Below are 144,179 nucleotides of genomic sequence, written 5' to 3'. Positions count from 1 at the left end.
GTTTGTGGAGACCTTTCACCCTAGGATTAAATATAGAGACTGGAAACTCCACTAGTTATCACCCAGGGACAGATGGGCAATCTGAGAGGGTTAATTAGGAGCTAGAATAGTACTTGAGACTATTCCTTTTAGAGCTCCTTTGGGCGGCCGAGTTTCTGCATAACAATGACAAGAACACTTCCACAGGCTACACCCCGTTTTTCTTAAATCACAGTAGGCACCCGAATAGCACAGTCAGCATTAAAGAGATTTCTGTTCCATGCAGTTAAGGATTTGGTACAACATTTAAAGACCATTCAGGAGTTAGCTACCGAGAAACTGGTGCAGTCTAAGAAACAATATAAGAAATATGCTGACATAAAAAAAGAGTTTGAAAAGGACGAGGCATTCTCTTCTTTCATCCCCAACTCCTTTCCCCTCTAAGAGTTTTTTTAGTCTCCAGATAAGAATGTAGTTGGGGACTGAAAACTTTAGAGAGGCACTGGGTTTAAGGTGTCATTCTGCTCCTGTAAAGATTTGCAATAGATACCACTCATGACAGTTCCTGGCAGGTAGATGGCAGGCAAAGTTGTCCTCTGCCACGGCCGTGCTTAAAGCAGCACCAACAGGTTGATCACAACTTCAATTTCCGCCAGCCTTTCATGGCAGGAACCCTGCCATGAAAAGGCTGGTGGAAAGCTAGTGCTGGGGTCCCCTGTACTGCCCACTAGCATGTTGTGGACAGTGCATGGGTCCTACTGTCCAGCACCCTCACAATGCACACTATCTGCTACAGGAGACAGTGTGTATTCCGAGGGTGCTGGCAGCACCCTTTCTGCGAATGCATTGCCTTGGCTCCATGAGGAGCCAAGCCAAATGCCGCAGCACAGTTTTCAATGGGCTGACCAGCGGAAACCTCAGGTTTCTGATGTTTCCTCCGGTCAGCCCAGCAGAAACCTTGTAATAAGGCCAAGGGGGAGACCGCTAGCTCTGTGGTGGTATCCTCATTATGGGTCTGGCAGTCCGGGTTTCAGACCACCAGACTTGTAATGAGGCCCTTTGTGACCAATTGGTAATGCAAAAATATATTGTGCCCCCTGAGAAAAAGCCCATTCATCTCAACCATGGTTTTCAGATAACCTTAGAGAGCTTAAATCTCTGTTTGAGATCACTAGTAGGAAATGGTGATATCAAGACGGGGCCACTCACCTGAAAAGCAGGATGTCTGCAGGGGCGATGGTTTGCCCCGACCTCAACTTCCTGGTGGACACAGAAACCACGGCAGGTGTCACAAAAGGAAAGGGGAGACTCGAAGAGAAAGAGAAAAAACACTGCCACGTCTTGTCGGTCCAGCCAGGCACCCTGTATCTTCGGGTGGCAGGTCGTTGTTGACAGAGTGATAGTAGAGTTAGTGCACTCAATTTCCTTGAAACTGAATCTCTCTTTCTGATATGGGCACAGGAGTGGTAGAAGAACACCGGGATGCTCCATCACTTTTCTTGGATAATAATAACTGTTTGCACAATTACTAACACTGCATTACCAAAAATCCAAACTGAGTACCAGAACAATAAGTACTGCAACATTAGGGATTGCTTCACAGAGTATCACTGTTGCACACTACAATTAGAATTGTGGTTGTACTTATCATGCACAAAAAAGAAAAACAAGGGCATTAATTATATCACGTATAACTTTCCTGCATGCATAGGGTTAAAGTAAAAGGAACAAAAACAATCCAAGAAATACAAATGTCCACTCTGGGTTTAAACAGTTAGGGTGGCACAGTTTGGTTTGGTTTCACTGTGTGTGTGGATGATAGTCCATCTGTGCCCTGCCATCTCCGCCATAATATTGCTCCTGCATTGACGGTGTTATAGGCAGTAGCTGCTGTTGTAGGGAGTACAGACAATATTTCCTCCGGGGCAATCACAATGTGCCTTGCCATCAAAGTAACTGTGGTGGATCAACCTCCACACCTGAGTTGGTGGTTTGGAAGGTATATAAAGTAGAAACTTGCCTTTTTTCTTTTTCCCACTTCTGTTTCCTTCATGAACCCGATTGTCCAAGTCCTTCCTTTGCTGCAGCTAATTGACCATAAAGCAAATCAACCCCGTCATCGCCGGATTCTAAGGTACGTTTTTTTTTCCACTTGTTGTCATTTGAATTGTCAGTTTACATTTGCTCTGGACTCGTGCATTTACAAGAACATTTTGAAAAATTTGTAATGCATATGTGTGTAAAGTTGCTGCTTAAGAAATAATAGAAAAACATCTGTATTAACTGTTCATTTCTGTTTATCAAATTTGGTCCAAGCTTCCATCATGATAGTGGACAGTTAACCAAATTTGACATAAATCTAAATCCATAATTTGTACATACAGGTGTGTTCATTTATTTATCATAAGCTAACACATTATTAACATACGCATTAGACATGTTTTTAATAATGTAAATGTATCATAATTTAGTAATAGTGCTAGACAAGGTAAATATTTTTCAAAATAAATGTAAAATCAGTGTTAGTTCTAAACGAACATCAAAACTTTTATTTATGTTACATATCTCCTTGTCTAGTGCAGTCATTGCATTTTATTACATTTAATTTCAATTTTTGTTAGGTGTTATGCATATGTATTTTTGCACTTATTAAGTTAAAATAACCACATCTGTATTTAAATTAATAAAAAAATAGGAATTTGATTTTTTGGCTTAAGTGTCCATTATCATGTATGAATGCTTGCACCAAAAGTATAATGTTCATTACATTTTCAAATGTTTCTAATGTTTGGACTTTACAAATATGTCATAATAAAATATTTTGTATTTACTATTACAAATGTAAGTGAGAATATGTATTTCACATTTTCATCAATAACATTTATAATAATCAACGAATTGTACATTAATAATAATGGTAGGACAAACTTTGTAAAGTGAAATGTTTTATTCATAAATGAGATGTCTCTCATTCAAGATTTTTTTTTAATGAAAATAAAATAAATAAGTACAAAATGGTAGTCCAACACAACAGTGCGATGGTTTCTCGCTCATAACTTGCCTCCTATACATTGTCGAAGGGTACCCTCAGAAGGAAGGGCATCTACTGGGCACTGAGCAGGCATGTCAATGCTTTTTCTTGGGAAGGGTGGGTGTAGGTTTGGTGGGGGTCAAGGCAAGGTAAGAGAAGAAATCAGAAGGAGGAGTAAGGACAGGGAGGGTGGGAGAGGATTGTCCAGTAGAAGTAGAGGGATCTGGAGTAGGTGATGTGGTTGTGTCTGAATGATTGACAGTTATGTGGATCTGGTGTTGGTTATGTATGTATGGATGTTTTGGATGTGTCTTTTTTGGCTGGTGTGTGATATTCTGGTGTGTGCAATTGCTTTTTGTTGGTGTTGCTTTGTGCGTGGTGTGCTTTTGTGTGAGTGTGTTGCTTGTGTGCTTCTTGGTGTGGTTGTGGTTTTGGGTATGGGGTGGTTGCGGTGCTTGTGGGTGTTATGGTGGTTGTGGCGGTGCTTGTGGTGATTGTAGGTGTGGTGGTGGTTGTGATGCTTGTGGGTGTGGTGTTTGTGGTGCTTGTGGGTGGAGTGGTGCTTGTAGGTGTAGTGTCAATAGTGTGTGTGTAGTTTGTGTATTTTCTTGTGTTTCCCTGTGTTTCCGTGTTTATGTATGAATGTGTTTATGCTACTTGTGTCTTTTGGAGTGGGTGCTTGAGAAGAAGTGAGTGTTTTTGTGATTGGGGTGGGAGTTGTGATTTGGGTTGAGGAAGGGACCTGGGTTAGGGCAGTATGTTAGGTAGGTTGGGAGGCTGGCGTGAGTGAGGAGGCTGCTATTTTTGCAAGCAATCTCTGAATGCCAGACATTGAACAATGAATGGCATCCAGAAATGCAACCATTTGTTGCATTTGTCAGGTGAGCCCCTGGATACCATTCACTATTGCAGTCTGGCCTACAAAGATGCTGCGTAAGAGGTCAATAGCTTCCTCTCTCAGTGCAGCCAGGGTGACAGGGGCAGGGGATGAAGTGCCTTTGGCAGAGGAGACCCCAGCTCTTTTAGGGAGTTGGGTTTGACCAACAAGGGGGGAGCAGGAGGGAGGGTGGAGATATGTCTGTTGGTAGTGGACAAGGATGAGGTGTCAACAGTTCCAGTAGGGTCCACCACCACTAGGGTCTGGGCTCTTGTGGAAGACTCTGATGATGAGGAAGACAGTGTTGCCTCCATTCCAGTCCCCTCATTCTCCATGCCATTGTGTCCATTGGTGTCAGAAATTGCCCCACCCAAAACACAGTGGCTAGCTGCTTTCCTCATGGCCAATGTCTCCTTCGCCTGCTCTTGAAGATGCTCTAAAGACATACACAATAGTGTCATTTTATCTGTGTAAATATATCTGATCATGACGTTTGTTCTCAAAACATTTCCTAATTTTTCAAATTTCACCAGCTTCAAGGTTTTTAAACTTAGGTTTAAGTACGTCTTTGTTTCGTGCATGCAGGGAACATTTTCAAAAACCACTTAGTCACAGTTTCGTAATTTTCTATCATTGCTCCTAATTCAATTCTGATCATTTTCCTCATCTATTTTCTATTATCTCCAGGAACACTTCTGAATGTTTCAGATTTTTTTGTTGAATGATGAACTTATGTTACCCAAATTTCAGATCAAGCAAAAAAACATGTGTGCATTGTGTGTACAAAGTTAAAAAAGGCTGTTTAGACATTTTATTTATAAAAAATAAAAATATTAATCAATGTGTGTTAGTATTTACTGTAATGTTGTACCAATATTTGGATAAATTGAAAGGCTGTTTAATTTTTTTGGCCACTTCACAATGGTAAAACTTTCTTGAATTAGCTCAAGTATTTTTATAAAGTTCAAATGATTTTTTTCATTTCTGTACTTAAGTTGCTTATTAATGTATTGCATCCTATGATTTTACTTATGCTGTTGAAGAAAACCAAAAATATTTGTTGTTCATTTTTAAATTGCTTCAAAAGCATACATAAATAAATAAGGCTTGATACATTTTTAGTCCTCTTTACACAGATAGAAAAATGTAAACATTTCTCTATAATATCTTAATTTAATTTCAGTTTCCCTTAACAAAATCAAAATAGGAAAAAAATACAATTCTGGCTTTGAGGTTAGTCAAATATTGGTACAACATAACAGTAACATTTTATACACATGCATGCATATGATTATTTTAAAAAATAAATTCAAAATACAATGTACAATTTTAGCATTTGTAAATTTGATTAATTTCAAATATTTCAAAATGAATAATTTTTTATGCCTGATGTGTATTTTTACAGATGGTATACTCCAACATATAAGTGATTAAATTTCCCTCCGTCAAATTCCAAGTGCATTAAAAAATATTGCCCTTGGAATAGCTATGACAAAATATCTGTACGGTTTGCCACAAAATATTCCAACTGCCAAAGTCCTTTAAGGAATCTATTTTTCTTCATTATTGACTTTTCATCTGGCTATAACAAAGGAATGAAATTAATGTGCTTTTGCTATGTGTCACCCTGTCAATTGTGTTCACATACCTGTCTGTTTTTTATGAAACATTATGCCTAAAGAATGCATTTTTCTAAAACAGACTGGCTTACATGCACATTTGTGAATGAGGATGACATCATTCAAAATTGTCATTTTTAACATAAATTGAAATGTGTTTAATTAAAAACATATTTTAATTTGTTATTAATTACATTTGTATCCATTTAATTGGACGTTTTTAGTCATTTTGGCTTATATGTTTAATATTGGTTATTCCTAATACTAACTCACAAATGTGAAGGTGGAAACCTCTATTCTATTATTAGTGCATTTTATGCTATGTCATATGTCACTTGTGATAGGGGGAATGTAACAACCTTCAAAATTGTAGAAAGGAATCATGTTGAACCTGGAAAATGTGCACACGTGCTATGATGTACAAATCTGGTAAGCGCACAACACGCACAAAGATTAAATGGACTTTTTTTGATAGCGGTAGACTTGTTTACTATTGTTTGGTCGGACTAAAGACAATTTGTGTGCCATTGGTTGCTCCAACCACATGTGGAAGGCGACACAAAGCATAATAATCTCCCTTCATGTTGGTAAAATCCTCATTTTTAGGAAACTGCATGAAGCTGTTGATGTGTGTGATCACTGAAGAAAGAACTTCTTGTAGCACACCATTAAAAATATGTTGTGACATTACACCAGATACTGCAACAGAATATTGGAATGATCCTGTAGCTACAAAATGGAGTACTGCCATTAATTTCACTACTGGTGTTATTGATGTGGCATTCCTATTGTGAGGCAGAAGATATGTCTCCAGCTGATGACATAACTCAATTTCAGTTTGCCTATTTAATGTGAACTTTTAGATTATAACCGGTTATTCCATGGTTGCAAGGTATGGAACTGTACATTAATATATAACCTGAAGTATTGGGATTACATGAATTGTAATGTTTTTGAAAATTATGAAAAACGTCTTGTAGCAAGGTGCGCTGGAGTAGAAAGGAAGTCTGCAATCATGAGAACTTTTTCATGTTTCTTCATATATTGATGCTAAAAGCAGAAGCTTAGCAAGAGCAGAGCATCCCAGCCTCCGCGCCTCGCCTCAACCGTCTTAGTCTTTCCAACATTCTCTCCAGAATACCCAGACTAAGATTCAATTAACCACCTAAGCAAATATTCTAAATACCACAGATATAACACGTCCCTCCCATGACACACAAAAGAAAACATGTGTATAACAGTAATTAACTTGGAGAAACAAAAACCTAAAAGAAAATTTCAGAGGTTCTTTCACATCAATTCGTAGTCCTTCAGATGTGATGGAGACTTGACAGTTCTGTTTGATCTTCTCAAAACTGCATTCCTCGTAGAATCACCTGTTCCTTCATTTTGCAGACCATCTTTACCAAGACATATAGTGTTCCCACAATATTTGACCACTCTATTCAAGTTCCATATCCGGTTATCATCCGTTTTTACACCATTGGTGAAAAGTTTCAACACCCTCATAGGAGATGATAATTTTCTCCCACCCCCTTTTACAAGGCATTTTTTAATCATGACCCAATCACCAATGACAATCATTGTCTTCTTCACAGAGTTCGCGCTATCAAAGTTCAATTTACTCTTTAGCATCCTTCCCTGTTCTTTATGCCTCCAATTCTCATCCATCACCACTCTTCCTCTATTACCCAAAAAATTATTCACCCAATTTGGCTCAAGAATCGTACTCCCTCACCTATCTCTGAAAAGAACAAATAGCATCTGGCCTGTAGTAGAATGTGGAGTGTGCCTATGCACACTTAACTTTTTCAGTACCACTTGTTTCCAATTTAAGTGACGTCCCTTAGCAATAGAGATCATTTCTTTAATAACTTGGTTGAACCGCTCAACCATACCATTGCATTTGGGATGATATAAAGCACACAGCTTATGCTTACTACCACACCCTCTCAAAAAATCATTCATCTCCTTGGAAACAAGTTGCACACCATTATCAGTGAGAAGAGTGGAGGGAATACCTTCCCTAGCTATCAAATCCTTCAGAAACTCTATCACTTTCTGGGTCTTGATGCTCTTGGTGAAACACAACTCAGGCCATCTGGAAAACATTTTTTAAACATATTTTATTGTGATTTTCAATCTGTCATTTGGCAGGTAGTTAAAACATCATACAGTACAACATGTAACAATCTACTTATCCCATGCCTGCCCAATATCTGTTCTTTATAGCCCTATTCTAAGGAATCCTGAAATTGCGGCTATTCCCTTAACATCCCTCCTGTTTTCCACCCCTGCGACCCCTCCCCCCTAGGTGAGCATTATGATATACTGTAATACTCTAAGTGGAACTGGGTGTGCCATGGTCAGGTGTGGCCCTATTCTCAAAACTCAGGGTGCAACCATCCCAACAGACAGTGACCCATTGTGCAAGGTATTTCCCTTCCTATGGCTTGTGCCACTATCTGGCTCACCTCTGCCCAGTATGCCTCCAACCCAGGGCAGTCCCAGAACATATGTTTAAATTCCACCCCTATCAAACCACATCTTGGACAGCCCTCACTCTCCGTTCCAAAGTACTTATTGACCCGTCCAGGTGTTAGGTATGCTTGGTGGAGCACATAAAAGTTTGTAAGCTTGAATCTGGCGTTAAGTGTCATTTTAGAGAAACCCCCCATTATGCGCTCCCAATCTTCCTCAGCAATATCAGTACCCAGATCTCTCTCCCAGGCCAGTTTAAGTTGGGTCAGAGGAGAGGTCTTGTCAGTTCGAATCCTACTGTAGACGTTTGACACTGCTTTATATTTGCCAGCAGACAACGCCAGATATAAACACACCGCCTGTGCAGGAGGTTCTCCCACTCCTCCTCACCAGTGCCTACAGATATTGGCCGCTAGCGAGCCATGTAACAAGAAGTGTCCCCTTGGTAGCCCAAATTCTACTCTGAGAGCCTCAATGGGTATCACTGTCCCTTCTTTGTATAGTGTTCCCACTGTCAGGATTCCAGCCTCTACCCAAATCTGGAGTCCATTCCAGGCACCTCGGTGGGGCAAGGCACGCAGCGACAGCAGAGGTAGTTCAGGTGAGTAAGGGGGCCTTATTTTGATTTTGCATAGGAAGCCTTTCCAGCAATGAGTCAAGATTTTTAATTCTGGGGAGTCCCGCTTCCCGTCTCCCTCGGTTTTCAGCAATACTTCGAATAACCTAGACCCTGGTGGGGTGAATGCCTTCACTCTCTCCCCTGGCTCTACACTACTTGCTATCCACTGTGCCAGCCACTGGAGTTGTGCTGCCAGGTAGTAAGCCTCGAAATTGGGGACCGCTAGTCCTCTATCTGTGGAGTGTCTCTGGAGCTTGGTCAAACCTACTCTCCTCCGCAGGAATGCCACCACCATAGTTTCCAGCTCTCTAAATGTGACCTTGGGTATTCATATTGGTAGTACTGTAAAGTGGTACAATAGTCGTGGTAGCACTATCATTTTAAGAATCGCTACTCTCCCTGTTACAGATAGTGGCAAGGTTTGCCAAAAGGCCATACTGGATCTTATGGAACGTATGGCGCTCCCTATGTTGCCCTCTAGGATGTCCTGTGACTCGTGGTAGATTTTGACTCCCAAATATGGGAGACAGCTCGTAATCCATCTGACCAGACCTCGGCGGTCATTCCAACTTTGGCAGGAACCGCCAATCGACCAAAAGACCGCTGCCGGCATTCCAACATTCCCGCTGGGCCGGCGGGCGCTAACCAAGTTAGCGCCCGCCGGCCCAGCGGGAATGAGGCCGCAACACAGAAGCCGGCCCTGAATGGAGCCGGCAGTGTTGCAGCCGTGCGACGGGTGCAGTTGCACCCGTCGCGCTTTTCACTGTCTGCTAGGCAGACAGTGAAAAGCTGGCCGGGGCCCTGTTAGGGGACCCCTGCACTGCCCATGCCAGTGGCATGGGCAGTGCAGGGTCCCCCAGGGGCCCCAGGACACCCCTTACTGCCAGCCTCTTCCTGGTGGTGAAAACCGCCAGAAACAGGCTGGCGGTAAGGGGGTCAGAATCCCCAGGGCAGCGCTGCTTGCAGCGCTGCCCTGGCGGATTCGCCCAGCCGGGGCAAAAAAGGCGGGAAACCGCCGGCCCCGGTTTTCCGACCGCGGCTTTACCGCCGCGGTCAGAATGGGCTTGGAAGCACCGCCAGCCTGTTGGCGGTGCTTCCGTCATTCTGTGCCCTGGCGGTCCAAGACCGCCAGGGTCAGAATGACCCCCCTAGTCCCTTCAGTGGTGTCACGGAAGCCCTCAAGGGGAACAATCCGGTTTTATCCCTGTTCACTCCTGGGCCAGAGTATCCCCAAACTGAGACAGCATCTGTTGCGGCCGAGGTAGATCTCTGTGTATATCCTCTAAAAAAATCAGCAGGTCATCTGCATAGAGAGCTATCTGATGCCTCTCGCCTCCTGCCATTATTCCTGGGCGACTCCCTCCAGCTTTCGCCGCGGCCGCAAATGGTTCCATTGCCAATGCAAATAGCAACGGCGATAGGGGGCATCCCTGTCTGGTACCTCGCTCAACCATGTAACTTCTAGATATTGACTGCCCTGTGCGTACCCTAGGCTTGGTATACAACAGTCTTACCCAGGCGATATATTCGGACCCCCGTTCGAGCCGGGACATCACAGTATAAAGGAACTCCTATTCTAGACTGTCAAGGGCTTTTTCTATGTCCACTGCTAGAAGCCCAGTGGTTGTGTCTCCTCAGGGCTCTGATCTCTCATGACTGCCACTAATCTATGAACATTATCCGCTGTGTTTCTCCCAGGAATAAATCCCGCCTGATCTGTGTGTATTAGTGTTGTCATATATGGAAGGAGCCTAGTGGCCAATATCTTACTGAGGATCTTATAGTCTAGGTTCAAAATGGATAATAGTCTGTATGCTCCAGTTTCCATTGGGTTTTGACCTGTTTTTAACAGAGGGATTATTATCACTTCTCGCGCCGTTGCTGGTAACTCTCCCTGCTCTTTAGCGGTCTTATATAAATTCTCCAATCTTGGTATCAGTAAGTCTACGTAGGTGGCATAAAATTAAACCGGTAGCCCTCCGTCCCCGGCGTCTTCCCTCTAGCCAAATCCCCTATGGCTTCCCTAAATTCTGGATGCGTAATGGCCCCTCCTAACAGTTCCGTAATCTTTGGAGGGAGCGATCAGAGATGCAACTCGGATAAATAATTCTCAGTAGAATCCCTGGTATAATACAGCTGTTCGTAGTATGTCATGAAATGTGAGTTGATTTGCTCCTGCCCATATATATGGTCCCCTTGTTCTGTTGTCATGTCCAATATGGCTGAGTTCGTATGAGTTTGTGTAACCACCCATGACAGCATTCGGCCCGCTTTGTCCCTCTCTCCGTGTGCTTCTGTAAGGTAATTTCTGTAATCAAAGCATCGGAGACGCTCTACACAGTTTACCGCTGCTGTCCTGCGCTTCAAAATAGTATTTTGTAGGTGCGTGTTTCCGGTTCTATTTTTCTCGGCCTCTTTTAGCTCATCCTCTGCCAGCTCAGTATCCCAGAGAAGAGTCCTGCGGACTCCCACTGCTCCCGCTATGCATCTTCCCCTCATCACCACCTTAAAGGCGTCCCATTCAGTCAGGGGGCTATTAGTAGAGGCATCATTGTCCTCAAAGAATTGAGTGATATGTTGACGCAGTTCCCCTTGGAAGAGCGCATCCTCTAATATTTCCGGTTTCAGTTTCCAAGAACCCCACCGCAGCGATGACAAGAGGGGGTTATGGTCGGAGAGAGTGCGGGCTAAGTATTCCGCATTGTATATATGCGGGTAGACATCTGGTGTGCAGAAGAACGCATCTAATCTGACATGCAACTCATGCAACTGGGAAAAATACGAGTAGTCCCTCTTGGTTTGGTGTAGTCTGCGCCAGACAGCAACCAGCCCCCAGTTCTTTTGCCAGGCCGAAAATTGTTGTGCTACCCTCGTCAAAGGTGAATCATTCAATGGCGGGTGTGAACGGTCCATAGCGGGGTCCACTACACAGTTGAAGTTGCCCCCCAGTACAAAGGGACATTGTAGATACGGGGCTAATAGGCCTGATATACGTGTGAGAAATTCACCCTGGTCTGAGTTGGGTGTATAGACACAAACCAATGCTAGCTTTCTGCCCTCTAATCATCCCTGAATTTCCACAAAACAGCCCTCTGGGTCTAACATCTGGAATAGGACCCTGGCTCTTATCCATATTAGTGTTCCCATCGCAAATGCTGAATATGAAGTGTAATATGCTTGGCCTCTCCATCGCTTTTGTAGTGCTTTCCCTTCTGCTTGAGTTAGGTGTGTTTCTTGGAGCATTGCTATCTGAATCCCCCTCTGTTGTAAGTAAGAAAAGACCTTATATCTCTTGGCCATCGTGTGCATGCCCCTTATATTCCACATGATAAATTCATATGAATCTAACACAGCCATATCAGAGTTTCTCTCCCCCATCTGGTTATGTCCCAATCTGTGCCACCAATCATTTCGCAAGACTCTACGATCTCCCAGTCCAGCTCCGGTTCCTTTGTGACTTCCCTTTGTAGCTCACCTATCCCCATTAACTGAACCCAACAAGTAACATTCCAACTCCCCATCCCCAGGACAAAAGTTTGAACGTCTCTCATCCAAACTTAAAAAGTGGTTCAACCAGTCTAATTGAAATGAGGGGTGCTCCTAGCTCGTACAAGGATTGTATCACAACGCCATCCCCCACTCTCAGAATAAAAGATTCTCAGGGGATTTGTGCAACCAGCCTTCTTTTAATTGATGCAGATCTTCGCCACTGGGCCAGCCAGTGTTTCCGTGTTGTCCGTCGCAGTTGCACCAGTCACGATGGTTTTCCATATCCGATCTATCGTTTCCTGTGTGAGTCCAGCAATGAGTCTCTCAAATGATACAGTCCGATGTGCCCGGTGTCACTTCTGGGCCTGTCTTGTCTGATGTGTGTGATAGTTCCGATTCCTGTCCTGACTCTGATTGTTCCAGTTCTTCCTGTATACGTGCATAGGATCCGAGGTCGGAGCTGCTCAGGGAAGCAGCCTCTTCCATTGCCTTTTGTCTTTCCTTCTGCATCTCTATGTAGGAGGGGCTGCCCACTCCACGGACCTTACTGTGCCTGCTTTTCCTTTGTCGTTCTGTGCGCGGGCTCCCTGTCATACGTATACTTTCCACTGGTGTTTGTGTATCGATCCATTGCCAAACTTCTTCAGCTGTGTTAAAAAACTGTATGCCGTCCTTAGTCACCACTCTCAGTTTTGCCGGGAACATCATCCCATATTGGATCTCCAATTGGTGCAGCTTTTTTTAGAGTCTCTGAAAGAGCCTCTTTGTTTCTGCACATCTCTGGAGAAATCAGGGAAGATACGAATCACATGATTGTCCAAGGTGCTATCTCCTTTTTTCCTACTTTGACTGCGCAAGTAGTCTCTGTCCCTGTAGTGGAGTAGTCTAGCTATTAGTGGTCTTGGGGGGGCCCGCGGTGGAGGGGGGCGAGCTGGGACCCTATGTGCTCTTTCAATCGCAAAAAAGGGAGTTAGTCCATCTCCATCTACCTTCTCTTTCAGCCAGCGTTCGAGGAACTCCATCAGGCTGGTCTTTTCAGTACGTTCAGGCAGGCCAATCACACGGATATTATTTTGCCATGATCTGTTTTCCGCATCTTCAGCTCGCAGTTCCAAGTCTCGAATTCGATTCTCCATTTCTTGCGCCATCTTGGCTATGTCTTTAATTTCTGGCTGAAGTTCTTCCATCTGTCTATCCGCAGTGGCTACCTTTTCAGCCAGGCGGCGGTGGTCGTCTCTGAGTACAATGAGATCTGAGGCCAATGCGCCAATTTTACCTTCTTGTGCCACCCGGGAGGCTGTTATGGCCTGCAGTACATCCTGGAGGGTGCGGTCACTGTGCTTCTCCCCAGGGGAGGTATTTTGGATGCCTCTCATGTCGGTCATCTCCCCTGTGGCTGTTCCACTTTTTTGTTCCGCCTCTTTTTTGCAGCCAGTTTTACCCATCTTCTGCGACATCTACCTTGTTCTCTCCAGGTGTCTTCACCCCTTCTCTCCTGGTCCCTCTCGTATATTAGGCTGGACAGGGTCTTGTGGTACTCCCGGTTTCAAGGGGCTCCAATGGGTCGGATCTGCTCAGGTCCCACCTCTCCGTCAAGCGGTTTTACCGATGAGGGGGGAGACGGAGCCCGCCGTCCTCCGCTTTTGTATCACGCTCGTTGGGGTCTCCGTGTCAAATGGGGCAGCTTCGGTATCACTAGGGCCCAGAGCAAACCAAGATCTTTATCCTGCCTTCTTTGCGTGTATTCCAGCTCCCTCCGGGGCCCGACACCTCGCGGCCATCCCTGCAGAACCTGTCAGGGCTGCAGCCCTGCTTGGAGCTTCCCTCGGTCCTCTCACCACATCTCCGGGGGGATGAGCGCCTCCTCTCAGTTCAGAGGGCTGCCCGCTCCGTCCTCCTGATGTCGGTCGCCATCTTGTTTTTCCCGCTGCTCCGTGCCGCTCTGTCCTTTAGCCTCCGGCCCTGTGTTTCAGGCAGGCTAGGAGTCTACCGACCGGCTCGTAGCTTCCCCGCACCTTCAGCCTCACATTTGGCTGGGTTAGGGGTCCTCTCTGCTGCAGGATGTGCTGAGGTGGGGGATTAAAGACAGGAGCCTCACGAGGAGACTTCCACCGCCATTGGCGTCTGGCCACACCCCCCAGGCCATCTGGAAAACATGTCCACAACCACAATAATGTACTCCACAGTATTCTCACCATGAATGTGTCCCAAAATGTCCAAAGCAATATCCTCCCTTGGGCCCCTTGGTTTATCCCTCATCACCATTGGCTGTACGTTGGGCTTCATAGCCTTCTCACTAACAGCACACTGTACACAATCTCGCACCACCATTTCAGTATGAGTATCCATGCCAGGCCACCAGTAAGAAGAACGCAATCTTTCCTTAGTTTTTGAAATGCCCATATGACTACTATGTACCTGGTCTATTAAACGATTCCTCACGTTAGAAGGTGGGACTAATTTTGTACCTCTTAGCAGCAGATCACAATCCACCTCTAGTTCATCTCTAACACCTCAGAAATCTTTGCACTCCACACTACCTTGATGTTTATACTTCCAGCCACACCGTATCTAATTCATGACCTCCACCAGAACACTGACAAAGTTTCCTCACGCTACCTCTCCTCTGAGATGATTTAAAAATCGACTTTGCATACACGCTCAAAACGTTCCAAATCATCACACAAACAATCATCACCTTGAACATCCAAACCTGGTGGTACAAGTCTAGATAAAACATCAGCTGAGACATTGTCTGAACCCAGAACATATCTCACAACAAAATCATACTCTTGCAAACCTACAATCCATTTGGTGATTCTCCCTGACACAGCCTCAATACCTTTTGTGCAGAAACTTCACACAAAGGTTTATGATCAGTTCTTACAAAAAATGAACCGCCCCACAAAAACTTATTTAGTTTCCTAATGGCACAATATACACCAAGAGCCTCCCTTTCTATGACAGAATACTTAGTTTCAGCACCCTTCAAGCTCCTGGAAATAAATGCAATAGTGTTTTCGGGACCAAAACCTCCTTGTTGCAAAACAGCCCCTAAACCCCTGCCACTAGCACCAGTAGTCAAAATAGATTGCAAGTTTGGGTCAAAGTTTTTCAATTTAGGAGCTTCAAAAAGGCTTTCCTTCAAACCAATAAACTCCTTTTCACATTCTTCATTCCATGCAAATTCCACCCCTTTCTTAACAAAAGCCTCATGTTAAAGCAAGAACTGGCAAAGTCTTTGACAAATTTACGACAATACTCAGCCGTTCCCAGGAATCGCATCAATTCTTCTTTTGACATAGGGGAAGACAAACCTTGAATAGTATTAACAAGTTCTTTCTTGGGTATCAGACCATCACCAGTAATGGTGTGACCCAAATAATCAATAGTGTCAAATGCAAATTTGCACTTTTCTGCTTTGATGGTCAAGCCATATTCAGAAATTTTCTGTAACACTTCCCTGAGTCTCATATCATGTTCAACCGGATTCTTGCCATAAACCAAAATATCATCCTGATAAACACACACACCACATATGCCCTTCAAGATCAGTTCCATTACTCTCTGAAAGACTGAGGCAGTAGAAATCAACCCAAATGGTAGACAAACAAATCTAAAAGTACCAAAAGGAGTTATGAAAGCTATCAGATTCCTACAAGACTCATCTAACTCTATTTAGTGATAGGCTGAAGCCAGATCAATAGTAGAAAATACCTTGGCACCAGACACCATGGATAGCAATGCAGAAATATTTGGAAGAGGATATTTGACAACTACTACACACTTGTTGAGCCTGCGGAGATCCACGCACAACCTTATATTACCATTAGATTTCGCAATCACAATTGGAGCCAACCATTCAGTTCCTTCCACCTCCTGAATCACACCTTGATCCTTCACCTTTTCCAACTCAGTTCGTAATTCACTCCTCACTGCAAAGGGGACACTGCAGACTTTACTGCAAAAAGGTACTGCCCCAGGAACTAATTTAATCTTATGTGAATATCCTTTCATACACCCAATCTTGTCACTGAAAATCTTACTAAACTCTTTACAAAGAGACATCAATAAATCCGAGGCCATCGCTACGTTTTCTACTTTATCAACACATTGCCGCTCTTTTAAGATTATGGGGGGAGAACTGTTAGGGTCAAGCATCACCCCCAGATCCTTCTGATGCCACCAACTTATTATACTGCCACTCTTATTTGCAACATAAATCTTTCCAGAGGTATAACGTTGGTTATATTCATTTAAACCTACAAAGAAGCCATGTAGCTCAATAGGTTCTCCACCATATGCACACGGTCTACTATCAGGTTTCAATAAGTTGACCTTCCCTTTGAGTTGTTCCTGATAAAACAAATTAGAAATTTTTTGATTTTGGTGCCAGAATCAAACAGTACCTATGTTTTATTTCCTTCAACAACAATGTAATCCAAAGGACCACTAAGATTTTTATCAGACACTTGTAGGACTATCTGACCACACTCAAAGTCACAAGTATCCTCATTTGCACTTGTGTGATTATCAATAGCATTCACGGTTTGCTTAGATTTCCTTAGATTGCACACAGACAAGAAATGTCCCTTCTTTTTACAGAATAGGCAAGAACTATTATTCACTGGACAAGACTTATCATTTGCAAAATGGCCTTTCTTGCCACACCTGAAGCATTTTTTTTTCTTCACAGTATTTTGAGTTGTTCCTTTGTTAACAAACTTTTTACACTTAGATTTGCAATCTTTTACCACACAAACATCTTTGGTCCCATTCCTTTTCAACACTTCAACACATTTCATGGAATGTTCAATCCTCTTGGCAAGAGAAATCACTTCATCAAGTTGGGGATCATCCAGTAACCACAACTCATCACGTACTTTATCAATGTCACACCACAGCATGAATTGGTCACAAATTCTTTCATCCAGAGATGCCTCAAACTTGCATGAGGAGGCCAAATGTCTTAAGTCAGTGATGTAATTCTCAACAGTTTCACCTTCAACCTGAAGTCTTTTACCAAAATAGTATCTTTCTAATATCGTGCTAACTTTTGGTAAGTAGTGCAAATCCAATTTTCTAATGCAGATTTCATATTCATTGAGACTGATTGCTTCACTGTCAGGAATATCAGGAAGATGGTCAAATACCTCTTGATCGTCAGTTCCCAGACAGTGTAATAATAAAGCAGTTCTTCTTTCTGTACTCAACAAGGTACCTCAAACTCTGGAGTACCTTTCATAAAACCTTCTTCCATTTCCCCCACCTGATAGGGGGTTCCCCAGGGACGGAAAGAAAGAAGGGAGGAGCAGCTACGTTCTGCATTATAAATACCTCCAAACAGGACAAGTACTACAAAAACAACAACAAATTACAGGTATGTATAACTAGGAAACTAATTAAATATCCATACATAAACAAAGACTAAAATATCACTCAAAGGTCATGAAAATACAAGTCAGCGTGCCTGTCGCTGAGGGTAGACAGAAAGTTCCATAAGCAATTTAATGAGTGCCTATCGCAGTAAACCAAAGAGCGACAGGTTGGTAACAGGAGCACCGAGAAACTGGGATCCCACAATGAAACTTTTCACCACCGTGCTGCGTTTGCACCTGACAACGTTTTCCTTGGATAAAGCGCTTCTTCGGTAGTCAGGAAACCAATCGATGTGTAAAGAAATAAAAAATGATTAAGCGCGCACCTGCTGCGCTTGACAACGTCTTCCTTGGAGAAGACGCCACTACCGTTGCCAGGAGACCATGCAACGCTTCCTCCGTTGCTAGACATCTTCCTGGGTGAAGACGCTTGTACCGTTGCCAGGAGACCACAGCATGCGTTGCTTGAATACTTCAGGAAGCGGAAGCACGCGGTAGCTGCGGCCTTCTCGTATGAAAGCGTTGCAAGGATACTGTAACGTCTAAAGCGTCTCCTGAGAAAAGACGCTGCCAGGCCAAAAAAAAAAAAAACACGTGAGGTGTAAACAAACGAAGACGTGTTTTAATGTTGCCAGAAGAGCACAACGTCGATCAGCCAAGGAAAACAGAGCTGGCAGCTTGACTTAGTGTGAATAACTACACAAGACAAGGGCGCTCCATCAGCCAAGGAAAACTGAGCTGGCAGCTTGTCTTAGTGTGACTAAATACACAAGACAAGCGGTCTCCAAAAAAAAAACAATATCGGAGTTGGGATGCTTCCTTTGCTCTACCCGCAGCGTAGGTTGAATCCGCTCGTCGCCAGTGTAGCAAGGTGCGCTGGTGTAGAAAGGAAGTCTGCAAACATGAGGACTTTTCCAGGTTTCTTCATTTATTGATGCTAAAAGCAGAAGCTTAGCAAGAGCAAAGCATCCCAGCCTCCACACCTCGCCTCAACCGTCTTAGTCTGTCCAACATTCTCCCCAGAATTCCCAGACTAAGATTCCATCAACCACCTAAGCAAAGATTCTGAATGATACAGTTATAACATGTCTTTATTCCAATCTAATACAATAATACTTTTTGATGTATAATTTTTTTGAAAGTTTTTTTATGTGAAAAGCATTATCTACCTGTAATTTATTGATGCATAAACCATCTTTTTAATAGTAACTTTTTAAAATGTATGATGAAACATGCTAATGAAACAAATTGAGAAAATAAATACATCACAAGTCCTTGAATGTGTACTGTTTTGATTTTGTTCAACAAATCAATATATAAAAAAGTTTTGAAAAAAAAACCAAAGCAAACAAATTTTTAAAATAACTCCTGGTGGTTAAAAATATTATTGAAGAGCCAAAATAGTTTGAAGTACAAAATACAACTGGCATCAAAAAGGCAAATGTTTTCAGAAAATAGTCCACAGAGTGAATGCTGGTCACACACTGGAGGAAATTAGATTCTGTGTCTCCCGCTGGTGGTGGTGGAGGTATTGCAGTCCTCTCCTGCTGGTCCAGATGAACATCCCCTCCTGAGGGGGACTGCTGGATCCGTAGTTGCAGGGACTGAGGTGCGAGCAGGTGTTTCCTCTTGTGGAAGGGACTCTCTGTGGCTGAGGAAGATGTAGTAGGCCCAGATGTTGTTGAACCACAGATAGGGAAAGACATTGCTGGAAAAGCCCTGCACCTATGGTTAAAACAGTCCTGCAGCACCCCAGTCAGGGAGCCCAAATTTAAATTTGGATTTTCCAACTGGAAATTATGTTCTCTCTGCAACTGCTTCATCTCCCAGAGCTCTGTAAAGACCTGTTCCATCATGTCGTGGGACTGACTGAGAGATCCGAAGAATTGGTCGATTGTGGCTTGGGTGACAATTAACCCAGTGGCCTGACTTTTCTGGCCCACAGACCCTATACCACTACCCTGAGTCCTTGACCCAGTGTGTCTCATCCCAGTGGGACCCGGATGTCCTGGAGGTGGTGGTGGTGTTAGATCAACAGCAGCCAGGACTGGTAGGCACAAGGTTGTGGTGATGTTACTTTGGACACAGGAAGAGGAGGTATCAAGGGACTTGGGTGTTGTAAGAACTGGGGTGGTAAGAGCAGGTATGGGTCAAGTGAGACTCACTGGAGTTGTCTGCCCAGGGAAACCAGATGGACTAGCCTGATCCTCATCATTCAGACTTGCAGGAGTGGATCCCTCACTCAGTGCTTATTCCTGGTCTGGAGTGGGGGTATCCTCAGGAGCAGTGGCAGATGGTTGTCCACATACTCTGGATGTTGGACATATGAGTAATTACAATAATTCTTTTTTTTAAAGTGTCTGGATTTTACATCAGATAAGTTAGACGCAAAACAGTAAAGCAACCTAAAAGGTAATAGGCAATTAATATCATTATTATACCTTTCAGTTGTTTTTAAGTTGCAAAACAGTTTAAATTACATGCAAAAGTACTTCAAAAAGCATGTAAAATTATATCCTGAAATGTAAAAAAGTTATAAAGTTTAAGTGAAAGTACCAAACTTTCAACACAACCCAGTAGAGAGGAGAATGTGATAAAAACATTCAAAGATCTAGCGGGGTAATAATCTGAAAATTAAACAACTTTGATATATAAATAGCATTAATCATCATATGGACATTGCAAAGTACATCTATTAAAAAATAACTTATATTCAGCATACAAAATAACATACATAAAAATATTTAAGTTAAAAACTGTGATTTGTTAGACAAATGACATCAAATCAATGAAATAACAACAAATACCTTTCAAAACTAAACAACATCACATTTCAAAACATAGCATAAAATAGAGATTGATAAATACATAACACCTTAGCATATGTGAAAATATATAAAATAAGAGAAAATGACCAAAATCACATTGCAATTTTATTTTAATAAAACAGTAACATGACATTACGGCAGTTGTATTAACTTCAATCAAACATAAACAACACTTGCAAAAATATGCAGTAGAAATAAACAGGCATTTACAATATAGGGCACATATAAGACATGTGTTATTAGGTGAAGAAACACTTACAAGCACCATAACATCCAGTAAAATTTGATGGAGATTGAAACCTGCAATCTTAAATTCAACAAAATACAATTACACAAACAAACACACAAAGGAAAAAGAAATGTAAAACATGGAGAAAAAATCCCATATTGACAAATCATTTCAACTATTATTTATACGAGAGAAACAACAATAATGCTACATATTTCCTATAGAAAGCAAACAAACTAAAATTCTTTATAGGTTTACACATATAAAAGGTGCAAAACACATTAGCAACAGCTAAATTACAAGTAAAAACAACATTTAGGTATAGTGATACATTCAAAAGAATTACTTACCAGTCTCCACTCCACCAGGGATTCATGTCAGGCCTTCAGGATGTAGGACCTGCAGGACCTTCTCCTCCCAGTTATGTAGTTGTAAGGGGGAGCAAAGAGAATGATCACCAGTCCTCTGGGCCTCCAGGTGGTGCATAGAGGATAGTGAACGTACGCTCCCCCTCAGGTCATTCCACCTCTTCCCTTATTTCCTCCTGTGTGGGTAGGTTGTATGCTACAGCATTTACTCTGTTAACTATCCTCAACCACATTTGCCTTTTCTGTGCTATAGTGTTATTTTGAACTTCGGCTTCAAACAATTGTGGCTCTACTCTAATAATTTCTTCCACCATGACAGATAATTCTCCCTCAGTGAAACAGGGATTTCTCCTCCCTGCCATTAACATATAATGAAATTAAATACATTTGTACCCACAACTAAAAAGAATAACAAAGAAAATGAACAAGCAACAGAGAAAACAAAAAAAACTGACTTTGCTGACAGAACTTCTCCTGGACAATATTGTGATGCAGTGGAATGGCAAAGTATCATGATATGAAATGGAGTGTGTTTTATAGTATGGTATGCAGGTGAAAACAATTAACCAAACACATTAAGGTGGTCATTAGAACCCTGGTGGTCGGTGTTAAAGCGGCGGTAAAACCCACAACAGGTTCTCCACTGGTTCTGGAGGGGGCTTTGTGCCCAGAGTGCTTCATCCTGCCAAGGACTGAGGTAGTGGATGTAATACTCCACTGGTTCTGGAGGGGGCTTTGTGCCCAGAGTGCTTCATCCTGCCAAGGACTGGGGTAGTGGATGTTGTTCTCCACTGATTCTGGAGGGGGCTTTGTGCCCAGAGTGCTTCATCCTGCCAAGGACAGAGGTAGTGGATGAGATACTCCACTGGTTCTGGAGGGGGCTTTGTGCCCAGAGTGCTTCATCCTCCCAAGGTCAGAGGTTGTGGATGTGATACTCCACTGGTTCTGGAGGGGGCTTTGTGCCCAGGGTGCTTCATCCTGCCCGTGGCGGCCTCAGTAGCGTCGGAATCATTGGCGCTCACTGGCCTGCGGTGCTGCTGGTGGCGGTGTCCTTGGCAGCGGTGCTGCTGGTGGCGGTGTCCTGGGCAGCGGTGCTGCTGGCGGCGGTGTCCTGGGCAGTGGGGCTGGTGGCGGTGGTGTCCTGGGCAGCGGGGCTGGTGGCGGTCTTGTCCACCGTGCAGATCTTCCCAGACTTGCCGGTTTTACTGTACCCCTTCCCCACCTTGGATGGTGGCGCAGCTGTCTCCACACACCCAACTGTACCCCTGGGAGCGGCGTTGGTGGCTGATTTCTTTCCTCTCTCCCGCCGGGCACTGGCCAACATTTTATGCTTTACAGGTGGGGGACTGTCCGTGCTCTGGCTCCTTGCCACACTGGCTGCCCTGCTGCCTGGCACACTCCAGAAGCCGGTTACTACTGGCACCACGGGTCCCGCAGATGTTGTGGCTGAGGTGCTGGGTTGGGACCTAGAGAGTCGGGCCCTAGGAGACTGAAGGGGTGGGGAAGGTGAGGGAAAGAGGTCAATGTTGGACAGGAAAAGTTTCTTAGGAACACTGGGACGGGTAGATGGAGGGGGTTTGGGAGTGGAGGAAGAGGTAGTGGTTGTAGGAGGTGTACGTTTGATGACTTTGGGTGAAGGTGCATGGGCATGACGCTGTTGTGAGGTGGATGGCTGTTGGGTGGGTGTGTTGCTGCGTTTGTGTACCTTGGGAGGTGGCCTCACAGGCACACTGGGAGAGGACACAGGGGACGTGTGAATGGTAGTGGGGGTGGTGACTGCACGTGAGCGGGTTGTGGTGGTGGGTGTGCTGGTGATGGAGGTAGTGGCTGAGGATGTAGTGCATGCAGGTGTGAGTGGAGACGAGACAGGGAGGGAGGAGGGAGACGAGGAGGAGGGGACACAGCGGAGGCAGTGGATGTTGGTGTGTCTGCATGTGTGTGATGCTTGTGTGAGTGCCTGTGGGATGTGTGGTGCTTATGTTTGCCAGAGCTTCCCTTGTGTGTTGTGGTATGTGCATGCTGGTCTGATGGTGTGCTTGGGATAGGCTGAGGTACAGGGGTTTGGGTCTGGGTGGAGGAAGTTGGAGGGGGAGGCTAGAGACAGGGACAATGGCTGCCATCAGTGCTGAGGCCAGAGTCTGAAAAGCTCGCTGATGTGCTGCCTGACCAGAGTGAATGCCCTCCAGGTGTGCATTGGTTTGTTGCAACTGCCTCTTTACACCCTGGATGGCATTCAAAATGGTAGACTGCCAAACAGTGAGGGACCTGAGGAGGTCAATGGCCTCCTCACTGAGGGCAGCAGGGGTGACAGGCGCAGGGGCTGAGGTGCCTGGAGCGAAGGAGATGCCCACCCTCCTGGGTGAGCGGGCACGGAACGCACGCTCAGGGGCTGCTGGGAGGGCGGTGCTGGCAGTGGGGGTGGAGGCTGTACCTGTAGATGCGGGGGGCACAGATGGGCCCGCCACCACAAGGGAGCTCCCATCAGAGGAGGAGTCTGTATCGCTGGTGTCAGCTCCTGTCCCCACCGTGGAGCTCCCCTCGCCCTTCGTCCCACTGGTAAATTCAGACTCCGTAGTGTCGCCCTCCAGGGCCATGTGGGATGCAGCTCCTTCCTGCTCCGGTGCCACTGCTCCTCCGCCTGATAATGCTAATGCACACAAGAACAAGGAGACCACAAAAAGGGGGGGAAGACAGAAGAAAGACATGTTGAGTGCATGCAATACCGCTACCGTTGGCGGACACTATAGACACAGAAGCCCCCTGCACTACGCCGCGCACTTTGAGTTCCCTATTCAATCCCAGGGACATGGGTTACAAGGCTATGCCCAATTGCTGCACACATGGATGTCACAGGAGCCTGACTAGGTGTAGTTGGCAGTGTACACAGGTGGGGTGGAGTGCCACAGGGCCTGCCTTAAGAAGGGTCCTTGCCTACTAAACTCGCCTTGGCCTAGGGGAACCCACAGCCCACCTCCCCCACCCAGACACCTACAATGCACGCTGAATCAGCAGAATGAGAGTGTACTCACCCCCTTGTGGCTGCTGTGATGCCCTCAAGCACCCATCCAAGTCCGGATACGCCACCACCAGGATCCTGAACATCAGGGGGGTCATGGTGCGACGGGTACCCCTCCCACATTGGGAGGCCATCCCCAGCTGGGCCTCCGCCATCTTCTTGCTCCAGCGACGAATGTCCTCCCATCTTTTCCGGCAGTGGGTGCTCCGTCTGTGGTAGACCCCCAGGGTCCGGACTTCCTTGGCGATGGCACGCCAAAAGTCCTTCTTCTGTTGGGCGTTGACCTACAGGAATAGTACAGGGGAAAAAGAGAAGTTATTACCACACCATCAGAGTCATTGGCCCGCATCCCTACCCTTGCCATGACACACATGCACTCACCGTCGTTTCATGCACGCCTCATTCTTACCCCCCCATCTTTCATCCACACCTGTTTTCGGTCAAGAGCTCGCCCCCCCACGTCAGCAGCACCACCTTGCTGTCTCCGTGTCCCTGACCCCCGCCCACGCTGCCGATAGCGTGTTCGAGGCCCTCCTCCACCCGCAGGCATCCTCCTGCGCCTCATCCCTGGTGTCTAGTGGGCTTCTGGTAAGCGTCGCTAGACTCATGTGCATTGTGCCGTTTTCGCCGTATTTGTGACTGTATTCTGTTTTCTGCGCCTTGCTTCCTTGCGCTTTTTTGCCCCCATTTGTGCCTTTTTTAGATTGCTGTAATCCGCTTGTGCATTGTGCTGTTTCACCGTATTTGTGACTGTATTCCGTATTCTGTGGCTTGCTTTTGTGCCTTTGTGCTTTTTCTTCCAAATTGTGCCTTTTTGCTGTTTTCCGCTTTTTTCGCCCCTTGTGCGCTCCCCCTTGCTGCTTTTCCCTGCCGCTCCCTCCCTGCGAGCCCGCCCCCCTCGCGCCCAAATTCACCGCTCCCTCCCGCCTCCCAGCTGCTCCTCCCTCCCCCCTCCCTTCTTAATGGCTGGCGCTGCGCTTCGAGGGTGAGCGACCTCTGACCTGTTTTCGGTCAAGACCTCGCCCCCCCACGTCCGCAGCACCACATTGCTGTCTCCGTGTCCCTGACCCCCACCCACGCTGCTGCTAGCGTGTTCGAGGCCCTCCTCCACCCGCAGGCATCCTCCTGCGCCTCATCCCTGGTGTCTAGTGGGCTTCTGGTAAGCGTCGCTACACTCGTGTGCATTGTGCCGTTTTCGCCGTATTTGGGACTGTATTCTGTTTTCTGCGCCTTGCTTCCTTGCGCTTTTTTGCCCCCATTTGTGCTTTTTTTAGATTCCTGTAATCCGCTTGTGCATTGTGCCGTTTCACCGTATTTGTGACTGTATTTGGTATTCTGTGACTTGCTTTTGTGCCTTTGTGCTTTTTGTTCCAAATTGTGCCTTTTTGCTGTCTTCCACTTTTTTCGCCCTTGTGCTCTCCCCCTTGCCGCTTTTCCCTGCCGCTGCCTCCCTGCGGCCCCGCCCCCCTCGTGCCCCAATTCGCCGCTCCCTCCCGCCTCCCAGCTGCTCCTCCCTCGCTGCAAGTCGAGGGTGAGCGACCTCTGACCTGTTTTCGGTCAAGACCTCGCCCCCCCACGTCCGCAGCACCACCTTGCTGTCTCCGTGTCCCTGTCCCCCGCCCACGCTGCTGATAGCGTGTTCGAGGCCCTCCTCCACCCGCAGGCATCCTCCTGCGCCTCATCCCTGGTGTCTAGTAGGTTTCTGGTAAGCGTCGCTAGACTCGTGTGCATTGTGCCGTTTTCGCCGTATTTGTGACTGTATTCTGTTTTCTGCGCCTTGCTTCCTTGTGGTTTTTTGCCCCCATTTGTGCCTTTTTTAGATTGCTGTAATCCGCTTGTGCATTGTGCCGTTTCACCGTATTTGTGACTGTATTCCGTATTCTGTGAATTGCTTTTGTGCCTTTGTGCTTTTTCTTCCAAATTGTGCCTTTTTGCTGTTTTCCGCTTTTTTCGCCCCTTCTGCGCTCCCCCTTGCCGCTTTTCCCTGCCGCTGCCTCCCTGCGGCCCTGCCTCCCTCGCGCCCCCATTCGCTGCTCCCTCCCGCCTCCCAGCTGCTCCTCCCTCCCCCCTCCCTTTTTAATGGCTGGCGCTGCGCGTCGAGGGTGAGCGACCTCTGACCTGTTTTCGGTCAAGAGCTCGCCTACCAACGTCCGCAGCACCACCTTGCTATCTCCGTGTCCCTGACCCCCGCCCACGCTACTGATAGCGTGTTCGAGGCCCTCCTCCACCCGCAGGCATCCTCCTGCGCCTCATCCCTGGTGTCTAGTGGGCTTCTGGTAAGCGTCGCTAGACTCGTGTGTATTGTGCCATTTTCGTCGTATTTGTGACTGTATTCTGTTTTCTGCGCCGTGCTTCCTTGCGCTTTTTTGCCCCCAGTTGTGCCTTTTTTAGATTGCTGTAATCCGCTTGTGCATTGTGCCGTTTCACCGTATTTGTGACTGTATTCAGTATTCTGTGACTTGCTTTTGTGCCTTTGTGCTTTTTCTTCCAAATTGTGCCTTTTTGCTTTTTTTTGCTTTTTTCGCCCCTTGTGCGCTCCCCCTTTCCGCTTTTCCCTGCCGCTGCCTCCCTGCGGCCCGCCCCCCTCGCGCCCCCATTCGCCGCTCCCTCCCACCTCCCGGCTCCCAGCTGCTCCTACCTCCCCCCTCCCTTCTTAATGGCTGGCGCTGCGCGTCGAGGGTGAGCGACCTCTGACCTGTTTTCGGTCAAGAGCTCGCCCCCCCCACATCCGCAGCACCACCTTGCTGTCTCCGTGTCCTGGACCCCCGCCCACGCTGCTGATAGCGTGTTCGAGGCCCTCCTCCACCCGCAGGCATCCTCCTGCGCCTCATCACTGGTGTCTAGTGAGCTTCTGGTAAGCGTGGCTAGACTCATGTGCATTGTGCCGTTTTCGCTGCATTTGTGACTGTATTCCGTATTCTGTGACTTGCTTTTGTGCCTTTGTGCTTTTTCTTCCAAATTGTGCCTTTTTGCTGTTTTCCGCTTTTTTCGCCCCTTGTGCGCTCCCTCTTGACGCTTTTCCCTGCCGCTGCCTCCCTGCGGCCCAGCCTCCCTCGCACCCCCATTCGCCGCATCCTCCCGCCTCCCTCCTCCCAGCTACTCCCCCCTCCCTTCTTAATGGCTGGCGCTGCGCGTTGTGGGTGAGCGACCTCTGACCTGTTTTCGGTCAAGAGCTCCCCCCCCACGTCCGCAGCACCACCTTGCTGTCTCCGTGTCCCTGACCCCCGCCCACGCTGCTGCTAGCGTGTTCGAGGCCCTCCACCACCCGCAGGCATCCTCCTGCTCCTCATCCCTGGTGTCTAGTGGGCTTCTGGTAAGCGTCGCTAGACTCATGATCATTGTGCCGTTTTCGCCGTATTTGTGACTGAATTCTGTTTTCTGCGCCTTGCTTCTTTGCACTTTTTTGCCCCCATTTGTGCCTTTTTTAGATTGCTGTAATCCGCTTGTGCATTGTGCCGTTTCACCGTATTTGTGACTGTATTCCGTATTCTGTGACTTGCTTTTGTGACTGTGCTTTTTCTTCCAAATTGTGCCTTTTTGCTGTTTTCCTCTTTTTTCGCCCCTTGTGCGCTCCCCCTTGCCGATTTTCCCTGCCGCTGCCTCCCTGCAGCCCGCCCCCCTTGCGCCCCCATTCGCTGCTCCCTCCCGCCTCTCTCCTCCCAGCTCCTCCTCACTCCCCCTCCCTTCTTAATGGCTGGCGCTGCGCGTCGAGGGTGAGCGACCTCTGACCTGATTTCGGTCAAGAGCTCGCCCCCCCACGTCCGCAGTACCACCTTGCTGTCTCCGTGTCCCTGACCCCCGCCCAAGCTGCTGCTAGCGTGTTCGAGGCCCTCCTCCACCCGCAGGCATCCTCTGGCGCCTCATCCCTGGTGTCTAGTGGGCTTCTGGTAAGTATCGCTAGACTCATGTGCATTGTGCTGTTTGCGCCGTATTTGTGACTGAATTCTGTTTTCTGCGCCTTGCTTCCTTGCACTTTTTTGCCCCCATTTGTGACTTTTTTAGATTGCTGTAATCCGCTTGTGCATTGTGCCGTTTCACCGTATTTGTGACTGTATTCCGTATTCTGTGACGTGCTTTTGTGACTTTGTGCTTTTTCTTCCAAATTGTGCCTTTTTGCTGTTTTCTGCTTTTTTCGCCCCTTGTGCGCTCCCCCTTGCCGCTTTTCCCTGCCGCTGCCTCCCTGCGGCCCCGCCCCCCTCGCACCTCCATTCGCCGCTCCCTCCCGCCACCCGCCTCCCAGCTGCTCCTCCCTCCCCCCTCCCTTCTTAATGGCTGGCGCTGCGCGTCGAGGGTGAGCGACCTCTGACCTGTTTTCGGTCAAGAGCTCGCCCCCCCACGTCCGCAGCACCACCTTGCTGTCTCTGTGTCCCTGACCCCCGCCCACGATGAAGCTAGCGTGTTCGAGGCCCTCCTCCACCCACAGGCATCCTTCTGCGCCTCATCCCTGGTGTCTAGTGGGCTTCTGGTAAGCGTCGCTAGACTTGTGTGCATTGTGCCGCTTTCGCCGTATTTGTGACTGTATTCTGTTTTCTGCGCCTTGCTTCCTTGCGCTTTTTTGCCCCCATTTGTGCCTTTTTTAGATTGCTGTAATCCGCTTGTGCATTGTGCCGTTTCACCGTATTTGTGACTGTATTCCGTATTCTGTGACTTGCTTTTGTGCCTTTGTGCTTTTTCTTCCAAATTGTGCCTTTTTGCTTTTTTCCGCTTTTTTCGCCCCTTGTGCGCTCCCCCTTGCACCTTTTCCCTGCCGCTGCCTCCCTGCGGCCCGCCCCCTTCGTGCCCCCATTCGCCGCTCCCTCCCGCCTCCCGCCTCCCAGCTGCTCCTACCTCCCCCCTCCCTTCTTAATGGCTGGCGCTGCGCGTCGAGGGTGAGCGAACTCTGACCTGTTTTCGGTCAAGAGCTCGCCCCCCCACGTTCGCAGCACCACCTTGATGTCCCCGTGTCCCTGACCCCCGTCCCACGCTGCTGATAGCGTGTTCGAGGCCCTCCTCCACCCGCAGGCACACTCCTGCGCCTCAACCCTGGTGTCTAGTGGGCTTCTGGTAAGCGTCGCTAGACTAGTGTGCGTTGTGCCGTTTTCGCCGCATTTGTGACTGTATTCTGTTTTCTGCGCCTTGCTTCCTTGCGCTTTTTTGCCCCCATTTGTGCCTTTTTTAGATTGCTGTAATCCGCTGGTGCATTGTGCTGTTTCACCGTATTTGTGACTGTATTCCGTATTCTGTGACTTGCTTTTGTGCCTTTGTGCTTTTTCTTCCAAATTGTGCCTTTTTGCTGTTTTCCGCTTTTTTCGCCCCTTGTGCGCTCCCCCTAGCCACTTTTCCCTGCCGCTGCCTCCCTGCGGCCCCGCCCCCCTCGCGCCCCCATTTGCCGATCCTTCCCGTCTCCCACCTCCCAGCTGCTCCTCCCTCCCCCCTCCCTTCTTAATGGCTGGCGCTGCGCGTCGAGGTTGAGCGACCTCTGACCTGTTTTCGGTCAAGAGCTCGCCTCCCTACGTTCGCAGCACCACCTTGCTGTCTCCGTGTCCCTTACCCCTGCCCACACTGCTGCTAGCGTGTTCGAGGCCCTCCTCCACCCGCAGGCATCCTCCTGCGCCTCATCCCTGGTGTCTAGTGGGCTTCTGGTAAGCGTCGCTAGACTCGTGTGCATTGTGCCGTTTTCGCCGTATTTGTGACTGTATTCTGTTTTCTGCGCCTTGCTTCCTTGCGCTTTTTTGCCCCCATTTGTGCCTTTTTTAGATTGCTGTAATCCGCTGGTGCATTGTGCTGTTTCCCCGTATTTGTGACTGTATTCCGTATTCTGTGACTTGCTTTTGTGCCTTTGTGCTTTTTCTTCCAAATTGTGCCTTTTTGCTGTTTTCCGCTTTTTTCGCCCCTTGTGCGCTCCCCCTAGCCGCTTTTCCCTGCCGCTGCCTCCCTTCGGCCCGGCCCCCCTCGCTCCCCCATTCGCCGCTCCTTCCCGCCTCCCGCCTCCCAGCTGCTCCTCCCTCCCCCTCCCTTCTTAATGGCTGGCGCTGCGCGTCGAGGGTGAGCGACCTCTGACCTGTTTTCGGTCAAGAGCTCGCCTCCCCACATCTGCAGCACCACCTTGCTGTCTCCGTGTCCCTGACCCCTGCCCGCGCTGCTGCTAGCGTGTTCGAGGCCCTCCTCCACCCGCAGGCATCCTCCTGCACCTCATCCCTGGTGTCTAGTGGGCTTCTGGTAAGCGTCGCTAGCCTCGTGTGCATTGTGCCGTTTTTGCCGTATTTGTGACTGTATTCTGTTTTCTGCGCCTTGCTTCCTTGCGCTTTTTTGCCCCCATTTGTGCCTTTTTTAGATTGCTGTAATCCGCTTGTGCCTTGTGCCGTTTCACCGTATTTGTGACTGTATTCCGTATTCTGTGACGTGCTTTTGTGCCATTGTGCTTTTTCTTCCAAATTGTGCCTTTTTTGCTGTTTTCCGCTTTTTTCGCCCCTTGTGCGCTCCCCCTTGCCACTTTTCCCTGCCGCTCCCTCCCTGCGACCCCGCCCCCCTCGCGCCCAAATTCGCCGCTCCCTCCCGCCTCCCAGCTGCTCCTCCCTCCCCCCTCCCTTCTTAATGGCTGGCGCTGCGCGTCGAGGGTGAGCGACCTCTGACCTGTTTTCGGTCAAGACCTCGCAACCCCACGTCCGCAGCACCACCTTGCTGTCTCCGTGTCCCTGACCCCCACCCACGCTGCTGCTAGCGTGTTCGAGGCCCTCCTCCACCCGCAGGCATCCTCCTGCGCCTCATCCCTGGTGTCTAGTGGGCTTCTGGTAAGCGTCACTACACTCGTGTGCATTGTGCCGTTTTCGCCGTATTTGGGACTGTATTCTGTTTTCTGCGCCTTGCTTCCTTACGCTTTTTTGCCCCCATTTGTGCCTTTTTTAGATTGCTGTAATCCGCTTGTGCATTGTGCTGTTTCACCGTATTTGTGACTGTATTCCGTATTCTGTGACTTGCTTTTGTGCCTTTGTGCTTTTTGTTCCAAATTGTGCCTTTTTGCTGTTTTCCACTTTTTTCGCCCTTGTGCGCTCCCCCTTGCCGCTTTTCCCTGCCGCTGCCTCCCTGCGGCCAGCCCCCCTCGTGCCCCATTCGCCGCTCCCTCCCGCCTCCCGCCTCCCAGCTGCTCCTCCCTCCCCCCTCTCTTCTTAATGGCTGGCGCTGCGCGTCGAGGGTGAGCGACCTCTGACCTGTTTTCGGTCAAGAGCTCGCCCCCCCACGTCCGCAGCACCACCTTGCTGTCTCCGTGTCCCTGTCCCTCGCCCAGGCTGCTGCTAGCGTGTTCGAGGCCCTCCTCCACCCGCAGGCATCCTCCTGCAACTCATCCCTGGTGTCTAGTAGGTTTCTGGTAAGCGTCGCTAGACTCGTGTGCATTGTGCCGTTTTCGCCGTATTTGTGACTGTATTCTGTTTTCTGCACCTTGCTTCCTTGTGCTTTTTTGCCCCCATTTGTGCCTTTTTTAGATTGCTGTAATCCGCTGGTGCATTGTGCTGTTTCCCCGTATTTGTGACTGTATTCCGTATTCTGTGACTTGCTTTTGTGCCTTTGTGCTTTTTCTTCCAAATTGTGCCTTTTTGCTGTTTTCCGCTTTTTTCGCCCCTTGTGCGCTCCCCCTAGCCGCTTTTCCCTGCCGCTGCCTCCCTTCGGCCCGGCCCCCCTCGCTCCCCCATTCGCCGCTCCTTCCCGCCTCCCGCCTCCCAGCTGCTCCTCCCTCCCCCTCCCTTCTTAATGGCTGGCGCTGCGCGTCGAGGGTGAGCGACCTCTGACCTGTTTTCGGTCAAGAGCTCGCCTCCCCACATCTGCAGCACCACCTTGCTGTCTCCGTGTCCCTGACCCCTGCCCGCGCTGCTGCTAGCGTGTTCGAGGCCCTCCTCCACCCGCAGGCATCCTCCTGCACCTCATCCCTGGTGTCTAGTGGGCTTCTGGTAAGCGTCGCTAGCCTCGTGTGCATTGTGCCGTTTTTGCCGTATTTGTGACTGTATTCTGTTTTCTGCGCCTTGCTTCCTTGCGCTTTTTTGCCCCCATTTGTGCCTTTTTTAGATTGCTGTAATCCGCTTGTGCCTTGTGCCGTTTCACCGTATTTGTGACTGTATTCCGTATTCTGTGACGTGCTTTTGTGCCATTGTGCTTTTTCTTCCAAATTGTGCCTTTTTTGCTGTTTTCCGCTTTTTTCGCCCCTTGTGCGCTCCCCCTTGCCACTTTTCCCTGCCGCTCCCTCCCTGCGACCCCGCCCCCCTCGCGCCCAAATTCGCCGCTCCCTCCCGCCTCCCAGCTGCTCCTCCCTCCCCCCTCCCTTCTTAATGGCTGGCGCTGCGCGTCGAGGGTGAGCGACCTCTGACCTGTTTTCGGTCAAGACCTCGCAACCCCACGTCCGCAGCACCACCTTGCTGTCTCCGTGTCCCTGACCCCCACCCACGCTGCTGCTAGCGTGTTCGAGGCCCTCCTCCACCCGCAGGCATCCTCCTGCGCCTCATCCCTGGTGTCTAGTGGGCTTCTGGTAAGCGTCACTACACTCGTGTGCATTGTGCCGTTTTCGCCGTATTTGGGACTGTATTCTGTTTTCTGCGCCTTGCTTCCTTACGCTTTTTTGCCCCCATTTGTGCCTTTTTTAGATTGCTGTAATCCGCTTGTGCATTGTGCTGTTTCACCGTATTTGTGACTGTATTCCGTATTCTGTGACTTGCTTTTGTGCCTTTGTGCTTTTTGTTCCAAATTGTGCCTTTTTGCTGTTTTCCACTTTTTTCGCCCTTGTGCGCTCCCCCTTGCCGCTTTTCCCTGCCGCTGCCTCCCTGCGGCCAGCCCCCCTCGTGCCCCATTCGCCGCTCCCTCCCGCCTCCCGCCTCCCAGCTGCTCCTCCCTCCCCCCTCTCTTCTTAATGGCTGGCGCTGCGCGTCGAGGGTGAGCGACCTCTGACCTGTTTTCGGTCAAGAGCTCGCCCCCCCACGTCCGCAGCACCACCTTGCTGTCTCCGTGTCCCTGTCCCTCGCCCAGGCTGCTGCTAGCGTGTTCGAGGCCCTCCTCCACCCGCAGGCATCCTCCTGCAACTCATCCCTGGTGTCTAGTAGGTTTCTGGTAAGCGTCGCTAGACTCGTGTGCATTGTGCCGTTTTCGCCGTATTTGTGACTGTATTCTGTTTTCTGCACCTTGCTTCCTTGTGCTTTTTTGCCCCCATTTGTGTCTTTTTTAGATTGCTGTAATCCGCTCTTGCATTGTGCCTTTTCACCGTATTTGTGACTGTATTCCGTATTCTGTGAATTGCTTTTGTGCCTTTGTGCTTTTTCTTCCAAATTGTGCCTTTTTGCTGTTTTCCGCTTTTTTCCCCCCTTGTGCGCTCCCCCTTGCCGCTTTTCCCTGCCGCTGCCTCCCTGCGGCCCTGCCTCCCTCGCACCCCCATTCGCTGCTCCCTCCCGCCTCCCGCCTCTTAGCTGCTCCTCTCCCCTCCCTTCTTAATGGCTGGCGCTGCGCTTCGAGGGTGAGCGACCTCTGACCTGTTTTCGGTCAAGAGCTCGCCTCCCCACGTCCGGAGCACCACCTTGCTGTCTCTGTGTCCCTGACCCTCGCCCACGCTGCTGATAACGTGTTCGAGGCCCTCCTCCACCCGCAGGCATCCTCCTGCGCCTCATCCCTGGTGTCTAGTGGGCTTCTGGTAAGCGTCGCTAGACTCGTGTGCATTGTGCCATTTTCGTCGTATTTGTGACTGTATTCTGTTTTCTGCGCCGTGCTTCCTTGCGCTTTTTTGCCCCCATTTGTGCCTTTTTTAGATTGCTGTAATCCGCTTGTGCATTGTGCCGTTTCACCATATTTGTGACTGTATTCCGTATTCTGTGACTTGCTTTTGTGCCTTTGTGCTTTTTCTTCCAAATTGCGCCTTTTTGCTTTTTTTTGCTTTTTTCGCCCCTTGTGCGCTCCCCCTTGCCGCTTTTCCCTGACGCTGCCTCCCTGCGGCCCGCCCCCCTCGCGCCCCCATTCGCCGCTCCCTCCCACCTCCCGGCTCCCAGCTGCTCCTACCTCCCCCCTCCCTTCTTAATGGCTGGCGCTGCGCGACGAGGGTGAGCGACCTCTGACCTGTTTTCGGTCAAGAGCTCGCCCCCCCACATCCGCAGCACCACCTTGCTGTCTTCGTGTCCCTGACCCCCGCCCACGCTGCTGATAGCGTGTTCAAGGCCCTCCTCCACCCGCAGGCATCCTCCTGCGCCTCATCCCTGGTGTCTAGTGGGCTTCTGGTAAGCGTCGCTAGACTCGTGTGCATTGTTCCGTTTTCGCCGCATTTGTGACTGTATTCTGTTTTCTGCGCCTTGCTTCCTTGCGCTTTTTTGCCCCCATTTGTGCCTTTTTTAGATTGCTGTAATCCGCTTGTGTATTGTGCCGTTTCACCATATTTGTGACTGTATTCCGTATTCTGTGACTTGCTTTTGTGCCTTTGTGCTTTTTCTTCCAAATTGTGCCTTTTTGCTGTTTTCCGCTTTTTTCACCCCTTGTGCGCTCCCTCTTGTCGCTTTTCCCTGCCGCTGCCTCCCTGCGGCCCGCCTCCCTCGCGCCCCCATTCGCCGCTCCCTCCTGCCTCCCTCCTCCCATCTCCTCCTCCCTCCCCCCTCCCTTCTTAATGGCTGGCGCTGCGCGTTGAGGGTGAGCGACCTCTGACCTGTTTTCGGTCAAGAGCTCCCCCCCCCATGTCCGCAGCACCACCTTGCTGTCTCCGTGTCCCTGACCCCCACCCACGCTGCTGCTAGCGTGTTCGAGGCCCTCCTCCACCCGCAGGCATCCTCCTGCTCCTCATCCCTGGTGTCTAGTGGGTTTCTGGTAAGCGTCGCTAGACTCGTGTGCATTGTGCCGTTTTCGCCGTATTTGTGACTGTATTCTGTTTTCTGCGCCTTGCTTCCTTGCGCTTTTTTGCCCCCATTTGTGCCTTTTTTAGATTGCTGTAATCCGCTTGTGCATTGTGCCGTTTCACCATATTTGTGACTGTATTCCGTATTCTGTGACTTGCTTTTGTGCCTTTGTATTATTTCTTCCAAATTGTGCCTTTTGCTGCTTTCCGCTTTTTTCGCCCCTTGCGCGCTCCCCCTTGCCGCTTTTCCCTGCCGCTGCCTCCCTGCGGCCCCGCCCCCCTCGTGCCCCCATTCGCCGCTCCTTCCACCTCCCAGCTGCTCCTCCCTCCCCCCTCTCTTCTTAATGGCTGGCGCTGCGCGTCGAGGGTGAGCGACCTCTGACCTGTTTTCGGTCAAGAGCTCGCCCCCCCACGTCCGCAGCACCACCTTGCTGTCTCCGTGTCCCTGTCCCCCGCCCACGCTGCTGCTAGCATGTTCGAGGCCATCCTCCACCCGCAGGCATCCTCCTGCGCCTCATCCCTGGTGTCTAGTAGGTTTCTGGTAAGCGTCGCTAGACTCGTGTGCATTGTGCCGTTTTCGCCGTATTTGTGACTGTATTCTGTTTTCTGCGCCTTGCTTCCTTGTGCTTTTTTGCCCCCATTTGTGCCTTTTTTAGATTGCTGTAATCCGCTTGTGCATTGTGCCGTTTCACCTTATTTGTGACTGTATTCCGTATTCTGTGAATTGCTTTTGTGCCTTTGTGCTTTTTCTTCCAAATTGTGCCTTTTTGCTGTTTTCCGCTTTTTTCGCCCCTTGTGCGCTCCCCCTTGCCGCTTTTCCCTTTCGCTGCCTCCCTGCGGCCCTGCCTCCCTCGCGCCCCCATTCGCTGCTCCCTCCCGCCTCCCGCCTCCCAGCTGCTCCTCCCTCCCCCCTCCCTTTTTAATGGCTGGCGCTGCGCGTCGAGGGTGAGCGACCTCTGACCTGTTTTCGGTCAAGAGCTCGCCCCCCCACGTCCGCAGCACCACCTTGCTCTCTCCGTGTCCCTGACCCTCACCCAAGCTGCTGATAGCGTGTTCGAGGCCCTCCTCCACCCGCAGGCATCCTCCTGCGCCTCATCCCTGGTGTCTAGTAGGCTTCTGGTAAGCGTCGCTAGACTCGTGTGCATTGTGCCATTTTCGTCGTATTTGTGACTGTATTCTGTTTTCTGCGCCGTGCTTCCTTGCGCTTTTTTGCCCCCATTTGTGCCTTTTTTAGATTGCTGTAATCCGCTTGTGCATTGTGCTGTTTCACCGTATTTGTGACTGTATTACGTATTCTGTGACTTGCTTTTGTGCCTTTGTGCTTTTTCTTCCAAATTGCGCCTTTTTGCTTTTTTTTGCTTTTTTCGCCCCTTGTGCGCTCCCCCTTGCCGCTTTTCCCTGCCACTGCCTCCCTGCGGCCCGCCCCCTCGCGCCCCCATTCGCCGCTCCCTCCCACCTCCCGCCTCCCAGCTGCTCCTACCTCCCCCCTCCCTTCTTAATGGCAGGCGCTGCGCGTCAAGGGTGAGCGCCCTCTGACCTGTTTTCGGTCAAGAGCTCGCCCTCCCACATCCGCAGCACCACCTTGCTGTCTCCGTGTCCCTGACCCCCGCCCACGCTGCTGATAGCGTGTTCGAGGCCCTCCTCCACCCGCAGGCATCCTCCTGCGCCTCAACCCTGGTGTCTAGTGGGCTTCTGGTAAGTGTCGCTAGACTCGTGTGCATTGTGCCGTTTTCGCCGCATTTGTGACTGTATTCTGTTTTCTGCACCTTGCTTCCTTGCGCTTTTTTGCCCCCATTTGTGCCTTTTTAAGATTGCTGTAATCCGCTTGTGCATTGTGCCGTTTCACCGTATTTGTGACTGTATTCCGTATTCTGTGACTTGCTTTGGTGCCTTTGTGCTTTTTCTTCCAAATTGTGCCTTTTTGTTGTTTTCCGCTTTTTTCACCCCTTGTGCGCTCCTTCTTGCCGCTTTTCCCTGCCGCTGCCTCCCTGCGGCCCCGCCCCCCTCGCGCCCCCATTCGCCGCTCCCTCCCGCCTCCCTCCTCCCTTCTTAATGGCTGGCGCTGCGCGTTGAGGGTGAGCGACCTCTGACCTGTTTTCGGTCAAGAGCTCCCCCCCCCACGTCTGCAGCACCACCTTGCTGTCTCCGTGTCCCTGACCCCCGCCCACGCTGCTGCTAGCGTGTACGAGGCCCTCCTCCACCCACAGGCATCCTCCTGCGCCTCATCCCTGGTGTCTAGTGGGCTTCTGGTAAGCGTCGCTAGACTCGTGTGCATTGTGCCGTTTTCGCCGTATTTGTGACTGTATTCTGTTTTCTGGGCCTTGCTTCCTTGCGCTTTTTTGCCCCCATTTGTGCCTTTTTTAGATTGCTGTAATCCGCTTGTGCATTGTGCAGTTTCACCGTATTTGTGACTGTATTCCGTATTATGTGACTTGCTTTTGTGCCTTTGTGCTTTTTCTTCCAAATTGTGGCTTTTTGCTGTTTTCCACTTTTTTTGCCCCTTGTGCGCTCCCCCTTGCCACTTTTCCCTGCTGCTGCCTCCCTGCGGCCCGCCCCTCTCGTGCCCCCTTTCGCCGCTCCCTCCCGCCTCCCGCCTCTTAGCTGCTCCTCTCCCCTCCCTTCTTAATGGCTGGCGCTGCGCTTCGAGGGTGAGCGACCTCTGACCTGTTTTCGGTCAAGAGCTCGCCCCCCCACGTCCGCAGCACCACCTTGCTGTCTCTGTGTCCCTGACCCCCGCCTACGCTGCTGGTAGTGTGTTCGAGGCCCTCCTCCACCCGCAGGCATCCTCCTGCGCCTCATCCCTGGTGTCTAGTGGGCTTCTGGTAAGCGTCGCTAGACTCATGTGCATTGTGAAGTTTTCGCCGTATTTGTGACTGTATTCTGTTTTCTGCGCCTTGCTTCCTTGCACTTTTTTGCCCCCATTTGTGCCTTTTTTAGATTGCTGTAATCCGCTTGTGCATTGTGCCGTTTCACCGTATTTGTGACTGTATTCCGTATTCTGTGACTTGCTTTTGTGACTTTGTGCTTTTTCTTCCAAATTGTGCCTTTTTGCTGTTTTCCACTTTTTTCGCCCCTTGTGCGCTCCCCCTTGCCGCTTTTCCCTGCCGCTGCCTCCCTGCTGCCCGCCCCCCTCGCGCCCCCATTCCCCGCTCCCTCCCGCCTCCCAGCTGCTCCTCCCTCCCCCTTCCTTCTTAATGGCTGGCGCTGCGCGTTGAGGGTGAGCGACCTCTGACCTGTTTTCGGTCAAGAGCTCGCCCCCCCACGTCCGCAGCACCACCTTGCTGTCTCCGTGTCCCTGACCCCAGCCCACGCTGCTGATAGCGTGTTCGAGGCCCTCCTCCACCCGCAGGCATCCTCCTGCGCCTCATCCCTGGTGTCTAGTGGGCTTCTGGTAAGCGTCGCTACACTCGTGTGCATTGTGCCGTTTTCGCCGCATTTGTGACTGTATTCTGTTTTCTGCGCCTTGCTTCCTTGATCTATTTTGCCCCCATTTCTGACTTTTTTAGATTGCTGTAATCCGCTTGTGCATTGTGCCGTTTCACCGTATTTGTGACTGTATTCTGTATTCTGTGAATTGCTTTTGTGCCTTTGTGCTTTTTCTTCCAAATTGTGCCTTTTTGCTGTTTTCCACTTTTTTCGCCCCTTGTGCGCTCCCCCTTGCCGCTTTTCCCTGCCGCTGCCTCCCTGCAGCCCGCCCCCCTCGCGCCCCCATTCGCTGCTCCCTCCCGCCTCTCTCCTCCCAGCTCCTCCTCCCTCCCCCCTCCCTTCTTAATGGCTGGCGCTGCGCGTCGAGGGTGAGCGACCTCTGACCTGATTTCGGTCAAGAGCTCGCCCCCCCACGTCCGCAGCACCACCTTGCTGTCTCCGTGTCCCTGACCCCCGCCCACGCTGCTGCTAGCGTGTTCGAGGCCCTCCTCCACCCGCAGGCATCCTTCTGCGCCTCATCCCTGGTGTCTAGTGGGCTTCTGGTAAGCGTCGCTAGACTCGTGTGCATTGTGCCGTTTTCGCCGTATTTGTGACTGTATTCTGTTTTCTGCGCCTTGCTTCCTTGTGCTTTTTTGCCCCCATTTGTGCCTTTTTTAGATTGCTGTAATCCGCTTGTGCATTGTGCCGTTTCACCGTATTTGTGACTGTATTCCGTATTCTGTGACTTGCTTTTGTGCCTTTGTGCTTTTTCTTCCAAATTGTGCCTTTTTGCTGTTTTCCGATTTTTTCACCCCTTGTGCGCGCCCCCTTGCCGCTTTTCCCTGCCTCTGCCTCCCTGCCGCCCGCCCCCCTCGCGCCCCCATTCGCCGCAAGCCCGTCTGCGCCCGTCCGCGGCTGGACCGCGCCCATCACCACCCCCCCGGTCCGCACGCCCCTGCACCACCAGACGTCGCTACTCGGCCAGCGAACTCATCGCCCTCAAACCCGGCCCCTTCACAACTTGCTTCCAGGCCACACCGAAGAACACAAAAGGACCCTTCTCCTGCCACCCCTGCAACTTCACCTGCAACAGAACAAGGAAACCTGCAACAACCAGCACAAACCACCTCAACTGCATACTCCTCAACACACGCTCCACACGAAAGCACGCCATCGAGCTCTGGGACCTGCTCGACACCACCGCCCCAGACGTAGCCTTCCTGACCGAAACCTGGTGGAACGACTCCTCAGCACCTGACATCGCCATAGCCATCCCGGACGGCTACAAGATCACCAGAAGAGATCGCCCCAACGGAATCAGAGGAGGAATAGCCATCGCCCACAAATCCACCCTCAAAATCCACACCCACACGGACGACACCCTCAAGACCGCCGAACACCTGCACTTCCAGATCCACACTGACCTCAATACCACCCTCAGGGGAATGCTCATCTACCGACCCCCAGGACCAAGAGCACCCTTCAGCCACTCTATCGCCGACCTCACGAGCACCCACGCCCTCGCCTCTACAGACTACATCGTCCTTGGAGACCCCAATTTCCACCTGGAGAACAACAACGACGCCAACACCACATCGCTGAACGACAACCTCTCCAACCTCGGCCTCAGACAACTGGTCAACACACCCACCCACATCGCCTGCCACACGCTCGATCCAATCTTCTCCGCAAGCAACCACGTCACCTTCAGCCACACCACCGAACTCCACTGGACCGACCACCACTGCGTCCACTTCACATTCAAGAAGCACACCGAACACCACCGCACCCAAGTACCAACTCACCGCCGCTGGAGCAAAGTCACCAAAGACCAACTGACCAGCACCCTCGCCCAGAACCCACCTACCGACCCTACCGACCCTACCGACCCAACACCGCCGCCATCAACCTACGATGGTGGATCAACGACTGCGCCAACACCCTCGCACCTCTCAAAAAGCCCACCGACAACCAAGGAAAGAAAAAAGCCGCCTGGTTCACGGATGAACTCATCACCTCCAAACGCACCTGCCAGAAACTAAAGGAGAAATGGCTCCTTGAGCGCACACCAGACAGCCTGACAGCCCACAAGGAAGCCACGCGCAAGCACCACCAGCTAATCCGACTCGCCAAACGCTCCCACTTTACAGAACGCCTGAACAACAACGCACACGACAGCAAGGAACTCTTCTGCATTGTAAAAGAGCTATCCAACCCCAGCGCCAACGCCAACGACATCCCACCCTCCCAAGAACTCTGCTACGCCCTGTCCACCTTCTTCTATCAGAAGATCGCCGACATCCACGACAGCCTCAACACCACGCCTCCGCCAGACCCCACCTCCGACAGCTCCACCTACACCAACCGCCTGACCACCTGGACCCACGTAGACGACTCGGAAACCTGCAAGATCATGAACTCCATCCACTCAGGATCCCCCTCAGACCCATGCCCCCCCACGTCTACAAGAAAGCCGACTCTACCATCGCCCCCCAACTTCAAAAGATCATCAACTTATCCCTCGAAACTGCAACCTTCCCGGACAGGTGGAAGCACGCCGAAATCCACGCCCTCCTCAAGAAAACCAAGGCAGACCCCAACGACCTCAAAAACTTCCACCTGATCTCCCTCCTCCCCTTCCCGGCGAAGGTCATCGAGAAGATCGTCAACGCTCAGCTCACCCACCACCTCGAGGACTACTCCATCCTGGACCCCTCCCAGTCCGGTTTCAGACGCAACCACAGCACCGAAACTGCCCTCCTCGCCGCCACAGACGACATCAGACAGCACATGGACAACGGCGAAACATCAGCCCTCATCCTCCTGGACCTCTCCGCAGCCTTCGACACGGTCTGCCACCACACCCTACTAACACGCCTCCACGAAGCCGGAATACAAGAAAAAGCCCTCAACTGGATCTCCTCCTTCCTCTCCGGCAGAACCCAGAGAGTCCGACTCCCTCCCTTCCGCTCCGAAGCCACCAACATCATCTGCGGCGTACCCCAAGGCTCCTCCCTCAGCCCGACGCTGTTCAACGTCTACATGGCCCCCCTCGCACAACTGGCCTGTCAGCACAACCTCAACATTCTCTTCTACGCCGATGACACCCAGCTCATCCTCTCCCTCACCAAAGACCCACACACCGCCAAAGCCAACCTCCATGAAGGAATGAAGTCCATCGCCGAATGGATGAGAAAAAAGCCGCCTGAAACTGAACTCAGACAAGACGGAGGTCCTCATCCTCGGACACACCCCCTCGGCCTGGGACGACTCCTGGTGGCCCACCGCACTGAGACCTCCTCCAACACCAACCAACCATGCACGCAACCTGGGCTTCGTCCTCGACTCCGCCCTCACCATGTCCAAGCAGGTCAACGCAGTTTACAACACCCTCCGCATGCTACATAGAATCTACAAATGGATCCCGACGGAAACCAGAAAAACAGTGACCCAGGCTCTCGTCAGCAGTAGACTGGACTATGGCAACGCACTCTACACAGGCATCCCAGCTAAAGACATCCGATGCCTCCAACGCATCCAAAACACCTCCGCCCGACTGGTCCTTGACGTACCCCGCCAATGCCACATCTCCCACCACCTGAAGGACCTCCACTGGCTCCCCGTGGACAAGAGGATCACCTTCAAGCTCCTCACCCACGCTCACAAGGCACTCCACAACGCCGTACCAACCTACCTGAACTACAGACTCAACTTCTACGTCCCCTCCTGCCAACTCCGCTCCGCCAACCTCGCCATCGTTCCCCGCTTCCAACGCAAGACCTCCGGCGGCAGATCCTTCTCCTATCTCGCCACCAAGACCTGGAACGCCCTCCCGACTGCCCTGCGTTAGACCCAGGACCTTCTCACCTTCAGGAGATTCCTCAAGACCTGGCTCTTCGACCAGTAGCATCAGCCCCCCTCCTCAGCGCCTTGAAACCCAAACGGGTACATAGTGCGCTCTATAAATGTTGTGATTGATTGATTGATTGATTGACACCACTCCACACAGGCATTGTCCATACAGCATGCTCACAGTGTGCTTACCTGTTTGTCTGGAGGACCGTAGAGAAGCGTGTACTGGGGGAGGACCCCATTCACGAGTTTCTCCAACTCCTCCGTGCTGAAGGCAGGGGCCCTTTCCCCAGACACACGAGCCCTTGTCTCGTCCAGACTGAGGTCACAGCAGCACTTGCAGTGTAGGTCCTCTCCTGTCGAATATCAGGTATCAAGTGATTGAACAGAGAGAAAATGGATGTCACGTCCGCAGCGGTGTGTACCGTCACCGCCGGCGCACATTGTCATTGCCTCCTGGGACCCATAGGGTCCAATGTTAACCAATGCAGGATTGTGCCGTGGTCTTCGACCGCCTACAGCGACGGTGTACAACGCCAGCGCAGTTACCTCATATCCCATTGTCCCACTTTACAGGTCAGACAGCCGCCATTTCATGGGCCCACATGTACATCAATAATACATAGTTTCTGTTTTCACGGAGTGATGACTTTTACATAGACTCCTTGGTCTGAACTCAACTATTTTAAGATATTCAGGTATAGATGCGTGATAGCTGGTTGGCTTTGAATGTGGATATGACTGAGCTCAGGCTCTTGGCACCCTTTGCCAACACTACCTGAATGACTTCATTATTAACCTCTTTCATAAGGTTAAAAAAAGTTTTACCTAGAGGGATAGGTTAATCAGATAACTAAGGGCCTCAATACGAGTTTGGCGGTCTGACCTATGAGTTAATCATGAGTATGAAATACATTTCTGATTAAACTACTCACATAGATGAAAAATGGCTACCAGACATATATAGTATATTAGTTGTGTTTATTGTCATGTGCACAGAAGAATAAGATGTATGTGAGCAAAGAAATAATGTTCAGACAGTGAAGGGATCGATCATAGTGGATGTAATCATTTGAAGAGCTGCCACAATATTTTTAGTCCCAAGTCCATTGTCCCACAATCCAAGAAAATTGGAAAGTGCTTTAAGAAAAGTCAACATGGTGGCGGCTGCCAAAAGACCGCCATGTTCTCAAAGACCACTGTATTACCAGTTACAGAGTCAGGACTGCCAAAAGACAGCAAAAATCATAACACCTCCAGGACTCTGCAGGGTGGGAAATAGGCGGTCCACCATCAGCCTGTCAACTAACCACCGAACCTATTCCGACTCACAAATCACAGTGGCAGTTCTTTCATGGTGGTCTTCCAACAGAGGCACAAATGGCGTCAGTCAACAGTCACCACAGTAATACACAACACAACATTGGATGGATTCAAAATCCACACAACTGACACACTTTCACACACCCCACTGCCCTTCAAACTGCACTATAAAACACACCCCTTCCCACACCGTAATCCTTTGCATCTACAACACCACACATAGAAGCCAGAGCCCAAAATCTAAGACACAGTACCATAAGTACCATAGATGAGGCCCCCTTTCAACTTTCACATAGCAACTATCCCACACCCACACTACACACCCACCACACAAAATAGCTCCCCTACACATCATTTACTATCACCCCCACACAACACAGCCCCTACACCCCAATATCCTTTTTTGTGTTGTACACCACCACCATGTCACCACAAAAAACACCCCTTTTTCACAGATGATAAGTTAGGAGTCATGGTGGATGAAATTATCAGAGTAGAGCCACGCTTATTTGGAGCCCAAGTCCAGCAGACCACACTTGCGAGGAAAATGAAAATGTGGTAAAGAATAGTCAACAGGGTGAATTCTGTAGGCAGCTACCCATTCACAAGGAAGGACCACAGGAAGAGGTGGAACTCAAGATTGGCAGTGGAACCCGACCTCTACCCCCACAATTCATAACATGGGAGGAGAAGGTCTTGGACATCCTGCATCCTGAGGGCTTGACAGGAAAGACTGGGGGTGTGGAGTTGGGTAAGTCACTACACCAATAAAGCCACCAAAAGTATTGTCATGCATGCTCTTTGATCACCTTTTACCACCTTAACAATCAACCCACTCACCACCCCTGTGCCCAACTTTCCAAATACTCCTGTCTGTCATCTTACATGTGAAGTTAACTCACCTTGGGGCACACTAACTTCGTGTGGTGTGGGTAGCACAGGGACTGATAGTACTGCAACTCCCAGAAGGCACTGTTCTACCATTAAGAAAACCAGAACAGTGCACCATATTGAAAATAGCCTTGCATGTGAACTGAACAATGGAGCATACTCACCTGAATGCTCCACAACTGTACAGTCTGTGGGAAGGGCAGCAATGCTATGGAAATCTGATAGTCCATTAACACTAACACACAGCTACAACTGTGCCCTCTACTAAACTGTCCCGTTTACCTCCTATCACTTATAGAACTGTACTCACCTAGGTGGATAACAATAGTATAGTCCATTGCCATAGGACAGCTATTGACAGGAATGCCAAGACAGCTGCCACTGATATACCAAACACACACAGCTACAACTGTGTCATCTATTACTCTGTCTCTCCTGCCTCTCATCACCTATTGGACTCTACTCACCTGGGGGGGGGGTCTCACATTAATGCTGTGTGCTGTGCTTGGTGTAACCCGTCTCATATGGCCAGGTAGAATGGTTACTCCAAATCTGATGGCCAGGTCAATGAACAGACAACCATGTGCCAAGTTACATAGACATCCTGTAGCAAGGTGACTTAAAAAGGAATTGCCTGAACCCCAAATGTCAGATCCTCATAATTGAAAACAGGTGCCACTGTTATATAAGGGGATCAAGCAAGGCCAATCTGTACATGTCCCAAAGCATATCCACCTGTCAGATTGTGTTCTACATGCCACATAGCAACCTGTAATTGTCTGTTTCCCATCTTCAACAGGTCTAACTGCCACTAGGACCATAGAAAGCACTCCTGAGACATCCACTTCCTCCCGGATGAAGCCCTCAGTGAGGATTACATTCCTGGATGTGTGAAAGTTGAGGACGACTCAGGCCCATCTGGGCAACCTGGTCAGACGACAACTGTCAGCCTCACCCTGCCCACATCGACTCCTCCCAGCCCTGTTGCATCTACATCTCAGGCAACCAGTTGCCCCCAAACCTGTGTCCCAAGGACAGTAATAACCACCATGTGCCTCCAGTCCAGGTCCCAGAGTCACAATTTGAAATCCCTGACAATGATGGACTCTGCATCAGTGGCAGTGGGCACACTGTGCCAATGGTGCAGGCACTTGAGGGTAGGGTACGTGGAAGGGATGGTGTGGGCCAAGGGCATGAGGCTGCTAGGGATACTTCTGACCACAACACCATCTCCCAAGTCTTGGGAGCCTACTAAAAATACCAAGGCATGATGGGCCAGGTAATTGCCATGATGGGAGAGTTAAAGCAGCAATAGAGGGAAAACCACCAGGAAGTCATACAACAGTGGGAGGCCCTCAATGCCCACATCGTCTCCCTAACAGGGGTGCATAGATACATCAACACCACCCTAAGCATGTTCACAACACCAGACCCCTTCCTTTCTGCAAGTTATACTAACCCCTTCAACATCTGTGGCAGCCAGTGGAATGGAGGCCCTCCCAGGGGAAGGACATGCCTCAGACCTACCTGTCTCTGTAGCTGAAAAGCCCCCTCCCCTGCAAGCGTAGATGTCTACACAAACAGCCAGGAGGTGCAGATGGCAAGACAACAACCACTGACAGGAAGTAATCCCCAACTGATAGATTAGCATTTTTGTGCCTCTGATGCACCCTGTTGACTTTTCTACAAGCACTTTCCAATTTTCTTGGATTGTGGGACAATGGACTTGGGACTAAAAATATTGTGGCAGCTCCTCAAATGATTACATCCACTATGATCGATCCCTTCACTGTCTGAACATTATTTCTTTGCTCACATACAACTTATTCTTCTGTGCACATGACAATAAACACAACTAATATACTATATATGACTGGTAGCCATTTTTCATCTATGTGAGTAGTTTAATCAGAAATGTATTTCATACTCATGATTAACTCATAGGAAGGAAATGTGAGGAGGGACATGTCACAGGTAACGTCATGCTGGGGTTCACAACCAACACAATGACACAAGTGGAGAATCACCAGTCTCTCTGTATTACTCTGTGCAGCACATTGGCTGATCAAATGTCAGGACTGTCATAGTCAAGTAGGTCTAAACATTTCTAGCTTCTGCCTAGGTGTCAGTAAATAACATCCCACTAACTACTGAAGTAAGGGACATGTCAGACTGTGGGGGTCATTCTGACCCTGGCGGTCGGTGATAAAGCGGCGGCCAACCCGCCAACAGGCTGGCGGTCCAAAAAATGGAATTCTGACCCTGGCGGGAACCGCCAACACAACCCGCCACTTTAACACTCCGACCGCCACGGCGGGACAGACAAACAGCGCGGCGGTCACCGCCAACAGGCAGGCGGCAGACAATGTACCGCCCACCCTATCACAACTCACCAATCCGCCACCTTTTCCGGGGCGGGAGCCCCGCCGATAAAAACACGGCGGAAACAGACTACGAACGGGAAAACGCTCACCTCTATACACTCCACGAGGACGGAGGACAGCATGGAGCCCGAATTGAACATCCTACCTGCTCTCGTCTACCTGCTCATCTACCACGAGTACGAACTCCGGCGCAGACGACAACGGTGAGTACCGCACCTACGACACAGGGGAGGGGGGGAGGAGGAAGGGTGACGGGCACACACATACGCATCACACCCACCCCCCAACTATCTACCCACCAATGCAGAGCACCAAGTCAAAGTGACCCCACCCAAACCCCCCGGAATAACGAAAAGATAAAATTAAAGTGCGAAAATAAATTTATGTATAAAATAGGTTCATTGAAGTCATGGTAAAATAGGAAAATGAATAAAAAAAATCCAAGTGTAAACATTGCGTAACTGATAAATAGAGGCAATAAGTCCAGCACAGTCACTGAAATTTCAACTGTCCGTGGGCCAAAGTGTATCAACACATGGGCAAAGCCCACACAGGAGACCTGAGTCCGTTGGAGAGAACACTGCAGGGGCATCAGATGATAAAACTACAGGCACCTCAGGGGGAAGGGAAGGGGGGGCACCACAGCCACATGAGTCCACGACGCCAGATCCAAGAAGGGGCCACCATGCCCACTGTTAAATCCTGGGGAGTGCAAAGCCACAGTCTCTCAAGTCTCTACAGTGGGTGGATTGCCCACTGTCATATCCTGGGGAGTGCAAAGCCACAGTCTATCAAGTGGATAACAGTCTCCACAGGCAATGGAGGAGGCAGGGTGGGCCGAGTGCAGCGTGAACAGTAGCACGACACAGAAACGGCACTGTCATTGGGCCAGCGGTGCTTGAGATGAAGGGCCCAGCGGAGCGGTGCTTGAGATGAAGGGCCCAGCGGAACGGTGCTTGAGATGAAGGGCCCAGCGGAGCGGTGCCTGACAGGAAGGGCCCAGAGGAGCGGTGCTTGAGATGAAGGGCCCAGCGGAGCGGTGCCTGACAGGAAGGGCCCAGCGGAGCGGTGCTTGAGATGGCGGGGCCCAGCGGAGCGGTGCCTGACAGGAAGGGCCCAGCGGAGCGGTGCTTGAGACGGCGGGGCCCAGCGGAGCAGTGCTTGAGATGAAGGGCCCAGCGGAGCGGTGCTTGAGATGAAGGGCCCAGCGGAGCGGTGCTTGAGATGAAGGGCCCAGCGGAGCGGTGCTTGAGATGAAGGGCCCAGCGGAGTGGTGCCTGACAGGAAGGGCCCAGCGGAGCGGTGCTTGAGACGGCGGTGCCCAGCGGAGCAGTGCTTGAGATGAAGGGCCCAGCGGAGCGGTGCTTGAGATGAAGGGCCCAGCGGAGCGGTGCTTGAGATGAAGGGCCCAGCGGAGCGGTGCTTGAGATGAAGGGCCCATCGGAGCGGTGCTTGAGATGAAGGGCCCAGCAGAGCGGTGCTTGAGATGAAGGGCCCAGCGGAGCGGTGCCTGACAGGAAGGGCCCAGCGGAGCGGTGCCTGACAGGAAGGGCCCAGCGGAGCGGTGCTTGAGATGAAGGGCCCAGCAGAGCGGTGCCTGACAGGAAGGGCCCAGCGGAGCGGTGCTTGAGACGGCGGGGCCCAGCGGAGCGGTGCCTGACAGGAAGGGCCCAGCAGAGCGGTACTTGAGATGAAGGGCCCAGCGGAGCGGTGCTTGAGATGAAGGGCCCAGCGGAGCGGTGCCTGACAGGAAGGGCCCAGCGGAGCGGTGCTTGAGACGGCGGGGCCCAGCGGAGCGGTGCTTGAGATGAAGGGCCCAGCGGAGCGGTGCTTGAGATGAAGGGCCCAGCGGAGCGGTGCCTGACAGGAAGGGCCCAGCAGAGCGGTGCTTGAGACGGCGGGGCCCAGCGGAGCGGGGCCTGACAGGAAGGGCCCAGCGGAGCGGTGCTTGAGACGGCGGGGCCCAGCGGAGCAGTGCTTGAGATGAAGGGCCTAGTGGAGCGGTGCTTGAGATGAAGGGCCCAGCGGAGCGGTGCTTGAGATGAAGAGCCCAGCGGAGCAGTGCCTGACAGGAAGGGTCCAGCGGAGCGGTGCTTGAGACGGCGGTGCCCAGCGGAGCAGTGCTTGAGATGAAGGGCCCAGCGGAGTGGTGCTTGAGATGAAGGGCCCAGCGGAGCGGTGCTTGAGATGAAGGGCCCAGCGGAGCGGTGCTTGAGATGAAGGGCCCAGCGGAGCGGTGCTTGAGATGAAGGGCCCAGCGGAGCGGTGCTTGAGATGAAGGGCCCAGCGGAGCGGTGCTTGAGATGAAGGGCCCAGCGGAGCGGTGCTTGAGATGAAGGGCCCAGCGGAGCGGTGCCTGACAGGAAGGGCCCAGCGGAGCGGTGCTTGAGACGGCGGGGCCCAGCGGAGCGGGCCTGACAGGAAGGGCCCAGCGGAGCGGTGCTTGAGACAGCGGGGCCCAGCGGAGCAGTGCTTGAGATGAAGGGCCTAGTGGAGCGGTGCTTGAGATGAAGGGCCCAGCGGAGCGGTGCTTGAGATGAAGAGCCCAGCGGAGCAGTGCCTGACAGGAAGGGTCCAGCGGAGCGGTGCTTGAGACGGCGGTGCCCAGCGGAGCAGTGCTTGAGATGAAGGGCCCAGCGGAGTGGTGCTTGAGATGAAGGGCCCAGCGGAGCGGTGCTTGAGATGAAGGGCCCAGCGGAGCGGTGCTTGAGATGAAGGGCCCAGCGGAGCGGTGCTTGAGATGAAGGGCCCAGCGGAGCGGTGCTTGAGATGAAGGGCCCAGCAGAGCGGTGCCTGACAGGAAGGGCCCAGCGGAGCGGTGCCTGACAGGAAGGGCCCAGCGGAGCGGTGCTTGAGATGAAGGACCCAGCGGAGCGGTGCCTGACAGCAAGGGCCCAGCGGAGCGGTGCTTGAGACGGCGGGGCCCAGCGGAGCGGTGCCTGACAGGAAGGGCCCAGCGGAGCGGTGCTTGAGACGGCGGTGCCCAGCGGAGCAGTGCTTGAGATGAAGGGCCCAGCAGAGCTGTGCTTGAGATGAAGGGCCCAGCGGAACGGTGCTTGAGATGAAGGGCCCAGCGGAGCGGTGCCTGACAGGAATGGCCCAGCGGAGCGGTGCTTGAGATGAAGGGCCCAGCGGAGCGGTGCCTGACAGGAAGGGCCCAGCGGAGCGGTGCTTGAGATGAAGGGCCCAGCGGAGCGGTGCCTGACAGGAAGGGCCCAGCGGAGCGGTGCTTGAGACGGCGGGGCCCAGCGGAGCGGTGCTTGAGATGAAGGTCCCCTGTTCAGCTGTGCCTTTCTGCACGGCGGGGCCCTGTTCAGCGGTGCCTTTCTGCACGGCGGGGCCCTGTTCAGCGGTGCCATTCTGCACGGCGGGGCCCTGTTCAGCGGTGCCTTTCTGGACGGCGGGGCCCTGTTCAGCAGTGCCTTTCTGGACGGCGGGGCCCTGTTCAGCGGTGCCTTTCTGGACGGCTGGTCTCTGTTCAGCAGTGCCTTTCTGGACGGCGGGGCCCTGTTCAGCAGTGCCTTTCTGGACGGCGGGGCCCTGTTCAGCGGTGCCTTTCTGCACGGCGGGGCCCTGTTCAGCGGTGCCATTCTGCACGGCGGGGCCCTGTTCAGCGGTGCCTTTCTGGACGGCGGGGCCCTGTTCAGCGGTGCTTGTTCTGTAAGTCAAGGGAGTCAGACCTGGCCACGACTCCCTGCTCAGTCGCCCTCTGACCGTGCAGTTGTTGGACCCTTCGGTGACGGTGTCCTGGGCCCTTGGGTGTCCTCCCTCACACCCGGGATGTGGCTTGTGGGGCCCTCCTGGTCCGCGCTCCTGCTGGCTGACTTCTCTGCCCTGCTGCCCTTGCCCCCCTTCGATGTGGCTCTCTGGGCCTTGCCTCCCCTGGATGTTGTGGCAGGTGAAGTGGCAGAACTTTGGTCCTTGGGGGCAGCCGTGTCAGTCGTCCTGCGGCGGCCCCTTACTTTACGGGTCCTCTTTCCAGGGGGGGGGGGCTGGCTGTCCCCTTGCTGCTGACTGATGTATCACTGCTGGCAAAGGGGGGACTCCAAAATCCATGCACTACGGTGACCCTTGAAGCCGGGCTGGTGGTGGCTGAGGCGCTCTTGGGACTCTTAGCAGATGGAGGGGGGGGGGGTCAGGTGAGGGAAAGAGGTCAAGATTGGAGAGGTAAAGTTTTTTAGGACCAGGGTAAAGGGTAGGTGTAGTGGTTATGGGAGTGGAGGAAGAGGAGGTGGTTGTAGGAGAGTCAGGTGTGCTGTCCTTGGGTGAAGGTGCATGGGCTGGAGGCTGTCGTGAGGTGGTTGGCTGTTGGGTGGGTGGCTGCCTGCGTTTGTGTGTCTTGGAAGAGGGGGTGACAGACACAGTGGGAGAGGACACAAGGGACGTGTAAATGGCAGTGGGGGTGGTGACTGCACTTGTGCGGACTGGACTGGAGGGTGTGCTGGTGATGGAAGTACTGGCTGTTGGTGGTGTGCATGCAGGTGTGAGTAGAGACGTCACAGGGAGGGAGGAGGGAGACGAGGAGGTGGGGGACACAGAGGTGGTAGTGGCTGTTGGCATGTCTGCATCTGGGTGTTGCTTGGGTGAATGTTTGTGTGATCTGTGGTGCTTATGTCTGGATGAGCTGCCCTTGGGTGTTGAGGTGTGTGCAGGCTGGTCTGATGGTGTGGGTGGGATAGGCAGAGGAACAGGAGACAGAGACAGGCTGGAGGCAGTTAGAAGAGGGAGGCTGGAAACAGGGACAATGGCTGCCGTCAGTGCTGAGGCCAGAGCATTGAATGATCGTTGATGGGCAGCCTGACCCGAATGAATGCCCTCCAGGTATGCATTGCTACGATGCACCTCCCTCTCTACCCCCTGGATGGCATTCAAAAGGGTAGACTGCCCAACAATGATGGTCTGTAGGAGGTCAATGACTTCCTCACTGAGGGCAGCAGGGGTGACAGGGGCAGGGCCTGAGGTGCCTGGGGCGAAGGAGACGCCCGCCTTCTTGGGCGAGCGGGCACGGAGCGAAGGCGGAGGGGCTGCTGGGAGGGCGGAGCTGGTGCGCTGGGTGGCGGCTGTACCTGTAGAGGCGGGGGGCGCGGATGTTGCCGCCACCGCTAGGGAGCTCCCATCCGAGGACGTGTCGGTGTCGCTGGTGTCACCACGGCTCCCCGTTGTGAAGCTCCCCTCGCCCTCCGTATCACTGGTGGCCTCGGTGTCTGTGCCATGGCCCACTGGGGCCTTGTGAGTTGCAGCTCCCTCGTGCTCCGGTGCCAATTCTCCTCCACCTGATGATGCTAAGGCACACATGCACAAGAAGATAAAGAAAAAGGGTGGGGGGAGACATAAAAACAGGTTGAGTGCATGCATTGTCAACACCGTTGGCGGAGAGGACAGACACAGGAGCCTCATGCACTAAGCCGCGCAATCGGGGTATACTACTCAGTACTTGTGACTAGGCCAACAGGTCTAGGGACAACAAACGCGCACATGGGTGATGCAGGACCATGGATAGCTGTACTTGTCACCCTACAGAGGTGGGGGGCGGGGGCACAGGGACATGGCTAAAGGAGAGGTCTACACTACGGAAAGCGCCCTGGCCTAATGTCACCCACAGCCCTCTTCCCCCACCCAGGCACCTCCACTGCGCGTAATGATAGCTGAATGTGCTGCTACTCACCCCCTTGTGTCTGCTGTGATGTCCTCACGCGCCCATCCAAATCGGGGTAGGCCACCGCCAGGATCCGGGACATCAGGGGGGTCAGGGTACGACTGGCACCCCTCCTAGGTTGGGAGGCCATCCCCAGCAGTGACTCTGCGGTCTTCCTGGTCCCGCGGCGGATGTCCTCCCACCTCTTGCGGCAGTGGGTGCCCCGTCTGTTGTGGACCCCCAGGTTCCGGACTTCCTTGGCGATGGCACGCCAAATGTCGACTTTCTGATGGGCGCTGACCTATTTGACATGTACAGGGTGGAAATTGAAATATCATCAATTTTCCGCATGATAGATGCGATTGGCCCCCCCTCCCCAACCTTGCCATGTGGCGCATGCTCTCATCTGTCATGCCTTGCACTCGTCATTGTCTCCCCACCCCACCATCTTACATCCACCATACACAACCCAGGCATAGCCCATTCAACGTGCACACAGTGTACTTACCTGTTGGTTTGGAGGACCGTAGAGTCGCGCATACTGGGGCAGGACCCCATCGACAAGTTTCTCCAACTCTTCTGTAGTGAAGGCAGGGGCCCTTTCCCCAGTCGCAGCAGCCATTGTATCTCCCAGACCGAGGTCACAGCAGCACTTGCAGTATAGGTCCTCTCCTGTGGATGATCAGGTCTCGAGTGATTAACCAGATAGAAAATGGCGGTCACGCCCGCGGTGGTGCGTACCGCCGCGGTGCGTTCCACGACCGCCGGCGCACCTAGTCATTGGCTCGTGAAACCCATAGGGTTCGATGTTAACCAATGCGGCTTGGCGCCGCGGTCTTCGACCGCCTACCGCCACGGTGTGTCACGCCAGCGCATTGACCTCACATCCCAGTGTCACACTTCTCAGGTCAGGCAGCCGCCATTTCAAGGGCCCACATGGCTTTATTTCTACTGCGTCACACAGGCCTAGGCCTTGCATTCCCACTCATACAAGCCATTCAATGCATTGAGAATCATGTACTGTGCAAGCTGTAGTTACGTACCTGTGGGTTGCTTGACTCTGTACTCCATGTTGTCCTTCCTAGGCACCGTCCGCTGGGACTTGCGAGGAGAAGGATGAATCCTCCCGTGTACCGACCGCTGGTGGACCTGTCGACAATGGAGGAATGTCATATAATACTTCGATACCGACTTGACCGAGCCACTATACATGAACTGTGTGCCCAGCTGGAGCCAGCACTGATGTCCCCCATCCGCCAACCCACAGGAATTCCCCCTCTGGTGCAGGTTCTGTCAGTCCTCCATTTTTTGGCAAGTGGGTCTTTTCAGACAACAGTGGCCATGTCATCAGGGATGTCTCAGCCTATGTTTTCCAAGATTTTGTCCAGAGTGTTGTCTGCCCTGACGAAATACATGCAGAGCTACATTATTTTCCCTGAGGAGGGTGAATTGGCCACTGTGAAGGGTGACTTCTATGCCCTTGGACATATCCCCAACATCATTGGTGCCATTGATGGGACCCATGTGGCCTTAGTACCCCCAAAAGACGATTAGCAGGTGTACAGAAACAGGAAAAGTTACCATTCGATGAATGTCCAGGTGGTCTGTTTGGCTGACCAGTACATCTCCCATGTAAATGCCAAGTTCCCTGGGTCAGTGCATGACGCGTATGTTATGCGAAATAGCAGCATCCCTTATGTGATGGAACAGCTACAGAGACACCGTGTGTGGCTAATAGGTGACTCTGGTTACCCCAACCTGCCGTGGCTACTGACCCCAGTGAGGAATCCCTGGACCAGGGCAGAGGAACGGTACAATGAGGCCCATCGGCGATCTAGGAGGATCATAGAAAGGACCTTCGGCCTCCTGAAGGCCAGGTTTAGGTGCCTGCATATGACAGGGGGATCCCTAATATACTCACCCAAGAAGGTGTGCCAGATCATCGTGGCCTGCTGTATGCTTCACAATCTTGCCTTGCGACGCCAGGTGCCTTTTCTGCAGGAGGATGGTCCGGATGGTGGTGTTGTTGCAGCTGTGGAGCCTGTGGAGAGTGAAGAAGAGGAAGACGACGGGGACGACACGGACAACAGGGACACAGTCATACAACAGTATTTTCAGTAGCACCCAGGTAAGAATCCCCCACGCCATTTTACATTTACCTCTGGCATCCTGCATCTCTACTTTCTGTGTTTCCCCCCAGTTCCTTTCAACTGCATTGTGACTTTCCCTTCCCTTTTCAGAGCTGTATGACCCACTGCGTGACTTCTGGTTTGTTCGCCCATGGAGTAAAGCACATTGACATTGGTATGTTGTCATCACAATGTAACTGAACATTTTTGAACCGTTATGTGTAATACATTTGTTAAGAATACAAGCAGACTCCTGAGTGTTTTAAGTGCAATTAGTGATTTATTTAAAGTGCTACATATAGGTCAATGATAGTAAAACGGTGATGGGTGGGGGTGGAGTGATGTCCATGGCAGAGTCCAGTTCTCGGTCGCACAGGTGCATTGTCCATATGCCTGTGGAAGGATGGAGCAGGGGCAGTTCAAGGTTGGACAGGGTGACAATGTGGGACAGTGGAATGACATCCGGGGGGATCTTATGCTGGCGGGGGTCTTGGCATCCTACTCTGTCTTCCTTTGTGATCTCAGGGTCCTCTTGCGGGGTGGTTGATCTTCAGCAGGAGGTGGGGTTCTGGTGGCCCGTCGTTGTGTGGGGGCCTCCTGACCACTAGCGCCGGCGGAGGTGGTAGGCTGTTCCTGGTCCGGGCTGGTGACAGGGGCCCTTTGGGGTGCCACATGGTCCCGCAATGTGGTGACTATTAGGGTCAGGGCCAGGACGATGTTCCTGAGCTCCTCTCTGTACCCCATGTACCGTTCCTCCTGCTGTGCCTGGATCTCCTGGAACCTGGCCAGTACCGTCGCCATCATCTCCTGGGAGCGGTGGTATGCTCCCATGATGGTGGTGAGGGCCTCTTGGAGAGTCGGTTCCCTGGGCCTGTCCTCCCCCCCCCTGTCGCACTGCAGCCCTCCCAGTTGCCCTGTTTCCCCGGGCCTCTGTCCCCTGGACGGTGTGCCCACTACCACTGCCCCCAGGTCCCTGTTGTTGTTGGGGTGTTGGGTCAGCCTGGGTGCCCTGTAGTGGCGGACACACCGCTGATTGACCTGTCCTGGAGACAGAGGCATGGGCCCGCTGGGTGGGAGCTGTGCTGATATTCCCAGAGGGGGTTAGGTCTGCTGTGGCCTGTGTCTGTGTGTGGGGAACCGACTGTCCAGAGGTCCCCGATGGTCCGGGCTGGTCATCAGGTTCTAGGTCGACAGAGCTGCTGTCCTCACTGGGGGCCTGTTCTGGGGGTGGGATGGACATATCTGGACCCTCCTGGCCGGTGTGTTGGCGTTGGGGCCCTGCAGGGGTGAAAGAGTATGGTTATTGCTTCTGTGTGTTCCATGGCGTGCGATTTGTGGGTGCCCTTGTCCCCCAGTGCTGGCATTCCCTTGTGGCAGGAGTTCTGAGGGTGGTTTGTGGGGGGGATGGGTATGTGCAGTGGTCATGCATAGATGATGGGTGTCCATGGTTTGTGTTGGCATTCAGGGTTTGGTTTTGGGTTGGGTGGGTTGTGCTGGTGAGACATTGGCAGGGAGGATGTGTGCTGGGGGGTTGGGGGTGAGGGTGGGGGTGTGGGTTGGCATGCTGGTGGTTGGGGGGGGGGAGTAGTTGAGGCTAGACTTACCAGAGTCCATTCCTCCGCCTACTCCAGCGAGGCCCGCAGGATGCAGGATGTTCAAGACCTCTTGCTCCCATGCTGTGAATTCGGGAGGAGTGGGTGGTGGTCCGCCGCAAGTCTTCTGCACAGCGATGTTGTGTCGTGAGACCATCGACAATACCTTCCCCCGTAGGTCGTTCCAGTGCTTTCGGATGTCTTCCCGGTTTCTGGGATGCTGTCCCACAGCGTTGACCCTGTCGACGATCCTCTGCCATAGCTCCGCCTTCCTGGCTATTGTGGTGTGTTGCACCTGTGTGCCGAAGAGCTGGGGCTCTACCCTTATAATTTCCTCCACCATGACCCTGAGTTCTTGGTCGGAAAACCTGGGGTGTCTTTGGGGTGCCATGGGGTGGTGTGGATGAGGTGTGGGGTGGTGTTTGTGGTGATGTGAGTGGTGGTGTGTGGTGATGTGTGCGTAGATGTGGTGTGGCTGATGATGTTGGGTTCCTGTGTGTGTTGGGGTTTTCGATTGCTGTGCTCGCTCTCTCTCTCTCTATCGCCTTCTCTCCGATTTCCAACTAGTGGGGGTTTGTGGGTGATGTGGGTGTGTGTTTTATAGTTGCTTGGATGTGTGGGGGTGGTGTTTGTATGTGTATCAGGTGTGTGTATTTCAAATTGTCCAATGTGGCTGTGTTTTGGAGCTGGGTGTGTATTTTGACCGCGGCGGTGTGTACCGCCAATGGAATACCGCGGTTGAATGACCGCCGCGTGGATTCGTGGGTCGTAATGGCATGGGCGTGTTTGTGTTGGCGTGGCGGTGGAGGTTTGGTCATCTCCAGTTTATCGCTGCCCGCTGATGAGGCGGCCTTCCGTGGATGTCGGGTTTTTGGCGGCTTGGCAGTTGTGGATCAGAATGACCTTGTCGGTTTACCGCGGCCGTAGAATGGCAGACTTCTGACCGGCGGTAAGAGCCTTTTACCGCCGAGGTCAGAATGACCCCCTGTGTCTCTCAGAATAGCCAAACAGATTGGTGGAAATTGTCATCAGCTAAACCCTTATCACATACCATTATCATGCCTACCAAATTAACATGCTCTATTATACAGACAGTGGACAGTACAACAGTCCCTAATCAGAGAAACTTCCACTTACAGTGGTAAGGCATCTGTTGGGATGTTCATCATCTATGTCAGTGTTGACGCACATGCACAGTAGTCTGCAATGAGGGAACACAATTATAGCTACATACAAGCCAAACAGGATAATTGTCAATACAATGTGAAGGTTGAGTGAATGGGTTATGTAGGAAGCTGGCCTGGTGTGTGGTGAGCACCTATGGTGCTATCACCTCATACCTGGTATCCCCTATTAGTGAGGTATAGGCAGTGTTTAGGAAGCCAGGGCTTTCTAGAGGTAGCTGTGGATGAGCAGCCAAGACTTATGTAGGAGACATGCAGAGCTTATGCAATACCACTGTATTCACACAGCACTTACACACATGAAAGAACCATGCAGTGTTACAAAAATAAAGGTACTTTATTATGGTAACACAAATACCAAAGTACTATATAGGCAATACTGGAGGTAAGTAAACACACTATTATGTATACATTGGGAGTCAGTGATTAGCATAAAAGCAATAGAATACAGTGAACGTAATAGACAATACTGAAGGCCCTTGGGGGGACCAAACCATATACTAAGTAAGTGGAATGCGAAAGCTGGGCCCCCACTCAAGGAAGTGGGATTGGTAGAGGGGAGGTGAGGTGAGGGGACTAGGAAACCCACAAGGTAAGTACCAGAGTGCCCCTAAGTGACCAGGAGAAACGAGGTAAGTATCTGGTTTCCCCAAACTGATCAAAAGGACTTCAGAAGAGAATAATGCAAGACCCAGACAAGATTTCAAGAAAACAAAGGTGGATCCTGGAAGCGGAAGACCTTTTAGGGAAGGGGACCGAGTCCAGTTCACTTTGGAGTGTCTGGTCTTGGCAGGAGCCACTACCCACTCGTCTGTGGATGCAGGACAAGGTCGACGGTGAACAAAGACAGTCAGCTATGCAGCACCAGAGCAGCTGAAGAGTTCCTGAAGTAATGCAGTTGATGCCCCACGCCAAAAGAAGGATTTTAGTCGGTCAGTGTTGTGGAATAACCACCAGCAACCCTTGGCAAAGGCAAATGTCGTGGAAGAAGAAGTGTGGAGCTGCCCGGGAATAGCATAGTTCAGGGGGACTCAACCCACAGAAGGGAGTCTTGGGTGACCCTCAGCAGTGAGGAGAGTCACAGGAAGAGAAGGCATCCCCCACAGGCGACCCACAGGCAACAAGCACAGGAGTCGCAATGAGGCCCATGCAGCACACCTTGGAAGGAGTCCCATGTCGCAAGAACAGCACGCAGAGGGCTGGTGGGGTCTGGGGCTACACAGAGCCTGAAGATCCCTTGGAGGAAATGCTAGCAAGCTTTGGTAGCTGCAAGAGATGTGGTGCAAGGGGGAACTGTCCTGCGTGGAGAGGCAAGGGCTTAACATCTCACAAGTTGGACAGCTGATAGAGAGGACCAATGGGACCACTCCAGACCACTGCCCATGATGCAGGATTCATGCAGCTCTGGAAGAGAGGAGATCCACACAACCAGTCGTTGTTGCAGTAGGTGTCTGCCAATGCGGTGGAGTGAATCGTTCACTCCTAGGGAGATTCCTCATTGCTTCTAATGCAGACTGAAGACTTGTCAACCTCATAGGATGCACAGCCTGGGAAATTTTGCAGTTGCTGGAAGGAGCTGTGTAAACAATGTTGCAAACAGAGTCATCACTGTGGATGTAGATTGTCGGTTCCTGGAGGGTCCTGTTGCAGTTCCAGTGGCCAGAAGGTGTAGTAAATGATACAGAGGAGTCCTGCTGGAATCCTGCACATTGAATCTGAGGACTCACCCAAGAGGGAGACCCTAAATAGCACAGAAAAGGGAATTGCCCACCTAGTAGGGTGACCACATATCACAAGGGGGCTGTGATGTCATCTGCCTCACCTGACCACTCATCTGCTCCCAGAGGCCTCTGCCCACCTTGGATTCAAGATGGCAGAATCAAGTGGTCACCTTATGGAGATCTGGGCACCACCCCTGGATTGGTGATGGACAGGGGAGTGGTTACTCCCCTTTCCATTGTCCAGTTTCGCAACAGACTGGTACAGACTGGTTTATGCAAGGAGGGCACCAAATGTGCCCTTCAAAGCATACCAGTGGCTTGGGGAGGCTACCCCTCCCAAGCCATGTAACACCTATTTCCAAGGGAGAGGGGGTTGCCTCCCTCTCCCACAGGAAATCCTTTGTTCTGCCTTCCTATGCTTGAGCTGGTCAAGCAGCAGGAGGGCTGAAACCTGTCTGAGGGGTGGCAGCAGCTTGGGCTGCCCATAAAACCCCAGAAAGCTGGTAAGAGCAATGCTGGGGGTCCTTACTGGCAACAGTATTGGGGTATGATCCGGACATGTTTGATGTCAAACATGCCCGGGTTTAGAGTTGCCATTATGTAGCTGGACACAGGTAGTGACCTCTGTCCAGTACACGCATAAAATGGCATCCCTGCACTTACAAAGTCCAGGAAAATGGAGCTGGAGTTCATAGGAACACTTCTGCTCATGCAGAGGTGCAGTTACACACAGGTACCTGCACCTTGCCCTCTGGGTTAGGAGGGCCTACGATAGGAGTGACTTACAGTGACCTGGTGCAGTGACCTGTAGTGAAAGGGTGCATGCACCTTTTCATGCAGGCTGCAATGGCAGGCCTTCAGACACATTGCACACGGGCTCCCTATGGGTGGTATAATACATACTGCAGCCCATGGGAAACCCCTGGTGCCCCAATGCACTGTGGGGCATATTTATACTCCGTTTGCGCCGAATTTGCGTCATTTTTTTCGACGCAAATTCGACGCAAAACTAACTCCATATTTATACTTTGGCGTTAGACGCGTCTAGCGGCAAAGTTCATGGAGTTAGCGTCATTTTTTGGCGTGAACACCTTCCTTGCGTTAATGATATGCAAGGTAGGCGTTCCCGTCTAAAAAAATGACTGCGATGCTATTGCGTCAGATTTATACTCCCGGGCAAAAATGACGCCCGGGAGTGGGCGGGACTAAAAAACCCGCATTTGCGCCGGATTTTAGCGCCCTTGCTCAGGGCAGGCGTTAAGGGACCTGTGGGCTCAGAATGAGCCCAGAGGTGCCCTCCCAAGCCCCCAGGGACACCCCCTGCCACCCTTGCCCACCCCAGGAGGACACCCAAGGATGGAGGGACCCACCCCAAGGAAGAGAAGGTAAGTTGTGGTAAGTATATATATATATATTTTTGTGGCATAGGGGGGCCTGATTTGTGCCCCCCTACATGCCACTATGCCCAATGACCATGCCCAGGGGACAGAAGTCCCCTGGGCATGGCCATTGGGCAAGGGGGCATGACTCCTGTCTTTGCTAAGACAGGAGTCATTTCAATGGGGGATGGGCGTCGTAAAAAAATGGCGCAAATCGGGTTAAGACGTTTTTTTTGCCTCAGCCTGACTTGCCCCATTTTTAGATGCCCAAACGCCATTTTTCCCTACGCCGGCGCTGCCTGGTGTACGTCGTTTTTTTTCACGCACACCAGGCAGCGCCGGTCGGCTAACGCCATTCGATAAGTACGGCGCCCGCATGGCGCTTCAGAATGGCGTTAGCCGGCGCTAATTTTTTTTGGCGCAAAACTGCGTTAGCGCAGTTTTGCGTCAAAAAGTATAAATATGGGCCTGTGTACCTAAGTACCATATACTAGGGAGTTATATGGGGCACCAGTATGACAAATGCGGGGTGTATGAAGTCCCAAGTAACCAAATTTAGAGAGAGAGAGCACAGTCACTGGGGACCTGGTTAACAGGATCCCAGTTAAGTTAACACAGTCAAAACATACTGACTTGAGGCAAAAAGTTTCGGTAACCATGCCAAAAAGAGGGTTCCTTCCTACAGATTGCACAAGATGACATGTGTCAAAGACACATAATCACACATGACACCATTGGACCCACATACCATGGCAAACTGGTCCATTGTGTAGCACGGATCTCTGCCATCCCACTGTCCGGACAGCCTGGGCATGGAACTCATACACTCCAAAAATATGTGACACAGGACCTGGACGAATCCATGTCCACCTCCCATGTAAGACCAGCTAAAGCCACCTGCCATTAACACAACTCAGAAATGTCCACATGAGGATAGCACTGTGAAGAGACTTGGAAGAAGAAAGTGGTAAACAAGGAGTTTCTGCTGGTAATAGCTTAGATGAACCAAAAACATTTTTTTTAAATATTGTTGTTTCTCAGGTTGTGCTTTTTGACTGCCACAAATGAAGAAGATCCTCACTAGAGTCACAACTCCAAGTCTACACTTGCCTAAAATCCCAAGTTGTATGCTGCAAAGAATCAAATGACCTGTCTGATGGTCACAGAGAGACCCTTCCCAACCAATCCTAACCCCAGCGCTATCCTACAGAGTTATTGAAATTACAGACCATCACATAAGTACTGATTGATGAGATCTGCGCACATGTCTCCACCTTCATCCTCATCACTGTCATCCTCACTTGGCATTTCTGCATTCTCACCCGGCAGAACTGCTAGCTCCCCCTCTTCTGGGATGTATGGGATCTGCAACCTCAGGGCAAGGCTGTGGAGCATGCAGCAGGCCACAATGATCTGACACACTTTAGCGGGTGAGTAGAGGAGGGCTCCACCAGACTTATTGATGCTGCAGAATCTTTCCTTCATGACCCTAAAAGTCCACTCCATGACATGCTGTGTCCTTCCATGGGCCTCATTGAAGCAGGCTTCCCCTGGTATGGTTGGGTTCCTCACTGGTGTCAACAACCAGGGACGGTTTAGGTAGGCAGAGTCCCCTGTAAGGAATCGCAACATATGTACAAACATGAGTCCAGGGCATCATCACATTTGGCAGCAGACATAGAATACTAACACACATGACATATGTTACGTACCAACCAGCTAGGCCCTCTCTGGGTACTGTTGTGTCATCAGTTGTGGGATAGCGCTGTTCCACATGATGAAGGCATCATGGACTGCACCTAGGTACCGTGCATATAATTGGGAAATGTAGAGGTCTGCCAAACAGACTACTTGGACATTTATGGGGTGGTAGTGCTTCCTGTTCTGATAGACATGTTCATTGCCATGTGGGGAACCAAGGTTAAATGTGTACCATCAATGGCTCCCACTACATGTAGAATGTGTGCCAAACCATAGAACTCTGCCTTCACGTGGGCAAAAGCCTCACGTCATTGAAATCGGATGTAGCTGTCCAGGTGTTTCCACTTTGCAGACAGTACATCCTTCAAGACCAGACTGAACATAGGCTGGGACATCCCTGCAGTTATGACCACCATTTTTCTGTAAGGAGCCTGTGGCCAGGAAGTGCAGCACTGCCATGACTTATACAATGGGTGCTATGCTATTTGGATGACTAATGGCAGGCATCAGATCTGTCGCCAACTGATGACAGAAATCCTTGATTGTTTGCCTATCCAGACGGTAAATTTGTATGACGTCTATTCCCCTCAAGTCTGCTATTGGAAGGTACACGGGAGGGTGTCTGACTCTTCTCATTCCAGGGTAAGTATAGGGGAGAAAATAAGAAGGTATGTCATTCACTCATTGTGTCCCTTGTAAGTGACACTACATATGTCACATAAAAAATGTGACATGCCATTTGATACAGTGAAAACATGATACACAGCACAATGGTAAAAGTATCACATTAGTTACATGTCATCCCCTTGCCACAAATACTATATGTATGTATAAACGGATGCGTCAGCGAGACTATGTGATACTGAACAATGCCTGTGATTAAAATCCCCAAAAACATTTTTGCCCATGGCCGAGAGGTTGGTAACTGTGCCACCAAAGATTACTGAAACTTAGCAGGACAACATGACAACATGTTCCTTCCATCAGGACAAATATATATCTTTGGACAATGCCAGCACTGAAGGTTTTGTGGGAGAGATGTTTCCCACATTGTGACGCATCATAAATTAACTTTTCAGACCATCGAAAGGCTTTAAAATGATGACTGCCTGACCTACTCCACTGGATAATAGGAAACAACCACGAACGCTGGCGGAAGTCGTCATCACGGTAGGCAGATGCTCCTGTGGCGGACATTGTATTTGGAATACATTGCTGCTTTTGGCGGCCTCGGGCCACTGGCAGTGTTTGCCAGCAGTGAAAGTTGTTTGTGTGGTGGACATGACTGCCATCTCCTGAGTAATCTCTCACTTGACACCTGACACTGCTGCCAGCAAGACCTTCACAACCTGACCTGCTCTGTACTGCCTCTGGGAGCAATCATGCCATGTCCTACTGGTGATAGGACCTCTGCCATCTCAACTAGAATAGCTGGAGAAGCTTGTGGAGGAGGTCCTACTCCTGTATAAACAGCTCTATAGTGCACCAGTGGAGCAAGTAAGAGCACCATGTGCACATATGTTTGTGTAGCTCTACTAAGCTTTGATTTACTTAGCCTAGGCTTATGGGCAATATGTCAGAATGTGTCCTTGAAGCTCTGTAGGTGCTATCAGTGTACTTAAATGGTTGTGTTCCCGGGCATTTACCTATTTGAAGTGACAGGTTTAGAGCCCTGAACCATTGTGGAGAGTGTGTAATGAGTGTTTCCTGACCCACCTTTTGATTGTTGCACATGGTTAGTTGAGGTGTCATAACAGCTTTACTAGGTAGTTCCCATAATCAGATGTGCCCGATGTGTGGTCATATGTGCTAACATGACAAAAGAAGGTGTTGTTTGCTGGTTTCTCACCATACGTGTGTCCTTTCTGTATCTGCACACACATCAGGCATTGTTGTAGTGTTGAATTGAAGCCAGCTAATGATACCCAATGGCCCTAGGCTCTGCACACTGACAGACATTGGGAATTGGCCTTGGGATACATTAAGTATTGTGGTGCATCTAACCTTTTGGGACATGGGTCCTCATAAAGAACATGGCGTTCTGGACCGCCACGCCGGCGGTCATTGCCACCAACAGCATGACAGTCCAGACCGCCATATTCTGAACGTGACTATACCACCACGGTTGAAACGCCACCACCGCCAGGCTCCCGCCACCAGGCAGCCTGCCGTTGTTTCAGATCCGCCCGGATAATGAGTCGCATTCCAACAGCCTTTCTGGTTTACACCACAAGTGAAAGGCTGGCGGAATGAGTGACTCGGGCCCACCTTGGCCCCCATGCACAGCCCCGTTGCACATTTCACTGCCCAAATTACTGTTGCACCCACTGTACTGCCACATTGGCGCCGGCTCCAAATGTTCAGGCCCTGTTTCCAGCTGGGCCGGTGGGTGGAAACACTGTTTCCGCCTACTGGCCCAGCTAGAAGTTCATTATGTGGCCGGGAGGCGGGGGTGTTCTTCACGCTGGCGGTTTTCTGTCGACTGTCAGCGCAGATCTTGGGGGGGTAACCCGTCAAGATCATAATATGGGCCATGGTATTTTGTCTTGATTTGTCTGGTCTGCCTTCAGAAAAAGTTGCCTTTCAATTGCTACTTTCTATAAATATTGCTATCTGGACTGCCATTGTATAGCTTTTGCCCTGCAAGTGTGAGCCTGTAGCTACACCCTGTATCCATAAACAGCATTTGAAGGTTGAAAACATGCTTCACTACTGAGGTTCATCAACTTCAGCCAATGCCTATTGTATCCCATTGTCATGGCTTTGGGGGCATGGCGGAGAGCTGTGACAGATGTGCTCAGAACAGCTATGACCATTTGTGCTGCATATCCTTGACAGGTCCCATGATCACACTGCCCTTTTGTCTCCTTAATCCAGCTCTGATGCATACTGTGCATGCTCCTGGTTTATTTAGCATTGAACTTCTGCAAACAGTGTGTTGTGAACTGATGTTCCATGATATTTGACCCAGTGTTTTGGACATGATGTGGGACATGTCAAATGCAAGGCTAGGTGTATCTTTCTTTGACATAGTTTTTGTGTGCACATATGTTTTGAAAGTATAGTTCAAACTTTTTGGACTGACACAAAGACCCCCACTTCATGAAGTAGCTTGTGGGTGCATGTGAATGTGCATAGGTGCACACATGTAGAAGCGTGCATCTTTGTGTGCACAACATGTGACTCCCTTTTATGCTGTCCTGGCAATATTGGCCTGTCTGTAGCCCGGCTGTGACCTGTGGGTACAATTTGCAGCTTGTGATTATCAGGGGTTGTGGATGTATGTGTGCAATGTTTGCTATTTGGTATAGCTGTCACTTGCCATTTAGTATCATTTGTTATAGTGTGTTCCTGGTCAATGTCATGTGGATTGCTCATGTCACACAAAACACCCTGCTCTAGTACCTGGTCAATGCAGGCCTGAGCTGGTGGTTGTGATGGGTACCCTTGTTGGGAGTTTTAGCAGTAATGTCCCTCTATCCAATGTCTGCTATGTGCCATAGGTGGACAGGATGGTCAAGAGAAGTCGTCATTGACTTGCTGACCTGACTTGTACTTAACTCTGCCTGTTCTTATGTGGGACTTGTGAACATGATTTTCTTTCTTGTCTTTACTATCCATGCAGGTCAACTCCCATCAGAAGAAGGGGATTTGGTATGCCATCACCAAGAAGGTGCAGACCCTGGGGGTCCACAGCTGGCAGAACGCCCACTGTTGAAAGAGGTGGGAAGACCTGAGACGTTGGGCCAGGATTATTGCAGAGGCCCAGCTGGGGCTGTCCTCCCAACAAGGACAGGGTGCCATTGGACCATGACCCCCTAATGGCCGTCATCTTGGCGGTGGCCTACCCAGAGTTGGATGGGAGTTTGAGGGCAGCACAGCAGCCACAAGGAGGTAAGTACAGATCTAACCATTGTTTGACCCTTTATCAGATTATTGAGTGATGGACAGAATGCTAGCTCTGACAATGTGGGATGTGTCATCTGTCACAGATCTTCTGTGCTCGCATTGGTGTTCACAGGTTATGTATTGGCAACAGGTGTGCACATTCATCCTGTTGTGAGACTTGGGGCCATATTTATACTTTTTGACGCACAACTGCACCAACGCAGTTGTGCGTCAAAATTGTTACCGCCGGCTAACGCCATTCCAATGCGCCATGCTGGCGCCTCATTTATGGAATGACGTTATGACCGGCATATGGGTAAATTGGGGTTGTGCGTCCAAAAATGGTGCAAGTCAGGTCTGAGGCAAAAATCAGGCCTCACACCTGACTTGCGCCATTGTTTTTGACACACAATTCCCATTGACATGACTCCTGTCATAGCAAAGACAGGAGTCATGCCCTCTTGCCCAATGACCATGCCCAGGGAACTTATGTCCCCTGGGCATGGTCATTGGGCATAGTGGCATGTAGGGGGGCCCAAATCATAAAAAATAAAATATATATATATATACTTACCAGAACCTACCTTTCCTTCCCTGGGATGGGTCCCTCCATCCTTGGGTGTCCTCCTGGGGTGGGCAAGGGTGGCAGGGGGTGTCCTTGGGGGCATGGGAGGGCACCTCTGGGCCCCTTCCGAGCCCAAAGGTCCCTTAACGCCTGCCCTGACCCAGGCGTTAAAAAATGGCACCCATCAGGCTGGGTGCCGTTTTTTAAAGCCGGCCCCCTCCTGTGCGTCAAAAAGACACCAGAGAATAAATAAGGCGCACAGGCCTTAATGTCATTTTTTTTAAAGGGAACGCCTACCTTGCACATAATTAACGCAATGCAGGTTCCCCCTTCCAAAAAATGATGCACATGGTGTGATTTTGACGCCCTCGGGGTCGGGCGTCAAAGTATAAATATGGGGCAGGGTTTGCGCTGAATGTGCGTCAAAATTTTTGACGCACATTCGGCGCAAGTAGAGTATAAATATGCCCCTTGGTATTCAGCTATGGGGAACCCTCAGTCCTATAGCACAGAATGGAGCACATATGAGTGTGTTTTGTGTTCAGTAATCTGCTTTTACTACCCTGGTTGATGTTAGTTCCCACCAACAGATCACTCCTCTCTAATGTCACAGTAGCAAGGTGGGTAGGCTCTTGCTCTCTTTTCTCTGCTATGTATCAGGGTGTATGTCTTTGTGTGATTGTAAGTCAGGCAGGGGCAAGTCATCTCCATTGTTTGTTGCTTTCTGATGTATCACAACATTATGTGATGCAGTGGTGTCCATCACACATGTCATATGACATACATAGCTAACATCTTCAAACCTGCTGCAAAGTAATTCCCCTTGGTAAGTGAGCAACGTACACTGACATGTCTGATGTCTCATCAGAGTTGACAATATTCATGTTGGATACCAGTGTGCATATACTACAATTCCACTGGGATACACATGTTGGTATCAGATGTGAGAATGTGATTGCCATTCTGATGTCCTGATAGCAGACGCTTGTCACATATTTTGTCCATGGTATACTCTTGTAGGTATGATACACAGGCAATGGTTGTTCACTCACAGCTATGGCCCAGATAGTACTGTGTCAACATCATGTTTATTCTAAAAAACAAAATTATGCCTCACTGTTGGAATTCATCATGTGTGGCTGCTGCAGCTATGAAGGATATGATATATGAGGCCAGGATGTTTGGGAACTTCAGGTTTGACGATAAACTTATTTGGTGCAGTTGTGGTAGTTCCTAAATCCTGTGTGTAGGTTGGTTAGTGTGACCTGACTGTTGGCTTGCATCATGGTTGGTGCACCAGTTATGTTGGTATCACTTATGGGTTGCCTCTGGGAATCCACCATAGACAGATGCTATGCTTGCGATGTCTATTGTGTGGGTAGTGATGTTGCTTCTCATTCTGTGACAAATGTGTTCATGTTAGTGTTTGCAATGTCTGTTTCCCTCCTTCCTGCCCAATACTGTAGATTATTTGATACATGCAAAACATAGTAAACTTCTATATGTGTGTGGGACATTAGCGAGAGCCTACTTGGTACTCACATGACTAATATTGTTGGTCTTATGGAGACATTTATCTTAGATATTTTGGACCTGAGTCCATTGTCACTCCTTGCTACATCACAATTGGTGCATGGTTGTGTGACATGTATATTACCTCCTTGACTAACATTTGGCAGGTGTGACATATTGATGTGTCATATGATGGTATGTTCCCATAGTGATATGGTTGAATCAATATCACTTGATGAAGGCATGGCATTTTTGTACCAGATTTGTCTGCCTTCACTTGGCAACATATGTTTTTGCCTGGTACATGACATCAGGGTAAGGTATTTGTGTGGTAATAATTGGGTCTGTGTAATTAGCAAGCTGCCTTACAATGGGAATCCATTGCTTGTTGACTGCTTGACTATGTTTTTCTGATTATGGCACCTCTATTGGGTGGAATTGTCACCTAGTCATGGTATGGTTCGTGTGATTGGTCAACTTCCTTCCTCGTATTGTAGGTTTCGGTTAACTTGCTTTGCTTATATGTTACAGTTGTAAAAATGAGGGACATGCATTGCATAGTGTTGCTACATGATGTTTGCACTTTGCTGGTAGTTCCTGCTGGGGTCAGTTGCCATGATGGTATGTGATTTCATACTGATGTGTGATGGAAGTGTTTTTATGTGTATGTTATGAACCTACTTCACTATCTATTTTCAGTATCAGCACCAACAGGTGAACTAGACAGGGCACAGCCGAGTAGGGAAGCTTCTGGCCACGGACCCTCCAGTCACGACACCACAGACACCGAGGAACAGAGTTGTCCAGAGGGTGATGGGAGTGCCACGGGGGATTGGATCTGCAACATCTTCATCTGAGTCCTCCTCCAGTGGCCACTCCCTAGTGGTGGCGGACCCATCGGGGACCACACCAGTACCATCTCTGTTGGCCATCCCCGTTCTATCACCGCCCTCCCTGTAGCTGCCCACCCAGTTGCCCGTGGCAGCACATCCAATAGGGTGAGCGTCTCCTTTGTTGCAGGCACCTCTGCCCCAGCCCCTGTTCCGCATGCTGCCCTCAGTGAGGAGGGTATTTCCCTCCTGATATAATAATGTGTGCGGCACTCCACTCACAAGAAAAATACATTGCCTATAATCAAAAAAGTAGTCTTGAAAAGGAAACATACAATTTATTGCAAGTTTAAATTGTCCAGTCTCATCGAACATGAAATAAGAATCTGCACAAATTAGAAAACCATCTGTGGTGATACAATTTTTGCCAAATTGAATTGTCCAATCTAGTCCAACATAATATCAAGAATCTGTAAAAATTTGAAACCCATCCATAGCGATACAATTTCAGCCAACATGTGTTTCGTCAAGGGAAATTCTTTCTAATATACCGAGCGACTTCTTCAGGGCTAAAAATTGTAAACATATTGATAAAGTTAGGAACCAAAATGCTCGAACCAATGGTTGCACAATAGATTTAATAGAACCCCAATTGAAAACAAAAATGTAGAAGTCTCATGCACAAGAGACCTTTTGTAATGATTCACGTGAATATTGGTTAAACCAAGAGGTAAAAGAACCCAATAGAATTACGTTGAAGTGCTCCCCCGAAAAGCACACTCAAATCTTGTGTCCTACCAACCTCCACCAAAATTCCAAATAGTGATATCATGCACTTACAATTTAATGCACAACTACCCTTATGTCGACAAATACCTTTATAAGACTCTAAATAGTACCTAACGATTAGAACAATCCTAGATAATCCATTGATTGTTGTCCGTTACTGGTCAAATGTTGTTTATATTTCTTATTACACAGTGAATGCTCCAAAACTAACATATGAGCAAAAAGCCAAAGAAATCAAAATGTCAATGATTCGCACCCAATATATCCAAAAAAGAAAAGACCACATGCAATATAATTTATTAACCAATGTGCATTGCACCAAGCCACCGTGTAAAATACCTGAAATCCAGCATCCAAAGCTAGTAATATATACTCGATGTTATGGTAGGTTCAGCCTCATATTCCACTGTAAAAATTAAAATATACTAACTGAATGACCACTGGACACAAACCAGAGCTCTGGTTTCATGCTCTTCAACACACAAATTCTTCTGGTGGAGAACCGACAATTAACCACCCGGTACTCACCTGATGTTTATAGTATCATTTCAGAAAGCGGCTTTGACATGTGTTCGGAAAACGCCGACCCGCGAGTACGCGTATCTGCTGTACCGTGCGTCTCAACCCGGAAGTTAAATACACTTCCGGGACAGCCATGCAATGCTGACATGAAAATGAAAGACAGACTCATCCCTACTGCTGTGTGATCGGAACGGATGCATTCCCAGGGCATCCATGGAAAGCTGTCATAAAAATATATAAAGGAACAGACTATCTTCAACTGCTGTTCAATCAGAACCAGATAATGACCAAACATCTCAATAAAGTAATGTTGCACCTTATCGTGAAATTGAAAGACAGACTAATCTCTACTGTTATTTGGTCGAAACAGATGCACTTCCAGGGCATCCATGAAATACTATCCTAAAAAAATATATACATAACAGACCATGTTCCACCATTGTTCAAATCGGAAATAAATAATGACCAGACATCCCAATAAAGTGGTGTTGCACCACCCAAAACCCAATACCTGGAGAGTTATATAAATTATTAATTGGTCGCCTCCTCTCACAGTCCCCTAATATCAATCGGCTACACAACTAATGTATTATTAAACTATCAGTCAAAAACCATCGTTGGTAGTTCAGACCACACCAGTGCACTATAATCAATTCCATGTAAATACTGATATATTTAGAATGAAGGCCCAACTCCAGATCCAGAGAGGCTTCAACGGATCAACAGTATTGGAGAAGCAAATCTAAAGCATTAACCATTTAAAAGATAACACAATAAGTCTATGTTCCCAATGGTGTAAACCCATGAATACCACCCAAGACCATAGAAATATAATATCCCACGACATACTTAACAAATATCCCTAGTGAAGACATGGAAACTATGTTAGAGAATTTTGGTTCATAACCGTGTAACAAGTTGTCCGTGAAACAAGAATACATTTGCATACAGTAAGAATATATCATGTACATTAACAGTGAAACAACAATAACAAAACAGATGCCAATCAAAGGATATTACAGATTTCAGTTACCCAAAAAGAACTCCAATTCCCTATCGGAGTTGAGACCTGATTCCACAGCCCTCAACCTCATGATCCAAAGTGCCTCTTTTTTACGTAAGGCTAGTTCTCAATTTCCCCCCCTAGGGTCTCTAGGTACATGTTCCAGACCAAAGAATTCAAAACTCTTGTGTGTAGTTTGTGAGTTACAGTCAACAATGTGTGCTACTATAGGATATCTTATATCATTATTTTTAAGAGCTCGAACATGTTCTCTAATTCTAGTCTTAAGTTGACGTATTGTACTCCCCACATAGACTTTAGTACATTTACAACGTATTACGTACACAACAAAAGTAGTATTACAATTGATCAAAGAACTAATGTTGAATTGTCTATCTCCCTCTGAAAATTCCCTAATGTTGTTACAAGCCCAACGGCATACTCCACAACCACCACATTTGAAAAAAACAACTGATCTTGTAGAGAGCCAAATTTTATTAAGAGAACTAGTGGTAAAGCTGGGACTTAAAATACTCTTCAAGTTTCTACCTCTCCGATATGTAGTTAGTACTCTTTCGGGTATTAGATCTTTATTTGATTCATCTTGTGACAATATACTCCAATGTTTGGTCATAAATTTTTCTAAAATCCAAGATGCAACATTGAAATCTGTGATAAATCGAACCTTATTAGAATTATCCACCATCTTCTTACAATCTCTAATTTTCAAAGTGTCACTCCTCTCTAACCGTTTAACTCTAAACTGTGCCTTTTTCACTATCTTATTCGAATAGCCACGTGCTAGAAATCTCTTACCCATATCATCAACCTGTTGTAAGAACTCCTTATCCAAACTACAGTTGCGTCTAGCCCTCACCAGTTCTGCGAAGGGAATACAGGCTACTTGGTGTCTGGGGTGTGAACTATCAGCATGAAGGATAGAGTTACATGCCGTGGCTTTGCGAAAAAGCCTACTTTGGATTTTACCATTTGCAACAAATATCTCCACATCCAGAAATTCAATACTAACTGTGCTATATTGATATGTACATTTCACATTCATGGCATTCGAATTTAGAAAACTGCAGAATTCAACCAGTTTCTGTTCTCCACCGGTCCAGATTAAAAAACAGTCATCTATATATCTACCCCAAAACAAAATATGTGTTTGCCATTGAGCAGACATAGGGCCCCAAATCCATTTGTGTTCAAACCATCCCATGAAGAGATTTGCATAGGAGGGGGAGAATTTGGAGCCCATCGCCACACCTTGTTTTGGTAAGAACCAGTCTTTATTAAACAGAAAGAAATTGTTGGTGAGAACAAGATTATTCATTTCAATTAGCATGGCAGTGTGTTTCCAAAGACTTGCTGATCTTTTGTGAAGAAAAAACCTAATGGCTTCCTGTCCCAACTCGTGATTGATACAAGTGTAAAGAGATACCACATCCAATGTCACTAATAACATATTGCTCTCCCACTCAACATCATTCAAGATACTTAAGATATGTGTGGTGTCCTTGATGAAAGAGGGTAAATTATATACCATTGGTTGCAAAAAACAATCAACAAATTCGGAAAGTCTTTCGGTAGGACCTGAAATGCCTGACACAATTGACCTACCAGGTGGAAAAGGAAGACCCTTATGTACCTTAGGTAAAGTATAAAGACAGGGATATCTAGGTTGGTCCACCCTCAGGTAGAGATATTCATCTTTGCTGAGCAGTCCCTTGTCCAACCAGGTAAGTAACTTGTTATTTATCATGAATGTAAGATTGGGAATGGGATTCCCATAAATTCTCTCATAACATGTTGTGTCATTCAGTTGCGATAAAATCTCATTATCATAGTCACTCTTGTTCATAAGAACAACGTTCCCTCCTTTATCCGCTTGCCTGATAATAATCTCCTTATTTTGTTTGAGTAATCTGAGTGCACCTAATTCTTCGGGATTCAAATTCTTAGTGAATTGCCTATAATTATTCTTCGCCAGGTATTTGTCATAATCTTGACAAACCAACTCAAAAAACCTATCAAAGGAGTTCAAACTCCAAGATCTCGGAGTCCAACATGATTTGTTTTTCAATCCACTAGGAATACTTTTGTTAGATTCAACTTCTAAATCCTTTAGCACTCTTGACAGAATATCTGGATCTTGGTCTTTTTCAGCTAAGGATAAAACCAGTGCTGTGTCATGCACTTCTTCAATAGACAAAGTACTCAAAGAAGATGTCGCCAGAACTGGTATAGAACTCTCTATTGGGTGCTGATGAAAATACTTTTTCAATTTAAGCTTACAAATAAATTTGAATAAATCTATCTTAGCTCTACAAGGATCTCCAAACGACCTTGGACAAAAATTAAGTCCTCTAGCCAGAAGACTCTTAGGGCCAGATGTAGCAAACTATTTGCGACTCCCAAATTCGTGTTTGCTATGCAGAAATGCATTTTGCGAGTTGGAACCGACTCGCAAAATGCATTTCCGAGTCGCAAATAGGAAGGGGTGTTCCCTTCCTATTTGCGAGTCGCAGTGGTATGCAATTTCATTTGCGACCGCCTACGCGGGTCGCAAATGGAGTCGCAGTTACCATCCACTTGAAGTGGATGGTAACCCACTCGCAAACGGGAAGGGGTCCCCACGGGACCCCTTCCCCTTTGTGACTGGACCCAAAATTATTTTTTCAGGGCAGGCAGTGGTCCAAGGGACCACTACCTGCCCTGAGAAAATCTGAAACTAAAGGTTTCGTTTTTTTTTTCTAAGTGCAGCTCGTTTTCCTTTAAGGAAAACGGGCTACACTTGGAAAAAAAAAACTGCTTTATTTAAAATCAGTCACGGACATGGAGGTCTGCTGTTCCCAGCAGGCCTCCATCCCCGTGAGTGTCCAGAGTCGCTATGGGGGCGCAAATTGCGACCCACCTCATTAATATTAATGAGGTGGGTCTTTGCCACCCCATAGCGACTCGCAGAAGGTGTCTGAGACACCTTTCTGCATAGCAAATTGCGACTTGCAATTTGCGAGTCGCACAGACTCACAAATTGCAAGTCGCAATTTGCTAGTTTCCTACATCTGGCCCTTAGCTCCTGCAGTTAACTCAAATTTAGAAAGATTAATGACACTAATGGATGATGATTCATCCAGGCCTATGTTCTCTTGTCCCGTGACCTCGTTGTGACTCCATCCCGATCTTTTGCTTTTACCACCTGTTCCTCTGTTGCCCCTCCTAGTTTTCTTGTACTTATGTTGTGGACAAATTTGCCTCGTTTCATCCTCATCAATTCTTGTAAAAAAGTATTTCCACTTGTGGTATCATGACCTTGAGCAGACGTGCTTGCAAAGCCATCTGCCTCACTATCACTCGTGATTGGGGTACTAATAGAAGTTGAATCTGTTGCATTAGACATGCTAGACCTTCTAGGAGTCAGATCAGTATGAATCAAATGATCATATTTACTGGAGAAAGTAAACCCCCTTCCTGTCAGGTAGTCTTTCTCGTCCCGTTTTAGTTTTCGCTATTTCCTCTGTGTCACCTCCTCTTGAAATTTTGATAGAACTCCTTCTAGAATTTTGTAATTTTTCTCAGTTGCTTCCTTCAAATTCAAGCCCTCAATTTCTCTTTCCAAAGTCTCAATTTCAGCCTGCAGCTTAATCATTTTCCACTCAGCGTTGGTGATTAATATTTCCATAAGTTTCATCGAACTGGCTGTAAGCTCTTTATTCCAAAGAGCCAGCAAGTCTGCATCTAAGTCATCATATGTGGGGAAAAGCTGGGATCTCAACCCTCGAGGGATGCGGTTTAGTTTCATGTATTGTTTCAGTGTCGTCCCATCCCACCACTTGGATAATTAATTTTTCTTCAATCTTTCTAGTCTACTAAATTTACTTCTTAGACCTTCATTTTGTACATGCAAACTGTTGCGGAACCTGTTTTGGAATGTGACCCCCTTGGCTATACTATCAAATAATTCCTCCGCTAGTTTAGTCCTATCCATAACAGTGACTGAATATTAAAGCACGGAACCAAGCAGCCCCCATATAAATACTGTAAGCTAGCTAATGGGGTGAAATGTTAGGGTTCAACAGGCGCTCAGGATCCTAGATCGCATAAAGTTATAGCACGAAAAGAGGGGTGCCTGCACCAGGGAAAACACCCATTCCCTCACGGTTCATAGAAACCCAACAGACAAGATAATAATGTGTGCGGCACTCCACTCACAAGAAAAGTACATTACCTATAATCAAAAAAGTAGTCTTGAAAAGGAAACATACAATTTAATGCAAGTTTAAATTGTCTAATCTCATAAAACATGAAATAAGAATCTGCACAAATTAGAAAACCATCTGTGGTGATACAATTTTAGCCAAATTGAATTGTCCAATCTAGTCCAACATAATATCAAGAATCTGTAAAAATTAGAAACCCATCCGTAGCGATACAATTTCAGCCAACACGTGTTTCTTCAAGGGAAATTCTTTCTAATATCCCGAGCGACTTCTTCAGGGCTAAAAATTGTAAACATATTGATAAAGTTAGGAACCAAAATGCTCGAACCAATGGTTGCACAATAGATTTAATAGAACCCCAATTGAAAACAAAAATGTAGAAGTCTCATGCACAAGAGACCTTTTGTAATGATTCACGTGAATATTGGTTAAACCAAGAGGTAAAAGAACCCAATAGAATTACGTTGAAGTGCTCCCCCGAACAGCACACTCAAATCTTGTGTCCTACCACTGGTTCAAGCATTTTGGTTCCTAACTTAATCGATATGTTTACAATTTTTAGCCCTGAAGAAGTCGCTCGGGATATTAGAAAGAATTTCCCTTGACGAAACACGTGTTGGCTGAAATTGTATTGCTACGGATGGGTTTCTAATTTTTACAGATTCTTGATATTATGTTGGACTAGATTGGACAATTCAATTTGGCTAAAATTGTATCACCACGGATGTTTTTCTAATTTGTGCAGATTCTTATTTCATGTTTGATGATATTGGACAATTTAAACTTGCATTAAATTGTATGTTTCCTTTTCAAGACTACTTTTTTGATTATAGGTAATGTACTTTTCTTGTGAGTGGAGTGCCGCACACATTATTATCTTGTCTGCTGGGTTTCTATGAACCTTTAGGGAATGGGTGTTTTCCCTGGTGCAGGCACCCCTCTTTTCATGCTATAACTTTATGCGATCTAGGATCCTGAGCGCCTGTTGAACCCTAACATTTCACCCCATTAGCTAGCTTACAGTATTTATAGGGGGGCTGCTTGGTTCTGAGCTTTAATATTCAGTCACTGTTATGGATAGGACTAAACTAGCGGAGGAATTATTTGATAGTATAGCCAAGGGGGTCACATTCCAAAACACGTTCCGGAACAGTTTGCATGTACAAAATGAAGGTCTAAGAAATAAATTTATTAGACTAGAAAGATTGAAGAAAAATTAATTATCCAAGTGGTGGGATGGGGCGACACTGAAACAATACATGAAACTAAACCGCATCCCTCGTGGGTTGAGATCCCAGATTTTCCCCACATATGATGACTTAGCTGCAGACTTGCTGGCTCTTTGGAATAAAGAGCTTACAGCCAGTTCGATGAAACTTATGGAAATATTAATCACCAACGCTGAGAGGAAAGTGATTAAGCTGCAGGCTGAAATTGAGACTTTGGAAAGAGAAATTGAGGGCTTGAATTTGAAGGAAGCAACTGAGAATAATTACAAAATTCTAGAAGGAGTTCTATCAAAATTTCAAGAGGAGGTGACACAGAGGAAAGCGCGAAAACTAAAACGGGATGAGAAAGACTACCTGACAGGTGGGGTGTTTACTTTCTCCAGTAAATATGATCATTTGATTCATACTGATCTGACTCCTAGAAGGTCTAGCATGTCTAATGTGTCAGATTCAACTTCTATTAGTACCCCAATCACGAGTGATAGTGAGGCAGATGGCTTTGCAAGCACGTCTGCTCAAGGTCATGATACCACAAGTGAAAATACTTTTTTACAAGAATTGATGAGGATGAAACAAGGCAAATTTGTCCACAACATAAGTACAAAAAAACTAGGAGGGACAACAGAGGAACAGGTGGTAAAAGCAAAAGATCGGGATGGAGTCACAACGAGGTCACGGGACAAGAGAACATAGGCCTGGATGAATCATCATCCATTAGTGTCATTAATCTTTCTAAATTTGAGTTAACTGCAGGAGCTAAGAGTCTTCTGGCTAGAGGACTTAATTTTTGTCCAAGGTCTTTTGGAGATCCTTGTAGAGCTAAGATAGATTTATTCAAATTTATTCGTAAGCTTAAATTAAAAAAGTATTTTCATCAGCACCCAATAGAGAGTTCTATACCAGTTCTGGCGACATCTTCTTTGAGTACTTTGTCTATTGAAGAAGTGCATGACACAGCACTGGTTTTATCCTTAGCTGAAAAAGACCAAGATCCAGATATTCTGTCAAGAGTGCTACAGGAATTAGAAGTTGAATCTAACAAAAGTATTCCTAGTGGATTGAAGAAGAAATCATGTTGGACTCCGAGATCTTGGAGTTTGAACTCCTTTGCTAGGTTTTTTGAGTTGGTTTGTCAAGATTATGACATATACCTGGCGAAGAATAATTATAGGCAATTCACTAAGAATTTGAATCCCGAAGAATTAGGTGCACTCAGATTACTCAAACAAAATAAGGAGATTATTATCAGGCAAGCGGATAAAGGAGGGAACGTTGTTCTTATGAACAAGAGTGACTATGATAATGAGATTTTATTGCAACTGAATGACACAACATGTTATGAGATAATTTATGGGAATCCCATTCCCAATCTTACATTCATGATTAATAACAAGTTACTTACCTGGTTGGACAAGGGACTGCTCAGCAAAGATGAATATCTCTACCTGAGGGTGGACCAACCTAGATATCCCTGTCTTTATACTTTACCTAAGGTACATAAGGGTCTTCCTTTTCCACCTGGTAGGTCAATTGTGTCAGGCATTTCAGGTCCTACCGAAAGACTTTCCGAATTTGTTGATTGTTTTTTGCAACCGATGGTATATAATTTACCCTCTTTCATCAAGGACACCACACATATCTTAAGTATCTTGAATGATGTTGAGTGGGAGAGCAATATGTTATTAGTGACATTGGATGTGGTATCTCTTTACACTTGTATCAATCACGAGTTGGGACAGGAAGCCATCCATTAGGTTTTTCTTCACAAAAGATCAGCAAGTCTTTGGGAACACACTGCCATGCTAATTGAAATTATTAATCTTGTTCTTACCAACAATTTCTTTCTGTTTAATAAAGACTGGTTCTTACAAAAACAAGGTGTGGCGATGGGCTCCAAATTCTCCCCCTCCTATGCAAATCTCTTCATGGAATGGTTTGAACACAAATGGATTTGGGGCCCTATGTCTGCTCAATGGCAAACACATACAATTTGTTTTGGGGTAGATATATAGATGACTGTTTTTTAATCTGGACCGGTGGAGAACAGAAACTGGTTGAATTCTGCAGTTTTCTAAATTCGAATGCCATGAATGTGAAATGTACATATCAATATAGCGCAGTTAGTATTGAATTTCTGGATGTGGAGATATTTGTTGCAAATGGTAAAATCCAGAGTAGGCTTTTTCGAAAAGCCACGGCATGTAACTCTATCCTTCATGCTGATAGTTCACACCCCAGACACCAAGTAGCCTCTATTCCCTTCGCAGAACTGGTGAGGGCTAGACGCAACTGTAGTTTTGATAAGGAGTTCTTACAACAGGTTGATGATATGGGTAAGAGATTTCTAGCACGTGGCTATTCGAATAAGATAGTGAAAAAGGCACAGTTTAGAGTTAAACGGTTAGAGAGGAGTGACACTTTGAAAACTAGAGATCGTAAGAAGATGATGGATAATTCTAATAAGGTTCGATTTATCACAGATTTCAATGATGCATCTTGGATTTTAGAAATATTTATGACCAAACATTGGAGTATATTGTCACAAGATGAATCAAATAAAGATCTAATACCCGAAAGAGTACTAACTACATATCGGAGAGGTAGAAACTTGAAGAGTATTTTAAGTCCCAGCTTTACCACTAGTTCTCTTAATAAAACCTGGCTCTCTACAAAATCAGTTGGTTTTTTCAAATGTGGTGGTTGTGGAGTATGCCGTTGGGCTTGTAACAACATTAGGGAATTTTCAGAGGGAGATAGACAATTCAACATTAGTTCTTTGATCAATTGTAATACTACTTTTGTTGTGTACGTAATACGTTGTACATGTACTAAGGTCTATGTGGGGAGTACAATACGTCAACTTAAGACTAGAATTGGAGAACTTGTTCGAGCTCTTAAAAATAATGATATAAGATATCCTATAGTAGCACACATTGTTGACTGTAACTCACAAACTACACACAAGAGTTTTGAATTCTTTGGTCTGGAACATGTCCCTAGAGACCCTAGGGGGGGAAATAGAGAACTAGCCTTACATAAAAAAGAGGCACTTTGGATCATGAGGTTGAGGGCTGTGGAATCAGGTCTCAACTCCGATAGGGAATTGGAGTTCTTTTTGGGTAACTGAAATCTGTAATATCCTTTGATTGGCATCTGTTTTGTTATTGTTGTTTCACTGTTAATGTACATGATATATTCTTACTGTATGCAAATGTATTCTTGTTTCACGGACGACTTGTTACACGGTTATGAACCAAAATTCTCTAACATAGTTTCCATGTCTTCACTAGGGATATTTGTTAAGTATGTCGTGGGATATTATATTTCTATGGTCTTGGGTGGTATTCATGGGTTTACACCATTGGGAACATAGACTTATTGTGTTATCTTTTAAACGGTTAATGCTTTAGATTTGCTTCTCCAATACCGTTGATCCTTTGAAGCCTCTCTGGATCTGGAGTTGGGCCTTCATTCTAAATATATCAGTATTTACATGGAATTGAGTATAGTGCACTGGTGTGGTCTGAACTACCAATGATGGTTTTAGACTGATAGTTTAATAATACATTAGTTGTGTAGCCGATTGATATTAGGGGACTGTGAAAGGAGGCGACCAATTAATAATTTATATAACTCTCCAGGTATTGGGTTTTGGGTGGTGCGACACCACTTTATAGGGATGTCTGGTCATTATTTATTTCCGATTTGAACAATGGTGGAACATGGTCTGTTTTGTATATATTTTTTTAGGATAGTATTTCATGGATGCCCTGGAAGTGCATCTGTTTCGACCAAATAACAGTAGAGATTAGTCTGTCTTTTAATTTCACGATAAGGTGCAACATTACTTTATTGAGATGTTTGGTCATTATCTGGTTCTGATTGAACAGCAGTTGAAGATAGTCTGTTCCTTTATATATTTTTATGACAGCGTTCCATGGATGCCCTGGGAATGCATCCGTTCCAAGCACACAGCAGTAGGGATGAGTCTGTCTTTCATTTTCATGTCAGCATTGCATGGCTGTCGCGGAAGTGTATTTAATTTCCGGGTTGAGTTGCGCGGTACAGCAGATACGCGTACTCGCGGGTCGGCGTTTTCCGAACACATGTCAACGCCGCTTTCTGAAATGATACTATAAACTTCAGGTGAGTACCGGGTGGTTAATTGTCGGTTCTCCACCAGAAGAATTTGTGTGTTGAAGAGCATGAAACCAGAGCTCTGGTTTGTGTCCAGTGGTCATTCAGTTAGCATATTTTAATTTTTACAGTGGAATATGAGGCTGAACCTACCATAACATTGAGTATATATTACTAACTTTGGATGCTGGATTTCAGGTATTTTACACGGTGGCTTGGTGCAATGCACATTGGTTAATAAATTATATTGCATGTGGTCTTTTCTTTTTTGGATATATTGGGTGCGAATCATTGACATTTTGATTTCTTTGGCGTTTTGCTCATATGTTAGATTTGGAGCATTCACTGTGTAATAATAAATATAAACAACATTTGACCAATAACGGACAACAATAAATGGATTGTCTAGGATTGTTCTAATCGTGAGGTACTATTTAGAGACTTATAAAGATATTTGTCGACACAAGGGTAGTTGTGCATTAAATTGTAAGTGCATGATATCACTATTTGGAATTTTGGTGGAGGTTGGTAGGACACAAGATTTGAGTGTGCTTTTCAGGGGGAGCACTTCAACGTCATTCTATTGGGTTCTTTTACCTCTTGGTTTAACCAATATTCACGTGAATCATTACAAAAGGTCTCTTGTGCATGAGACTTCTACATTTTTGTTTTCAATTGGGGTTCTATTAAATCTATTGTGCAACCATTGGTTCGAGAATTTTGGTTCCTAACTTTATCAATATGTTTACAATTTTTAGCCCTGAAGAAGTCGCTCTGGATATTAGAAAGAATTTCCCTTGACGAAACACGTGTTGGCTGAAATTGTATCGCTACGGATGGGTTTCTAATTTTTATAGATTATTGATATTATGTTGGACTAGATTGGACAATTCAATTTGGCTAAAATTGTATCACAACTGATGTTTTTCTAATTTGTGCAGATTCTTAGTTCTTATTTGATGAGACTGGACAATTTAAACTTGCATTAAATTGTATGTTTCCTTTTCAAGACTACTTTTTTGATTATAGGTAATGTACTTTTCTTGTGAGTGGAGTGCCGCACACATTATTATCTTGTCTGTTGGGTTTCTATGAACCTTTAGGGAATGGGTGTTTTCCCTGGTGCAGGCACCCCTCTTTTCGTGCTATAACTTTATGCGATCTAGGATCCTCAGCGCCTGTTGAACCCTAACATTTCACCCCATTAGCTAGCTTTTAGCTTATTTCCCTCCTGAGGTCTATCTCTGTGGGTCAGATGGCCATTGTGAATGCCATCAAGGGACTGACAAGCCAGATCCAACAGAGCAATGTGTTCCTGGAGGGCATTCACGGTGCAATTTGTGGCCTACAGAGATCATTCCAGGCTTTGGCCTCCACACTGACGGCAGCCAGTCACCTCTTGTCTACCATCCCTCCTCCATCTTCCTCTTCCCAGTCCAAATCCCTCTTTCCCGACCCAGCCAAAGCACACAAACAGACTGACATGAATCCACCTCAACAGACAAGGGAAGCACACACAAACATAAGCACCACAAGACACGCCACAAGCACCTACACAAACAACATCCACCTGCAGACACAGCAACAGTCATGACTTGCCCTGACACCCCCACCACCCCTAGCATCACAGACGCAATACCTGAAACACCTCCTGGCACCACACCAACATTCACTGATCAAGCCATCACACCTATCCTACCCGCAGATACCAGCCCAGCAGATCCTCAGACATCCACCCTAGTCACCATACCCGCAGACACCACAACCACTGACACACCTATATGCAGCACATCTACCATACCTGCAGTCACCATCCCAATAGACAGCCACCCACCCACCAAGGCATTCCCCAGGACCTACATCCCCCCTCAGCCCAAGACACATAAACGCCCCCACTCACCCACCCAACAGACACCCCCACACACAAGCACACTTCCCACAAACATGTTCCCAAGACATTCACACATAAACATCAGACAACCACTCGCTCACCCTCTCACCCAAACCTCCTTCCGATGACTGTCCCCTTGTGTCTAAAAATGTTTTCCTCTCTAACCTTGACCTTTTTATTACTAGTCCCCCCATGACACCCCCAAAAGATCTGTTTCTCTCCCCAAGGCCATCCCTTCCACCTCCAAGAACTCCCCTAGCCCCGCCCCCACCCATGCCCCTCCCCCACCAAGAAGAGATCCACCCCTTCCAAAAAGATTCTCCCACCTCCCAAACCAAAGCCAAAACCCACCCCTCCTAAGCCCAACCCCCCCTCCCCCATCACCACCCAATACACCCTGAGGTGTCTGCCTGCCCCCTAGATGCCTCTACCTATGGAGGTTACATGACAGTCAGGAGTCAAGTTGGGGCACCATTTTGTGCCTTTGGTGCCATAAATTTTGGGCTTATGGACTAGCCAATGGCCTTGCACTTTCATATATTTTGCACTGGCTAACTATTAAAGCCAACCAATTGTTGGTTTTCTGGTTCCTTCTTTGTCCTGCATTTCCTTTCCTAGGTTTGATTTGTTCCTGGCTGACATTGGTGTGTGCCAGTGTTGTTGTCTCTAAGGGGTAGGGTGTGTATTGTGTGATAGGTATGTGTATGTAGCTGAAATGACGGTGTCATAGTATTGTGTTGTGTTTGTAATGATATGTTTTTGTTGTAGTGATGTGCAATGTGGTCCAGTATGGTGTGTGCCTTGTCCCCTGATGAGGCTATTGTGTACATATGATGTGAATTGATGTGTTTTGTGCAGACATGGAGCGTGTTGAGTTGTGCAAGTGGCTTTGCTTTTGGGTGCATGTGACTATTTAGGTGTGTGTCCCTCAGAGCTGGCTGGTGTCTTGTATGGTGTTTGGAGTAGTGTATGCTTTGTAGCCTTGCTCATCACCCATATGTATGACTGTGCATTACTTTTGTTGTTGATATTGCTTGTCCATGAGACTGAATGGGGCCCGGTCATGTGGGCATGTTTTTGTGGCCCTTTTTCAACATGAGATGTGTCCCAGTATGCCCCCCTTCCATGTATGGTTTTGCTGCTCCCATTGCTGTTGTGCCGGTCTTGTTGTGATGTGTCATTTTGTGTGTTTTGACTCGGTATGCTGTGTGTGTGTGATGTGTGTGTGTTGATTGCTGGGTTGTATGATGTTATGATGGTGTTGTTGTGTGTGTTCTATTACACATGGATGTACATGTGTGTTGTATGTGTGTCCAGTTCCTGGCCAGTGTTGGGTGTGAATACGTGACATGTTTTTGTATTTGTCAGTTGTTAAGTTGTTGTTACAAATTTGTCTGCTGTATGGGAATCTGTGACATTGGGCCTGTGCTGTGTTGCCGTGCATAAATGTGTGGTATTGATGTGGGGTGTGTGTGTGCTGGCTGAAGTGTGGTTGATGTGTATGAGCGTCACTATGCTGTTACGTGTGAGTGTAGCCCTTCACACCACCCTCCCTGAGTCATATGTGCTCCATAACTGTACAAATGTATACATTTATCACAGGACCGCCAAATTTGTAATGATAACTTGTTATTATTATAATCACCAGGGTTGCCTGATGGCAAGTCACATTAAGCTTGGCAATTGTAGGATTACAACTGGACTCTGGTAGTTTTGATTTTTTAGGCTCCTCAGTGGCGTAACGAAATTGAGGGTGCCCCCCCCTGCAAAAAACATGCTTGGCGCATTCCTGATTCACCCAGGAGTTCTCAGGCCAGGGTACTGTGCTGAGTGGCCCACTGGAGTTTATGGGCCTTCCCACACTGTAGGGGTTGCAGGGGCCTTTGTTACTCCACTGAGGCTCCCCTAACCAGATCTAAAATCACTTAGAGGATTCAAAATTACACAGTAAGAGTGGTGGCTGGGCTCATATGTTTTGATCTCATCAGCAAGACTTCAGCCTTCACCCCTGTAGATTGAAAGGAACCACTGTTGGAGACGGTTCTTTCAATGTAAAATAGGTTTAGTGGATGGCCACTGTTGATTTTGGCAGAGGCTCATCAAACTTTTAACATTTAGAGCCTCATTGTGAGTTTGGAGGTCCGAGGACTGCCAAACCCACAGTGGTGGTGGGACCGCTGCATGCCAAACTGTCCAACTGCCATATTACGACCCTGGTAGTCAAACTGTTGCCACTGCTAAGAACTTGGTTCTGGTGGGGTGGCGATGGACAGAGTTGTGCTCAGCCACGGTGGTGCTGGACACAGCACCGTCGTGCTGATCACGAGTCCAGTTTCCACCAGCCTTTTCATGACGGGGACCCCTCCATGAAAATACTGGCAGAAAGCCAGGAGGGGGGCTACAGGGGAGCCCCTGCACTGCACACGATCATGTCTGCTATGGCAGACAGTTCACATTCCGAGGGTGCTGGGGGCACCCTCTGTGTGATGGTATATGACATGGCTCTGTTAGGCTGATGGTGCTGCACAATTTTCTGTGGTTTCCGCCAGCCAGCCCAGTGGAAACCTCTTGATAGGGCCGGGAGGGGAGCCTTGAGGTGGACTGCTCTCCACGGGTCTGGCGGTCTGGGTTTCGTACCTCTAGACTTGTAATGAGACCTTTAGTTTATTTATCACATGCAAACTCCAGGAGCTGGAGTTAGTTTCAGAAAAAGACAAAACAATTAATGACCCCCACGCCCTGGTAGTATCCTCTCAGGATGTGGGGGGTGTTTTATCTGACAGCTGTAGGGTGGTAATCACCCAGCTTTTTTCCTGCCTCCGTCTACTTTTCTGACACTGTTTTTGCTGGTTTTAGGAGTCTGCACACTTTACCACTGCTAAACAGTGCTGAAGTGCAGATGCCCTCTTCCTTAAACATGGTAACACTGGTTCATTCCCAATTGGCATATCTGATTTACTTGTAAGTCCCTAGTAAAGTTCACTACGGGTGCCCAGTGCCTGTAAATTGAATGCTACTAGTGGGCCTGCAGCACTGGTTGTGCCACCACAAAAATAGCCCCTTAACCATGTCGCAGGCCTGCCATTGCAAGGCCTGTGTTTGCAGTTTCACTGCCACTTCGACTTGGCATTTAAAAGTACTTGCCAAGCCTTAAACTCCCCTTTTTCTACATATAAGTAATCCCTAAGGCTGGCCCTAGGTAACCCATAAGGCAGGGTGCTATGTAGGTAAAAGGCAGGACATGAACATGTGTGTTTATATGTCCTGGTAGTGGAAAACTCCTAAGTTTTCTTCCACTGCTGTGGGTCTTGCTCCTTTCATAGGATAGCATTAGGACTACCCTTATACAGTGTTTGAGTGGTAGCTTCGAATCAGAAAGGGGTAACCAGGTCATATTTAGTATGGCCAGAATGGTAATAGAAAATCCTGCTTATTGGTGAGGCTGGATTTTATACTACTGTTTTAGAAATGCCACTTTTAGAAAGTGAGCATTTCTCTGCATTTAAAATCCATCTGTGCCTTACAGCCTGTCTCCAATCAACGTCTGGGCTGGGCTTGTTGACAGCTTTCTTGTGCATTTCACCCAGACAACCAAAAACACAGGACACTCAGTCACACCTGCACTCAACTGCATACTGAATGGGTCTACCTGGGCTTGTGGGCTGAAGGGCCTGACACATTTTAAAGGCTAGTGGCCTGTGCTCACACAATGGCCTGCCAAACCCCCTACTGAGACCCTGACAGACAGACCTGTACTGAAAGGGGAACTTGTGCACCTCAAAACCACTCTTTGAAGTCTCCCCCACTTCAAAGGCATTTTTGGGTATATAGACTGGGTCTCTGACCCCACCAACTCTGACATTTCTGGACGTGAACCTGCAACCTGTCAAAAGGAACTACATGGCTGCTCAAAGGACTCATCTGGACTGATTTGCTGAGAAGGACTGCTGCCCTGCTGTTGCCCTGCTGCTGACCTCTGACTTTGCTGAGAAATTCTCTCTAATAGCTTTGATTGAGTGCGCCTCCTGTTTTCTGAAGTCTCAGGGCCAAAAAGACTTCATCTCTTCAGGAAACTTCTTTTGCTCCGAACATTGATGCACAGCCTCCCTTGCAACCAAGCCAAACCCGAACCGGAGCGACGCAGCCCGACTTCCAGAGGGGAAATGCAATGCAGCGCCTGCCTTGTGACAGAAAATTTGACACACCGCCCTACCGGATTGACACACAGCAACCGGAACAACGTAGCCGATTTCCTGAGTGGAAAAATGACGAAACACCTGCCATGTGACAGAAAATTCAATACATCGCCCTCCCGGATCGAATCAACACCTGTGACTTCTTCCAGCGTGCCCAGGATTTCCCTGCATCATCCCTGGGCGTCAAAAAGATCACCTCATCACAGTGAGAACCAAAACTGCAAGCCAAAAAACAACACAAGCCTCTTGCAGCGTGGAAAGAAATGATGCAAGGTCCATGCCACGTCGGAAAATCCGATGCACCTTATTTTTCCACGCATCTCCTCCTCTACAGTCTCCATGCGTATTATGTGTGATGCAAATTAGGTACTTTGTGTAATCAAGAGACAACTTTTGATTTCTATGATTTAAGACTCTCTTTAAACTTGCAAATGTTATATTTCAACTTGTGCTTTTTGAATCTTTATCGTTTGACCTTATTTTACCCAGATAAATATTATCTATTTTTCTAATCCTGGGTGATGTATTTTTCTGGTGTTTTCACTGTGCTACTGTATGATTTATTGCACAAATACGTTACACCTTGCCTTCCTAGTTAAGCCTGACTGATTAGTGCCAAGCTACCAGACGATGGGCACTGGATGATTTGGATTCTGTGTGACTAAGATTGTGGTCCCTACCTGGACAAGGGTGTATACCTCTGCCAATTAGATACCCATTTCTAACAGGGGGTCATTAGTTTTTTAGCTGTCACTCAGAACCAGGTTTTTACTGGTGGCAATGGACAGGGAAAAAAAGACAATACGCCGTCCACCTTATATAAAGCAGGGGATGTAACATCCTTGCTGCATTGGCCCCTTTTCCAATGGATTGTTAGAGAAAATCTTCCACTGATGGAGTCAGCTTGGGCTACATCAATGGAAAACTTAAGATTCGCCCAACGCTAATTGAGGCACAAAAACAGAGGATTTGGAAGACACTGTACTCGGTTGCATTTGCGATGGAGTACCCTGTCTGAAACTCTAAAGTGGGCAAGATGTGGCAAGATGTGGTGGAACTAATGACCACAGGGCTCTTTCTGAGCCCCAGTCCTGGCTAGTGTCAGTATTTACTTGCTGCATGGGGCAGCTAGATACCTCTGGTTTTGGCACATTATAAATGCAAGGTGACTTGATTTGACTTAGGGGACTTTCTTTCTCCAACCGGTGTGTATTGGTTGTGTTAATTAAACTTAGCAAGGGCCCACACGACTGTGCCCTCCATGTTCTCCATTACCTTCTCCAAATAACTCAATATGAAGATTTGGCCTTACTACTTTGAGGTCATCTGGTACTGTTTTAAAATGCACGTTAATTTGTATTTAATCATTGTGTAATTATTGAAATGTTATTGCGGACCCTGGTACTAATTAAACTGAGATTAAAAATAGTGTGCTAGGTAAGTATCGTCTATGTAATAGAACGTTGGCAGTCAGTATTTGGGACTTAGCTGAACAACATCTAGCATAACTGTTGCTTTACTATGTAGCTAGTTTAATAATACACGCTGGAACGTGCTGCAAACCCACATGGGAGAAGACCTTTAGAAGATGTGAGATCAAAAATAAACAGCTACAGAAGCAATTGTTTTTGCTATCTGCACTACAAGGTGAGAAAAGACAATATCTGGAGCAATGTTTTTGCTGCAGCAGTCATTTGCAACCAAAGGTCAAATTCCTGATTGCTTTCACATCAGAAAAGAAAAACAAGCACCAGGAGCTCAAAATGTTACAAGAAAAGTAAAACATGCAAACACTGGAAACTAGACGGCAGAAAATAATACTGAAGTGGTTCAGCGTGTGAGCCAACAACTTATCTTTCTCCCTTGAAAGCCATGGGTAAGAAAGCTATTAAAGGAAGTTCACAAAAAAGCGTTCGGATGTTATTCCAAGATGTTTGATTTAACCTTATATAGGCACCTCATGTACATGTGTGCTTTTCCAAGATCCAGGTTAGTTTACCTAGATAATTGGTATTCTATCAAATGAATCGCATTGCAACTCTTAGCTCCAGCATCAGGATTTATGTTGACCCCATATTCACTCAGGATTCCAAAGGCATATAAGGTATTGGTGTAGGGGTGGGGTTGGCCACATGGACCAACAGAACATAATCTGTGTGCTTGTATTCCCTAAAGGAACCAGTGCTGCTTTTAAAAACGTTTTACAATTGGGAAATCTTTAGGCAGAACAGGCAGTCGTCCCCTGAACCACTGTCTACCCACCGTTTCTCCTCCACCAAACACCATTAACAAAGGAGAAGGTGCACCTTGGCGAATCAGTTTGAGCTGTCTTTGAAATATCAGTATCTGATCATTGGTTTAGATCATTAATCCCTACAGCACCCGATCGCACTTAGGAAGAAAACCCCTTTAACACCGTTGCCTAATTGCGATTTATTATGGATCGGAAAATTCATTTAGCATTTTAGCAATGCTTTTGTAACTCACAAAATGGGCTACAAACCTACCAAAAATACATTTAGCCCTTGCAAACACAGTGATTTTGTGAATTGTAGGATTTACAATTGCAAATTGTTTTTGTACATCTGACCCTAAAATATCACAGCAAACAATTCTGGTCTCTGACACAGTCACTTTTTTAACACCCTTGCCTAATTGCGATTTATTATGGATCGGAAAACTCATTTAGCATTTTAGCAATGCTTTTGTAACTTACAAAATGGGCTACAAACATACCAAAAATACATTTAGCTCTTGCAAACCCAGTGATTTTGTGAATTGTAGGATTTACAATTGCAAATTGTCTTTGTACATCTAAACCTAAAATATCACAGCAAACAATTCTGGTCTCTGACACTGTCACTTTTTTAAACTGTCACTGCATAGCCCCAAATAAGAAGGCACAGTTTGTGGATGCACAGTTTGAATATGGACGGTCATACGGTGGAGGGATGGACGGAAACAAGACTTGGGAGGCTTGTCTATTTTGCGTATGTTTTCTTAATTAGTGTTAGTCCTAATGGTAGATAACTGTATGACCAAAATATTATAAGCAAGGTAGATATTAGACAGCTCCTTATATCCCATGGTCACTGGGAAATAAACTTCTCCTTCTCTTCTTTCAAGGTATGGTGGGATGGCTGCCACTAGTGCCCCTCAAGAAACAGGAGAAGATTCAGGTAAGTGAATATTGAGATTGTAGGGTTTAATTAGGGGTGTCAGGAATTGTCGGGGCACTGGATAGACGGATGGCAGTGAAGACAAATAAGGCAAAACACTGGCAAAAAGCTCCCAAAGATCACACAGAGAGTCAGAGCAGGGAGGGGATTTAAAAGGGGCGCTCTATTCAAGGGAATAAGAGAAAAGGCTCGGAAAGTACAGACATTCAAGAGGCAATGTGGCTCCCAGACTAACTAATACTCCAGGATGAACGTTCAAGGCATACATATATAACAGCATAAACAATAATGGGAATAAGGGGTAAAGCACTCTGGAGCTCCACGCGGTACGTTCCTCATCCACAATTGCTGATACAGTTTCTGACTGCTAAAACCCATATATTGGATATACATGCAAAGGCAGGGACTTTGGAGCTGACCCCTATGGAGACGTTATAAAAGCAATTGAAAGGCAATACTCACAGTGGACAAGAAACACCACCTAGGTTGTCAGCTGAGCCCACGGATCCTGGTGATCAAACAGAAACACTCAAGGCAGTGACAGAAAGGGTGTAGAACTAAATACAATCACAATAGACAAGGAGCTAGCAAGGAGGAGTACTTAACAGTAAAGAAGGGAAAACAAAGGCACACTTGACAGAAAACAAGTAACAAACATAAAAGAAAACTAGAAGCAAGACAGCAGGACAGCAATAAACTTGAAACTGGATCAAAGAAATGGAAAGAAAGACAAGGACTGGGAAAGGAAAAACAAAAGGAGAGGTTTCAAGGGAGCACAAGAAATGCATGTGCAGGAATCAAGGAAACACGGAAATACAGCCAGCAGAAATAGCTCAAGGAACAAGGAATAGACGGCTCAGGAATCAAGTAATACTACAGGGAGTGATAGTTCAGGAACAATGGTTAGCTAAGTCTCAGGAGTCAAGGCAGCACTGCAGGGAGAGTTAATCCAGGAACAAGGAATAGCAAGGGGTCAGAAACAGGAACAAGAAATAATTATGACTCAGAAACCTCAGGAAATAAGGGCTGGTCTCACCAGAATACAGCTATATTGACCAACACGGGGTTGAAGGGAGCCAAGGCTTAAATGGCTCACAGTAATCACATGCATCATGTGTGAGCAGGCTAGCAGCAGCCAGCCACAGGTGTTCTGAATTCCTCCACCCATCCAGGGCCTCCATAGATGGAGACGAAGCAGTGAGCAGGGGATTCTAAGTAATGCAGTTCCAAGCATGAGCAGACTGGCTTCCACAAAACCCGGCATGGATTAGAAATGGATAGTAATTTGCAAATAGTGTCCAAAGTGCTGGAAGTCAGGATATGCATGCAGAGGAAGGTCTGGAAGCTTATTAGAACATTGGAAAGTCCCACAATTAGGCTCTGGTGATGGGCACGAGAATGCAGAGATCAAATTGTGACAAGGGGTTATGGAGACAGTGCTGCTTCCCCTTTCCCAATAATACGTGTGAGTTTTATAGGTCAGTTCAGGGAGCTCCCGTCAACATCACCCACGTGACATCCTACAAAGAGAATTTAAAAAAATCTCCTCTGAAACATTGGGGAAACCTCTGGCTTGTGATCTGTGATGCAGACCATCTATTTCCCTCTTTTGGGTCAGTTTATTGTCACCTCGGCCTTTGCCCTCACTCTGTGCTCAAGGCATTTTACGCTGGTTTGCTGTTGGCGTCTTTGGGCTGGACCACCACTGGGTAATCTGCAGGGATCCTTCCCCCCTCTCCTAGAACAGCGCTCCAAGCCCCAAAAATGCTCCCCTACTCTGAACTTCACCTGACAAACTTGTGCTTGTCCCACTCCTGCTTTCAGTTGCTTCCTCTCTGGCCACTCACTGGCAAAAACACAACTCTCTAGAGTTGCACTGGGCATCTTCTAATGGTCTGGCAGCACCCACCATTCCTCACTCCAGTTCTCCACATCCTCCAACTCCTCCATGACCTTGAGTCCTTCAGCTGCTTTCCTTGTGTCTTGGGAGTCTAGGGCTGTCCTACCTTCCTCTCCTAGCTTCTCTGCATCATCTGCAGGATTCTTCTCTTTTCTCCTTAGAGTTGGCATTCCTTCACCTCTCTGGGTACCTCACTTTCTAGCCTGTCATCTTTTTCTGTGCCTTGACTCTTGCCTCGCGGTGCTGTAAGAGGGAGTCCTTTGTCAACTTCCCTGTGTTTTCTGGTTGCGACATCAGTCCCTTCCCTCTTTTACGTGGTGTTTGTTTTGTTACAGTTGGTGTTGACATCCATCAGAATCCTCCGTAGGATCTACGGCTGCAGTATCAGGTAAGTGGGCTGGATGGGTCCGAGGTGTAGTGTCTTGCATGATTTAAAATGGATCCTTTCCGGCTCCCAGTGGACTCTGTATCAGTGTGGCGTAATCACTAGGATAAAATGTAATGAAAGCTTGGTTTAGAATGTTGGAGTTCACAAGAACACGCAGAGGAATAAAAATGTATGGTTTACAGCACTGTGGGTGGTGTAGTCTTTGTATGGTACTCAGGCTGGGGAAGACACTACAACTGGCGACAAGAAAGGGAATCAGTAACTTGACAGAGAGATTACTTTCCTGAAGAGTTTGCCATGGTCCAAGCAAACTGCTTCTGCGTGCCACATGTACTTTTGTTGAAGTGCAGAGTCACCGTTTGGTGTAGCTTCAGCCAGTGTACAGCTGGCGAGTGAATACGAAGCTTCACTAAGACGTTTGTACATCGTTGGTCAAAAAGCTATGACCAAGCCATGCAAAATAAAGTTGTACATTGTATGCTGAAGGCAGATTCAACCACATTTACAAAGCTCAGTTAGAGACAATTATGAGTTACCAAATAATGGTGTGAACAGAAGCGCTGCAAGCCAGAGGTCAACCAGGTGTGGAAAAAGAGGGGAAGATCAATTAAATATATGAAAGGGTCATTTGCTAACCTGAACCAGTTAAACAAAGTCATCATACCATAGTTGATGGTCGCCCCAAGAGAAGTGCCCGGGGTTGTGTTTATGGAGCGGTCCATATCTAAAGCATCTGATATTTGGCAGAAGGCCATTTTACCAATGGAGCCTATCAAGGGAGCATGAATGGAATTATTCCTGGTTTCATGCAAGGGTTGCGAAAGAGCACCAGCCACAGTGTCAGCCAAACCTGTGAACAGTGACAATGTAGTTCCTTTCCAAGATCAGTACCACATTTTGATACTGCCAAACAGCAAAATATTGGTGATAGATGGACTGCCTGGATAGAGATATTTGAAGATTTCATTGATGCACTTGAAGAGATGAATAACAGAAAGAATATCAAATATCTCAAAAATCTTGCTGGTGATGGTGTGAAAGAAGTCATCAAAAAATGTCTAGAACTGACGAAGAAGTCACATACTGTCAGATTAGGAATGCGTTGAATCTCAAGTTCAACCCAGTACCAAACCTTGACTCTGAATGATATGTTTTCAGTCAAGGATTGTCAAAGAGTTGGTGAAACAATGAATGAATTTGTAGAAAGACTTGACACACTCATCAAACACTGTGAGTTCAATGAATTTAATGATAAAGAAGTCATGTGGCTTAGAGTTTTTGGTGATTGCTTGTCTGATTCATTCAGACGATGAATGCTGAGAGAAACTCTCAATCTGTAGCAACTGTTGATGGCTGCCAGATCTGGGGAGCATGCTGAGAAACAAGCTGCTGACTTGGAAGCCAGAGGTGTTCAGAACGAGAAGGTCTTAAGTGTGAAAAATAATTCAAATCAAAAGACTGAAGGATGCAAAGTGATGTAAAAATAAATTGTGCTTCAGAAGTGGATTTTCATTTTCACAGGAAGGAAAGTGTCCCGCCATTGGACATTTATGCAAAGGCTATGGGAAAGAGAACCATTTTGTGACGATGTGTAAAGTGAAGGAAAAAGTAAGTGGTCATGGCGTGAAGACAAAGAGGCTGCCAGAACATTCCAGAAGCAATGTTCGACACACACCCACAAGGCACCATTAGTTGAGGCAAATAGATACTAAACAAAGTGGATCATTATTTAAGTCATTTTCAAACAGTTCTTCTATTTCAATAATAAGTGAAAGTGAAGAAAGCGATTGTGCCATGTCGATGTTTACCTCAGCAAAATAAGGACCTGTTGGACTGGTTGCATGTGAAGAATAATGTCAGTCAAAGAAAAGTTGACATTTCAAAGCAACAAAATCATGCAAACACTGTCCAATGATTACATTGAAAATTAATGGATGTTTAATACCTTTAATTATTGCCAGTGGTGAATCAATAAATATAATGCCTGAAGAGAAATACAATGAACTATCTCCATTACTGCAGCTTTGGCCATCGAAGACCAAAGTGTATACTAGGGCTGCATCAACTCCCATGAAGAGTCAAGGTTCATTTGTAGCGACAGTGAAACATAAGAAACCCAAGGTACAAGCACCTATCCATGTGCTTCAAGGTACAGCTGGAAGTACCTGTTTGCTCACTTTCAATACGGCTGCTGACATGGGACCAATTTCTGTGAATTACAACATGAATGCTCATCATGAAATAGTAAGTCAATTCCCTTTGTTGTTTCATGGTTTAGGAAAGTTAAAGACGAAGGGCCTTATTAAAAGGTTGGCGCGCTGATCTTTTGCCCACCAGCCCTGTGAAGAGGAGACAGCCGTTGAGCTGGCGGTCTCACCCCCTGGCCCTCTTACAAGGTTTCCAATGGGCTGACTAGAGGAAACTTCCAAAATTTGAGGTTTTCGCCAGTCAGCCCAGTGGAAACTGTGCATCAGCATTGGCCTCTGCATTCTCATGTAGCCAAGGCCAATCCTGTTGTGCAGAGGGTGCTTCCATCACCCTCGGAATACACACTGTCTGTCGTAGCAGACAATGTGCATTCCGAAGGAGCTGGGTATGGGGGCCCCCAGCACTGGTTTTCCGCCAGCCTTTTCATGGCAGGTCCCCACCATGGAAAAACTGGTGGAAACTGGACTTGTGATGAGCATGGCAGTGCTAAAGTCAGCGCTGCTGTGGCTGACCACGACTGCGACTGCCGCCACCCCACTGGGAACTTTGTTCCTGGTAGTGCCGGTGGTCCCCTGTTGCCAAGGAGTAATTTGGCAGTTGGACCACCTGAAGTGTGGCAGTCCCAACTGTGAGTCCTGCCCACCACATGGTGCTACCCAAGTCCTTAACCCTTGGAAGTGGACCTTAAGGTGCGCTGCCAGCCCATTTGTGGATCCTGCAGAGATGATGCATCTACTGCTCAACTGTTAGACCAGTCAGCTTTAGAGTGGTATACCCCGAAACGTTTTGCCTTCCTCCTCTCATTTTTGATGACCTTGGGACTTTGAACACTTTACCCCTTCTAACCAGTGCTAAAGTGCCTGAGCTCACTCTTTAAAACATGGTAACATTGGCGTATCCCTAATTGGCATATTTTAGTTACTTGTAAGTCCCTAGTACAATGGTACTACATATACCCAGGGCCTGTTAATTAAATACTACTAGTGATCCTACAGCACTGATTGTGCCACCCACTTAAGCTTTAGTAGACCTTTAAATATGTCTCAAGAGTGCAACTGCAGCCTGTCTGTGCAGTTTTAAACTACCATTTTGACATGGCAAAATTGCCAGGCCCAAAGCATTTCTTTGGTGACTCATCACTAGGGTAGGCCCTGGACAGCCCAGAGGGCAAGGTGTAGTGTATTGTATTTAAAAAGTTGAAATTCTTGTCTTACGTGCCCTGATAGTGAAAAACTCCTTCATTTGTTTTTCACTACAGCAAGGTACCTCTCTCATAGGATAACATTGGAGTTACCTTATTACATTGAATAAGCTGTTAATTTCCAAATAGGTACAGGTAAACTGTTCATGTGTGGTGTCTTTGAAACTGTAATGACAAATCCTCTCTTCTGGTAGAGTCAGATTATGAATTGCAATTTTGAAACTGCCACATTTAGAAAGTTGTAATTTTCCTTCCTTAGGGCCTGACCTAGATCTTGGCGATAACAGTCCTGCTGTCGTTTTTCCATCAAATGTTCCCATCCTCTCACTAGGTCCGACCTGCTCTATTTGGATGTTGGTGGGTCCATAGACGAAAGGCCGCCAACGCACCGCTGCCACTGACATGAATCACCACCCACATCAATGCCGCCTTAGGCAAAAGCGGCTGGCTGCGGGACTCCAGCCACTTTTTCTGTTAAGCCAATCACAAAGTGCCTTCAAGCCGATGCAATTGTAGGGGCTAAACCTCTGCACTTCAGTTGGTGGATTGAGAGGGAGAAAAGGACAAAACTCACCTTTATCTGAGTTTTCACACTTCCTGCCACCATGAACTCGGTCATACAAACCCTGCTGTTGCTGATGCTCCTGGTTCAAGATGAAAATTAACCCACTTGTTGCCAGAACAGGAGGTAAGACAGTGTTTAACTTGTCTTCCTCAGAATTGTTGCACTGGACTCAATCATGTTTAAGAAAGACTTGCAAGCAATGGTGCAATGATGTGCAATGCATATGTGTGTAATGTCATCTGGTACTAACTGCCTTTATGGCAATGGACACATACAACAAAAGTCACAATTTTCCCAAATAGAAGTATGTCCATACAGGTGTGTGAATAACTTTCCCTAAACTGCCATATCATTAGATGTCATTTAACTGTTTAACCCCTCCGCTGCCAGGCCTTTTCCCCCTCAAGTGCCAGGCCCTTGCTTAGGCCCTCATAACTTTTTGTTCACATAAGATACCCACGCCAAATTCATGTCCTTTTTTTCCAACATCCTAGGGATTTTGAAGGTACCCAGAGTTTGTGGGTTCCCATGGAGAAGACCAAGAAATTAGCCAAAATACAACAAAAATGTTTTTTTTTTATTGGGGAAAAGGGCTGCAGAAGAAAGCTTGAGGTTTTTTCCCTGAAAATGGCATCAACAAAGAGTTTGCAGTGCTTGAATCACCATCTTCTCAGCTTTCACAAACAGCCAGACCTGAATCAGAAAATGAAAACTTTCAACACAATGTTTGCATTTTACTAGGAGATACCCAACTTTTGCATTTTTTGTGCTTTTAGCTTCCTTCCAGTTAGTGACAAAAATGGGTGTAAAACCAATGCTGGATCCTGGACAGTTAAACGTTTATGAAATGTAGACAAAATTCTGAAGTCAGCAAGGGGTCATTTGTGTAGATCCTACAAGATTTTCCTACAGAAAATAATAGCTGAATTAAAAAAATATTGAAATTGAGGTAAAAAAAACAGCCATTTCTCACCACGTTTTACTCTGCGATATACCGTTACATCTGTGTGATATCTTAAGATGTCCTTCCAGATGAAATAAAGATGTTGAAAAGCACGTAGTTCACAAGGAGGTTTTATTCCAATAAACAGGAGGTCCCATCCAGCCAAGATCCAACTGCCAGCTCTACTCCTCAGCTCTCTCACAACAGCATGACATCACAAGATTCTAATCCCACTCCTAGGAGTTCCACATTCCTAAGCATACTACACACCTCCCCCCTTTAACCAACAACAAAACAAAGAGGTTAAAAGGAAAGCAACAACCACAATGGAAAATTAAAAAAACAAAATAAAAAAAAAACAGAACTAATTGAACATTTTACATTTGAGAACCACCACTCTATTGAGATTCCACATCTTAGAGTCTTCTGTTCTTACAGCATTCTTAAATAACTTCACCACCCTTACAGGCTTAGATTTATGTGTACCTCTGCCTTTGTTGACCGGGCCACGAATAAGTACCCAATCTCCTACTTTAACATCGGTTACTCGTGCTGATTTCTTTGAATCAAAATATCTCTTTCTAGCTTCTACTTTCTTCCGTTCACACTCTCTCCAGTTGTCATCTGACACAATCATTCCTGACCTCGACTCCATGTCGTTCACCCAACTGGGAGCTACTAAGGTATTTGGGTGTCTGGCTCGAAGTAATTCAAAAGGCGTTTTTCCCGTGGTGGAGTGCGGGGTAACCCTGTATGCCTCAATCCTTTTGATTACTTCTTTTTTCCAATCCATACCATACCATTGTCTTTGGCCAACACAATAGTTTCTTTCAACACCCTGTTGAAACGCTCTACCATGCCATTGGTTTCTGGATGGTAAAGAGCACATTTCTTGTGTCGTATGGCACAGTCCGCTAAAAACCGTTCCATTTCTTTAGACACCAACTGTACACCATTATCGGTGAGGATGAATTTTGGAAACCCTTCTCTCCCAAACACCTCCTTCAGAAACTCAATTACATGCCTCGTCTCAATACCTCTGGTAAATTTGATCTCTGGCCACCTTGAAAAAACATCTATCAGCACGAGGAGATAAACGTCTACACCCCCACCACGAATGGGCCCCAGAATGTCTAATGCAACCTCTTCCCAGGGTTGGGAGGGGCGTTCCCTAATTTCCATGGGTTGAACCTTGGGTTTGACTGTTTTCTCACTCATTACACATTGCATAGTCCTCTCCACCTGCCCGTCCATTCCTGGCCACCAATATGTCAATCGCAAACGCCCTTTGGTTTTGGAAATTCCTTGATGACCCCAGTGGGCAAGGGAAATAAGCTCCTGTCTAAGCGTGTTAGGAGGAACTAACCTCGTGCCACTAAACAGTAGGCCGTCTTTATTTGATAACTCTCCCCTAACATGCCAAAACTTCTGTGTCTCTACACTCCCAAAATTCTTGTTTCGCCAATCTTTCTCTAGCAAAGAAAGCACTTCTACTACTGTACTATCCAAAGAGCATTCTCTCCTCCATCTCTCTTCTGTCACCACATTGTCACTGTCATCAAAACTACTCCCTCCTATTTCACATACTGCTTCACCGTCTGAATCATCATCGCTTCCCTGTCAATTACCTGTCGACTGCACTAACCTTGATAATGTGTCAGCAACCATGTTCTGCACTCCAGGAATGTATTTCACTTTAAAGTCAAAATCCTGTAACGATATCACCCACTTTGTGATCCTGCTTGATATCGCATCAACCCCTTTTCTCTTATATATTTCACAAAGTGGTTTATGATCAGTCCTCACTTCAAATTTGCTGCCCGACAATACATTTTTAAGTTTCTTCACGGCCCAATGCACTGCCAATGCTTCTTTCTCTATAACCGAGTAATTCAGCTCAGCATTTTTCAAAGCTCGTGACAAAAACAAAACCACTTCCTTACTCTTATGATTACCTTGTTGAAGCACAGCCCCAAGACCTTTTGCACTGGCGTCAGTAATTAGAACTGAAGGGAGATTAGGGTTGACATTTTTAAGCTTGGGAGCACAAACTAACTTCTCCTTGATGTTTCTGAATTCTCTCTCACACTCATCACACCACACAAATTCCACACCGTTTCGTAACAACCTCCTCATATTCACACAAATGTCTGCAAAATTTTTGATAAACTTCCCATAGTACTCCTCCATTCCAATAAACTTCATCAACTCTTCCTTATTTGAAGGAGACTGTAAATTCTTAATGGTGTCTACTAGTTCTCTCTTTGGTGATATACCTTCTCCCGTGACCATGTGACCTAAATATTCAATGGAGTCCCTCTGGAATTTGGACTTCTCCATCTTTATGGTTAGGCCACACTCTCCCAGCCTCATCAAAACTCTACACACTCTCTCTTCATGTTCAGCATCATCTTTGCCAAAAACCAAAACATCATCTTGATATATTCTTACACCCTCAAATCCCTTCAAAACTCTTTCCAACATTCTTTGAAAGACTGATGCTGCAGAAATCAGGCCGAATGGCAACCTAGTGTATCTGAATGTTCTAAAAGGCGTTACAAATGCAGTAAGATTCTTAGATTCTTCAGTTAGTCTGATTTGATGATACGCCGATCTTAAGTCTATGGTGGAGAAAACCTTTGCTCCTTGTAACAACATCAACATATCTGAAATGTTCGGCAGGGGATATCTATCCACTATCACGTTTTTGTTTAGTTCTCTTAAGTCCACACAAAAGCGTAGACTGCCATTTGCCTTCCTGGCTGCAACGACTGGTGCCAACCATTCAGTCCCTTCAATCTCCTCAATAATTCCTTCTTTCTGAAGTCTTTCCAGTTCTACCTTCATTTCTTCTCGCAAGGCCACCAGTACACCACGAACTTTACTACACACCGGCTTAGCTCCCTCCTTGAGTTGTATATGATGAGAATAGTTCCGAAGACACCCTAATTTGTTTTGAAACACGAGAGGAACCTTCAATTTTAGTTTCTCCACAAAGCCACAGTCTTTTTTTAATTTGCTGGCCACTAGACTCATCATGTTCCTTAATCTCATTTATCTCATTTTGATCTTTGATCTTCACAGGAGGAACACTATTAGGATCAAGTATCACTCCAAGTTCTTTCTGATGAAACCAACTCAGGATACTATCCCCTTCTTTTGAAACATATATCTTTGCATTGATAAACTTGTGTTTGAATTGCAGTAAACCTCTAAAGTACCCATACAGTTTGATAGGTTTTCTACCATAAGCACGGGGAATAATATCAGGTTTGTATAACTTGACTTTGTTTAAGAGTTTTCCTACGTAGAACTCTTTCGATATGATAGTAATCTTTGCTCCAGAGTCAAAAAGAACCTTAGTTCTTTCACCATCTACCAAGATTTCATCGATGGGTCCTCGCCTTTCATTGCCGACTTGTAGAATAATTTGTCCGCACTCAAAATCATCTCCATCCACGCTATTTGAGTCATCATTAACTTCATGGATACCTCCTTTCCTACTTTTGGTTCTGCAAACGCTTGCAAAATGGCCTTTCTTTTTGCATATGTTGCATGTTACTCTAATGGCAGGGCAACTCTTATCATTCGCCATGTGGCCCTGTTTGCCACAACGAAAACATTTCCCTTGAAAGCTTTTCTCGATCTTCTTTGCCAGTACTATAACCTCATCTAGTGTCGGATCATCCTTTTGCCAGATTTCTCTGGCCTTCTCTATGTTGCAGCCCAGCATAAACTGATCCCTGATTCTCTCATCCAGAAGCGGCCCAAATTTGCACGATGATGCGAGTTTCCTAAGAGCTGTAACATAGCTCTCCAAGGTTTCACACTCTTCTTGGTTTCTCCTGCCAAAGTGGTATCTCTCGTGTATGGTGCTAACCTTTGGGAGATAATGTCTATCCAACTTCTCTATGCACGTCTCATACTCATTTAGGTTCTCGTCAAATATGTCTGGAAGATTGTCAAAAACTTCCTGACCCTCTGACCCTAGACAATGTAAAAATAATGCAGTTTTCCTTTCAATGCTAAGAGATGCACCGCATACTTTTGCGTACCTCTCAAAAACTTTCTTCCACTTTTGCCATTTTATGGGAGGTTCTCCTGGCAAAGCCAAAAAAACGAGGGCGCAGTAACATTCTGCATAATCACGTGTTGCAAACCACAAACTCTTGTCTCTGAATCCTTTACACACACAGTCTGTTTTTTTTTTTACAGAAGGTCCTGATAATTGCCTGAAACAACGGACACGAAAACTTGTGCGTTTGAGCTGCTGTGCAGCTGACTGGCTAGTTTGTAAATAAACTCCAAGTAACACGAAGATTATGGGTTGAAACAATTGTTACTGTGAGCTGAGGCGCAGCCGCAGCTGTGTCGTTTCCATGGTAACGCGTACACAGCTGAGCAGAGCTGAAACGAAGCGCACGCAGGGAGCCGCGCGCGTGCTTAGCTCTTTAGTTAAAGAAGCGCAACGGTGAGCTAGCGCGCGTGGTTCTCCCTTTAAACAACAACAAAGCGGTTTCCAGGGAAAAAATTAGAACAAGTGAACACCCAAAAAAAACTTTTCTTTTTAGAAGAAAAAAAACGAAAGTCACCTTTTCTTGTTTGTCCTTCTCTGAATCACAGTCCTTTGTTGAGACCTCCAGGTAACCAGCCGATTAGATGAAGAAGAGGGCTGAAACATCCCATCCTCGTCGCCAGTGTGATATCTTAAGATGTCCTTCCAGATGAAATAAAGATGTTGAAAAGCACGTAGTTCACAAGGAGGTTTTATTCCAATAAACAGGAGGTCCCATCCAGCCAAGATCCAACTGCCAGCTCCACTCCTCAGCTCTCTCACAACAGCATGACATCACAAGATTCTAATCCCACTCCTAGGAGTTCCACATTCCTAAGCATACTACACACTGCTTGACTCTTCTGGTTGTGGGGATATGTAGGTCTTGTAGGCTCAACAAGATCCCTAGGTGCCCAGAGCCAATAAAGGAGCTGCACCTCGCAATGGGTTTTCATTGTATACCTGGTATACAGCAATTAATTTTCTGAAATATAAAGACTGAAAAATAGGTATCAAGAAAACCTTTGTATTTCCAAAATGGGCACAAGATAAGGTTTGAAAAGCAGTGGTAATTTGCACATCTCTGAATTCTGGGGTGCCCATGCTAGCATGTCAATTGCAGGGTGTTTCTCAAATAGACGTCTTTTTTTACACACTGCCTTACATTTGGAAGGAAAAAATGTAGAGAAAGACAAGGGACAATTACACTTGTTCTTCTATACTGCGTTCCCCCAAGTCTCCTGAAAAAAATGGTACCTCACTTGCGTGGGTATTATTTTGAAAAAAGGGGGCAACCGAGTACCCTGGGACCTGGGTAAGTGAATAATATATCAAAAGATTTTTGGGTATTTGCCATCAAATGATGCTAAATAAACAGAGTCCTTGAATTGGCAATGTCGTCCTGATTTAAATATTGTATTCCTAGTTCCCATAATGGAACCCTCCAAAAGAGGTGTAAAAGACCCGCCTGAATTAATTTCTTTGATTGGGGTCAAAACGTCAACATTGTATTCGAAATTGTGGATTGACTTTGAAAAATTCAGCAAGCTCACAGTACCTATGGTTATGGGTGCTCATTTGTGACCTGATGCTTTTGACCACAGTTTGGTTTTAGTTTTCATGTAAATAGCACTGCAACACTTTTACTAACACATAATTCACTCACACTGCGCCATTATACAGGAACACCTCAATTACTTTACTTTAAATTGTTTAATCTAAGTTTCCAATAAATGTGATATATTACTCACAAACCTCATTGGTACAGAAAGTTCTTTATGGTACAACCACTGTCGTGGAGGTTAATTCATATCCTTCCCCCAGAGGGACCAAAACATTTTTTTATACATTATTTACGTGCGTGGGTAGGCCTAATGCCCCGACAGGAAACGCAACAATGAACACATAACATTTTTACAGTGAAATCTGACATGTTTTTTGGAAAGTGCCTAGCTGGTGATTTTGGCCTCTAGCTCAGCCACCACCTAGGGAAACCTACCAAACCTGTGCATTGTTGAAAAACTGGACACCTAGGGGAATCCAGGATGGGGTGACTTGTGGGGCTCTCACCAGGTTCTGTTACCCAGAATCCTTTGCAAACCTCGAATTTTGGCAAGATAAAAAACTTTTTCCTCACATTGTGGTGATAGAAAGTTCTGGAATCTGACAGGAGCCACACATTTCCTTCCACCCAGCATTCCCACAAGTATCCCAATAAAAATGGTACCTCTCTTCTGTGGGTAGGCCTAGTGCTCGTGACATGAAATGCCCCAAAACACTACGTGGACACATCAAAATGATCAACTACAAAACTACCTGTTTTTGTGGGACCACCTTTTTGGTCCTGGGCTCAGCAGCCATCTAGGGAAACCTACGAAACCCAAACATTTCTGAAAAGTAGACACCCAACGGAGTCCACGGAGGTGTGACTTGCATGGATCCCCCAGTGTTTTCTTACCCAGAATCCTCAGCAAATTTAGCTTAAAAAATCCCATTTTCCCACATTTCTGTGTGGGATCAGAACACCAGCGCAACTTTCCTACCACCCAACGTCCCCCACAGTCTCCTGGTAAAAATGATACCTCACTTTTGTAGGTGGGCCAAGTGCCTGTGACAGGGAAGAGCCAAAAACATGTTGAAAATGAGGGCGAACTGAAGCTGGTCCAAAAGGGCAGAATTGTTATCGGTATAGATGTGACAATGCTGGGGGGTAGAAATTTTGTGGATCCCTGCAAATTCCGGTAGGCTCATCATAAAAATGTGGAAAAAATGCGTGATTTCAAGCAAAGTTGGAGGTTTGCAGGGCAGTGTGGGCAAGAAAATGGTGTGGGTTGCATGTGAAGCACACAAGCCTGGACTCACCCAGATGTTTATTTTTCAGATGTGTCTAGGTCTTGTAGATTTTTCTAGATGGCAGCGTCCCAAAGTCCAAAAAGTGCAGCCCTCACCATTCCAAGTGGGACAATTTTAAGAGTTAGCCAAGCTCTCATGACCCAAATGTAAAACCAAAACCCTAAATAATCAAATTTCCTCTTGCTTGCCGTTGGAATAAGATTTTTTAGTGTGAGAGGGAGAGCTGAAAGACTGTCACCCCCTACAGTTGGGGTGGGGGCATAACCATGCCCATACTGGTTGGTAGCCACCACCCCACTATTTTATTTTCTAATTCCCTGGCATTTAGTAGGTGCTCTGCGCCCACAGGGAGTGGATCGGGGGTAATTGCCCCATCTACCTACCAGTGGGCAGAACAACTTTGTCCCCATTTATTGGGGGTTGGGGTATTGACATACCCCCACCCCTTTTTTGAAAAAAAATCTTCCCTGGTCTCTGCTGGGCTTTCTGCCCCCCTTTGGGGCAGATGGGCCTTCTAAAAATAGGCCGATCGGCTCACAAGGGGGGCAGGAATGGCCAACAGTAATGTGCCCCCATGGAGAGCAACCCTAGCCCCTGGGGCTGCCCCCCTCAACACACACACCCCAATCCCTTGTGCCTAAGTGGTTCCTGCCCCTAAGGGGGGCAGAAATGGCCTAAAATAAATTTGCCCCCCAGGGGAGCGAACCTTGCCTAAGGGGTCGCTCCCCACGTGTAAAACATAAAAAAATGTTTTATCCCTGGCATCTAGTGGCTTCTGCCCCCCCGGGGGCAGATCAGCCTAAGTACAAAAGGGCAGAAAATGCCTTAGAATAAAATGCCTCCTTGGGGAGTGGCCCTTGCCAAAGGGGCTGCTCTCCTTATGCATAAACTCACATAAACAAACAAACAAAATCACTGATGTCTAGTGGGCATTTCTGCAGCCAGATCGCTTCATGATTGGGCTGAAGAAATGCTCAGAGAGACATCAAAAGAAAGGAAAAGCCTTTTCTTTCCTTTGATGCCTCTCCCGCCCCAAGCCTGTGATCAGAAGAGAAATACAAAAGCATTTCTCTTCCGATCTGTGGAGGTGGCCTCTGATGAGGTCAGATTGCGATCGTGCTCTGACGTCATCAGACGTCACTTGGGGGAGGGGGTGGAAGGGGAAGGGATTCCCCTTCCATTCCTGCCCATGGGACGGGGATGGGAGGCTCGCCAGGTCCAGGACGAGGTGGTTACGTCCCTGGCACCTGAGCGCCACAGCCGGGGACATAACCACCTCATCCTCGACAGCAGAGGGGTTAAGTGTTATGTTCCCTGTGTAATGTATATGTGCATAATATTAAAACATCATGTTAAAATAAACACACATCCATTCTCCAGTCACAATAACAGAAACACTTAACATTTTGGTGTAAGTGTCCAGTAACATGATAAATGCTTGCACCAAAATTAATATGTCCATCACAAATCTAAAACACCAATGTCTGCATTTAAAAAATATTTAAAATATACAACCTGTGCTTGTTACTGTCACAAAAGAGAGTAAATGCAAGGCACACACACTAGCATAAATAATTTCATTAGCAAACAATTAATACCAATCCAAAAATAAGGCCAGGAGAAAGGTATTCTCAAATTATTTTTTTATATGAATGAGATAACTCTCTCCTAAATTTTTCAAGATTATTTTCCAGCAAAAAATAGCAAAGGCTCAAGTCTTTAAAGTTCAAAGTCTGGGTTGCATGCCCATAACTTGCCTCTAGTTTTGCACTGCCAAAATAAACCTTCTCTGGAAGGGGCCTGTATTAAGCAGAGAGCAGGCACCTCAATGGTGTTAGTTACGGGGGTGGTCTTTGTGTTTGGGAGGGGTGGGATTGGGATCGGTGGGTTTCGATTTAAGTAGGGTGGGTTTCGCTTTGGGAGAGGTTGGTTTGGCTTTGGAAGGAATGGGTTGGGATGTGGATGAGTGGGTTGGGGAATGGGTTCCAAGACTTTTGGGTGGGGTGGTCTTCCATTTGGGAGGGGTGGTCTGGGATGAGGAGGTAGTCAAGACCAGGGCAAACATTAGGTCCTCCTTAGAAAAACAGGAAGGGTGTTCGGGAAGGGGTTGGGGTTGGGAGGTAGAGGGAAAGGCAGTGCCTGTTGTGCATGTATCATGTTGTTGATACTGGCGGTGCCTGAGGTTCTGGTGTATGTGGTATATGTTTTGGTTTGTGTTTTCTACTGGATGTCTGTTGTGTGGGTGAGTGTGGATGTTTGTATACAGTATGTGTGTGTGTGGATGTGTCTACCGTGGAGGTGCTGTGTGTGGTTGTGCTGCTTGTGGATGTGCTGGTACATGTGTGTGTCATGGTGGTTGTAGTGTCTGCGGGTGTGGTGGTGGGTGTGGGTGTTTGTGTTGTGGGTGTGGTGTCTGCGGGTATGCTGGTGGGAGTGTGGATGTCTGCGTCATAATGGATGTGGTGTCTGCTAGTGTTCTGGTGGTCAGTATAGCTGTATGTGTTGGGGTGGGTGTGGTATCTGTGGGCATACTGGTGGTTGGGTGATGGTAGGATGCGTGGTGTCTCCATGTGTGTTTGTTTGTGTCTGTGTGTATTTGTGTTGCTTGCTGTGTTTGTGTTTATGTGAGGATGTGCTGCTTGTGAGTGTTTGAGCAGGTGTGTGTAAAGATGTGCCTGTGCTCTGGACAGCGCTGGGAAGAGGGATTTGTGATGAGGAAGGGGTGCCAGTTGGGGCATGAGGTTGGGGAGGGTGTAAGGCTGCGGTCAATGAGGATGCCAGACCCTGAAATGACCGCTGCAGGCCAGACAGGGCACTGTGAATGCGACGAGGTAACCTGCATCTGGGTCATCTGTCCACTAAGCCCCTGGATGGCATTCAGTACTGCGGTCTGGCCTACAGCGATAGTCCACAATAGATCAATAGGCTCCCCACTGAGTGCAGCCTAGTAGACATGGGCAGGAGCAAGGTGTCTACAGCAAAGGTGATGCCACCCCTTTGTGGGGAGTGGCTACAACCAAATGGGGGGAACAAGAGGGAGGGTGGAGATGAAAATGTGGGTGGCAAATGACAATGCAGGTGGAATAGCAGCACTAGGGTCTGACACCACTAGGGACTGGACTTCGTGGAGGCCTCAGAAGATGATGTGGAACCACTCATGGCCACTACGCCAGTCCACTCACCTTCCGTGGCACTGGTTCTCTTGGTGTCTGTCGTGTCTGCACCAGGACCACAGTGCCCAGCTTCTTCCCCACCAACATGGCTGCTGTCACATTCGCTTTGCCCAGATGATACTGCAAAGACAGATACACCAGTATGTGGGTATCTTAGTAAATAGTTTTGAACATGAACTTTACTCACAAAACATGTTAAACCATCTTCACATCACTCAAACCTGACTTCCTAGTCATCAGTATCTCATGTCTGTAGGGAAGAATTCCAGAAACCATTTGCTCACAGTCTAGACATTCACCATGCTAGCTCCCATATCATATATGCCTTTTGTTTCTTATCCACTTTTATTTCTCTGCATGACAAATGTTTTGAGCCTGATATTGAGTCATCAAGATGGGATACTCCAACATCTATGTGATGGAACCTTCCATCTGCAATTGTCCTTTTAATTATCACTTTCCTCACAATCATTGCTCTCCCATTTGGACGTAACCAAGAATACTTAAATGTAATTTGGGGTGTGTGTTACTCTGTCACCAATGTGAACACATTCCTGTCTGTTTCAATCAATACAGTCTGGCATGAAAATTCATGTTTGTTGACACAGACTGGCTTATATGCACATTTGGGAAGAACTGTGGCTTCATGACAATCCACTACTGTCTACATAAAATGAATTGAATTTTGCTATTAAAACCTATTTCTAATATTTTTCGGATAAGGAATGATGCCATAGTACATGTTTCTAGTCTTTTTGGTGCAAGTGCTTATGATCATATTTTCATTGTTCTGTCTTATCAATGTAAAGTCTGAAACATGAACTATCTTGTAAGTGCTTACTATGCCATGTCACCAGGAATAAGGCCTATATTACTTACTCACATTTTTGATGGAGCATCACGCCTAACCCAATCCTCAAATGGGCATGTTTGGTACAAATGTCCGTCATAAGAGAAAATGCAGGTACCCTTTTTTCCACATGCAGCCATGTGTCTGCTCCAAACAGTACTTGGCTTGTGATAAGGAATCTAGTGACAACCCTTAGCATAGAACAATACCAAACAGCATCAGTCGCTCTCTGAAAAACGTACACCTTCAGAAATCCTCATCTGTGCTGGATGTGTGTCAACCATCATGTTGATGCCAAACAACATTGCTATAAATCAAAAAGGTTAAACAACTAGATTATCTACATATAGTAACTTACCCCTTTGATGCTGCTGTTGGGCCCTCAACTGCCCATCAAGCTCTGGGTAGGCCACCACACAGATGTGGACCATTAGGGGGGTCAGGGTGCACACACATGCTTGCCTCCTTAGGAGGCCTGACTGAGCAGGACTTATGCTGACTTCCTGGACTAGCATCGGAGGTCCTCCCACCTCTTCCTGCAGTACAGGCTGTGCTGCATAAAGAGCCCCAAGAACCTTCTTCACAGTGGTTGTCATCAAATCCCACTTCTGATGGGCGTTGACCTGTATGGATGAGAGCAAAAAGGATGTTTTGAGTGATTGTGTTTGCCTTTAATGCAGTGACACAATTGTGTTGCCTCTCTCACATGCATGCCCAGATTAGTTAGTACAGATTATTTACAAGCATTTCAAACTTCTTAATTTGCAGTGATCTGTGGAGTAGCCTCAACACTTTCTTTCTCCTCTTAATACCTATCCAACACATAAACATCATCTAAGCCAGGGATATGAAACTTTTCATGTAGTGAGTCCCACTCCAGATTAGTCCAACTCATTGTAAGCTACTAAAGACTAAACAACCTGTACATTATTTGCAGATAACCACATGCACAGCTACATTTTCCTCATGTCAAACCTTCTTAGAGTCAGATCCTATGGCTTGAACCTCATACAGTGACTAAGGGCAATTTGGGAGGGCTGCCATCTATCTACGAAAGTATGGTTTTGGGTGATGTATGAAAAAGTGTGTGTTGTAATGGGACAAACTTGATGGAGAGCTTGGGTCGTTTACACTGGCAGCACAGGAAATACCTTTCCCCATAAGTGGCACCATGACATGTTTAAAACATGAAGATAGTCCTTCTATCCCAAAATATGGGCTGTACATTCACTTGACAGAACACCATCAGACAACTCCATAGCTTTAGATATTCTTCTTGGACTTTTTAAATTTCTGTCAATTCAAACAGGGCTGTAGGTTTCCACTTAAACTAGTTGCACAGTGCCTCCTAGCCACAGGAAGTACAGTGCCTGCAGTTTGTCTTATTAAACCTGCAATTGTGAGTAACAAGCACTGAAAACTCAGCTAATTCTTTAAGACAACTTTTCATTTCATAGCCCAGACATTTCTAACATCCTCAAACAACACTTTGTAACACTTTGTAACCAGCTAAATCATTCAGTCCATTCAGTTCACTACAATCCAATCACAACACTTCACTCTTTAACAAAAAGGGACCCAATAGCCTGTGGACAAAGAGAGAACATTGGCAAACATTTCTCATTCAAACATGTACCTGTTCCTCTGGGTTCCCATAGAGCTAGCTGTACAGGGACAGGAAATCCCTGCTGAGGAGGTTCAACTCCTCAAGTGAGACGGCAGGGCCCTTGTCACCTGCTTTGCCCAGCATCCTGACTCCCATAGGTTTGTAACAGCAGTAAAAAATGAAGAGGTCTTGTTGGCTGCAGTGGTAGGAGCTGAATGAGCTTTTTTTCAATACATGCATACAAGTGTACAGCATACGCGATCTGAGATGGACACAGCCATTGGCTTTCGTGCATATCCGTCACACACGTTATCCTATGGCAGGGTCCGTCATGGAGTGTTCCACCTACTACGCGGTCAGCTTCTGCTGATGGCTGTTGGGTGGCCATTGTCCTGATGGCAAGGTCAGGAACCTGCCATTTTAGGACGTGTAGCTGTGTATTTTTAAATAATACGTCACCAACACGCAACATGGTGGCTACTTTGTATACATATCTCAGATACGTGCAACACTGTATTTGGCAAGATTTGACACATAAATCAGTGAACCGTTACTGTGTTTGGCATTGATAGTGCCACTGTAAATATAATACTTCCATTGATGGTAATTTTAAAATAAAAAAATAATGTGCAAATCATACATTTCAAATGCATTATTCATACATTAGCAATGAAAATAGTTAGACTAAAAAAATATTGATTTTCAGTAGCAAATATGTTTGAAAATTATGGCAACATGTATGACACAATAAGATCACTAATCTAACCTAGACATCAGATGTGTCTTGATTGTGAAAGTCTTGTGTGACAATTTGTTATTGATAGTTTGTTTTCTCTACATGCAGACATATGAACCCAAGGATTGGTGGAAGAAGGCATCCTCAATCTTCAGACCGTTTCCAGACCGTACCACCATGGAGGAAAGGGACAAAATCAAAAAGTTCAGATTAAATAGGCAAACCATACTGGATTTGTGTCAGCAGCTGGGCCCTGGTCTCATGTCTGATATTAGGAGCACAATAGCAATAACACCAATAGTGAAACTCATGGCAGTTTTATGGCCACTTCATTACACTGTGGCAGTATCTGGAGGCATGTCACATCTAACTTTCAGTTGTGTGCTACAAGAAGTCCTTGCTTCAATGATGGTCCATTGAAGGGACAATTATATGATTTGGTGGCCTACCACATGTGGTTGAAGCAGTTGATGGCAAACATATTGCCTTGGTGCCACAATACACCAGGGAACAGGTCTACTGCAATTGGAAGAACTTCTATTCCTTCACTCTGAAAGTTGTTTGCTTACCGGATTTATACATCTCAAGTGTGTGAGTCTGCTTTCCTGGGTCAATACATAATCCCTTTGTGCTATGGAACAGCATCATACCCCTGAAAGTGTCACATCTTGGAGCTGAGAGGGCCTGGCTGGTAGGTAAGCACAATATGACAACAGAATAATTTGCTTTAATCCTAGTTTAGGAATGTACAATGGCCCAATATGATTTTAATCCATCAAGTTTTTGCTTCCATGTAGGAGACTCAGGGTATCCTAACCAACCATGGTTGTTAGCACTGCTGAGAAAGCCAACAATGACAGGAGAAGTCTGCTTCAATGAGGCCTATGCAGGAACACGGAGGCTAGTGGAGTGGGTTTGTGGGCTCCTGAAGGCCAGATTTAGGTGCCTGGCCAAGACTGGTGGAGCCCTCCTCAACTCACCCTATAAAGTGTACCAGATCACGGTTGTCTGCTGCATGCTGCACAACATTGCCCTGCCATGGAACATCCCAATCATTGCAGAGGATGGAGACTGTGAAGAGTCACCGGGTGAGGATGTTGAAATGCCCAATGAAGATGACAGTGGTGAAGAAGAAGGAATTGACCAAGACGTGAAGATGCAATTGACCACTTCTTCACCAGAGTGTAAGTGTACCATTACATATTGTGACATCAAATGTCAGAAACATTTGTGACATAGGGAACATATCAGTCTGCAACGGTAATGTGGTAGGAATGGTCAGTTCAGGAAAGTCCATGCCGAAGATGTTTGTGGATCAGAGTTTCCCTACACTGAATATTGTGTTTATTACCGTAGATTAACTTTGCTTGTGCTCAGTATATGGGTTTTCCTAACTGGTCATTTGACTCAGGTTGCATATGTAAAATCATGAATGTTCCCTTGTTATTCTGTTTCAGGGCTCTTCACCATCTCATCTTCATTTGGGCATTTCAAAGTTGTAACATCTGCAGTGATATGTTGCTGTTGGAAAGTACAAAAGGGACATAGGTTGAACCTGGGACTGACACCCACTTGGGATGGACAAATCTAGTACAGGGACAACTTGCACTGTGATTGAATGGAAGTTCTTGAGATTTTATCAGACTTGTTTTCTGTAGGATGTTGCCAACAAGGCATAATGTGTTGCTTAACTTGCTCTAACAACATCTGTATGTCAAGCCATTGCATACTGATCTTCCTTCATATTAGCTAAATCTTCAATTTGTGTTCAGTGTAGGAAGATGTTGAGGTGAAATAACTTTTTTAGTATACCACTGAATGGTGGTAATGACATTGCATCAGATATTGCCACAGTGTCCTGAAATGGTAATGTGGCCTCAAATGTTGTTACTGCCATGATGTAGACTATTGGTGCTATTGATGTAGGATTCCTATTGTGAGGGAAGGATGTCTGGCTCCAGCTGAGGTCATGCGTCAATAATAGTTTGCCTATATATAGGAAAGTCCTTTTTTTTTGCCTGATCACCCCCACTCTTTCTGGATAGGTACTGGTGGTTACTGACTCTTGGCTGTGCCCTGGGTACTGCTTACCAGTCCCAGGGCCAGTGCTCTGTGTAAAATGGATATGCAAATTAGGCTAATTATAATTGGCTAAGTTAACCTACCTATAAGTCCCTAGTATATGGTAGGGCATGTAGGTTTAGGGACCACAGCATAGGTGGTGCACACCTAGGTGCACTGCTGAGGTGCCCAGTGTCATTTTAAAAGCAAGCCTGCTTTGCTGGCTGCTTTTAAATTAAAGTTATATGCAAATTCGACTTTGGAATTAAAGGTACTTCCAAAGTCTTAAACTACCTTATTTTTACATATAAGACACCCCTAAGGTGTGCCCTATGTGCCCCTAGGGCTGGGTGCCATGTAACTATAAGCAGGGACTTTATAAAAATAGATTTATAAGCCCTGGTGAGGTAAAAACAGCCAAATTCGTTTTTCCCTCATTGAAGTAAATGGCCTTCATAGGCTAGAATGGGCAGACTTTATTTTAAATTTTAAAGTCTCCTTAAATGTTACATACCAAGAATTTGGTATCAAATTGATTGTTGTAATAAATCCCACAACTTCCAGTTGTTGGATTTAATATAACTTGTTCAGGTAAAAAGTTTAGACTTTACCTAAAAAGTTGCCAATTTCAGCTCTGCATTGTTTTTGCTGCTGTGCTCTGATTGGCCAGCCTGCAGCAGCTTCTGCCAGGCTGCCTTGATTAGGTGTGAAGTGGCCAGGCTTCACACAAAGGAATGTGCTTGGGGGAGAGAATCTCCCCTCAGCAGATGGTGAGGCAGGAAGGGGGAGGGCTGCCAAACTGGTCTTCAAAGGCAGAGAAGGACATTTGCAGCACCCAGCAACACCCCCACATCCTGCAACCCCAGACAATTAGGTGCCCCCTTGATTAGATTAGGAGAGGCCAGGAGAGGGGTGTGTTTATGATTTTTAGCCACACCAGTGGGTGGGCTCAGCCAGATGTAACCTCCAAAAATCAGATTCATCCATGTTGGATTTTTAGAGACTGTTGCCTTCTGGGATGGATTTTTGCCACACTTCCCAGGAAGTGGTCATCACAGGGGGACGACCCTGTCCCTGATTGGAGAACCAGGGCCCCCCTGCTTTTCACCCAGGAGCAAGGATAAAACTGGCAGACCTGCCCCCACACCTGAGATCCCCACCAAATTTCAAGAAGAAGGAACTACAAGGAGAAGAAGGACTGCCCTGCTGGACCCCTGGCCTGCACCTGGACCCTGCACTCAGAAAGACTGCACCAGCTGCACACTTGGGCTTCACCACAAGAAGGACTTTGCCTGGCTTCAACTGGTTCAAGGAGGGACTCCCTGTTTGCTACAGGTGAAAAATTGCTATCCAGAGTCCCCTGCACCAACTCCTAAAAAAGTGACCAGCTGACCACTGTCCAGTGGCCAAAAAGGAGTTTGCGCCAGGTGCATTCTGGGAGTTGAAGTCCGCACTTCCCAAGGACCATCACAGAACTTCTGGACCCTTGGGGTGAGCTGTGGACCCCAAAAGAACCTTGAAAGAACATCTGGGTGAAGCCCCAGAAGTTTGGAAAAGATTGGAGAATTTTTGAAAAAAAGCTCCATAAAGTGACCGACCCGACGCGGAAATTCTAGCCGGCTTGCCTCAACCGCGACCCGGTCTGACTTCGTGGTTCGTCCCGGTAAAGAAAAACATCCAAAAAAGAGACTAAGTCCGAAGGTAAAAAGTTGACCGGGACCTCCCAGCCATCGAATCCGAGAAGGGCTCCACGGACGTCGGATCAAGATCCAGGTTTACCCCGGTCGAAGGATTTTCATCTCGAAAAAACGACTAAGTCCGAAGGTAAAAATCACCACTAAGGAAACCGACTTCGCGTATCCGGACAAGGGCTCCAGGAGGTCGGATTCAACTGGCAGGTTCGTCCCGGGGAAGAAAAACATCAAAAAAGAGACTAAGTCAGAAGGTAACTTTTTAACCGAGGCCTCCCGCGACTTGTAGCCGAGCAGGGCTCCATCGCGGTCGGCCTGAAAGTTTGACTTTGCCCCGGTCCTGGTGCAACCAGATGACCCGATTGGCGCTATTTGTTTCTAAGCGCTAGAAAATAATAATACTTTAAAAATTCATATCTCCGGTTCCCCTGAACCGATTTTAATCGTTTTTGTGTCATTTTAAAGATAAAAATATAAGCTATTTTTATAAATTGGTTTTGGATTTTTAAACTGTTTCCTGTGTTTTATTTAATTACTGTTTTGTGATATTTGAATGCTTTACACTTTGGGGGTTATTCCAACTTTGGAGGAAGTGGTAATCCGTCCCAAAAGTGACGGTAAAGTGACGGATATACCACCAGCCATATTACGAGTCCATTATATCCTATGGAACTCGTAATACGGCTGGTGGTAAATCCGTCACATTTGGGACGGATTACCACCTCCTCCAAAGTTGGAATAACCCCCTTTGTCTCCTAAATTAAGCCTTGACGCTCGTTGCCAAGCTACCAAGGGTTGAGCTGGGATTAATTTACTGAGACCTAACTGTACCTATGTGGAGGTTAGTGGCTTGTTGCTAGGTGTAGGTACCTACCTGCCCTACCAATAACCCATTTTCCAACACTATATAATTGGATTTAATGTAATATTCACTTCCTTCCATGGTGTCAAGGTTCTAGATTGGCAGCTTCTAAATGGCTGTTTGCATGGGTTTTGAAATGCATATTTGATTGTGTCATACACGTGTCACCTACAAATATATGATACCAATACACTGAGATTTCATTGTTTCTTTTTCAATCTTTTTTAACATGGGAAACACATTACCAAGTTGGTATCTACTATTTGTTTTATGATCATATTGTTTGACAGATTTAAAAAAATATGGTTATGGTGTACAGAATAAATACAACACCAGTCTTTCACTTTGTTTTATGTGCATTTATTTTGAACAAAATGAAGAGTGCAATAGCTTTGAAACCAGAAAGAAAATAGTACAGTAATAAAAAACACAAGTCTATCATGGTGAATGAAACTATATTTATTGAGCACAAATTGTTTGAGCCAAATGTACAAAATACATCTACAGTCAAAAAGGAAAATGTGTCAATGTAATAGTCCACAGAGTGGATTGTAGACACACACTGGAGGAAATTAGGTTTGTTGTTTCTTGGAGGTGGTGGTGGAGGTCTTGCCATCTTCTCCCAGTGGTCTGGATTAACATCCCCTACTCGAGTAGAGGGAATGGAAAGGTGCTAGGACTGGGGTGGGTGGATCTGTTTCCTGTTGTGGCAGGGCCTCCCTGTCTGTGGCTTCAAAAGCTATATTGTGTCCATGGAGAAGGACCTCATACAGGGGTAGATGGTACAGGAGTGGTGTCTTTATTGAAGGCATGGAGCGGAGGTGTCTTCGGTTGCAGATAGTGGTCCAGTGTCCATGGTCATTGGTCTTAATATGAGTTACAAAATAAAAAAGACATTAAAGGTTTATATGGTCCCTCAAATCTGTCTTCAGTTACAGATGGTGTAACCTAGAGAAAAGAAAAAATTATGATTAATGAGATGTTGATGCCTTTAACTGATTTCTCACGTGTTACTCATGAAGGTTAATGTACACAGCTGCACTCTTCAGTAACAATGATGGTGCGCGGTCCTGAAATGTAAAATGTTATCTCGGAACTGTACATTCCATGTGCCAGATATTGAAACTCAACACAGTAGAGTGGAAATTTGAGAGCTGAGCCATTTCAAGGCATGGAACCCTCAAAAACAAAACCATGGTGCAACGTATTGGGTTAAATGGCATTGGACATCATATTAACACTGCAAAGTAAATTTTCTATCAATAATACTTACAATCAGCATGTCATAGAAAACAAGTGGAAACCTCTGAATATACACACTATGGCCCTCATTACGAGTCTGTCAGTCTTAAGACCACCATACTCGCGGTTGGACTCCTGCGGTCATGGCGGTCCAACCGCTGTGGTCCAAACCCTAGGTGGCCACCAGTCGGCAGCCTTGCGGTCTTGCAGTTGTAATCCACCAGGGTGGCACCCTGGGGATTACGAATCCCCAATCTGCCAGTCTTTTCATGGTGTTTGGACTGCCATGGAAAAGATGGCAGAATGGGGGCCCCCCACTGCCCACACACTTGGCATGGGCAGTTGGAAAGCGTGATGGGTGCTGCTGCACCTGCTGCACCGCCACACTGCAGCCGGGTCGATAAAGAGCGGGCGTCAATGTTAAGGTGCTGTTTACGCCCGCCGGCCAAGCGGGGCACTTGTAATTGGGCCGGCGGTGCTCTGCCCGCAGTGGCGGTCAGATGGCGGTCCGAGTTTGGTGGGAGGCCTCTGCCGCCAGCCAAACTCATAATGAGGGCCCATGATTTCATACAAGTAGATCAATTCAATGGAGTTAAAAGAAGTGACAGCTTATTGGATCAACACAGCAGAAGCTTTTTTTATACATGCATGAAATATTGAATGACAACTACGTAAAGCTTTGTCTTTTGTGCATATGTGGAAGGAAAGAAAGGTTGGACAACATCACATTGCACTATTGTTTTGCAGAGATAAAAGCAGGGCATCATGGTAGTTGTAGTCATTTGTAAGCACTATTGCCAATACTTGTGAAAAAGTGAGTAACACATACCTATATAAATTAAGACAGTGAACATCTAACACACATTTATTTATGATATGTACACATATGTGTATATTGCGCACTTACAAGTACTATATCTTCATGTGCATATGGATGGAGTTTGGAACCTGTTTTTAAGTACAATTACCTACATTGATACAGTAAAGTACTAGACAAATGCAAGTGATCTATGGAGGACAACATACAATCTGACAATACATATTGGTCATTGTTAAATAGATTTTAACTACCATGATGCTACTGATTTGAAAAACACAAGGTATTTTAGGAACTGAAGTTTCAATATATAGGTTTTGATAGCTATTTAGAAACATTCTCAACATGTAAGGTAAGGGCAAGTACTCCATTTATGATTATTGCAAATGCATAGGAATAACTTACCAGTCTTAGCTCCACCAGGGATTCCTGTCAAGCCTTCAGGATGTAGGGTTTGCAAGACCTTCTCCTCACAGGGAAAGAGTTGTAATGGTGAGGCTGGGAGAACCACCACCAGTGCTCTGGGCCTTCTAGTGACCCTTGAAGGCCAGTGAATGGGCTCTCTCCCCCACAGGTCATTCAACCTCTTCCTAATGTTATCCTGTGTGCACAGATCAGATTGTTAGCTACAACATTCATTCTGTTGACATTCTGTCCCACATTTGCCTTTTCTGAGATATGGTAGTATTTTGTACTTGTGTTCCAAACAATTGTGGCTTTCCTCTAATATTTTCATCCACTATGACTGTCAATTCTCAATCTTTAAAACATGGGTTCCTCCTCCCTTCAGTTGTGAAAACAAATACACTAGTGCCCCTACAGCGATTTGAAAAATAATGAAAAAAACTAAAAACTAAAAAGGGGAGAACAGCAAAACAAAAAATAACCTGGCTTTTCTTTGGCAAGGTCGTCCTCAGAATGGTGGTCAGCAGTGGAATAGCAAAGGATCATGGTCTGAAATGGAGTGGAGTGTGTTTTTTGGTGTGTTATGGAGGTGTTCACAATTGTTCAATATACATCAGGTGTGGGCTGCTAACATCCATCCATCCAAAATAACTATTGTCATAGTCAAATGCTGAAAGGGTCTCACGATGGACTCCTTCTGTCATGGGACCACCGCTGGTACACCTCCAACTCAACTGTGTTATCTCAATATGGTCTGGCCAAGGCCGCCGTCCAGCCGGCGACAGAGTGCTACTTGCCAGCACTGGAGTCCACCATGTCGGCTGCGGGTTACAGCTAGTGTGACAACGTGAACGGCGGCTGAACAGCCATAGATCTAAATACGGCGGTCGGAACACTGTCAGCTTGAAGGAGTCCTTGGGACCGTGGTGGTGGAGGATCGGGTGTAATACCATCAAGGTCCAAATCAGGCCCTGTGCCATTTAGTGCCTGTAGCCTGTCTCTAGGTCACATGACTGGGTGTAGACAGCTGCACACAATCAAGAGCTTTGGTGTAGTGTGATGGGCCATCACTGACAGGATGAGAGGGTGGAGGTGGGCACAACCTACTTATACTTGAAAAGACTATGATCTATCTCCTCACAAAGGGCTACATACCTATGGGAGTTATCCTCGAGCCAGGGCAGGGAGGACAGAAAGACTGGTGACTTTAAATGGAAACCTCCTGAAGCTTCCCGCATTCCACTTCAAAGGAAGGCCCAGGTATAAATATTGGACCTCAGACACCAACCCTTCAGTCCACTTCTGGACCTGTAGATACTCTGCCAGAAAGAAGGACTGCTGTACTACTTTAAGGACTGCCACTCTGCTGGACTGCTGCCCTGAAGGACTGCTGCCCAGCTGTTTTGACATGCGGCCTGCTGCCCTCTCACCTGGGTGAAAAGGACTAGACTAGCATCTGTTGAGTCCAGGACCCCAAAGTGACTCCAAGGGCTAGTTGACTAGCCTCTTGACTACAGCCTTAGGGACAGAAGGCTCCAATTACCTTGAACCCAGCACCTGGACATCTGTGAATCCTACCTGGCAAGTGGTGCCACCACAGTCCTTGACCCTTGTGGGGCTAAAGTTGTTCTGTGGATACAACAGAATGGATTCATCTCCTCTGCTGTGCAGCACAATCCTGAGCAGAACTGATGCATTGCCTATGCTGCGAGGTGTTTCTCACCACAAGGACTCAACCACAAATCAACTTCAATGCCCGTATTGGAACCACCACTGTGCAAAGCTTCACATATGCCTTTGCATCACAGATCTATTGTTGACTGTAGCCTCAAAAATGACGCAGCTCCTGGCAGCTTCTGGCATTGCAGCCTCACAAATCTTCAGAACCAATGCATTGCCTCTATTGCACAGTGCATCCTTGATGCATTGCCTCGATTGCACAGTGCATCCTCTATGCCAGACTATGCATCACAAGTCCTTGTCGGTGGGATTCTTGACAACCATCATAGGACCTAGTATTGCCTCTTTGCAGCACCTCAGAGCCAGCGTATTGCCTCGGCTACTAGACGCATTCTCAGCGCAGGACTTTGCAACAATCCGGAAGCGGGATTCAAACTACTACTGTTCAGCTGGCCTAATTGGGTTCCTGTCCCTGGCTCACCCTCCATCGTTGTTGGCCTGAACTTGTGACTATATCCTGGTCCAGTTCAACTAGATTACCACAGTCGGCGCTTTGTGCTTTTTGGAGTTATTTCCACTGAAATCTTTATCTCCAGTCTCCTAATTGGATTTTTGTCATTTTGGTCTTGTTTTATTTATTAAAAATTACTCTACTTTTCTAAACTGGTGTGGGTTCTTCTTATGCTGTGCTTTCACAGTGTTTCTATTTGAAGTGTTGCATAAATACATTACACATTGCCACTGAGTTAAGCCTCACTGTTCTGTGCCAAACTTCCCAAGTGTTGAGCACAGGTTGATTTAGGGCTAGCTTGTGACTTCACCCTGACAAGGATTGTGGTTCCTGTTTGAAAAAGTTTCACCTTCATCAACCAATGACCCAATTTCATACAGCGTCACAAGCCAGAACAGAACCGATGCACTGCCTTTGCTGCGAGGGTTCTTCCAGCTCAAGGACTTATCACTGACCTTGCAACCCACAGCTGCATAGAAACTGCAGCTGCACAGGATACCTTGGACTCAGGCACTCACATCACAAACTTCGCGTTGACGTTGGCTATGACAATGATGCAGAAATTTGCATCACAAGCCCCAAAGTCTCTTCAGAACCAGACTGTGCGTGACGCATCCTCGATGCAGAACTTTAGATCTCAAGCTTCCTTCATTGACGGACCCTTCGATGATGGTGCAGGACCTTGCATTGCAGCAAGCCAAAACTCGTGCATCGCCTCGGCCGCACAACACTTCCTCGACGCAGGACCTCTCAATTCTCAGCAACCAAGATTTAAGGTACTTTTGTTGGTCAGGAGGCCTAACTGGGTCCCTGAAGCTGACCTGTGCTCCATCGTGTCAGCTTGAACTTGTGACTTTGTCCCATTCCAGCACAATAAATGGCACACATCGTCAGTTCTACCAATTGGATTTTCGTTGTTTTGGCCTTATATATTTATTCAAACTACCTCTACTTTTTTAATCTGGTGTGGGATCCGTTTTGTGATGTGTTTTCACTTTATTACTGTTTGAAGTGTTGCACAGATACTTTAGAGATTGCCTCTAAGTTAAGCCTGACTTCCCTGTGCCAAAGTACCACAGGATTGAGCACAGGTTAATTTGAGGTTTGCCTGTGACTTCACTCTGATAAGGATTGTGTAAGGGTTCACCCCTGAACAAGTACCCTAATGTCCTACAATTACATGGTGAAAGAGGAGTCATTTTTAAATCTATGGGCATTCTTCCTAGGGCGGTGTGCCAAGGTTTGCCTGATTTTTTCTCCAAAAATGTAATTGTCATGATTCAAATAGAGTTGTCCGGTCAGCCCATTCCATTCCCTCTATACATACAGAATTCACATTTGCATGTATGGTGAATGTGCTTCTCAAATGTGGCTGCAAAAATTTGGCAATTCTTACCGCTATCACTTTGCTCTGAACCTAACCTTTTCCAGATTAGGAAACCTTTGAAAACGTTTCTATTCTGATCTAATAGGCTATGATGTTGTAAGTAGTAGTTCGTCCAGTGTCACGATGCAGTGACAAATGAGTGTTTCCTATAAATGATACTCAATAGTTGTTAGACCTGACAGCCTTAGGGTGGTCACCCCCAACTTTTTGCCTGCCTCCCTCCACTTTTTGACACTGTTTTTGCTGGTTTTACGACTCTGCGCATTTTACCACTGCTAAACAGTGCTAAAGTGCATATGCTCTCTCCCTTAAAACATGGTTACATTGGCTCATACCTAATTGGCATATTTAATTTACTTGTAAGTCCCTATTAAAGTGCACTGCATGTGCCCAGGGCCTATAAATCAAATGCTACTAGTGGGCCTGCAGCACTGCACTGATTGTGCCACCCACATAAGTAGCCCCTTAACCATGTCTCAGGCCTGCCATTGGAAGGCCTGTGTGTGCAGTTTTGCTGCCACTTCGACTTGGCATTTAAAAGTACTTGGCAAGCTCAAAACTCCCTTTTTCTACATAGAAGTCACCCCTAAGATAGGCCCTCGATAACCCCAAGGACAGGGTGCTATGTAGGTAAAAGGCAGGGCATATACCTTTGTGTTTTATATGTCCTAGTAGTGGAAACTCCTAAATTCATTTTCCACTCTTGTGAGTCCTGTTCTTTTCATAGGCTAACATTAAGGCTACCTTCAAATACTGTTTGAGTTTCAGGTTCTGATAAGAAAGGGGTAGACAGGTCATATTTAGTATGACCAGAATGGTCATACAAAATCCTGCTGATTGGTGAGGTTATATTTTCTAGTATTATTTTAGAAATGCAACTTTTAGAAAGTGAGCATTTCTCTGCACTTAAAATCCTTCTGTGCCTTACAGCCTCTCTCCAATCTACGTCTGGGCTGGGCTGGTTGACAGCTCCCTTGCGCATTTCACCCAGACAACCACAAACACAGGAAGCTCAGCCACACCTGCACACATCTGCCTACTGAATGGGTCTTTTGAGCTGGAAGGGTGGAGGACCTGACACTTACATTTCAAATGACAGTGGCCTGGCCTCACCCAATGGACTGCCAAACCCCCTACTGGGACCCTGGCAGACAGGGTTGTACTGAAAGGGGTACTTGTGTACTTCAAAAACCACTCTTTGACGTCTCCCCCACTTCAAAGTCAATTTTGGGTATATAAACTGGGTCCCTGACCCTACCAACTTAGACACTTCCTGGGACAGATACTCTGAACCAGATCCTGCAACCTGCCAAGATGAGCTGTCTAGCTGCCCAAATGACTCACCTGGACTGCTTTGCTGTGAAGGACGGTTGCCTTGCTGTTTCCCTGCTGCCTTGCTGGCCTCTGGCTCTGCTAAGAAGTGCTCTCCAAGGGCTTAGATTGAGCTTTCCTCCTGTTTCCTGAAGTCTCAGGGCCAAAAAGACTTCACCTCTGCAAAGTAACTCCTTGTGTTACAAAAATCGCCTCACAGCCTGCCAGAATCAACGCACAGCCTGCCTAGCGGTGAAAGAATTACCTCATCGCAGACCCGGAATGATGCAGCTAGGCTCCCCGAGTGGAGATCGACCCAGTGCCAGCATTGCGACCTGAACTTCGACGCACAGCCCACTGGATCGGCGCGTTACAGAGCTGGAACGACACAGCGGACTTCCTGCAGGATGAATCAACGCAGCGCCTGCCGTGTGACAGAAACTCCAGCGTGTCACCCACCGGTTTGAGGCAGCACCTGTGACTTTGTCCTACAGGCCCATGATTTCCACACATTGTCCCTGGGCATCAAAAGACCCCGCATTACAAAGAGGATTCAAGAAACTCTTTTTTTGTGGTGTTTTCACTGTGTTATTGCATGACTGATTGCACAAATACTTTACACATTGCCTTCTAAGTTAAACCTGCCTGCTCAGTGCCAAGCTACCAGAGGGTGGACACAGGATAATTTGGATTGTGTGTGACTTACCCTGACTAGGATCGTGGTCCCTACTTGGATAAGGGTGTACGCCTCTGCCAACTAGAGACCCCATTTCTAACAATAGTCCACAATAATAGAGATATGTGGCACTTAAATAGAGGTCTGAGCTTAGCTTGGTCTTCAGCATTGTCTTTCATCACTCAGCTTTAATCAGTTCTTCTCCCGGCAAGCTGCAAATTGTAGTATGCCCCTAGGAAGAAGAAGGCTCATCATGTGGGTCACCGTTCTCCTCAGAGCCTCGTTTCTAAGTTCTGCAGCCATCTGCTCAAGAGCACATTTCTGCAAAGTTTGGAAGTTGCACTCCCTTACTTATCCTGCAGTTTTTTAAGACTATTGTTTGCTACAAAGGCTATTTCTAATAATGTCTCTGTTGTGGCTTTGTGGTGATTGTCCTTGGCTTATGTGTCCTGGACCTAGAAGATCATTATTCCATCGTTCTTATTAGGGTATTATTTTTGCAGTATCCATATCCTGCTTTGTAAGATAAATGTGGTAGACAATTGCAACTGGTCCTAACGATAAGAACATCTGTAGCTCATTTCCCCTGCAGGAGTCAGTGTTATACAAAGCAGGAGAAAGGCATTGCTCTATAAAAGTTGAGAACAAGGTTTTTACTTCGTAGCACTATAGCTTGAGTTAAAATGTGTTTCAAGATATTTTGCCTTATCTAATTCCTCTGGAAATGTTTTGCTGATGAAGATATACATTTTCAATCTCTTTTGACTTACAAAAACAGAATATTTTACATAAAGTTAATGCAATAACTTTTTCTAGGAAAATAAATTATCGTCCAATTATAGCCCCTGGAGCTGGTGTGCCACACCACTTTCAAATGCTGGTTTCCAGACAGGGTTATAATGTAAAGTCTGATGAGCTTCAAACAAATTCCTCAGGACCTGTTTCCTTATTTTGGCATTGTTCATTAACTAGATGCTCACACTGAATACGGGTACTGCTTGTGGCTTGGCTTTGACTTTGACAGGCATCTGTTGAAATGTCTCTTAGAGAAGAGGATAATTGATGAGGCAAATGTGCTCTCATACTACTTCTTGCTCTCTTCATCTCTTTCGGAGCCAAGGAAGGTAGGAGTTGCATAGTATTTAGGGACAGATTTATGATGTGGCGCTGCACCTAGTGCAGCAACACTTTTCTAGCCCCCTTTAGCGCCCTTCTGGTGCCACCATGTATGTGCCAAACCTAAGATATGGCACACCATGCCAGTAGTTAGGGAACTAACGTCATAATTTTTTACGCTAGTTTAGCGCTTTGCAGGATTAGTGTCAAAAATGTTGATGCTAATCCTAAAAAGACCATTGAGGCCCATTGTAAACAATAGTGTGCCTCCTTTTAACTCATTAAAAGTGCTGAAAAAATGATGCAAAGAAATCTCCTAGATTTCTTTGCACCATTTTGTCAGCCTTCCTAATGTGGGAGCGCTCCCTCTGCATACATTACGTGTGGCGCCTGCATAATGTAGCACAAAGGGTTACAAAGTGGCGCAATGTATGTAAATATGGCACAGCGATTTTGGCCTCCTTGGGCCACATTAGCTTAAAGAAGATGACGCTAATGTAGGTGCTAGGGGCTCTGAAATCTGTCCCTTGGTTTCCAAGCCAGTGGCAAAGAAAGAAAAAAGGGTGACCTCTCTTTTTACTGTGGAAAATCTACACCTTTACACTCATTTATCACTCTAACGGGAAGAACCGCAGGAATAAGTCTTGCCATGCTATTAATTGAATGCCATGTTATGATTATATACCACCTTCTATTTTTAAGGAAGATCAATTAAGGCTTTATAACATTTTATCAGATCAGATAATATTTACCTTGTCAATTTCAGCATTAACTCTTATGCACTTATACCCTTATGGACACAGTTTGTAGCTCATTGCAATGTTCTTCAGGTCAGCTCAGCACAACCAGGGAATGATGGCAAGAGCTCTTCTCACCTCCTCCGTCCTCATGGGAAAAACCATGCACCACCCAGTTCCATGCAAGCCCAAAATGCATTTTATCAAGCCACATAAGCCCAACTTGTGTTGCCATGAGTGGCTTCATAAATCAGGAGTAACACAACACAAATCGCTGTGTTGCGTTATTTTACCCCAGCGAGGCATTCCATGGGTGGTGCATGGTTGTTCCCATGCAAACTCTATGGATTTTGATGCATTTGCCGATTTACCAGAAGTGGTAGACCTGGAATGCACCAAAATACAACGCCTTACCATGTGAGGTGTAACAAGGAGAAATAGCTTTACTTCTCCTCGTTACTTCCTCTTTCCATGTGTGCAGAATTATGAAGCACACATAGAAAGAGGAAAATGCCTCAGTAGATTGTTTTTGTGCAGAAAGATATCCCTTCCTGCACAAAAACAATCTTGCTTACAGTGCAGTCACCCTTGCACCATGGTGCAAGGGTGCCAGAGTTGGCACTATGCAGCTTAAATGGCACCTGGGCAGGGACCAAAACAGGAATGCACTGTAATATTCTAAATATGAAGCATTCCTGCTCTTTCCCTTTGATGCAGTGCAGTGGCTCTAAGTGTGTGGCATATGGCCCATGCACTAACTTGGAAACTGTCACACTGCTCAGTGAAATCACTACTCTGTTTCCGATCAATGCCATTTGCAGCTCATGCACTAACATGTATAGTTACTGTGTTAGTATATGCGCATATGCAATAGCTGATTTGTATGAACGTAGCTCCATTCTGCGCCTGCGTGCAATGTTAGGGAGATGGCACCCAAGTCACATTGTTAACTCTATAGCACCATCTTACAAGTGTACGAAACAGTGTTGCCAATTACAATTTGCAGTATCTGAATTTCAGCATAGAAATCCCATCACTTCAGAGTAAATGCCCACCTATCTTAGTGGACTTTGCTCATGGTGACTAGATTTTGAAAACTAAGACTAGTACATTCCACAAACATAGACGGAAGGGCACACATTTGCTTGTGTGACCGAGCTCATCAACATAGAAAACACAGACAATGAGGCTCTGAGGGGAGTTCAATTTAACTTTTACTTACAGTGCCATATGTATTAACTAAATTGCTTTCTGATTAGGGCTGCTAACTAATGCTATGTTGAAACACATGCAAAATTGCCTCCCTCTATGTACAGTCCACCTTCTATGAAAACCTGGCAACCTTGCTGCTGAAGTAAGTTGGGATCAAGTGAAGTGAAATGGTTCAATATTAGTGTACCTCAGTGACTTGTAACAGAAAATGTTATGAATATCAATAAAAATAAAATACTTTGGTTAATCACACATATTTTTTATGCAATTTCCCAACCTTAAACATAAATAGAAATATGTCACTGCATAAGGTACCAGTAAGTGTATTTTCATGATGGATTTGGGCATGGATTACCACCATATTTAACAGGGGTATGGAATAAACGGTTTCTAAACCGGTAAAACTAATTTCCAATTGACAAAAATAAATGAAAAGAAACAGAAAGCAAAGCAAACCTCAAGCTAAATCATTTTTTTTAAACATATTTTATTAAGTTTCAGATACAAACATTACAACCCTATCACGGGTTCCTTTTGTCAGTCGTGCCCCACTGCAATAGACATTGTCAATGGCTTGTACAGGATGATGAATAACTGGCATAGCATTACATATAACACTTAACATAGACAGTGGTTACTTCGTACCTAGTTATTGCACAGTGTCCCTTATTTTCCTGATCTTTCTTGCCATTACTTATGGTCCAGTGGATATTTCACTGTGACAGAGGTCCCTCGGAGTCTCAAACACCCTCTCCGTCTCACTCAACATGTCACTGTGTGGTAAATATCTCCTACTGATATAAGGGAGAAAGTCCCCTATCAGCACGTGGTCTCCTCCCATCTCCATATGTGCCCATATGGTCTCTGTTGGTGCCGAATTTGGGTGTCAGGGTTCCATAGTGGGTGCCAGCATAGAACGTTCAAGGGGGCACCATCTGATCTTGCGGCCCCTCCTCCAAGCACTCCAGCTCACACACCAGTGCCGAGTTGCCTCTTCTGCCTTTGCCCATTTCAACACTTCTCTCCTCCATATATTCTTTCAGGGACCCCGTGTCGCCTTCCAAGTCATTGCTATTTCTCTTTTATCCAAGACCAAGGCCAAATCTTGGAACTGATCTGTGTCTTTGTGCCGGGTTTGCAGGCGATAGCCTCCTAGTAAACAGTGTCTGGGATCAACAGGTATTTCTCGGTCGATCCTGTCTGCGATGTGATGTGTAATCGATATCCAGAACTCCTGTATGTTTGAACAGGACCAAAACATGTGGAGAAATTCTTCATCCTCTTCCCCACATCTTGGACAACTGGCCTTTGCGGGACCGAAGTGCCTCTTAATTCTGCCTGGGGTCATGTAGGCTCTCTGCAGCAAGTATATATTGATGAGCTCAAATCAGGCATTCCTAGAGACTCGTGGGGTTTGAGCCTCCCATTCATCATCCGGAAAAGGGACCCCCAAGTCTGTCTCCCATTTCTGTTTGTTAGTGGCTTGCAGAACGCAGATCAGATTTTCCTATATAAGCAAGTCACTGCCTTGTGGGTACCCGTGGCGCTTACCAGGTAGTGGGTCACTTCTGATAGTGGTGGCTCCGTCCGCCCACTTGCCAGTATTGGACAATGGTTTCAGTGTCTGCTTTATAAAGCAAAAAGTGCCACACTGAAATCCGATATCGCTGCAGAAATCCTCAAATGGCAGGAGTGAATCTTCCTCATATAGAGCCCCCACAGTGGTTGCCCCCGCCGCCTCCCATCGTAAGAGTCGCCTCCAGTCCCCTCTATGCGGTAACGCCAGCAAGCATTTCAGTGGTATGTCAGGTGCGTATGGTGTGGCACACTGTGATCTGAGGAGATGCCGCAACCAGCATCAATGCATCACCTTCGGCTCCTACCTCAAGCTAAATCATATACTAGATTAACCTGCATAACTACATAAATTCTATATTTCCAGGTTTTGGCCAGTTGTGACAGGCAATTGGGAACCCTGGAAAGTAGATCATGAGCCTATTTCACCCTGAATTTATCACTTTTAAAATCCGTCTCACATTCTTTAGTTTTACTCTCGATTTGATAACATGGTGGCCCCTTTCGGTCAATTGCTGACCTTATTTAATAATTAATTTATTATTGTATTTGTATGTTATTATTTGTTATGTAGCGCAGTAATGAAAACAGCATAAACTCACACTATCAGGATTGGTTAGATTATACAAGGAGATGCTCTAGCAACCGTTTATTTAATAACAGTTTTATAGGTTGCATCACAAACAAAAAACTGAAAATATGGATCAGCAGTGGCAGAGATGTTTCCCGAACAAGGACCAATAACTATTATTAAACGTTTCTTAGATCCATGGGCAGGCAGCAAACATAGTGTGTGATGTATAAAGTGTTTTGCCACGTGGTGGCCTCCGTGGGAGTTACACTCTGTTGTCTTCAGATAATTGGCGTGACAGGTCCTTCCCCTCTACTCCAACTAGTGAGGTAGAAAATCCCCTCTGGCAGCTAAGTCCTCCTCTAGCATGTTGTCAAAGCACACCCTAGTTGTTCATATGACCTCAGCCAACTATCATACCCACAGTCCAAGTAGGCACAACACAACACAACCCTATCCCAGAACTATAACACTGTTGGTTATGCTCATATCTTGTGTAGGAAATTGGCACCCATTGTTCCACATCTAGGACAAATGTCAGTAAAATATGGCTACATTTTGTGTAGGGCCAAAGGAGCTACTTAAAATTGTTTTGTGCATACCGAAATCGTGCTTTGCAGTTATTATTTTATTGTATTTAGCTTTTCCCTCTATTTATCATCTACTATCTACCCCCAACCTCTCCCACTTTGCCATGATCAGCAGTTCCACCACTGGGCAGCGGTCCAAAGTGCCCTGTAGTGTGCCGAGGTCTGGCCCATTCCCCCTCTTCCAGCATAACACGAAGCTGCTTCAATGTGTTCATTTCAGGCAATCTGACAGGAACCCACTTTAATTATACATAACACTAATGTAATGGTTTTTGTCTATAGGTAGGAACGAGTGGCCTTTTAACAATAGCGTCTGAAAGTGAAGCTTGAACAGTCACACAAAAAAGATAGTCTGCTTTATGTTTTGGTTACAGTGTACATTGCGCAACTTCAGAAGCGATAGGCAGGTCGCATATAAAACAGAATCTTGTCATATACTATTATCTTAATTTTGTACCTTCTTCCTGTCTGTTAGGTGAGGCAGAGATAGGCTGTGAGCTGTTCATCAAAATGTTCACCAGCTACATCACAAGAACTTTTTCCCATTTCACCTCCAAGAAATATCCAATCAGCGTCCAGAACGTTTGAAGTTATGATGGAGGGGGATTCTTCCCACAGGAGACTTAAATTGGATTCCTATCTTTGTAACCTACTCCCTCTCCATCTCCTCCCCCTCCCCCCCCTTCCCCCACACACACACACACACACAAACACACACACCATGAATCGCGGCTGAATTTATAGTATTTCTTCCAACATGCGTCCGGTTTCACTGCCGTCTCTTTCACAATGCTCACAACGTCACATTTTTTGTAACAGATTTTTTTAAACGGATCTAAATATTGTCAGTCTGTAGTGAATTCTGATCTTTTTACAGCACATTTTTCCTTTGGAGGGGACCAAGCATAGACTCAAAATCTTGAATGTTTTCCTAATTAAAATAAATCAAGTGCATCCTTGTGCCTTTCTAATTTTTGCAGCATTCGGTAAACATATCTTGAAATTCCCCACAGAGAGATCTTCACATGAAATTAAAAAAACATATTTTTCAGTGCTGCATGAATAGCTAAACCCACCATGAGGAGCCCTAAGCAATGTTTCGGCTGCGTGCTGCGTTTTGTGTAAACCATTATCTAGAGAACTGAACCAAACGTTCTCACTGACCCCTGGTTTATTTTTGTTTTATTCGAGCTTGGTTCCCATGTGGCTCCTCGGAACAGAATGTTATATTCTTTGAAACGCTCGATCGGGTGTCTTCTGAGCTGAATGCCGAGTCCCTGCTCCTACCTAACGTTCTTAAACTTCTATACTGTGCAGTTGTTAAAGATTTTACTCTGTTTAATTACAGTTGTTAAAATGTGTTTCCTTAAGTAGTCATTGACAATGAAAGCGGTGTTCCCTACGTATGCATACACATATTTAATTTTTTTATATATATTTATTCATTTTTGTGTTAGGTCTTCTGCGTAATACTATTTGTGGAAATACCATGCTTATCAGAGGTTCACAGAATATACTGTTCATGAAATAAACGTGAATTTAAGTAAAATGATGATGTTGACTCAGTCAATATAGTTTCTCCCTTGATGCGCTGAAATCAGCTTCTTTTCGGCGTAGCTACGTGGATCTGGAGAAGGAGTTCCTCTGGCCATTTTTGACCTTCACTTTTTTCACAGTATATTTTTGTGACATTGGAACAGTGTATATGCCTACTGGCTTTAAGTCCTGTGTGCCATGTGCTCGGCAGATGTCGTCATGGACTCCCACTCTGCATGTGTTGCCTTGGTACCCACCACGCTGATGAATGGAATACCTGTCGACAACTGAAGCCTAAGAGTTGTGAGAGCGTTGGATGAAGCTCCTGGTGAAACTTACTCTGTCCTGTGGTGTATGAATGAGATGGGTCCTTGTCTGGTGGTAGTAAATTGTTGTGAGTGCAGTAATTTGTTGGATTTCTGTGTGGAAAAGTCTAGGAATCTGTACGCAGCCACAATTTTCCTACCACTTAGCATTCCTCTAAGCCTCCAAAGAACGTTTCCTCACCTTTTTGGGTGTGCAAGTGACCATGACAGGGGAGGGCCCAAAATGTAATGATGAGAGATCAAAATTACCTATCACAAAACCAGCTGGTTTTGTAAGATGTTCATCTGTGTCTTTGGTCCTGGGCTCTGTCGCCATATAGGGGAAGCTACAAGACCCAGAAATTCCTGAAAAATAGACCCTGGGGCAGTCCACGGAGATGTGGTGTCTATGGATCCCACAAACTTAGCTTACCCACAATACCCTGCGAAGGTGAAACGTTTATTAGAAACACTATTTTTCCTTTCTTCTCCTTTATGTAAACTACATGAATGTGCAGGGATCCACAAAAACCCTACCACCCTTCCTTTCTCCACTTGTCCTGATAAAAACACAGCCCCTCTTGTTTTCCTGTGTCTAGTCTCTGTATATGAATGGCTCACTCCAGGTTCAACAGCAGCCCTCATACAAGGACTACCATTGACCCTTGTGTGATCCATTCCTGTCAGGGGCACTAAGCCCAGGCACACATATGGGTATGGTAGAGCACTGGGGTGGGGGGGGGGTCACAAACAGGCACACAAAATACACCCTCAGTGGCACAGGGGTGGCCGGGTGCAGTGTGCAAAGTAGATGTCGGGTTGTAGATAGGAATCAATGGAGAGACCTGGGGGTCACTCTGGCAATGTAGGCAGGGCACAGGGGGGCTTCTCATGCCAGCCACCGATTGGGCACGGATGAGGGCTGCCTGCTGGTCATTCCTGCACCAGTAGTTGGTTTATCTTGGGCCTGGGGGCTGTGCGTGCAGTGCTTCTTCCAGGCGTTGGGTTCCTTTGTTACCGGGCAGTTGCGGTCAGGAGGATCCTCTGGATCCTCTCTGCAGATGTCGCAGTGGGGGTGCAGTGAGGTCGACTCAGGGAGTCCACTTTGTTGGAGTCGCCTGGGGGTCCTCTCAGCAGTGCTGGTTCTTCTGGACACGAGCCGGGGGCGTTGGGTGCAGAGTGTTGGGGACTCACGCTTCCGGAGTGAGGCTGGAGTCCCTTTAAAAATGGTTTCTTTGTTGTTGTTTGGACAGAGCCACTCTCCATGGGTGTTTCTTGGTCCTTTGGGTGCAGGTCAGTCCTCTGAGTAATCAGAGGTCATGGTCCCGCTGGATGCGTCGCTGTACAGGTTCTTTGAGTCTGGAGACAGGCCGGTAGGGCTGGGGCCAAGTCAGTTGTCATCCCCGTCGTCTCTGCGGGGCTTTCAGGTCAGCAGTCCTTCTTCTTGTTTATAGGTGCAGGAATTTGATTTCCTGGGTTCAGGGTCACCCCTAAATACTCAATTTAGGGGAGGGTGTTTAGGTCTGGGGGGGCAGTAGCCAATGGCTACTGTCCTTGAGGGTGGCTACACCCTCTTTGTGCCTCCTCCCTGTGGGGAAGGGAGCACTTCCCTAATCCTATTGGGAGGAATCCTCCAAAACAAGATGGAGGATTTCCTAAGATAGGGGTCACCTCATGATACCTTAGGATATAGTGTGCACAGAGTCCAGGGATTCCCCTGAGGCTTAACAGAGGCTAAAGTAGATAATACTAATGCTCTCTTTTGTGGTGGTGTGGTCGAGCAGTTAGACTTATCAGAGGATAGTACAAAGTATTTGTTGTACACACTCAGACAACAGAAGAAGCACAAACTCAATGACTTAACACCAAACCAATAGGTTTTTATATAGAAAAATATCTTTTGTTAATTTATTTAGGCACATTTGAGCTAGAGTTAAGTCATTGAGTGTGTGCTTCTTCTACTGTCTGTGTGTGTACAACAAATGCTTTGCACTACCCTCTGATAAGCCTAACTTCTCGACTACACTACCATAAAAGTGAGCATTATTATTATTAATATCTACTTTATCTGCTGTTAAGCCTCTGCCGAACCCCTGGACTCTGTGCAGACTATGGCCCTCAATTCAAGTTTGTCGGTTTTCAGGCAAGACCGCCATGCGAAACGGCGCCACCATACCGCCAGTGGTGGTGTATAGCGACTGCCGGATCACGAGTCAGAAAACATAAACTGCTCAAAAACAAACACAAAACCAACATCGCCAGACCAACCCACGGCAAAAGAGTGACTGATCAACCGCCGGGCCCGCCATGCCGGCACCATTCTGACTGTCATATTTAGAGCCAAACTCCAGCACAAAGGTACATGCACGGCGGTAAACCATTGGCAGTTCGCACCACGGCAGTACGAAAAGGCACCACCGAAAGTAGCCAACACCACATTGGCCAGTTCACAAATCCCACACATGAAACTTATACACACACCATACACACCTGCACACACCACCATATAACAACCCTCCTCACGCACACACACAATCCCTAGCGACAAATACGAGCAGACACACTTGACATGAAGCACACCCCAAACACAACAAAGACAATCACACTTCACACATTGTACAAATTACCACCACAGCTCACCAGCATGTACGGCCAAACACCCCCACATCACCGCCCCCCCCCCACTGCACCAGACATGCACACCATATACCAACCCCACAACATGTCATGCCAGAAGCACTCATGGGTCACCAACAATAAGTTGCAGGTCATGGTGAGATCATCATAGTAGAGCCACAGCTCATGGGAGTGCAGGTACAGCAAACATCAATATGCAGGAAAACTGAGTTATGGCAGAGGATCATCGACAGGGTCAACAAAGTCAGCACCTAACCATGCACAAGGGAGGATATCAGGAAGAGGAAACGACCTCAGGGGGAAGGTCTGTGCCATAGCGTCCAGACATCAGATAGCCATCAGCAAGGCTGGCGGTAGGCCCCCACCTCCTCACATTGACATCCTGGGACTCACTGCCCTGCATGCCTCCCCACCACCCACTACCCTCCAACCTACTACATCCCACCCCACTGCACCTGTCCCAAACAACCCTTGCCCCTCTTCTGTATGCCACACCACCCCACTCCCACTGTTCCCACTCACTCCAAATGCATGGATGACAACCACAATGTGGAGAACCACAGCTCCCACAACCCACACAGCAACACACCACAGACCCATTGCACAGTGGAACATCTACATGGGCAACCATACCACAGGCCACTTCAACTGGCTGCCACGACCTCGTCCCAACACATGGCAATGACAGCAATGCCAACCACCATCCACAACCCCCCAGGCCACATGGAAACCATGCCACAAACCCCTATACCAAATCAATGTCTGCAGTGCAGAAGTTGTCATTGCCATCACTGGGAAGAAAGGCGAGCCACTGCATGTATCACAACATGGACATAACTACAGTTACACAACTAATATCTACTGTTTCCATTCACAGGTACCCCTGCCTCTGCCACCCTGCAGAGGATGCCAGGCTCAGACAGCCCTCCCCTGGATAAAAGCCCCACTGTATGTCTGGATGGGGACGACTTGCCTGGGCAATCTGGGGCCACTGGACAATCCACCATCAGCAGACCCAGCCATGACACACCGCACGACCCCACCCATGTGGCAACAACACCACACCCAGCACCTGAACCCAAAACCTGTGCCCAAGGGACCTCATAATCAGAGGTGTGCCCATTGTACAGGGGCCAGAGCCAACAGAACACACCCCAGACAATGAAGGCCTGACTGCTACTGGGACACAGGTTGCCAGGGATAGGGGAAGGGGAACTGTGGTCCAAGTTTCGGGGCAGCCACACCAACTGACTGCCCTTGAGGCCCTCAACCAAGTCCTGGGTATATAGCAGCAGACCCAGGACAAAGTGGCCCAGATCCTTGCTACTGTGCAGGAGACACAGAGGCTGCAGGGGGAATACCATTAGAAGGCCATTCAACAGTGTCAGGCCCAAAATGCCACCATTGCCACCACAGCAGGGGTAATCAAGGACCTGACCACCATCATGCGTGAGTCCACCACCCACCAGCAGGCCCCTTCCACTGGTCACATCCCATCAGAGCCCTCTACGTCACTGGCACCCAGTGATATGGAGGCCCCGCCAAAGGAGTCCAGCACCCCTATCCCTGTAGCTGAGGAACCCCCATGCAAGATAGGACGTTCAAGCAGACATCCAGCCCGACATGATGCTAAGCCAACGACCACCGCCAGAAAGTGACCCTCTCCTGAACATTCTCCCTGTGTGTGACTGAGACACCCTGTCCACTGTCCACTTTCAGGTCTCTATTTTCCGATGGCCAGCAAACTGGACCTGGACTACCACACGGCGATCTTTAGTACGCTTAAGATTGAATGCCAACTCTCTTTTTGCGTACAGACGGTGGAGTCTCTACGCCTCATGGGAAGGATGTGGGGGTGCGTAAAAAGTAGGCAGGGTGATGGACTGGCCTACATGAAAGGTGCTAGCGCGCCTGGTCCTTAGTAAGTAAACTTACAAGGGGACGCATATAGGTCAATTAACCTTTTGAATTTCATGGAGTATCCTAATCATGCAGTGATTACTGAACCAATAATCAACATCAGAAAATAATATCAACCACTTAAAGAATCAAATTGAAAACCACGTTAATCAGAAATAACCATCACTCATGGAAAAGGTTAATAGTTTTTATTCCCTATTGATTACAATTCTAATCAAAAGTTAATTTTGCTTTTATTAATCAATCTTTATTATTGCATCAAAGAAATCAGTATTCTTCAAAGAAAATCATAAGCAACAATTGCAGATCATAAGTCAGTGATTATCAACGTTAATGGAGTAATTTAGCAAATTTAATCCGTCAGTCATTTGTCACTGTCAACGTCTCCCCTATGAGCCTACCTAACCAAGATTAGCATCAGCATGAGGGTCTTCATGCAAAAACAATTTAGAGAAAAAACATTAATTTGGAAAAAATCTACCTAGGAGATAATTTCTATAAAACAGTGCAGTTCGTACCTAGAAGAAAAGGCACAACATTAGTCAGTCACATTTTCATAGCTACCTATCCAAGATGGATCAGCAACAAGTCAGTCTTCGCCCCCAGGTCATCTGCAGTCAGCTACGGATTAGGCTCACAGAGTATAAGCCCAATTATCAGCACTTCGGACAGCGTCTCCTGACATCATCAACTTTCTCCTCGCAGTTCTGATTTCGCTCCCCTTGTCATGACTTTTTATTAGGGTCTCCCAGTCCGTCCCACTAATTGCTAATTGGTCATTCTCGTCCGAAGTGATGACTTTAACCTAGAGTTTTTATTTAACAAATCTCTATTTCTGCATGGGCTTCAAGTTCCATAAATTTGATTGGTCCTTCTTGTGATGAGAACATCAGCCGGCTCTTCAGGTAACAACATTTTTGCATACATAGGTGGTCATTACAACCCTGGCGGTCGGTGTTAAAGCGGCGGTAAGACCGCCAACAGGCTGGTGGAAAATAAAATTGAGTCACGACCGTGGCGGAAACTGCCAACAAAGACAGCCACTTGAACACTCCGACCGCCACGGCGGTACAAACAAACACCGCAGCGGTAACCGCCAACAGACAGGCGGAAGACAATGTACCGCCCACAGTATCACAACAGGCCAATCCGCCACCTTTTCCGGGGTGGTTTCACCGCAAACAAAAACACAGCGGAAACAGGACTTGGAAGGGAAAACGCTCACCTCTACACACCCCATGAGGAACCAGGACGCCATGGAGCCGGAACTCCATATTCTCCCTGCCTTTGTCTTCCTGCTCCTCTACCAGGAGCACGAACGCCGGCGGCGAAGACCACGGTGAGTACTGAACCTACGACACAGGGCAAGGGGGAGGGAAAAGAGAGAGACACACGCAACACCCCAACCCCCACCCCCATCATCACCCACTACAACACACACACAAATACATGTTGATATATTACAGTTACACCCCCCAAACCCCCCCGGAAGAATGCAAAGACAAAAGGAAATGACTTGAACGATTCTAATCTATTAAAATCCAGTACTCAAAAATATATATACACTATAAACAAATATATACACCAATAATACAAGTCCAGGTATTGCACCATTGAAGTCCGTGGACCACTAGGCCCAAAATGCATGGGCGAGGCCCACACTCGATACCCAATCAAAACGGAGAGAACACTGCTGGGGCATCAGATAGAAATGCAACAGGCACCTCAGGGGGAAAGGAAGGGGGGGCACCTCAGCCGGATGAGTGCATGACGCCAGATGCACGATGGGGCTCCATGCCCACTGCTGTATCCTGGGGAGTGCAAAGCCACAGTCTCAAGTCTATCAAGTGGGTGGTTTGCCCACTGCTTTATCCTAGGGAGTGCAAAGCCACAGTCTCTCAAGACTCTCAAGTGGGTGGTTTGCCCACTGCTTTATCCTGGGGAGTGCAAAGCCACAGTCTCTCAAGTGGATAAAAGCCTCCACTGGTTCTGGAGGGGGCTTTGTTCCCAGAGTGCTTCATCCTTCCAAGGACTGAGGTAGTGAATGCCTTTCTCCACTGGTTCTGGAGGGGGCTTGGTGTCCAGAGTGCTTCATCCTGCCAAGGACTGAGGTAGTGGATGCCTTTCTCCACTGGTTCTGGATGGGGCTTTGTGCCCAGAGTGCTTCATCCTGCTCGTGGCGGCCTCAGTAGCGGCAGTGCTTGCGGCGCTCATTGGCATGCAGTGCTGGTGGGTGGCTCAGTGAGCATGCTGGTGGCGGCGGTGTTCTTTCCAGCGGTGCTGGTGGCGGCAGTGTCCTGGGCAGCAGTGCTGGTAGCGGTGGTGTCATTGGCCGCGCTGCTGGTGGCGGTGGTGTCCTTTGCTGACTTTGAGTGAAGGTGCATGGGCTGGAGGCTGTCGTGAGGTGGATGGCTGTTGGGTGGGTGTGTGACTGCGTTTGTGTACCTTGGGAGGTGGGCTGACAGACACACTGGGAGAGGACACAGGGGATGTGTGAATGGTAGTGGGGTGGTGAGTGCACGTGAGCAGTGTGTGGTGATGGGTGTGCTGGTGATGGAGGTAGTGGATGAAGATGTAGTGCATGCAGGTGTGAGTGGAGACGTGACAGGGAGGGAGGAGGGAGACGAGGGGGAGGGGGACACAGTGGAGGCAGTGGATGTTGGTATGTCTGCATGGGTATGATGCTTGTGTGAGTGCCTGTGTGATGTGTGGTGCTTATGTTTGCCAGAGCTTCCCTTGTGTGTTGAGGTGTGTGCATGCTGGTCTGATGGTGTGCTTGTTATAGGCTGAGGTACAGGGGTTTGGGTCTGGGTGGTGGAAGTTGGAAGGGGGGGTGGACACAGGGACAATGGCTGCCATCAGTGCTGAGGCCAGAGTCTGAAAACCTCACTGTTGAGCTGCCTGACCAGAATGAATGCCCTCCAGGTATGCATTGGTCTATTGCAACTGCCTCTCTACACCCTGGATGGCATTCAGAATGGTAGACTGCCCAACAGTGAGGGATCTGAGAAGGTCAATGGCCTCCTCACTGAGGGCAGCAGGGCTGACAGGGGCAGGGGCTGATGTGCCTGGGGCGAAGGAGATGCCCACCATCCTGGGTGAGCGGCCAGGGGACACACCCTGAGGGGCTGCTTGGAGGGCGGTGCTGGTAGGGGGGTGGCGGCTGTACCTGTAGATGCGGGGGGCACCGAGGGGCCCGCCACCGCAAGGGGGCTCCCATCAGAGGAGGAGTCTGTGTCACTGGTCTCAACTCCTGTCCCCACCGTGGAGCTCCCCTCGCCCTCTGTCCCACTGGTGCCTTCAGACTCCATTGTCTCGCCCTCCAGGGCCATGTGGGATGCAGCTCCCTCCTGCTCCGGTGCCACTGCTTCTCTGCCTGATGATGCTATTGCACACAAGAACACAGAGACCAAAAAAAGGGGGGGAGACAGAAGAAAGACATGTTCAGTGCATGCAATACCGCTACCGTTGGCGGACACCACAGACACAGAAGACCTCTGCACTACACTGTGTACTTAGAGTTCCCTAATTAATCACAGGGACATGGGGTACAAGGCCTATGCCCGATTGATGCACACATGGAAGTCACACAAGCCTGACTAGGTGTAGTTGCCTCTGAACACTGGTGGGGTGAGGTGCCACATGGCCTGCCTTACGAAGGGACCTTGCCAACTAAACTCACCCTGGCCTAGGGAAACCCACAGCCCTCCTCCCCCACCCAGAAACCTCGTAATGCGCACTGAATCAGCTGAATGAGAGTGTACTCACCCCCTTGAGGCTGCTGTGATGCCCTCAAGCGCCCATCCAACTCAGGGTAGGCCACCGCCAGGATCAGGAACATCAGGGGGGTCATGGTGCGACGGGCACCCATCCCACGTTGGGAGGCCATCCCCAGCTGGGCCTCTGTCGTCTTCTTGCTCCAGCAGCAAATGTCCTCCCATCTTTTCTGGCAGTGGGTGCTCCGTCTGTGGTGGACCCCCAGGGTCCGGACTTCCTTGGCGATGGCACACCAAATATCCGTCTTCTGGTGGGCGCTGACCTAGAGGAATGGTACAGGGGAAAAGGAGAAGATATAACCGTCCGGACCGTCACAGTCAATGGCCTGCGTTCCTACCCTTGCCATGACGCACATACACTCACTGTTGTTTCATGCACGTCTCATTCTCCCCCCCCCATCTTCCATCCACACCACTCCACACAGGCATTGCCCATACAGCATGGTCACAGTGTACTTACCTGTTTGTCTGCAGGACCGTAGAGTAGCGTGTACTGGGGGAGGACCTCATCCACTAGTTTCTCCAACTCCTCCGTGGTGAAGGCAGGGGCCCTTTACCCAGACTCTTGAGCCATTGTCTCTTCCAGACTGAGGTCACAGCAGCACTTGCAGTGTAGGTCCTCTCCTGTCGAAGATCAGGTATCAAGTGAGTGAACAGACAGAAAATGACAGTCACGTCCGCGGTGGTGCGTACCATCACCGCCGGCGTACATTGTGATTGGCTCCTGGGACCAATAGGGTCCAATGTTGACCAATGCAGGATTGCACAGCGGTCTTCGACCGCCTACCGCGACGGTGTACAACGGCAGCGCAGTTACCTCATATCCCCTTGTCCCACATTACAGGTCAGGCAGCCGCCATTTCAGGGTGCCACATGGCATTAATTTTAAATGTGTCACACTTATCTAGGCCTTGCATACACATTACGACAGGGACATAGCAGATTGAAAAATGTGTGCAATAAAGTAGTGTTTCTGTACCTCAGTGTTGGCTGACCCTCTGATCGCTGTTCTCCTCCATAGAGCACATCCGCTGGGGCAGGTGAGGAGATGGCGGCATCCTCCAGTGTACAGACCACTGGTGGACCTGTCGACAATGGAAGAGCGACATGTAATTGTCACCTACAGACTGGACCGTGCCAAAATCCTGGAACTGTGTGCCCAGTTGGAGCTGGACCTGATGTCAGCTATCTGCCATCCCACAGGTATACCCCCTATAGTGCAGGTGCTGTCAGAACTCCATTTCCTGGCAAGTGGGTCTTTTCAGACGACAGTGGCCATAGCATCAGGGATGTCCCAGCCTATGTTTTCCAACGTGTTGTCCAGAGTGTTGTCTGCCCTGCTGAAACACATGCAGAGCTACATCGTTTTCCCTCAGGTGGAGGATTTGCCAACAGTGAAAGGTGACTTCTATTCCCTGGGACATATCCCCAACGTCATAGGTGCCATGGATGGGACACATGTGGCCTTGGTCCCCCCCCACAGGAGTGAACAGGTGTACAGAAACCGGAAGAGTTACCATTCTATGAATGTGCAGGTGGTGTGTTTGTCCGACCAGTACATCTCCCATGTGAACGCCAAATTTCCTGGCTCAGTGCATGACGCTTACATTCTGAGGAATAGCAGCATCCCTTATGTGATGGGGCAACTCCAGAGGCACCGTGTGTGGCTATTAGGTGAGGACATGGACCCTATACAGTGTGACTAGGTGTCTGGGTCTGGGGTTGTCCCTAAGGGTTAGTGTGTGTCTAACAGTTGTCCCTCGACATTTGCAGGTGACTCTGGCTTCCCCAACCCGTCATGGCTACTTACCCCTGTGAGAAATCCCATGACAAGGGCAGAGGAACGCTACAATGAGGCCCATGGGCGAACTAGGAGGGTTATAGAGAGGACCTTCGGCCTCCTGAAGGCCAGATTCAGGTGCTTCCATATGACAGGTGGTTCCCTATTCTACTCACCAAATAAGGTGTGCCAGATCATCGTGGCCTGCTGTATGCTTCACAACTTGGCTTTGCAACAACAGGTGCCTTTTTTGCAAGAGGATGGTCCAGATGGAGGTCTTGTGGCAGCTGTGGAGCCTGTGGACAGTGAAGACGAGGAAGCAGAAGAAGAGGATATCGACAAAAGAAACACAGTGATTCATCAATACTTCCAGTGAGACACAGGTAAGAAGACATCACTGCCTGCTATATCTGATACACTTGTTCTACCTCTCATCTGTCTGTCACTTTCACCCAGTGTATGGAGCCTGAGTTGTCACTTTCCCTTTCGATTTCACAGATGTGGGTCCCACTGTGTGACATCTGCTTTGTTTCCTCATGGACTAGAGCTGTGTGACATAGGTATGTTGACAATACAATTGATATATCATTTTTGCTCAGTTATTGCAAATACACATTTTCGAAAGCACAGATAGTTTTGTGATTTAATGGTGTTTATTTAAGTGCTAAATAGTGGAGGGGGTTGTAAAATGGTCAGGGGTGATGGTGGAGGAATGTCCATGGCAGAGTCCAGTCTATTAGTCTCACAGGTGCATTGTCCAAAGGGGCATAGGAAGTGGAGCTGGGGCAGTTTAAGGATGGACAGGGTGACAAAGTGGGACAAAAGGATGACAATCAGGGTGGTTTCATTTCTTGGTGGGGGTCTTGGCATTGTTCTCTGTCTTTGTCCTGGATCTCAGGGACTGCTTGCGTGGTGCTTCTCCATCTGCATGGGTTGGGGTGCTGGTGTCGTGGCCCTGTGGCGGTGCCTCCTGTCCACTAGCGCCGGCGGAGGAGGTGGGCAGTTCATCGTCCAGGCTAGTGTCAGGGGCCCCTTGTTGTGCCACAGTGTCCCTCCTGGTGTTGACAAGTTCCTTCAGCACCCCTAAATTGGTGCCCAGGGTGGAATTGATGGCTTTGAGTTTCTCCCTGAACCCCAAATACTGTTCCTACTGCGGCAGCTGGGTCTCCTGAAACTTGGCCAGTACCATTGCCATCGTCTCCTGGGAATGGTGGTAGGCTCCCATGATGTTGGAGAGGGCCTTGTGGAGAGTGGGTTCCCTGGGCCTGTCCTCCCCCTGTCGCACAGCAGCCCTCCCAGTTCCCCTGTGTTCCTGGGCCTCTTTCCCCTGAACCCTGTGCCCACTGCCACTGCCCCCAGGTCCCTGCTGTTGTTGGGTTGGTGGGTTAGCCTGGGTTCACTGTAGTGGTGGCCACACTGCTGCTTGACGTGTCCTGGGGAGAGAGGTGTGGGCCCGCTGGGTGGGTGCTGTGCTGGTGTTTCCAGAAGGGGGAGGCTCTGTTGTGGCTTGTGCCAGTGTGAGGGGAATTGTAGGAAAGTACCATCTTGCCTGGCATGTTACCCCCATATTTCACTGTATATATGTTGTTTTAGTTGTATGTGTCACTGGGACCCTGCCAGCCAAGGCCCCAGTGCTCATAAGTGTGCCCTGTATGTGTTACCTGTGTTATGACTAACTGTCTCACTGAGGCTCTGCTAACCAGAACCTCAGTGGTTATGCTCTCTCATTTCTTTCAAATTGTCACTAACAGGCTAGTGACCAATTTTACCAATTTACATTGGCATACTGGAACACCCTTATAATTCCCTAGTATATGGTACTGAGGTACCCAGGGTATTGGGGTTCCAGGAGATCCCTATGGGCTGCAGCATTTCTTTTGCCACCCATAGGGAGCTCTGACAATTCTTACACAGGCCTGCCACTGCAGCCTGAGTGAAATAACGTCCACGTTATTTTACAGCCATTTTACACTGCACTTAAGTAACTTATAAGTCACCTATATGTCTAACCTTTACCTGGTAAAGGTTGGGTGCTAAGTTACTTAGTGTGTGGGCACCCTGGCACTAGCCAAGGTAGCCCCACATTGTTCAGGGCCAATTCCCCGGACTTTGTGAGTGCGGGGACACCATTACACGCGTGCACTACATATAGGTGCACTTCTGATAGGCTCCTTCAGGTGTTGCTAGCCTATCTTCTCTCCTAAGCTATGTGTAGCTTCACAATGGTAACTCCGAATATGGCCATGCAACATGTCTAAGATCATGGAATTGCCCCCTCTATGCCATCCTGGCATTGTTGGTACAATCCCATGATCCCACGGGTCTGTAGCACAGACCCGGGTACTGCCAAACTGCCTTTTCAGGGGTTTCGCTGCAGCTGCTGCTGCTGCCAACCCCTCAGACAGGTTTCTGCCCTCCTGGGGTACAGCCAGGCTTGGCCCAGGAAGGCAGAACAAAGGACTTCCTTAGAGAGAGGGTGTTACACCCTCTCCCTTTGGAAAATGGTGTGAAGGCAGGGGAAGAGTAGCCTCCCCCAGCCTCTGGAAATGCTTTCATGGGCACACATGGTGCCCATTTCTGCATAAGCCAGTCTACACCGGTTCAGGGACCCCTCAGCCCTGCTCTGGCGCGAAACTGGACAAAGGGAAGGGGAGTGACCACTCCCTTGACCTGCACCTCCTCTGGAGGTGCCCAGAGCTCCTCCAGTGTGCTCCAGACCTCTGCCATCTTGGAAACAGAGGTGCTCCTGGCACACTGGACTGCTCTGAGTGGCCAGGGCCAGCAGGGGACGTCAGAGACTCCTTCTGATAGGCTCCTTCAGGTGTTGCTAGCCTATCTTCTCTCCTAAGTAGCCAAACCCTCTTTTCTGGCTATTTAGGGTCTCTGCTTTGGGGAATTCCTTAGATAACGAATGCAAGAGCTCATCAGAGTTCCTCTGCATCTCTCTCTTCACCTTCTGCCAAGGAATCGACTTCTGACCGCGCTGGAAGCCTGCAAAACTGCAACAAAGTAGCGAAGACGACTACTGCAACTCTGTAACGCTGATCCTGCCGCCTTCTCAACTGTTTTCCTGGTGGTGCATGCTGTGGGGGTAGTCTGCCTCCTCTCTGCACTAGAAGCTCCGAAGAAATCTCCTGTGGGTCGACGGAATCTTCCCCCTGCAACCACAGGCACCAAAGAACTGCATCACCGGTACCCTGGGTCTCCTCTCAGCACGACGAGCGAGGTCTCTTGAGTCCAGCAACTCTGTCCAAGTGACTCTCACAGTCCAGTGACTCTTCAGTCCAAGTTTGGTGAAGGTAAGTCCTTGCCTCCCCACGCCAGACTACATTGCTGGGAACCACAACTTTTGCAGCTACTCCGGCCTCTGTGCACTTCCGGTGGAAATCCTTTGTGCACATCCAA

The sequence above is a fragment of the Pleurodeles waltl genome, chromosome 3_1 (genome assembly GCF_031143425.1).
Source record: "Pleurodeles waltl isolate 20211129_DDA chromosome 3_1, aPleWal1.hap1.20221129, whole genome shotgun sequence".
Taxonomy (NCBI): Eukaryota; Metazoa; Chordata; class Amphibia; order Caudata; family Salamandridae; genus Pleurodeles; species Pleurodeles waltl.
The sequence above is the reverse complement of the archived record's forward strand: the minus strand, read 5'-3'. Positions refer to the sequence as shown.